Source organism: Pinus tabuliformis, chromosome 6 (assembly GCF_031772625.1).
Source record: "Pinus tabuliformis cultivar Carrire ecotype Pingquan chromosome 6, CPIR1, whole genome shotgun sequence".
Classification (NCBI taxonomy): domain Eukaryota; kingdom Viridiplantae; phylum Streptophyta; class Pinopsida; order Pinales; family Pinaceae; genus Pinus; species Pinus tabuliformis.
This window is the reverse complement of record NC_142292.1, coordinates 991,204,502-991,348,680: the sequence shown is the minus strand read 5'-3', so window position 1 is coordinate 991,348,680 and position 144,179 is coordinate 991,204,502. Positions and strand designations below refer to the sequence as shown.

The 144,179-nt window shown below is 37.1% G+C and overlaps 1 protein-coding gene and 4 pseudogenes across 1 annotated transcript; all 5 read right to left on the bottom strand.

The window, feature by feature from the left end:
• Nucleotides 1-40,046: 40,046 nt before the first annotated feature.
• LOC149262323 (ubiquitin-conjugating enzyme E2 27 pseudogene) lies at nt 40,047-41,159 on the bottom strand (annotated as a pseudogene).
• An 11,583-nt stretch (nt 41,160-52,742) lies between these two features.
• On the bottom strand, nt 52,743-53,144 carry LOC149262322 (sugar carrier protein C pseudogene; annotated as a pseudogene).
• Nucleotides 53,145-61,401: 8,257 nt separating this feature from the next.
• LOC149262321 (ABC transporter C family member 8 pseudogene) lies at nt 61,402-62,517 on the bottom strand (annotated as a pseudogene).
• A 925-nt stretch (nt 62,518-63,442) lies between these two features.
• On the bottom strand, nt 63,443-65,595 carry LOC149262320 (ABC transporter C family member 8-like). The gene is made up of 4 exons (XM_089377164.1): nt 65,367-65,595; nt 64,669-64,892; nt 64,297-64,536; nt 63,443-63,652 (listed from the first exon to the last, which is right to left on the bottom strand). Exons 1-4 carry the CDS (start codon nt 65,593-65,595, stop codon nt 63,443-63,445), a joined length of 903 nt encoding a protein of 300 aa, XP_089233290.1.
• A 1,223-nt stretch (nt 65,596-66,818) lies between these two features.
• Nucleotides 66,819-108,005, bottom strand: LOC149262319 (ABC transporter C family member 8-like; annotated as a pseudogene).
• Between the last annotated feature and the right edge of the window lie 36,174 nt (nt 108,006-144,179).

Genomic DNA, 144,179 nt, shown 5'->3' with positions numbered 1-144,179 from the left:
GGGTAATACCCTAACACAGGTTAAGGAGAAAATATGGAAAAGGATAGAGGAAGCCATGGTAGAAATCTAGCCATCTATACAAATTATATTTGAACAAAAGGAATTGATTGAGGTCCAATGAAGCTATTGACAAAATCAAAGTACATTTGTGTGATAAACCCAATGAAGCTACATAGCTCATAAAGTTCTTTAATTTCAAAAACAAGCAGGAACAAGAAGAACTGGAGGTTGAGGAAAAAATTGAAACCATACTAGAGGTAAAAAAGGTGACGACCAAGATAAATTTGATCAAGTAGCTAGAAGAAAAGTGTCAAGTTCTAGACATTGGTGTACAAAGGTTTTTAAACAAGATGGAATCTCTCTACAAAAAAGGACTTCTCAGTTTATTAGTAATTAATGACAAGCTCAACACAAGGATAGATTACAGTTAGAAATTGTTGACCAAGGCGAAAGACACTTCTAAATTTGCAGGAGGAAGAATCAGGATTACAAGAAAATCGTTTTTAGAAGTATTAGCATATGATTTTGACATCCAGTACGAAATCAAGCACATCTTTATTACCAAACCAATGTTTTCCAAATACATTGAAGTGGACGAGATCTACAGATAGTTACTCAAGACATATATCCCCAGTGAATAGGGTTGGGATAAATTATGTGAGTTACTGGAGTAAAAATATGACTTGGTTGTACAAATCAACATCACGAACACAACATGATTCAAAGGGCCACATATTCAACATTTCCACAAATCGAGTGCCAACACTTCAGACAGTTCCAATTTTCCTAAATTTTTGTAACAATTAGATAGATTCAGTTTAGGAATTCCTAAATACATCCTAGTTAGTTTTGACAAGATATTTTGTAAATAACTTATAAATACTTCTCTTTTTGAAGTATCAAGGGTTGATTTTTGCATTCCAGAAATCTATTGTACTATTTTCATTTGATGGGATGATTAGTAATAAAAATGACATTCTTCATAGGATTCATGTGTTGGAATATTTGGTGAAGTGATTCTCTCACTGTTTATGTGTTATTCCTTTGTTTCCATGCTTATGTTTTCTTAAATCTGAATTATTTTACAGAAAATTGATGAACATAATTTGTTGAAAAATACACTCTGATTCTAGCTATGGGTAATTTAAATGTTTTCTTCTGATATCATGTTAAAGGATTCTTAATTTATTTTTAAATTCAATTGAACTTATATATTTTATTCTATCACACTTCATTTAAACATAAAGGATCTAGTCAGTTCAACTACCTTTCCCTGTGAAACTCCTTTGAAAATCTGAAACAAGTTCCTTTTAAGTTGTAGACTCTAGAGCCCAATGGAAATTTCAGGCACTCAATCAACCAATCAATTTTAAAATCAAACTCCAAACTCTCATAACTAGCCTAATATCTAAATACAACGAAGTTAAATCTTTTAGAGAGATCCCTCTCTGAAGCTGGAAGGGCTAGATCCCAGCTTCCAAAGTGGTTTTGTCCTATGTGGTTCTCTTTTGCAACCTCGGAAAATTACAAAGTGCTAACAGATAGGAAGAATCATTCTATATCATAGGCATAAAGGACTATGTTGCATGATTAGGATATGCCACATTACTTATGGTTATATGCATGCAATAGGACAGTGTATATACATAATATGTTTCCACATAAGGCATTGGGAAATATGACACTAGAGGAGGCATTCATAGGGAAGAAGCCAGATGTTAGTCACTTTAGGATATTTGGTAGTTTGGCATCTTGTCACATTCCAGGGGATACATGTTTTAATTTGGATCAAACTATAGAGAGGGGTTACCTTGTGGGGTATGGTGAGACCTCAAAGGAATATAGGATATTTATTCCAGGGTCTTGGAGGATTATTTGCAGGCATGATGTAAAGTTCATGGAGGACAAGGCATATAGGAGGTCCAAAGATTTTTTAGCAATTGATTAGAGTGAGCAGACAATAGAAGATCCCAGGATTGAGCAGTAGGATCATAGGTGGCAGAGCATGAGTATAATTACCACTACAAGCATAAGCCCAGGTGCATATGTTCCTAGGAGTTCACATAGTATGGAGTAGCATATGAAACATATATGAGAGATGCATTAAGAGGACATGGAGGTTGATATTCCACCCTATTCAGTTGGCAAGAGGAACCATGAGGTTCAATACACACTTAGGGATGCTTAGGAGTTTGTGGGAGATCCTAAGACATGAAATATACAATGGAGACAACCAAACATGTACACTGGCTATATGGAATTAGTCAATCAGTTGGTAGATAATGAGCCTTCCAACTATCAGGAGGCTGCACAATAACAGGTGTGGTGGGATGCTATAGTTGAGGAGTACACCTCAAGCACGAGGAACAATGTGTGGGAGTTTTGACCAAGACTAAAAAATAGGGTCATGGTTGGATCACACTAGATCTTTAAGATCAAGCATGGGTTAGGTGTAACAACCCTGGTTGAAAAATCAACATAAATATAAAAATATAAGACCACGGTCATGGGACACGTATTCCAAGTTGAATGGTGGGAAAAAAAATCCTATTGGGGCATCACTTCGGTTTATTATGGATAAGGAAATTATAAAAGGAAATGGAAAAGGCTTTGGAAAGGCACGAGGCATTTATTGGCATTCTATTTATGAAAATAAAGGAAAAAAGGAAGGTGAAAGGTCACAGGTTGCATGTGAGGAGGAAAATGAAGGAAAACAATGGAAAATGAAGAAAATAGAGGCCTTATTAATAAAAATGCTTCTTATGATCAGTTGGCAAGCTTTTGTTCAAGTTTTTGCTCAGGCTTGGTTAGTGTAGAATTTTTTCAGTTCAATTTTGGAGCTCTCATTTTATTCTCTCTCTTTTATACTCTTGGGCACTTAGAGTTTTCTTGGAGCACTCTTGGAGAGTGTGGCATACTTGGATGCTTGGAGCAAGAAGGAAAAGGAAGAGAAGGAAAGCGTAAGAGGACATCAAGATCAACAACTACAATGGGTTTTTCTTGCAGGTACTGAGTTGCATGTATTTTTTCCTTACTAGTTTTGGCATGCATAGCATATGCATGTGATTTATCGGTCATGATCTATCATTGGCATGGAGGATTTCCTGGATTGACAGTGGATTTTCCTAGCCTTTCCATTTCCAGGATAGCCATGGTGTTGTGGTTTCATTTCTTTGTTTTTTTGGTTGGTTCTCATGTTCCTTTAGTTATGGGTTGAGTTACTAGTTCTTGAAGCCTTGGTTGGACAAATGCTTTGGAGCCCTGTAACAACTTGGGTTGAGTTACTAGTCCTAGAGCCTTGGTTGGATAAATGATCTGGAGCCCTTGGTGGGTCCCTTGGTGGGTTGAGCTACTAGTCTTGGAGCATTGATTGGACAAATGCTCTAGAGCCCGTTGACAACTTTGGGTTGAGTTGCTAGTCCTAGAACCCTTGGTTGGAACAAATGCTCTAGAGCCTTGGAAGGCTTGGGTAAAGACAAATCTGGTGATGGTTTGTGATTTCCGACTGTGAGGTGGAATCGTTGTTTGATGGGTTGAAGTGGTTTGGCCTCTGGAAGCCCTGGTTCTCTTTTGATGGATTGTTCTATGAGATCCCACATTCATGCTTGGAATATGGCACATGGGGGACTCACCGAAGAGAGATTTGGCTCAACCATTTCTATGCTTAGTTATGATGTTAATACTTGTATATTTCATATTTGTGATGTGTTTGATGAAATGTCTGTCATGGCTAGTAGGGGTCTAGTCTAGTCCTTGTCAATGTTTTTGAAAATGTATCATTTCTCTGTTGTGTAAATTCATTTATGAAGGTGTCATTGAGTTCTGGGAAGTGACCTGGGCTCTAGGCTTGAAAAAGTGGCAAAAATCTCAGAATCATGGGCACAAAATTGGGGAAAATAAGTCCCCAGAAGCTCCCTTTCCCTTACTATGGGAGCTTTTGAAGTCTCCCAGACACACCCTTGTCCATATCAAGGGAGCGTCTAGGGGTTTGATGCAATAAAAATTCAGTTGGTCTAAGGGGCTGGTTACCTGAGTGGTTGGGATGGCTCCCAAGATTTTTTTTGTTGATGTGGAAGGTTTGTGTGATGTGTTCCACCAGTCCACTTCATTAATTGACACATATGGAGTCAAATCATATCATAGTAAATTATCGTCACATGTTTACCCTAGTTAGATGATTACTTGGGTAGATGTGGGAGGAGGGTGTTACAAAGTGGTATCAGAGCACGGTTCAACCTATCAAACTAGAGAGGCAGTGTGTTGGTATGCATTAATGTTAGTTTCTTATGTGTTCCTTATGCTTGTAGTCCATGTGCTTGTTTCATTTGCATGGTGTTGATCATATTCGTAGTGATGTTGCCATGTGAAGGTTGATGGTGTTGTTGTGGGATGTGATTCATAAGTGTATGGTTCTATATGCATTTGTTATGCATGTCGATGTTTACATGTTGTTATGAATGCACTTCCATGGTTATGGTTATGCATGTATGGTAGGTCAAACATGCATTGTGAGGTCATTGTATGCAATTAGGTCATCATGATGCTATTGGTATGTTATGATGCTAATGTGTTGGCTGAGATAGAGCAGGAGATGCAGATCATTAAATTGAAGTTGCAACAATGGACTTCGGGGTAAGAGAAGATCATCATATAGGTTTGTATGGTGGGCATGCATGTATGTTGGTTAATGTTTATTATAAGCATTAGGATTACTGATATGCTTGTCATTCTATTATTATTATGGTTACATGTATGATAAATGTTATTTGATTAGTGTATTCATATGCAAATGTGTCAGATAATCATGAATGATAGTAACCTGTGGTTGTATGCATTGCTATTGTTGTTTTATGATATTTAACTTAATGAGTATCTTATATGTTGTTGATGAGCATGCTATATGTTAACTTCTTGTTGTTATATGTTAGTTAATCATTAGGGTTATTGCATTAAGATCTTAATGTTATATGTATCATGCTATATTGGATTGGCCTATGTAGATGGTTAGGGTTATGACATTAAGATATGCGTTTAACTATGTCAAGTATTTGATGTTTGAGTGTCTGATTATGTCATCTAGTTGATTTATTTAACATGGTGTGTTTGCAAGTTAGTTTAATGTTTGATGAATTGCATAATATGAATATGTGTATGTCAGGTTGCTTGAGGGAATGATATTGTTTTAAGATGGTTTTAATCACACATGTGTTGAAATATATGATATGTACTTGAGTGTAAGGAGGTGACAATTGTAGCATTGTCTAATGACTACGAGTTGACTATGGATTATGACATGATTGTTAGTCTTGGTAAAGGTTGATTTTAAATTAGTAGATATGTTGTTTTGATCTTTGGAACATGTAGCTGACATGTGTGTTCACTTACAAGGAATTGTGATTGGCATAAAATGGTAAGTTAATTGGTATATTGTTACATTTATTTATGCAATGACAACCATTTGTTATGGCAGTATGATACATAGAATTGCATAGAAAAGAAATTACCATGTAATCTTGAAGAAGGCTTAGGTTGAGATTTCCCTTGGAAGCATTGGGAACCCTATGGGGATTGAGTCATGGTGTATGTTGAGAGTCTTGTGCTTTCAATACCTGGTCATTTGCTTGTGCTTGATTTGCAGTTTTGTTATGTATAGTGAGTGATCATGCCACTTTATTTGTGGTGTCGTATTGTTATTAGTTTTCATAATTTTCTTCTTGTTTGTTTCTTGTTCTTGCCTTTTTTGTTTTGAGGGTCTTGGGAATTAGTTGGGAATGAAGAAAGTTGATGGAACTCTAGGAGAGATGTGTGGAACCAAAGAGGTAATGAAAGACTTGGATGAAGCTGGTGCATCTATAAGGGAAGTTGAAGACAAGAGTATGACAGTTGGTTGAATTGGTTGGGTCCATTGGGATAAATGGAAGATGACAGAGCAATCATGAGAAAGGTGTAGGGTGTGTGTTATATTATTTCCACGACTAGCCCCATGTGCGAAGATGGGGAGTTAGAGAGGGGGCGACCACCTCCACCTTCGTTGTTCTAGGCATAGCAGTAGCCCCCCCTATCGGGGGGTTTGAGGTCCAATTGGGCATGATGGTTTTCTTCCCATGGTATATTATAGATTTGGTCAAGGGAACTACAATTATGTTCTAATCCAGGGTTAATGGATTGGGGTTTATGGATGCTTCAACATGTATGTATATGTATTGTAACATTGAAAGGAATATAATGAAAAAAATAAATCTGGTAGCCTTGGTTTTGGGATTTTGGGGGAAATCTCAATGTATACCTATTTTATGTTTTATGCTCTTGCCATTATTTATTTTTTGTTTTTACAATTCGTATGCAGGTAATTTTTTTACAAGGTTAAAACCTACATTTGGTATTAGAGTTGTTTAGACTTCAAGGGATGCCTTTGCTGCTAAGGGGTTTTTCTTGGGCATGTGGTAGACCATGTTCAATGGGAGATCTACAGGATTGATTCTTGCGATGAAAGAAGATGGCGAGTAGTGGAAAGATAGAGATCGAGAAACTTAATGGTTAGAGTTTTGAGTTGTGGGAACTTAAGATGGAGGATCTACTGGTGGATAAAGATCAGTGGATCGTGGTAGATTTGGGTACTAAACCAACAATAATGTCAGATGAATATTTGGGGAAGTTAGATCGGAAAGCAAAGAGCACAATACAATTGTGTATCTCAGATTTAGTATTGTTGAATGTATTAGGGGAAGATACAACGAAGGATTTATGTGACAAGTTAGGGACTTTGTACTAATCTAAGTCTCTGGTGAACAAACTGTTCCTACAGAAAAAGTTGTGTCACATGAGGATGACAAATGGAGACTCGAAAATAGAGCATATGAACTCCTTTAATACTGTGGTAAGACAATTTTTATCTGTTGATATTAAAATTTTAGATGAAGATAAGTGCATCGGTTTGTTGTGTTCTCTACCAGATTTGTGGGATAGTCTGGTTGTTGCAATAGGTAGCAATACAACTACCTTGAAGTTTGATGAAATAGTATCATCCTTACTATCGAAGGAGATGAGACGGAAAAATATGGAGGGAAAAAATGGAGATGCTTTGTCTGTACGAGTAAATTCCTAAAAAAAATAAAAAATAAGTCCTTGAGTGGGAGATCTAAATCTAGTGAGAGGTCTAAATCTCCAGGAAAACCTGTAAATGTGTGATGGAAATGCGGAAAGGAAGGGAAATTAAAAAATGACTGTAGATCTAAAAGTCCTGAGAAAGGAAAGGGATCTGATGATTCTCCTTCTGCAAAGGCAAAAACTGCCTCAAATGAAGGTGGGGATGTGTACTTGGCTTCTTCATCAAGTACATATGTAGATCATGAGGCATGATTGGTTGACTTAGGTGCATCCTTTCACTTCACTCCCCATATGGAGTGGTTCTACGAGTATGATAAATATGATGGTGGTGATGTATTCTTAGGGGATGATAGGAATTTTAGAATTGTTGGTCGCAGAAAAGTCAAGTTGAAGTTGCAAGGTGGAAGGATTAGAGCACTTCTGAGTGTTCTGCATATTCCTGCATTGGCTAGAAATCTGATTTCTATAAGCAAGATAGATGATGTAGGTGTAAAAACATTGTTCGAGAAATATACTTGCAAGATGGTTCGCAGAGAACTCGTATTGATACGAGGAGTTAAGATTGGAACTCTGTACAAGCTTCTAGGTAGCATTGTTATTAATGGGTGCAACGGTTCTATGGTTCTTGAAAGTGGAGCATAAAACCTTGTGGTCTCTAGAGAAAAGGCCATGCTATGGCATCAAAGGCTTGGACATATTGGAGAGAAGGGCCTTCGAATACTTCATGATAATGGTATGGTAGAAGGTATGTCTAATTTATCTTTGGATTTCAATTTATGTGAACATTGTGTATATGGGAAGAAAAATCGGGTGAGTTTCCCCTTTGGTGCTAAGAGGGCAAAAGGGATATTAGAGCTTGTGCATAGTGATGTGTTTGGACATGTGTCAATTCCATCATTGGGTAAGTCTGTGTACTTTGTATCATTTATATATGACTTCCCAAGGAATACATGGATATATTTCCTTAGGAAGAAATATAAAGTCTTGGACAAGTTTAAAGAACTTAAGGCTCTTGTGGAAAACGAGACAGAGAAAAAGATAAAGGTGTCGATGATAGATAATGGTGGAGAGTTATTCAAGAAGGAATTTGAAGAGTTAGTAAGAAGTGTGGTACAACATAATAGAATAATACTCCATACAAACCTCAGTAAAACGAAATTGCAAAAAAAATGAATAGGACATTGATGTAAGAGGCAAGAATCATGCTCAGTGGTGTCAGGTTAGGACATGAATTCTGGGCAGAGCGGTGGAGACTGTATGTTACATGGTTAATAGATCACCTTCATCAACGTTGGAGGATAAGTCTCCGCATGAGGTATGGACTGGTAAGAAATGCATATGCACATGTTCCAAAGGAGAGAATAACCAAGTTGGATAGTAAATATCAAAGGTGCATCTTTATTGGGTATAAGGATGGTTTAAATGGTTACAAGCTTTGGAACCCAGAAACAAGGAAGGATGTGTACAACCAAGATGTGGTGTTTTAGAGGTGAAATATGTTATTAGAAATGAAGTCTACTATCAATTTGCGGAAGCTTAAAGATCGAGCTAAACAATATAACCAAAAGAAGAAGAATCAATGCACAATACACATGAAAATACTTTGGGGAAAGCCTCAGCTAAAAACCCCACTATCTGTATTATGATACAAGGTGGAAATACATAGGAATTATACAAAGCCTTAGCTCTCACAACTAGCCAACTCTCAGTAAAATCCACACAGATGCTCACAGGAAATCTTGGCTTCTCTCTAGCCTTCCTCTCTGCCCTCCAAGATCCTATTTCCTTGCATTGTTCCTCTGGGATGATTCTCCTTCAACCAAGTGGAACACTCTCTCACACACTATCAGAACTGCGCAATCCTCAAGGAATGATTCCTTGACTGCATGCATGAGTTTTCTTTATAAGAAAACACATGCAACTGATAGTACACTGTCCTTGTCTTTAATCTCAACTGGGTCTTTCTCAAAATAGACATGCATGAGTTTCTGATGAGGGAATCTTCAGTTAACTGGAGTACACTAGTTGAGTGCATGCATGCATCAACTGACTGTTAACTCTCTATTAGTTCCTCAAACAGTTTGGAACTAATTTAACTGGACTTAACTCAGTAAACTGAGTTAACTAATTACAACTCAAATATAACTCAATATTATCTCCTTAATTTAAGGGATAAATCTTGCATGACTTCAGAAAGAATTCTAACTTGAATTTCTCCAACTAATTAATTCAAAATGAATTAATTAATTATTTCCAAGTAGCTGTTAAGACTAAATTCAATTTTAATTCACAATTTAATTCAAGGACAAATTAAATTGGAATATTCTTGTTGCCACATTTCAACACTCCCTCTCAACAAGAAAGGGATTATCTGCCACCCCGATCCTGTCTCTATGGAACTCGAATTTACACTTTGACAATGCCTTTGTCAAAATGTCAGCATCTTGCTCCTCTGTCAAAATATATTGCAACAACATGATCCTCCTCGCTACACAGTCTCTGAGATGATGATACTGGATGTCGATGTGCTTGGACCTATCATGAAATACTGGATTCTCAGAGAGTTTGATACAACTATGATTATCACAATAGATCATAGTTGGATCCATCCTCTGATCAAACAAACCTACTAGGATTTTCCGCATCCACAGTGCCTCGCATGCTACCTGACTTGTAGCCCTGTATTCTACCTCTGCCGAGCTGAGTGCAACCAACCTCTATTTCCTGTTGTACCAAGAAACTGCCGCTGACCCAAGGTTGAAAATCCCTCCTAATGTGCTCTTCCGATCTGATGGACTCCCTGCCCAATCTGCATCAGTGAAGCCATGTAGCTTCACTCCCTCTGTCCGTCTGTACCATAATCTATACTGAGATGTGCCTATGACGTATCTCAATACATGCTTTGTCGCCTTCCAAAACATCTTGGTAGGCTAAACCATTGCTTGACTCAGTTGGTTCACTGCATAGCACAAATCTGGTCATGTGTTCACTAAGTACATCAGTGAACCCACAAGTTGCCTGTACACAGTAGCCTGTACCACTTCTCCTGAAGTAGCATCCTCCTTCCTCCAGTTACCTACTAGAGGAGTTTGCATGGGCTTGCACTTCTCCATGTGGAATCTCGTGAGTATCTCGTTGGCATACTTGCCCTGAGACACAAACAACTCCCCATCCTTCTGCCACACCTCCATGCCAAGGAAGTAATGCATGAGACCCATGTCTTTCATCTCGAATTCTCTTGCAAGGTCCTCCTTACAAGAAATTATCAATTGATCATCACCAGTCAATATGAGATCATCAACATAAAGTACAATGATCAACCGCTTACCTTTCACCATGATGTGGTACAGGTTCGCATCCGCTTCACTCTTTGTGAAGCCCAACCCAGTGAAGTAGTTGTCTATCCTAGTGTACCAAGCATGAGGTGCTTACTTCAGCCCATACAATGCTCTCTTGAGTCGGCACACATGCGACTCATGATCGAAGGTCTCAAAACCTTCCAGCTACTCTATGTACACCTCTTCCTCAATCTGGCCATTGAGGAATGTAGTCTTCACATCCATTTGATGGATCTTCCAACCCATCTGTGCTGATAGTGCCAACATAGATCTGATAGATGAGTACCTTGTGACAGGAGCAAAAGTCTCATCATAGTCAATCCCCTCGACCTGTGAAAAGCCACGGGCGAAAAATCTTGCCTTATACTTCTCCACACTACCATTAACAGCTTGCTTTACCTTGTAAATCCAACGAGAACTCACAACTGACTTGTTCTCCAGTCTTGGAACCACGTCCAAAACATTGTTACGAACTATGGAGTCATACTCCTCCACCATAGCATCAACCCAAAGCGGTTGCTGCAATGCTTCCTCAAAGGAAGATGGCTCGGTCTCAACACATTCCCTTACAAGGGCCATGTATCTAGTGTACCTCTCAGGTGACCTCCTTTGTTTGTGCTGATAAGATGGTGCTCCCACATTCTCTCTTGCATCTTTCAACAATCTGTCAGCTTCTCTTGTGTGCTTCTGTCCATCTCTGAAAGACTCTGCTTGAGTGGATGTTTCCACTCCTGGAACCTCTGCATGTGGCTACTCTGCATCAGTATGAGGCTCCTCCTCCTTAGGAACCAACAATTCCTCCACAACCTACAGTTGGAGATCCCTCTCAATGAATAATCACATGGCCTTCTACTCATCAAGCTTGAGATCTCCGCGAACCACTGTCCTTCAACTAGTAGGAAGTACACTTGATAGTTGTGAGGTGTATCAGTGTACCCCACAAATATCCCCAACTCTGCTGTTGGATCAAGCTTCTTCCGTGCATCCTTTGTCACATGGCAATATGCCAATGAGCCAAAGATCCCGAAGTGACCCACATCTGGTCCCTTCCCGGAGAAAGCTTCCTCTGGTGTCTTCATCCCAAGTATGTGATGTGGGCTTCTATTCTACAAATAGACCGCATTGTTGCATGCCTCAGCCCACAAGTGAAGTGGTAGGCCTTGGTCATGCAGAATCACTCGTGCTGGCCCTACAATAGTTATGTTCTTCCTCTCGGACACTCCATTCTAATGTGGGTTATGAGGTGTTGTCAACTCTCGTTTAATTCCTTCCACTGCACAGAAGTCCTTAAACTCTTGAGGGACATATTCTCCACCATTGTCGCTTCTCAAGGCCTTGATCTTCTTCCCTGACTCTTTCTCAACCAAATATTTGAACTCACAAAACTTTGTGAAAGTTTGGTCCTTCTTCTGCATGAAATAAATTTAGCATTTACGAGAATAGTCATCAATGAAAATCACATAATACCTTTGCTTCGTTGTGGATGCCGCTGAGAATGGTCCACACAAATCAGTATGAACTTGCTCTAAGATAGCCTCTTCTCGACTGTCTTGATCATGAAAGGAAGACTTAGTGTACTTTCCCAAGGTACAACCTTTGCATGTGTCAACTTGCTCAAGTTTTTTGAAAAGTTTGCAACAAGAAATGTAAAAATAGAAATTGCTAAAAATAGCAGTTTGGTCAGTGTGGAATTTTGGCCACCTTGGGTGAGAGGTGCACTGCTAAAAATAACATTTCTGGGTCCCTTCCTATTTATAGTAGTTCGTGGTCTATCTATAGGAAGTAGATTTGAATTTGGTCTTACCAGCAGTTTGGAATATTAATTAATTAATTCTCCATGAGTTAATTAGTTAAGGAAAAGCAAACTTGAAGTCTTTGTGAGAACATGCAATTATTTCTCCACTGATTGGGGAATGTGTCCTTGATTTTCTCCACTGATTGAGTAATTAAGGATGAGTTCTATATTGAGAGAATCAGTTGACTTAGTTTAACTTAGTCAAGTTCAGTTAGATTAATTTAACAAGTTGTTAAATTAATGAGGTATAGTTTGTTGATGCTTGCATGCATGTGACAACTGTTATTTTTAGATAACTGTGTATTCACTCATGGATAATTAATGCATGTCAGTTCTGTCAGAGACCCAGTTGAGATCAGATGTGGGATAGTGTACTATCAAATGCTAGGATATTTCTAGTAAGTATTCCTTTCATGGGGAAGGAAGCTTCTTCCTTTTATGACTGTGTAGTTGGACCTGACGTGATAGAAGGTATGATCAGGCCAATTTAAATGTGTTTTGTAATTGGACCCCAATCAAAACTATGCAAGGAAATAGGAGCTTGGACCTGAGGTGAAACCTTTATATACATGGCTAGGTAGTCCATGAGCTACATCATCAGAGTACAGAGAGAGAAGGATAGCTTTTGAGCTGATTCTTTTTGTATGTTGTTGAGGATTTCCACTTGATTGATAATATAGAGATGAGGTTTTAGGTTGGTGCTTTTCCTGGATAAATTCTTCTGTGTTATGTGTGATTGATTTCTTCTTATCGGTTATATGTGTTCATGCTTGATGTTGCTCATGTTCAATTAAGCTTCCGTTAAGTTTATGGTAGATGTAGATCTAGTATTATTCTTTAGTACATTGCATATATCAGTTGGATCTGCAGGTGAAATTTCTACGTGATATTAGTGAGCTAGCTGATTTGTAGAGAAAATTCTACATGGTATCAGAGCACAGGTGATCAAAGAAGAACAATATACAAGAAGGAAGAAGTTTGTGGTTTCTAGATATAGATATCGAGTTCTTATCACATTTCAGATTTCATCAATGGCGTTCTATGGTTTGAGGCTTGAGTAAGTACTGAATGGCAGCTCAAACTATATAGCCTGGAAGGATCACATGGAGGAAGTATTAGAGGATAATAGGGTGAAGGACTTCATTGATCAAGAAGTCCCCAAGCCCTCAGGATCTAATGCCCAAGAGTTGGCAAAATGGAAGAAGTGTGTGGCTAGAGCTAGGAGAATCCTCTTGGAGGGAGTTCGAGATCACATTGTCTTGAGCCTCCATGGGAAGGAGACTCTGTTTTCGATGTGGAAAACATTGAAAGATCTTTATCAGAATAGCAGTGATCAGAGGAAGCTGGCACTGAAGGACAAAATTCGAAAGATCAAGTGTGAAAAGGATGAGATGATCTCTATGTATCTGACCAAGCTCATCATATGCAGGGATGAGCTTGCAAGTGTAGGGGTCATGACCGCTGATGATGATATGGTGAGTCTAGCACTCCTTGTTCTTCCTAAGAGCTGGCATAGCTACCAAGACTCAGTTAATGGAAGGGAGAAACTGCTAGATTGGGAACGACTATGGTCGGATTTGATGCAGGAGGAGATCATACAGAGAACTAGAGATGATTCTTCATCCATGGAAGATGAGGAGAACTATGCCTTAGCGGTAAGGCAAAGAAGGGGAAGAAGAAGGTTTCTCTTTCTAAATCAGTTCTTCCAACACTGTGAAGAAGGTTGACAAATCGAAAATGTGATGCTTTTGTTGTCATGAGGTGGGCCATTATGCTGCAAATTATCCACAGAGGAAATCCAAGAAGGGATTCGGGGAAGGATCTGAAGGTGAGGCACTTGCTTCACAGTTTGAGTTGGATTTCACACTCTTTGCATGCATGGTTTCATCCATGGTGGGAAGTGGTTGGTTTCTTGATAGTGGAGATTCTTTCCACATGGCAGGCGACAAGATTTTGTTCAGTACTTTGGAGGAGAAAGATCTCTAGATACTCATAGCGATGGCTAATGATGAAAAGTATAGTGTCTCAGGTGTAGGAATGGTTATTTTTCAGAGAGAGCTTGGTGCTCGCCTTACCTTGATCGATGTCAAGTATGTGCCAGGACTGAAGAGAAACTTGGTGTCAATCACGATGCTAGAAGACAGAGGCTATGATGTAGTCTTCAGTAAGGGAAAGGTTTTCCTTAGACACATCATCACTAGACAGGTGAAGCAGATTGGTTCATGGGTCAAGAACCTATATGCTCTTGAGGTTCAAGATGCATGCAAAGCCTTGAGCAGCAAAGCAACTGATGGAGACTTGGTGGTTGAGAGGGAGGGTATGTTATCTCTCAACATGCAGCGCTAGAAGAAGTCTCAGACGATTGTGGAGGAGCCACGATTTGTGTAGCAGCCTCAGGAGGTTGTGGAGTAGCCACAACAAGGTAAGTTGAGTGGAGATCGAGTAGAGACATCTACTCATGCAGAGACCTCCAGTAGGGGGAAACTTCAAGCCAAGTGGGCAGAGGGATCACATGTAGCCATACCTCCAGGTAAGAGGTGGGGCGATGTAGAATGATCATCCCAAGGAGAAGGGGCTAGATCCTTGAGGTACCCAACCTCTTGGATGAGACCTTGCTGTGGGAGTCTCGATGTGAAGTAGCAGGAACTGACTGATTGGGTAGAGATAGATGCGGATGGAGTGGTAGAGAGAGCTACAGTGCAGGGAATCCCAGGACAGTGCAGAGCATGCAGGCTGCAGCAATGCGAGAGGCACAAGTGTGTTGCACAGTGCATGGTAGCACAGAGAAGGGTGCAACGGTGCAAGATGCATGGAGATGTTGCAGTAGCATAGAGGTTAGAGAGGGAGCACTTGTCAGCAGTATGTAGAGCTTCAGCATCAGAGTATGTTTCTAGCCCAACAGAGTGGTCAGTTCGGAGTTTTTTTTTTGTTCCGAGTGTTGCTGGAGCAACCGCACTTGGTAGATGTGTTGCATGTAGAACATTCCAGAGTTACAGGATCGGGTTTGAGAGGAAGCCTTTCTTGTTGAGAGGGAGTGTTGAAAAGTGTGCAACAAGAAATGTAAAAATAGAAATTGCTAAAAATTGCAGTTTGTCCAGTGTGGAATTTTGGCCACCTTGGGTGAGAGGTGAAACTGCTAAAAATAACATTTCTGGGTCCCTTCCTATTTATAGTAGTCCCTGGTCTATCTATAGGAATTAAATTCGAATTTGGTCTTACCAACAGTTTGGAATATTAATTAATTAATTCTCCATGAGTTAATTAGTTAAGGAAAAGCAAACTTGAAGTCTTTGTGAGAACATGCAATTATTTCTCCACTGATTGGGGAATGTGTCCTTCATTTGCTCCACTGATTGAGGAATCAAGGATGAGTTATATATTGAGAGGATTAGTTTAGTTAGTTTAACTTAGTCAAGTTTAGTTAGATTAATTTAAAAAGTTGTTAAATTAATGAGATATAGTTTTTTGATGCTTGCATGCATGTGACAATTGTTATTTTCAGATAACTGTGTATTCACTCATGGATAACTGATGCATGTCAGTTCTGTCAGAGACCCAGTTGAGATCAGATGTGGGATAGTGTACTATCAAATGCTAGGATATTTCTAGTAAGTATTCCTTGCATGGGGAAGGAAGCTTCTTCCTTCTATGACTGCGTAGTTGGCCCTGAGGTGACAACAAGTATGATCAGGCCAATTTACATGTGTTTTGTAATTGGACCTCAATCAAAACTGCACAAGGAAATAAGAGCTTGGACCTGAGGTGTAGCCTTTATATACAGGGCTAGGTAGTCCATGGGATACATCATCAGAGTACAGAGACAACAGGATAGCTTTTGAACTGATTCTTTTTGTATGTTGTCGAGGATTTCCACTTGATTGATAATATAGAGATGGGGTTTTAGGCTGGTGCTTTTCTCGGATAAATTCTTATGTGTTATGTGTGATTGATTTCTTCTTTTTAGCTATATGTGTTCATGCTTGATGTTGCTCATGTTCAATTAAGCTTCTGCTAATTTTAAGGTAGATGTAGATCTAGTATTATGCTTTAGTACATTGCATATATTAGTTGGATCTGCAGGTGAAATTTCTACATGATATCAGTGAGCTAGCTGATTTGTAAAGAAAATTCTACAAAGTTTACCTTTGGGAAGTCCTGTAGATATCTGCTGCATTATCTTCAAAGCCCCATGATGCAAACGGACCAACTTCCTGTGCCACAACTCGCCAATATCTTGGCTTTGCACCAATTCTGCTTTCGTACTCAATGCTGAACAATCATCTACCTCTAGTTTATAGAGATTATTCACCTGAATCCCTATCCTCTTGGTCTAACCTGTGGCTATGTGTCTTAGGAATGCCTTTCCTTTACTGAAGACGACATCGTAGCCTTTGTCCTACAACATCGCGAATGATACCAAGTTTTTCTTCAGTCCAGGCACATACTTCACATCTGTCAAGGTGATAGGAGCTCCATTCTCCCTCTGAAAAGCAATTGTGCCCACTCCTGAAACAATATACCTTACGTTGTCACCCATCTCTATGCACATCTTGAGGTCTTTCTCCTCCAAGGTACTGAATAAAATTTTATCACCGGTCATGTGGAATGAGGCTCAATTGTCAAGATACCAAACACAACCCATCGTCGATGACACCATGCATGCGATGAGGATAAAGTCCATTTTGAACTGAGACCTTACCTTCTGATCCTTCCGAGGATCCCTTCTTGGACTTCTTCAATGGGCAATTAGTTGCATAATTTCCCATATTGTGACAATTAAAGCATCTCACTTTAAACATGTCACCCTTCTTCCCTCCATGAGAAGAATTCAACTTGGTATGGGAAGCCTTCCCATTACCTTTCCTTGCCTTACTTGCTAAGGCCATATTTTCTTCATCATCATCCTTGGATGAAGAACCATCTCGTGTGCTCCTCTTGATCTCCTCCTGCATAAGACCCAACCACAGTTGTTCCCAATCTGGTAATTTCTCCCTTCCATTCATAGAGTCCTGGTAGCTATTCTAACTCTTTGGAAGGCCAAGGAGGGTGAGGCTCACCATATCATCATCGATAGTAGTTATTCCCACACTGCCAAGCTCATCTCTGCAGATGGTGAGCTTGTTCAGATATGTGGAAAGAGTCTTACCCTTCTCCATCTTGATTCTTCAAAGCTTATCCTTGAGTGCCAATTTCCGCTGGTTGCTACTGTTCTGGTAGAGGTCCTTCAATGTCTTCCACATTGAAAATGGAGTATCGTTCCCATGGAGACTCGAGACAATATGGTCTCAAACTCTCTCAAGGATGATCAGTCTCACCTTTGCCACACACTTCTTCCACTCAGCCAACTCTTGTGCATTAGTTGAAGCTAGCTTTTGGATTTCTTGGTCAATGAATTCCTTCAAGCCATTGTCTTCTAATACAGCCTCCATTCTATCTTTCCATGCTATGTAATTCGAGCTACCTTCCAAGGCATACTCAAGTCTCAAGCCATAGAACACCATTGGCCAACATTGAAGTATGATATGAATTTGATTTGCACCTGCAACCCCGAACTTCAAACTTCGAATTCTCTTCTCAGTATGTTGTTTACAACGCTGATACCATGTAGATTTTTTTCTACAAATGTAGCTCTGATACCATGTAGAAAATCTGATTGTAGGTTAACTCGATAATGCAATATAAATTAAAGAAGAATACTATAATCTACTTCTACTATCAATTTGTGGAAGCTTAAAGATCGAGCTGAACACTACAACCGGAAGAAGAAGAATCGATGCACAATACGCATGAAAATACTTTGGGGAAAGCCTCAGCTAAAAAACTAACTATCTATATTATCATACAAGATGGAAATACACAGGAATTATTCAAAGCCTTAGCTCTCACAGCTAGCCATCTCTCAGTACAATCCTCACAGATGCTCATAGGAAATCTTGGCTTCTCTCCTGCCTTCCTCTCTACCCTCCAAGCTCCTATTTCCTTGCGATGTTCCTCTAGGATGATTCTCCTTCAACCAAGTGGAACTCTCTCACACATTGTCAGAACAACGCAATCCTCAAGGAATGATTCCCTGACTGCATGCATGAGTTTTCTTTATAAGAAAACACATGAAATTGATAGTACATTGTCCTTGTCTTTAATCTCAACTGGGTCTTTCTCAGAATAGACATGCATGAGTTTCTGATGATGGATCTTCAGTTAAATGGAGTACACTAGTTGAGTGCATGCATGCATCAACTCACTGTTAACTCTCTATTAGTTCCTCAAACAGTTTGGAACTAATTTAACTAGACTTAACACAGTAAACTGAGTTAACTAACATAAATATAACTCGATCTTATCTCCTTAATTTAAGGGATAACTCTTGCATGACTTAAAAAAGACTTCTAACTTGAATTTCTCCTACTAATTAATTCCAAATGAATTAATCAATTATTTCCAAGTAGCTATTAAGACTAAATTTGATTTTAATTCACAATTTAATTCAAGGATAAATTAAATTGGAATATTCTTGTTGCCACATTTCAACACTACCAAAGGAACTGAGAAAATAGAGTTTGAGCTAAAGGAGTAAGAATCAGACTCTACAACAGAACTTGAATCAAAAGATGAAGAGCCACAAAATCCAATTGTGAGAATATCAGTTCAAGAAAGGAGGTAGCCAAAAAGATATAGTCTAGTTGCTTTCTGTTCATATTTTTCTTTATCTATTACTAATGATGGCCCTAGAACTATTAGGGTGGTAGTAGATTCATAGGATGGAAAACTCTGGAAAGAGGCCATGGTTGATGAAATGGAATATTTGGACAAAAATGAAACTTGGGATTTGGTGGAGTTGTTGGCTGGAAGGAAACCCATTGGAAGAAAATGGGTGTTTAAGAAGAAGATGAATGCAAAAGGAAAGGTGGAGAAATATAAAGGTTGGTTGGTAGAAAAAGTTATTCCCATGTGTCGGAAATTGATTTTAGTGATAATTTTTCTCCTATTGCAAAGGTAGCTTCTATTAGATTACTTTTATTTGTTGTTGCTACTTTTGATTTTGAGGTAGAACAGATGGATGTGAAGACAACGTTTCTTCACGTGGATATGAAAGAGATCTACATGAAGAAACCTGAATGCTTCGTGGTGAAGGGTAAGAAAGAACTAGTATGCAGGTTAAAAAATTCTCTGTATGGGTTAAAATAGTCACCAAGGATGTGGTATCAAAAATTTGATACATAAATACGGGGACTTGGCTTCACCAGAAGCAAAGCAGATCTTTTTCTGTATTTTAAATTAAATGGTGACCATGCTATTTATTTGGTCTTGTATGTGGATGATATGTTACTAATTGGAAATAACAAAGAAATTATCTCGGAATCGAAGACCCAATTGTCCTCCAAATTCGACATGAAAGATCTTGGTGTTGTAAACTATATTTTGGGCATGGAAATTAAACGAGATCGGGCAAAGAGGAAGCTCTAGTTATACCAAAGGAGGTATGTCGAGATAATATTGCAAAGGTTTAATATGTAGGATAGTAAATCGATGAAGGTTCCTATTCCTATAGGTGTAAAGTTATATGTTGAATAGTGTTCCAAGATACAAGAAGAGGAAGAGGACATGTCTCGTGTTACAAAAATGCAGTCAGTAGCTTGATGTATGCAATGGCATGTACTAGAACAGACATTGCACATGCAGTGGGAGTATTGAGCCAGTTTATGTCAAAACCAGTGAAGGAGCATTGGATAACAATGAAGCGGGTTTTCAGGTATTTGTGTGGCACTAGTGATTACGGTATGTGCTACCAAGGAAGACTAGGATTAAATATGGTTTTGGACATCCATGGCTTTGTTGATGCATATTGAGCTGGAGATTCAGATCAGAGAAGATCCACAAGTGGGTACGTGTTTAACCTATTTGGAGGTGCAATTAGTTGGATGAGTAAGAGACAGTCTGTAGTGGCACTTCAACAAAGGTTGAATACATGGAAGCCTCTCATGCAATCAAGGAAGCAGTTTGGTTGCAGAGATTGTGTTCAAGTATGGGGTTAGTACAATTAGCTATAAGGATAGTCTATGATATCCAAAGTGAAATTTTCTTGGAAAAGAACCCTTCTTATCATTCAAAGACAAAGAACATTGATGTAAAGTATCACTTTGTGAGGGATATGGTTGAGGAGAAAAATGTGGAAACTTTGAATAATACTACAGATGGATTGATGAAGTCTGTGAGTACTGAGAATTTTTCTTGGTGTAGAGAAACAATGGGCATTACAGGGTTCGACCAATGACTAAGCTCTCCTATGACCCCATGTGTGGAAAAGAAAACAACAAGTGGGAGAATGTTGGGTGTGTGTTATATTATTTCCACTACTAGCCCCATGTGCGAAGCCGAGAGGTTAGAGGGGGGTGGTAGCCCCCCTCTATGGGGTCCGGTGTAGTGCCCCGAGACCATTTTTTTTGGACCCTATATTAGGTGGGAAGATCTACCTATGGTTTTTTGCATGTGTTTTGCACATGGTTTTGGGAATGATGGTTTTTTGCCCATGGTATATTGTAGTTCCAGTCAAGGGAACTATGGTTATGTTCTAATCCAGGGTTAATGGATTGGAGTTTATGGATGCTTTGACATGTATATATATGTATTGTAACATTGAAAGGAATGTAATGAAAAAAAACAATCTGGTAGTCCCAATTTTGGGATCCAGGGAAATCTCTGTGTATATCAATTTTATGTTTTACGCTCTCACCACTATTTATTTTCTGTTTCTAGAATTCGTATGCAGGTAATTTTTGTACAGGGTTAAAACCTAAAAAGGTAATAAAGTAAGGTAGAGTAAATGGATTTGAGGCGTCAGTTGCCTTGGCTATGTTGGGAATGATTGTTATCAATTGTGTGCATGGTGTGCATAGATAAAGAAAGTTATGTTAACCTTGAAATTATGACATCTGGTAATTGTGTTGTGACTATGATTATGTTGATGTTTATATATGTATATATGTATGTATGCATGTTGTTGACTGACAGGGTTGTTAGGATTGTTTTGTGATAGTGTTAACATGTATATATGTATATATGTATGTACATATTTTTTTTGCCTGATAGGGTTGTCAAGGGTCATTCTTGTGGAGGAATGATTTCTTATGCAGGTGAATGACATGAAGAGGTTCATGGTCTTACGAGGAATCAAGTGGGAAGAGTAACCTTGACAAATATATGAGGTAAATATCATGTGTATATGAGTTGATATTATGTGTTTATACTATGCCTATGTTTACATTATGGACAAGTAATGCTGAGAGATACATCAACATAATGAAAATAGCGTGATCCGCAACATTCTATGATAAGCATGAATGACATAGAGACACTAGAAGCAATGTTGCTTGGTAGAGACAATGTGGTCTATGGATGTGTGGTACTACTATTGTGTATATGTTGTGCATATTTTATATTCAGTGATTGTACCTATGGTGTTGTGTGCATATTACACATGGAGTGTTGTGTATAGATGGTGTTATGTACATGTTGGAAATGCGGTGCTGTGTACATATTTTATTGTGTGCATGATGGATATGTGACGTTGTGTGCATATGGTGTTGTGCGCATGTTGGATATGCAGTGTTGTGTACATGTTGTATATGCAGTGCTATGTACATATGGTGTTATGTGCATGTTTTACAAGTGGTATTATGTACATTTGATGTTTTGTGCATGATTGTGCATGTGGTGTTGTGTACATGTTGTACATGTGGTGTTGTGTGCATAGGGTTTTGTATATGTGTCATGCATGTGATGTTGTGTACATGTCATGCATGTGGTACTGTGTACATGTGGTATTGTGTACATGTTGTACTGGTGGTGCAATGTACATGTGGCGTTGTGTACACATTATGCAGGTGGTGCATTGTACATGTGATATTGTGCACATGTTGTGAAGGTGGTGTTGTGTACAGGTGGTACTGTGTACATGTTGTACATATGGTACTAGTGTACATGTGGTATTGTGCGCATGTTGTACATGTTGTGTTGCGGGCATGCGGTACTATGTATGTGCATTGTGTAGTCGTGGTATCATGACATATGTATTCATTGTGTTGTACTCTGTGTACGTATTTTTGTTGTGTTGTACATCAGGTGTAGGTGTATGTATTGTGTTGCGGTGTACATCGGGTGTAGGAGTATGTATTGTGTTGTGTTGTACACTGGGTGTAGGTGTATGTGTGGTATGTTAGGTGTAGGTGCATGTATTGCATGGTGTTGTATGTCATGTGTGATTGTATGTGTGTGATGCACACTATGTGTATGTGAACATGGTTGAGGATAAGGCATTGGGTGTTTTTCAGGAGTGACAACCAATCCTGTATGCGTATGGAATAAGGACAAAGGTAGAAGCTAAGGATTGATTAAAGTATAAGCATAAATATTTTTTTTCAGTTTTATTATGCATGTGATTTATGATTCTAGTCTATGATGATTGCATGTGATCTATGATTATGCTTTATGATGGTTACATGGGATTTATGATTTTGATCTATGATGGTTGCGTTTTGAGCTAACCTGATGTGATATGTTTATACATGATGATTTGGTCAAAGATGTTAGTTTGACTTGTGACAAGAAGCACACAAAATTGCAAGTATACCTTATTGATAGGCCACCAATGAGGTATGATTTGAAGTTATTTCAATTTATTTTGAATCTAATGGAAATTATGTGCTCGGTACATGAAAGCATGAAATGCCTAGTTGGGTGGTCGAAACTGACAGCAAGTATTAGCAACAAAAACAAAAGGAATTGGAATAGGCAGCGGTATGCTGCTAAAGTATTGAGAAGCAGGGCCATTATGGGACATTGGTATCCAATAGTGCCCATTTATTGCCATGAGCATGATATGATCGACATGATGGTTTAAGGCAAGGATATGCCTTGGTTTCTGACCTTTAGATGCGAGGAAACCTTGTTGAGGGATGGACTGCTTAGGATGGGGGTGCCAACAAAAAATGGAAGGTGTGTGAATGCATGGAAGGGGGCGATCAGATTTCCTAAGCGATTGTGTATCAGAGAAGGGAAGGCCATGGATATATTCTTTTTGCTCATTAGCATTTCTATATGGAATCAAATGCACATTGGGAGTGTGTCCTGGAACAATGAGCTTATACCTATTCATTGAGAGGACAAGTGGTGCAGGATTGTAGCATTGAAATTGGATGCAACTTTGCATTTGGCAGTGGATTCTGGACTTCCTAGGAAGGAGGTGAATCCTGGTATTACTTTGAGGGTGGAGGTGTGAGCCTCTAGATTCCCTTGTTGTGGATGCAAGCATCGTATCCTTTTATTTGCTGGTTGAGAAAATGTGCATATCTATATATGTGTGTATTATTGTAAATACTATATTGAGCTAGATTTATAAAGCTCCATAGACAATATGATTATTTGCTTGGTGAAGCAAATGTGTATGCGTGTATATGTGGTTATTATCGTAAATACCGTAATGAGTTGTGTTATAAAGCTCCATTAAACCATATGTTTGTCACGTTTTAGCAGATGGTCATTATAAATACTGCAACGAGCTATGTTATAAAGCTCCATGGGTAGTATGTTTTGCTTTTAGCAGTCTTGTTGGTTATAGGTGTCATTGAACACCGAGGATGATATTCCCCCAAGGGGGAGGGTTCTATAACAACCCTGGTTAAAAAATCCATGTAAATATAAAAAAATAAGACCATTGTCATGGGACACATATTCCAAGCTGAATGATGGGAAAAAACATCCTAGTGGGGTGTCACTTCTGTTTACTATGGCTAAGGAAATTGGCAAATGAAATGACAAAGGATTTGGAAAGACATGATGCATTTATTGGCATTTTATTTATGAAAATAAAGGAATTAGGAGAAAACGAGTTTTTCTTGCAGGTACCGAGTTGCATGTGTGTTTTCCTCGCTAGTTGTCATACATGGCATATGCATGTAATTTATTGGTCATGATCTGTAATTGGCATGGAGGATTGCCTAGATTGACAATGGATTTTCCTAGCATTGCCATTTCCGAGATAACCATGGTGTTTTGGGTTCATTTCTTTGTTTTTTTGGTTGGTTCCCATGTTCCTTTAGCTTTGGTTTGAGTTACTAGTTCCTGGAGGTTTGGTTGGAAAAATGCTTTGGAGCCCTGTAACAACTTAAGTTGAGTTACTAGTCTTGGAGCCTTGGTTAGAAAAACAGTCTAGAGCCCTTGGTGGGTTGAGTTACTAGTCTTCGAGCCTTGGTTGGACAAATGCTCTAGAGCCCGTTGGTAGCCATGGTTTGAGTTACTAGTCTTGGAAGCCTTGGTTAGAAAAAATGATCCGGAGCCCTGGAAGGCTTGAGTAGAGACCAATATCGTGATGGTTTGTGATGTCTGACCATGAGTTGGAATCACTGTTTGATGGGTTGAGGTGGTTTGACCTCTAGAAGCCCTAGTTCAGTTTTGATGGATTGTTCCATGAGATCACACATTCATTCTTGGAATATTGCACGTGGGTGACTGGCTGAACAGAGATTTGGCTCAGCCATGTCTATGGTTGAGTGTTTCATGTAAGTCACAAACCTGGTTGGCCTTTGCATCATTAATATGCCGTTATTTATCCTTGTTAATTCATGAGTATTATATTGGTTTATATGTGGATTATCTGACTATCGTTTCCTTGGTATTTCTGTTGTTATTATGCTGGTAATGAACATGTATTATGACAGTGCTTATGTATGGCTCTAATCATGCTTTTACTTGTAAATGAATGAACAATCTATCTATGTCCCAATAGATGAAATTACAACTAATGTGTTGAGGCATCAATGCCTCTTAATGATTTTCAGATAAGTATGATACCCCTATGCTTGGTTCTGTGGTTAAGACCTGTAGATTTCATGTGATATGTTTGATGAAATTCTTGTCATCACTAGTAGGGGTCCAGTCTAATTTTTATCAATGTTTTTTCAAGTGTATCATTGTTCACTTGTGTAAATTCATTTATGAAGGTGTCATTGAGTTCTGGAAAGTGACATGGGCTATGGGCCCCCAAAAGCTCCTTTGCCCTTGTCATGGTAGCTTTTGAAGCATCCCAAACACACCCTTGTCCATATCAAGGGAGTTTCGAGGGGTTTGATGCACTTAAAATTCAGTTGGTCTCAGGGGATGGTTACCTGAGTGGTTGGGATAGCTTGTGGGAGTTTTGTTGTTGATGTGGAAGGTCTGTGTGACATGTTCCTTCCATTCCACTTCCTTAATTGAAACAAAGGGAGTCAAATCATATCATAATAACTTCTCATCACATGTTTACCCTGGTTGGACGGTTACTTGGGTAGATGTGGGAGGAGGGTGTTACATCATATGGAAGCATCGATAAATACAAGGCAAGGTTCGTGGCCAAGGGGTTCTCTCAGAAGGAGGGAATAAGCTATGAGGGGACATTTACTCCTATGGCCATATATATTTTTATACAAGCTATGATATCACTTGTAACACAGATGGGATGGAATATCCATCAAATGGATGTCAAGATGACGTTCCTTAATGGTGATTTGGAAGAGGAGGTATACATTTGAAAAACTAAAGGGCTTTGTAGCACACAACATTAAGACCTGCATGTGAAAATTGAAGAGAGTTGTGTATGGGCTCAAGCAAGAACCTAGGGCATGGTATGAGTGCATTGATAGATACTTATAGGCAATGTGATCTGTGAAGAGTGAGGTAGATGCAAACCTCCACTACTCGGTGGTTGGGGGTGATATTCTCATTCTTGTTCTATATGTGGATGATTTGTTTATAACAGGTTCACTGGGGCTCATAGAGGAGTGCAAGAGGGACCTTGCAAAAGAGTTCGAGATGAACTATTTTGGGTTTATATACTAATTTCTAGGCATGGAGTTGTGGTAGATAGATGGACATATTTTGATTGGGAAAGGGAATACTACATCAATATCCCGAGGAGGTTCGAGATGGAGGATTGTAGAACCATGTCTACACCCATGATCATAAATTGGAGGAAAGTAGAAAAATCCAGGGAGAAGGATATAGATCCCACCTTATATAGGCATTTGATTGTCTCTGTCATGTATTTTGTCAACACTAGGCCAGATATATCCTTTGCAATAAACTCTCTTAGTCAGTGCATGGTTGAATTGAAGAGAGTGCATTGGACAACAAAAAAGCATGTGCTTCAATATTTGCGTCATATAATCAAGTGTGGGATTATATATGCTTGAGGTGATGGTATCAAGTTGGTGGGCTATACTGATGCAAATCGAGAAGGTAGTACAGTGGACAAGAAAAGAACTTCAGGGTATTTCTTAAACATGGGATTAGGAGTTGTCTCTTGGTACAATGGGAAGCAAAAGTTTGTGCATTGAGTTATACAAAGGTAAAAGAAATAACAACTAGCATGGTGACATGTGAGGCCATATGGCTTTAGAAGTTGCTGGTAGACTTGTTTGGTTAGAGGTTTGAGACAAGAGTGATACACTGCGACAATCAGAGTTGCATCAGGTTATCTAATAATTTGGTGTTTCATGATAGGTTTAAGCATATAAACATAGTGTATCATTTCATCAGGTAATTTTTACAACATAGGGTAGTTCAACTATAGTATATACCTACAAATAAACATGTATCAGACATTTTTATTAAGGCCTTGGGGAAGGAAAGATTCATCTTATTTAGAGATAAGTTGGGTGTTATGCCAAACACTTTCCTTGCTAAGAGGGAGTGTTAATTTGTATATCTCACACAGGTGTTATTGTCTCAAATGTTGTCTATAAGCCTATAAACACATATGGATTAATTATCTACAATACCCAAAAAAAGGTTCAAAATAAAATTATCTTAATTAGATTTAATTAGCTAGTTTAATTATTTTCCTAAGTCTAACCTAAGAAAAGTGGTTAATTAATCATGATTAATTTAGACAAATCAATTTTTCTTTATTGGCTTCTAGAAAAGTAATTGGATGAAGTCAATATGATCTTAGCCATCGATAGGAGTTATATTTTGGTCATTTATTTCTCAATGAGAGATTATAAGATGAGATCGATGGGGATTTTGTGTTGATTTTTCTAGTGCAATAGAGAATAGAAAAATATTTATGAAATTATGATAATTACTTTTGATGTAGATATTCTTATAACTTATTCAATATATCATTAAGCAATCATACTCTAGAAATTCAACCATAAAGAATAGTAGAACAATAGAGATCACAATGCACAAAAAGAAGACAAGATTTACCTTGGGAAAACCGACCAAGGGGAAAAACCCAATAAAATTTTCAATAGAGAAATTCTTATTGTTCAAAAATAGACACACCTAGAACTATGGTCAAACATGGTCTTCTCCTCCAATTCTAGCCACCGAATTTGATTCAACAACTCATTTTGTCCATCCTGATCAAGAATTTCAACCATCTTGCAACTGCCCAGTTACTCCGAAATTTCGGACCTGTGGTTGCCTAGAATTTCGACCCTTGCAACAAAATGCCTATAAAAATTGTGAACCAAAGAGACAGTAGCCAATCCAGATGTTCGAGTTGCAAGAGAGAGAAGAGAGAGAGAATTCGTCCTTCTTGTCCTTCACTTGCTTAACCAAAAATTGTCTTATGTGAGAGAGATTGAATGCCCAAATGGGGGAGGTCAAACTGCCTTTATTTAGTAGTCTGTCTAGGCCAAATGGGTGTGTCTTTAGCTAAGGCTGAATTGAATTGGAGCAAGGTTGTCTTAACTTTTAGAGCCCAAATTTGCATTTCAAAAATAAAAATTTTCATATTTAAAAAGTTTCAATGGGACTTTGACTCAAAATAAATTTTCCTTTGACTCTAGCATTTATAATTATGATTTACAATGATAAATACAAATACATTAAGTGACCAAATATACAATTGTTAAGACCAACCATAGTTACAAATTCAACACTCCCTCTTAACTAGGGAGATATTCATAATCATTGTTATAGTTGTTCTCAAGTTGACAAATTTTTCTAAATAAAAGGTTATACATCATCACCAACATCATCATCAATCATCAACATCTTCTTGTGGCCATATTCAGGGATGTACAAAACCCATGGAAATGTCATCAACATATTAGAACTCACTCCCCCAAAGTGATTAGTCCTCAAATATCATGACCTCTCCCTAGGCAAAAAACACTGAGACCCACAACTAGTAAGCATTCACTCACCCTTCCTGGTGAGCACTCTAGGCCAAGACCTCATTCAACCACTTCCTGTTTGGTGATCTGGTCTAGATGCTGAAAGGACCTCACTCCACCCTCCCTAGTGTGTGATCAGGTCCTGAGATCTCACTACACCCTTCCTTGGTGTGTGATCGGATCCAAATGATAAAGGACCTCACCCCACTCTTCCTGATGTGTGATCATAGTACAGGGCCTCACTCCACCCTTCTTGGTGTGTGATCAGTGTCCAAATACTGAAAAACCTCTACACCCTTTCTTGATGTGTGATCAAGGTCTCCTCCAAGAACCACTAACTCAACCTTCTTGTTGGGCACTTTGGGCCTCTCAGACACATTCTCCCTACTAAGAGAATGCCCATATGTGTTGTAGACATATCAACACTCCCTCTCAATGAGAGGGGTAATATGCATGAGCCCCAACTTGTATCTGAAGTACACAAACTTGTCCCCGGGAAATGGCTTCGTCAGAACATCAAATTTCCACTGATCAGTGGATATGTACTCGAGCCTTATTGTTATCCTCTGCACCATGTCACAGATGTAGTGGTACTTGATCTCAATATGATTCAACCTTTCATGGAACACACGATTCTATAAAAGATTTACACAACTTTGATTATTGTACTATATCACCATCGGTTCCAACACTTGGTCAAACAATCTTGTAAACAACTTCCTGAGCCATACTACTTCAATAAAAGCATCACTAGCTGTGATGTACTCTACTTCTGCAATACTAAGTGCAATTGGCCTTTGCTTCCTTATCATCCAAGATATCATAGTTGATCCCAAGCTGAAGCATACTCTCAAGATGTTTTTTTATCCTCGACACTTCTAGCCCAATTAACATGTATATATTCTAGAAGTTGTACATCCATGTTTTCAACATACCTCAAGCCATAATTCACAGTACCACGAAGATATCTCAAAATGTGCTTTGTTGCAATCTAATGCTCATGCATTGGTTCAACCTGGAATTGGCTCAATGTTTTCACAACAATGCATACGCCTGGTCTACTATTAACCAAATACATCAATGAACCAATCAACCACCATTACATAGATGGATCTACATATCTTAAGTTGGAGCCTCTTAGCTTCTTCAAGTTAGTCACCATGGGTGTTGCCATGGATTTTTAGTCTAGTATACCAAATGTCTAAAGGATCTCTAACACATACTTTCCTTGACCAAGGAAGACTTTGCCAGGTTTCTGCCAAACTTCCAGCCCCAAGTAATAATGCATCAATCCAAGATCCTTCATATCAAACTCATAAGCCAACTGCTTATTCTATTGAATGGTAAGTGGCTCAACACCTGCCAAAAATAAATCATCAACATATAACAATAATATCGTAGGTGCATTTTTCAAAACCTTAAAATAAAGGTTTGGATCAACATTTCCTTTGGTAAATATCAGCCTCATAAAATAGTTGTCAATGCATGCATACTAAGCTCTAGGAGATTCATTAAGTCCACACAAGGCCTTCTTTAACTTTCAAACATGAGATTCCTTTCCATATACTTCAAAACATTGAGGTTTCTCTATGTACACCTCTTTCTTAGTCACACCATTAAGGAAAGTTGCCTTCACATCCATATGGTGCAATTTCCCTACAAACAAAGAAACAAGAGAAATGATGGATCTAATGGATGTGCACCTGACAACTGGAGAAAAGGTCTTATCATAGTATTCTCCTGCTTTCTAAGAGAACCCTCTAGTGTCGAACCATGCCTTGTATTTTTCAATACTCTAATTTGCAGAATGTTTGATCTTGTTTATCCATTTTGAAGTCACCATTGATTTCCATTTAGGCCTTGGCACAATCTCCCATACATCATTATTCATAATTTATTGGCATTATTCATTCATTTCTTCCTTCCACACTCACTGACTGGATGCTTCTTCATAAGTGGAAGGTTTTGTGTCAATAATATTTGTCATGAGAGTTGCATAGCTAGAAAAAATCTTGGGTTTCTTAACTTATCTATATGTGCCATTAAGAGTTGCATGTCCTTTTTCCTCTTCCACTGTAGATCTAATCCATGTTGGTCTCTTCCTAATCTCTGGGACAACAAGCCGTTCTATAGGATCACAAGGCCCTTTTGGCCTTTCAAGACATTCTGTAGAACTCAAATGCTCTTCCTTTGAAGCCTCCCGCTTGACTTCATCCAAGGAATCCATGAAACTTCCATAAACTTCTAATATGACACCTTTTCATCGAAGGTGTCATCTTGACTAACCTTAATCGTTGCTTCTCTGGAATGTATATTCTATAGGCCTTTAATGCTTCACTATAACCAACAAATATGCCTTTCTTTCTTGAAGGATCAAGCTTGTTCCTCTTATCCATAGGAACCTAGATGTATACAAGAATGCCAAATATTCTCATGTGTCCACTCTCTGGCTTCCTTCTAGAGAATTCTTCTTCAAGAGTCATACCTTCCAAGACTTTATGAGGACTTCTATTTTGAATGTACAAAACTATCTATGATGACTCATCCCATAAGAAGAATGACAAGTCCAAATCATGATCATGGACTTGACATATTCTTCAATGGACCTATTATTTTGTTTTGTTACACCTTTTTGTTGTGGATTATAAGGGATAATAAACTTCCTCTTAATCCTAGCTTGCTTACAAAAAGAAACAAGCTCCTTCGAGGTGTATTATCCTCCATTATCAGATCTCAATATCTTGATCTTCCTACCTGTCAAGGTTTCGACTTCAACTTTGAATTCCAAGAACTTGTCAAAGAATTCATCCTTAGTCATCAAGAGATATATCCACATCTTACAAGAAAATTAATCAATACATGTCACATAGTACAATGAACCACCAAACGATTTTACAGGCATCAGATGACATACATTAGAATGAATAAAATCCAAAGTTTCCTTAGATCTATTATCAATGTTTGGAAATTATTTCTTAATGTTATTTCCAAGAGCATAGCCTTTACATACACCATCATTCTTTATTTTCAATTTAGGAACCCTAGAGACTATTTGATTCAATTTAGGAAATGCTCTATAGTGAATATGTCCATACCTTCTATACCATAGCTCACTTCATCATGTACTAGTTCTTTATCTAGTCAACTCACAAGTCTATACAATATCCTATCACGAATCCCAATAACCTTAGCATCATTGTTACTAAAGCCCTTGGACCAAACAAGTACTTTTCCATTGACAAAATCTACTATATCTCCTTTATCCTCCAAACAATAAATAGGGACACGATTCTTTTTCAAACCTAGTACATAAATAACATTGCTAAGATGCACATAATTACTAGATTCCAAATCTATGGATGATTTTCCAACTCCTTTGAATACATAGATATGATTGTCAATAAGTTCAACCCTTTATGAAAAACTCTTTTCTGTCATGCTAGAAATATTTCCACGTTCTCCTGTCATGTGCCTTGATGCTCCACTATCTACCAACCACATGCCATCATCATCTGCAATGGAACCTATTAGAGTAGAAAAGTAAAAGAAATCATTGTAACCTTTGGGATTCTTTAGGTTCTCATCTTCAACATCTGTTGCAGAAGCATGTTGTTTTCCCTTTCTCTTCTTCTTATTAGCCATCTTATGACAATATCTCTTGAAGTGTCCAAGTTATTGACAACTATAACACTGAATCATTGATAATTCTCTCTTCCTTTGAGAGGAGGAAGAAGATCCCTTTCCTGACTTCTTGTGTTGAGGACCAAACTTCTTCTTTCCCTTGTTCTTGAAACAAGCTGCAAAATCTTGAGCTTCCTCTTATTGATGATGTCTTGTCATCAACCCATATTCTTCTTGAGAACAATATGTCCACATTTTTTCAAATGAAGGAGATTCCTTCCAACTACTTATACTTGCTGCAAAAGCATCCTATGATCTAGGAAGACCATTGAGTGTTGTGGTCACTAGTTCTTTACAAGGAGTGGATTCACTAATTGCTTTAATTTGATCCCTTATTTGTGAAATCCTTATGAAGTATGAAGCCACAATGTCATCATTGGTCATTCTTGTATTTCAAATCTCATTCTTCAAATTCATGGATTGACCAACATTCTTGATAATGTAGAGATTTATTAGGGCATCATACATCTTCTTTGAAGTATCATGTTTTACAATGAAGGAAAAAATATGATCTCTAATGGATTCCACTACATGACTCATAAAAATGATGTCATCCTCCTTGAAATTTTATTTCCCTATTACATCAGTTGGTTCAACAATGTTTCCTGTCACAATGTCCAAAATTTTTGTTCTTGGCAAGAATAATATCTATTCTAACTTTCCAAGCTCTGAAGTTTGATGCTCCATCTAATTGTTTTCATATTTCATAGAAGAAGACATAGATTCCAATCTACAAGAAAGACTTCAATAAAATTCTCTTCTAGGGTTTTTGCAAGGAAGATATCGATGTTCCTTCCTTCCTTCACCAATGCTCCAAAACCATGTTGACTTTTCTAGTGCAATATAGAATAATGCAATATTTATGAATGATAATTAATTTAGATGTAGATATTATTTTAGCTTATTCAATATGTCATTCAACTATTTTACTTTAGAAATTCAACCATAAGGAACAATAGAACAATTAATATCACAATGCAGAAAATGAAGACAATATTTACCCTGGGAAAACCCAACAAATTTTTCAATATAAACATTCTTCTTGTTCAATGAGAGACACACCTACACCTATGGTCAAACCCAATCTTCCCCTCCATGTCAAGCCACCCAATCTGATCCAGCAACTCATTCTGTCTGTCCTGATCTAGAGTTTTAGCCCTCCTACAACTTCCCAATTACTCATAAATTTCGGCCTTGCAGTTGACCAAAATTTAGGTCCATTGCAATAGAATGCCCGAAAAAATTGTGAACTAGAGAGATATTATCCAATCCACATGTGCGGGTTGAAAGAGATATAAGAGAGAGAGAATTAATCCTTTTATTCGTCCTATCTATCCTTCTTTTCATTCACTTGCTTTCCCAGAAACTATCTTGTGTGAGAGAGATCGAATGCCCAAGTATAGGATGTCGAAGTACCTTTATATAGTAGTCTATCTAGGTTGAATGAGTGTGTCTTTAGCTAGGGACGATTTGACATGTAGGGAGGCCCACTTAACAACTTTAGGAGCCAAGATTTACATTTCAAAAATTCAAAATTTCATCTTTAAAAAGTTGCAATGGGACTTTGACTCAAAATAAATTTTCCTATAGACTCTACCATTTACAAATATGCTTTACAATTATAAATGCAAATACAAAAGTGTCTGAATATACGATTATGAAAACCGACCATAGTTACAAATTCAACATTTTGGAGACATAACAAATTGCAATGAGAGAAAGTGTGTAATGATAACGTGGAGGACACCAGTAGTTGGGTTCAACAATGACTGAAGATCGAGTTTCCAGAGAGATATTTCTTCACAGTGATTTACAGCTTCTTAGTGACAAAGGGAGATTGATTTTATTCAGCAAAGGTTGAATTATCCAAGTGGTGTGAATTGATTGAGGAAGCTGAGTTACTGGAGGAAGAACGAATTTCCAAAAGAAAGTCAAGTTTGTAGAAGATAAGTTGAGTTTGCTAGTAGAGGTCAAATTTATAGTGGAGGTCATGTTATTTTTCTGAGTGTGAGTTTCCAGAGGACGCCGAGTTATCTGCCAAGGCCACATTTGTGGATCAATTCAGGGTTCCAAAGGAGGGTTGAATTAATTTTGAGAGGTTGAGTTGCTTCTAGGAGGTCAAATCATCTAGTAGAAGTGAAAAAAATATTTTGTCAGAGGTTTGCTATTTTTATGACAAAATATGTATGTAATATCAATTACATTTTGCTGAAGAATAATAAAATCCTTATCTGCAAAACTGTCTTTCCCCACACAGGGGTTTTTCCAGGGATAATTTGTCCAAAATATTTTGGTTCATTATTTCATGTGTGTGATATTTTCTTACTTCCGATGATTTAATTTTGAAGTTACAATAGTTTTTTATTCAATATTTGTCGTATATAATTTACAAAGAACAAATAATCTGTTGAAGATAGGTGAATAATAACTAGATTAATTGCAACAATTTATAAAAAAATCACAAATAGTTCATCGCTCATAAAGTTTAGACATGCAAGGGTTCATTGTAATGTAGTGGAGCATCATGTGCTTAGGAACCCAGCAATGGTGAAATGATGAGGGTAGAGCTCAAACTAGGCTTTTTCCCACACACTATCTTATATTACGACCATCTTCTGCATTCTGAATTTTTTCTTTTTATTTCATAGTGTCTATGATATTCTTTTCCAATATTTTAGCTACATCAAACTCCAAAGCAAGGGTTCCTAGCCCTACTCTGAGAGTGTGGAAAATAGGGCTCCAAATCCTAATGAACTAATGCCAATTTAGACCCAAATAATGGAGGTGGTATAATGGGATTGTAATGTGACATGGAAAGTGTCAAGTATGATGTAGGGGATAATGAACACACTATCTCAATCTGGGTTTTCTAAGTGCCCCTCTTATATCCCTAAGGCCTTAAAGGAGGTCCCACTAGACTAGGGCTAAATATTACCCCCCCTTGTTGAAAATACTAAGGGCGGGTAGAAGGGGGCGGGAGGGTGGGTGAATCAATATTTCTCTTAAATTAACTAATTTTAATTAAATAGAGAATTAATTATCATCAACATCAAATAAACATAAAAAAATTATCAACACCATTCAACAATGCACAACAATAATGACAATACACCAAAGATTTTTAGGTCGAAACCCTTCCAAGAGAAAATCCACTGAATGCTTCTTGATATTTGTCTTCAATAATTTACATAAATAGGAAACTCCAATTTCCAAGTTTTTCAACATCAAATGAAGGAAGCTACAACACCTTGGTTTACATGCTCCAAATTGAAGGATGCTCCAACTCCTTGGTTTACCAACTCCAATTGGAAGGACTCTCCAATGCCTCAGGTTACCAACTCCTACTAGAAGAATGCTCCAATGCCTTGCACATGCTTAAACCTACACTAGCACCATACTTCCACCGTGAAGTGTTCTTAGGCTCCAAACTAAAGGACACTCCACTCTCCTACCTTGCACTACCCTACCACCCTATTCAACAAGCAGACCACGTTTCAAAATTTTTAGACCATATCCACTTGTGCTCAATATAAAAAGCTATAACGCAATCTCTTCTCAATCAAATTTGATACTACTCGATATGTGCATAATTACCTAGCTTCATAAAACTTATTTATCTTCTGCTCAAGTTGCATCAACTTTTCATTAAACATATGACCACATGATTTTGGTTCAACAGGAATTGTAAACCCTAGCACTGCTCAAGAACATCATCACACCTACATCTCTCTCTTATAGTAGTAACATCATACAAAACCATAATTCACTGATAAAACCCTAACAACATATTTACAATACATTGATCAACAATAAAATCAATCCCAAGCAACATAAACTTTTATAGATTATAATGATAAACTTTGTCTAATAATATGAAGCCCTAGAATATTTGGCATACCATTTAATGAACTCAATCAATGATCACCAATATATGCTCATTCTCTGTTCAACACAAACAACAAAATTTATTCTTTGGCCAACAACATTATATATCAGCATCAACAAACATTGAACTATGACATCAATTACATTCTCAAATTCTACTCAACAATATGCACACAATCATACACAATCATACACTCTCATCATCTCAAAAGAGTATATACCTTTGTCATATTTATAAAGCATGGATTTAACATGGTGTTAATGAGGGCTCTTAGAAATATACAAACAAGGTTAGCAACTTCAAACCCTAGTGATGATCAACCACTTCCCTGCAACAATGACGGAAAGTGATTCACGTAATGGTCTTCAACCCTGCAATGTAAAACGACCCTGCAAACGCAAATCCCATGGGAAATTATGAACTTTACAATATATTTAGCACAATTGTTAACTACACAATTAAGTGAATAGTAAGTCTTAGCTCAACAGATAGATCAACAATAGACAAATCCCATTACAAGTTCTATTTTTGGACAACAACTACACCTTCAGCTTATGATCAAGCTCACCAAGTCACATGCTACACATAAACTCGAGTACACCATGTACACTAGATCAAAAATATCCCACAGAATGCATGATCTTCATATTTGAATGTAACTCAATTAATGATCGCAGATCACAGTGAATTATAGGCTTAGATGACCTTTTCCCATCTGAATAAACTAGTACAAACAAATAGATCAAATGCATCAAGGAAATGTTAGAACGTAATGCATAATGCAAGAGATATACTTTCAATTTTGTGCTAGAATAAAATCATTATATCTAGTGATCAACGCCTTTAACACTTAGGTTGCATTAGTAATTATAGAAATTGATCCATACACTTAGGTGCCTACAGGAAAATCACATAGGTGTATTAATTGATCCATCATTCTATGCAAAGAGACTTCAAAACATATTCTTTAATGATACCCAATGTACATATATACAACATTTAATTTATTCTTCCATATGCACTTACACTCTTCAAATCACATATGCACTTTGAGATAAACAACGAATAATCAACACATGCAATCTCAATTACACTACAAGCTCATCGCCTATCTCAGTCAATCACACAAGTGCCTAGATCCATTTCTTCTCTCCAAAAACAAGTTCCAAATATACTTACGGGCACGTAGGTAGTCACTTGTTGACTTGATCCAGTGTTTTTTCAGTCGCACCAATAAGATTGCACCATATTAGCATAAGAACAATTAGTTGAACCATGTAGCAAGTCAAACTTGTACTAAAACGTGAAAAAACTCGCACCTAATCACAATCAATCGAAAGTAACCTCAATCAACACACCATTGCTACAGGAATACATCTTTTCAGTTATAATGCATGCATGTGCTCCAAGATCTGAGTTTTGTAGTATGCAAACAAAAATCTTCTCAGTAGACTGAAACTAAAATAAACCTTAAAACCTTAGGGAATAGAATCACAAAAAGGAACACACAAATTGCCAACGAAAAGGTGAAATAATACTCAAATCTTAGTGTCAACGAAAAACCTCAAAAATGTAGCAGATATGCCTCAAAATAATAAGCCTTAGATATCGATGAAATAACCTATAGATCTGTTTCAAAGAGAAGGCTGAATGAATACCCATAGCCCAAGAATGAAAAAAATTAACCACAAAAACCCTCATAACATATTATTTTGAATCGAAAGATAGGCATGGAATAATAGTTTCTTTGGAAGATTCGAGTTCCTTTTTATAAAGAAAAAGGGGGGATTTTAAATGGAGCTGACTTGGTAGTTGGACAAAGCCAATCTTCCAAATTTTGAATTTAAAATTCAGTTTGAAATTTATTTTGGGCCAAAATTCAATTTTATTAGGAGGTCAACTTGATTCCAACTTTCAATGATTACATACCCTTGACCATATTAATTTAATTTAAAATTTTGAACCAAATATATCTCCAATATGTTGGAAGAATCACCGCACCTCTATAGAATCCATAATTTCCACCCTGGGGATCCTAGTTACTGGCTTGTAATGTTTACCAATACCTGCGGGTTTTGGTGTAACGGAAAACCTCCACATGGTATCAGAGCTTGGACCCAGGTTCGATTCCCCAAGTTGCGTTTGAGGGGGGGTGTTGGAAGAATCACCGCACCTCTATAGAATCCATAATTTCCACCCTGGGGATCCTAGTTACTGGCTTGTAATGTTTACCAATACCTGCGGGTTTTGGTGTAACGGCAAACCTCCACACAATAAACCAAAATTCAAGCTTCCATATAACATATAATTTGGGGTTCCTTGATCAAATTTCGAGGCTTCACCTTTAAATGAATATATCTTCCAAATCGAGATGAACCATGTGACGTACTAGCTACCTTTGGAATCAACATGACGAGGAAAATCATCTTATGATAGTTTCATATTCAATTTCACTAACTTGCTAAGCCAAAAACTTCTTCAAATGCAGGGTACACTGTAGGGGTTGGATACCTTTTGGCATTTGTTGTTCATTGGAGCTTCCAGTTGAGGTGATGTACAACATATATTAAGAGTATTCAAAGATAGATGCTGGAATCAATGACAACACCATTCAACACCTCTGGGAAGGTGGGATAATATATTTACAGTCAAGATCGGTCAATCTTACATATCACCCCTTTATCCATTCTAAATTCCCAAAACAAACAAGTATGCACATTCGATTGAAAAATGATCAAAGGACCTTTCAAAAAAAATCTCACCTTCATTCAAGTGGAGATGTCAGATGGTGAGAGACATATGGTTCATGTAAATGGAAGAGGAATATGGCATATCATCATCAAGAAGTGAATATCAAGGGTTGTTGTCTAGTTGGCTATCCAGATGGATGTCAATTGTAGGAGCAAAAATTCTCCTATGGGGTTACCCAATTTGATGGGTAAGAAGCCCTAGGAGCATGTAGCCACCTTAGAAAATTTGAGGAGGAGTACTTGAAGTGAAGAGCCTCTACTTGGAGGACATGCCATCTTGGATAAATATTACTTGACATGTGGAAGTCTACCTTAGAAGGCACACAATCTTGGATGTTGCACAAAATTCTAATGCAATGTGATGATATTGCTTCAAGGGGTGACCCACTTAGGGATTTTCTGGTTGATGTAGCCTAGGATTTCTTGTGGAATTGGTCCATTTTTTAATTTTGGTCCCGCTTGTCTTAGTTAATATAATGCAGGGATAATGTCTTTTTTTAATACAACTACTTTTTGTCTTAGAGATTGATAGTTGGTGTGATGCTAGTTGTTTGGAAATTCCTAAAAAATCATATAGTACTCGTGTAATAAGGATTAGTCCTTTTGGAATACTAACACCATGATTCCTAGCGTGGGAGATACAAGTGTGTTAATCTCATTGATAAGTTGTGTGTTGCAAGTGGAAGATCTTGAGATTTGATGGTTGTTGTGATGTTGGCTTGTTTGGAAGCTCCAAGAAGTGGCTTGTAGAGCTTGGTGGGATTCCTTGATGGGATTTTATATTGCTATGTAGGGTTTGGAATGATTGTGAAAGGCTTAACTATGATTTGGGTTGCATTGAAAAGAGTTTTCTTGGGATGAGCTCAGAGGACTTGTACCAAATGATAATGTATAAATTAATGCCATTAAATTGATCACTAAATATTCCTTAAAAAGTAATATTTTTATTGTTGTCACGTATGACATATGATGTCATTAAAAAAACTACTTATATGTTCTTTATGATGGTGGCATGTCAATAAAAAATATTAACTCATATAGATTGGTGATGATGATTACCTGTGTGCATTTGTGATAAGTTATTGAAATGTATTTATTATTTAGGTATTTAAATTTTTTTGTCGATGACTTAATTGACTATTGTAGGCCCTGTGGGTACTCAATATTATGATGTTAAGACAGCCTATTTCAAGTTCATATTCACCTGCCAAAGGAGTATTCGTTTGAGCCCTCAGTAATGCAGTTTATCACAAAGCGTGGCACCCTAATATCCGTAGTGAAAATAATACAATATGCTTGGATATTCTGAAAGACAAGTGGACAACAAAAATATCATTGAATACTTCCACTACAAAGTTTCTCCAATGCCATATTTTCATCACCAAAACATTTTTCTAATATAGTTCTCACTATATCCATAAGAAACCCCATATCTACCAACTTTTGTACCTTATGGTCCATATCAAGATCTGCTCCATTTGCAAAAAAATTGGTCTAGAATAATAGGCAGTGTTTACAAATGTTTCATGGTTCGTAAGGTATTGTTTTGTTGCAATCACATCTTAAGGGTCATTAGGTTCTGGAGCTAAATGCAAGGCTTGCATAGAAATTAAGGTGATATTCAAATTTATTGCAGTTGTCCACTTGTCTTTAAAATATCCAAACATATTGTTATGTTTTCATTACTGATATTAGGGTGCCACATTTTTGTGATAAACTGCATTAATGAGGGCTCAAACGAATACTCCTTAGGAAGGTGAATGTCAACGTGAAAGACACCCTCTTAATATCATAATATCAAGTACCCACAATGCCTTCAATAGTCCCTCATAGGTGTGATAAGTCATTGTCCCCACAAAACTGTAAAATTACATTCAATTAAGTCATCGTAAAAGGTTTTAAATTCTTAAATAATAAAGACATTCCAATCATTTATCACAAATGCACATAATTTATCATCATCACCAATCTATAAGAGGTAATATTTTTTATTGACATACTGCCAACATAAAGAACATCTAAGTAGTATCTTCAATGACATCATATGTGTTTATTTTCTTAGTACAATAAAAACTAGCATGTAACAACCCCGATTTAAAATATACAAATAGTTACATTAATTAGGCAATTTATAATCAACACACAATTAATCAACTAATTAGAATAGAAATTTAAAAAATATGACCAGAGACAACTTACCTGTGGCGATGATATTCCTTACTAGTGATTCGGAGTTGAACACTATTTGAATCTCATTAACCGCAACAAAGTTTTGGGGACGACTCTCCACCCAACTGCAGGATCAACTGCACATAATCTTTCTACAACTGGCCACCCCCGAGCCCTCAATCAACATACCACTGCCAGAGAATCCTTTGTCTCACAGCACTTTTCTCCAAGAGAATGTATGAAGGAATGATGAACCTCATCTTCCTCATCGTCCATTAAATAGACCAAAAAATAGAAAGGTCTGCATCCACACATTCCATGTGTCAACATGCAACTTTTATTTCTTTATTTTAAGCTTCGCTTAATTTAATATTTCTCTTAACTTAACTCTTTCTTATTTTATTCCTTTTTACATTTTTATTAACTTTACTTATTTTTACTATTTTTAGAGTTTATATATATATATATATATATATATATATATATATATATATATATATATATATATATATATATATATATATATATATAACACCAATTTATTATTTACTATTTTATTTATTTATTATTATTATATTCTCTTAATTATTTATTATTTATTTACTATTATTATCTTTTCATTATTATTTATTTACTTATATTTTATTATTATATTATATATTTATTATTATCATTATTATGAGGGGACATTACATACTCCCCCTCTTTAAGGAATTTCGTCTCGAAGTTAAGTTGAATCATTTAACATTTTATTTTATTTAGTTATTTATTATTTCACAATTGCCCTACACCCTCTGCTAAACTAGTATAACTAGCAAGCATCGAAAGTTTCCATAACACCAGGGAAATATCAAGGAATCTATGTATTTTTTACCTCTTTCGGAACCATGTATAATCCTCATCGGTCTATACCATAGCCCAAGGTTCACGCCCGACTCATACCTCATCTTCCCCAAGGCAGGCACCCAACTCATTACTCCATGCAGTGGTACTCCAATCATCTCAAAAGGCTGACCCACTCCCTCCACACTCACTAAGGTGCACAACCCTAGGCATCGAAGTCCTTATGCCCCTACCAGACTTTGGCATCCCAATCCATTATCAAGCACCTGACCTACAATATCAGACACTTAGCCTCCTTAAGATGGTCCCATAACCCCTCAAGAGCTATACAATACAAAGAAACCACTGGCATATGTAGTGTCGATTGAGTATGTCCCCAACCCATATGGTGTTTCATATCTCCCTCACATGTATGGGTTCCCACGAAATCATCAAATAGCTGGACCTATTGGCCCATTTGTAGGGTTCTTGTCAGTCACCACATCTCAACATGTAACCAATGCATTAGTTATAATCATAGGATCATAGAAAATAACCCACATGCCAAGTCTTTCATGTCATCATGATAACATAACATCATTGTTAATCACATCATTTTGAATAATGACAAACTGCATGCTCATGCATGTCATAAAATCTACACGCAATTACCAAATGCTTCATCTCATGAAATACCATAATTTAAGTTATAAAATCAACATATTTGCATCAAAGATATATATATATATATATATCATGACATCACATAATAAATGAACAACATGTCAATATACCTCATATCATAACACCATAATACGTATGCATATCATATCCATCATGAGCGTACAACATCATTCTCATTTTAAACTAAAGGAATAAGAACCACATGTGCATCGTCATCCCCATACCACCATATCATGAAACCTCAACTCAACATTATACTCAACAGCCCTATGTTGACATAACTATTAAATGAAACCATAAATGTTCGCATAACTGTTAAATGAAACCATAACTGAAATCATAGTGTATGAGATATATCAATAAAATTTAAACAATATTATGATTTAGATGCTCCACAAAAGTATCTACCTAAGCTAAGTTATATGCAGTCCTATCTAGTTCACCACACAATTTGTATGCTACAATTATGATATAGTCTATTTATTTGCAAGTTTCACCATGTAGAGCCTTAACTTCTAATTAAGCTATTACTAGCCTTACCACCATTTTGTAAATCATTGTTTCATTTCCAATACTTTGACTTATTTAATCCAATTACATAACTCATCAATGACACATCTACTAAGGAAATTTCAATATTTTCCTACTTTATTTATGAAAATTGACTTGTTATAGAGAGCATAACAAAAGTTCCACTATAAGTTGACCTTGCTTCTTTCTTATCAATTATTTTATACTTTTAACTGCATCTCATGAGTTTTCCTTATCATTGTTAATAATGTCGATCATAAAAATAAAACCAATGCAAAAGCACAATATTTACATTATTTAGTGCATTAATTATCCATATAAACACAACTTTCTTATGCTAGTTACTACTTAGCAAATGTAGAAACTAAACATCAATGGATATAGAGTAATCAAACATCAAGGCCATTATTTGTTTCAAAGTCAACCAACTTATTATTTTACCTTCTTTTCTTCTTGAGAATTCACATCCTTAGGTCAAATTCAACCAACTAATTATTAATTATGACTTAAGCTCAGAATCACCTTGAATTCATCCATGATATCCACATGGAATTTTCATTCCTTGAGTTCTTTTCATTAACTTTATTTTCTCTTAGTTGTACCAAGAATCGTACCATGTTTCCCTATATTTCTCATTTTAACTCATCTTATTATTTCATTGTTAGTTATGAATTATTTACTTGTTACACCTTAATAAACCAAAAAATCTTAACTACAATGAAACCAAAATTTATTAATGATATTCATTCTATTAAATTTTGAATTTCTAATATTTTACTTATATCCCTATAATTACTATATAAAAATTCTATAAATTATGTAATGACCATAAATTTTATTTATTATTTAAATAAAAATATATAAAAAATAACCTATAATAATTTCACCATTTACTATATCTGGTAGTATATATATGAAATGATATTTTGAAATCCACTAGACTAAAAATACTCTATGAGACCATTAGTTCCCTTTTTTTTTGCAATTCAATCATTTTCGGATCCAAATTGATGATGAGCTGACCCAACTTTCCAACAATCCCCTCCCTTAAAAAACTGCCAAAAAATTGATGTTAACATGTTCTCATAACTTTCTTTGATATCAATGAATGCATCACATTCCAAAATAAAATATTTTTCTTATTCCACAACTCCAAACATAAAAAATATACACACCCATTTTATATATATATATATATATATATATATATATATATATATATAACCTTACGATGAACTGTATATACAGATGTTACAAAATGGTCCAACGATCATCCTTGGACTCCACAACATACACATTTTCATTTTTTTAAAGATGATTTCCCTAATTCAAAACATTGCTACCTTGATGACATGAAGTTGAAATCGACACTACATTGGGCATAATCCACCGAGGTTTAGGCCTCATCGGAAATGGAATGGAATTGGCATTAAGGGTTCAACGAAAAGCTGAGAGCAAAGCTATTTGGTGGTAAAATGGCAACGCAGAACCCTTAGATTTGACGGAATACATAATTCCGTTGAGAGCCTGCAGTTCTTTGCACTCAGACAAAAATTTGCGGCGATACATTTGATACCATAAACAATGTCACGCACATATTTGCGAAAAGAACTCGGCACTTGTTCAAGATTATAAATATCAAAATATAAAACCCCTAATTGACAAGACATTAAGCTTTAAATCAGTGACGACCTCAGTTTGTTTTGTTTTTTTTTTTCTTCTTTCTAGTAAATGACGATTTCAGTTTTATCGTGGAATTCCTTTTGTAAAACTCCATTCTAACTAGCATTTGCACCTAATGTTGCAAAGGAAACACCGTAAGGCATAGTGTGTGGAAGAATATTGAAATGTGAATGGGCTTTTGTGGGCTTTTTTGAAAGCAAGTGTCGATGATTCTGAGTTTTAATTTGAGGAAGCCATGCCGAAAACTGTTTTTGGGGGTTAAAGTGGCTACGAAATGGAATGCAAGTAGGCATAAATATCCATTGAACTTGTTTAGAGACCTTTGTTTGTATTTGGTAAAAATTGCGTAGTTGAATGTGAAGGTAAACGAATGAATTCACGTGAACAACAACCGAGTATCTATATTGATTTGGATAGGGTTATTTAAGAAATCATTATTCAAATGGGAAATTAAATTAATTTGAAGATATATTGAAAACATGTCTTATATTCATTAAAATCAATTGATTTTGTTAACAAAATATGTTAAAACCCATTGACAATGAATTGGTTGTGAAAACATAAACTATCAAAATGGTATTTGATCTTGAAACTTCTTTTTTTAAGTTTCAAATGGAAAATACAAATAGTGAATTGTAACAAAAGAGGTTCACGAAACAATGTAATATTCTAAAGAGCATTGTGCTTGTCATTCCATATTTGAAGTTGTATCAAAACATGTCGAAGGCATCGAAGACGTGAAGAAGCAGTAATGGACCTGCAAAATATTTATTTTGTTAGAATTAGTAATATGTAAATCAGTTGTGGAAATTTATTAGTAATACTTTGCAGGTGAGTTGTGTTAAAATGAATTTGGAATGAATGGAAATGAAGTTACCTTTGCCATGGGTATTTATATATTGTTAGTGGAAGATGCATGGTGAATAATGGCATACTGAATACCATTGGAGATTTATGCGTAGTTGGAGACACATATTTTTGGCTTGCCATTCTACTTGTAGTTGCTTAGGTATGCTATTTCTGAGTCTATATGTCCTGTTGCAAAACAAAGAAAATGTTAGAATGAGATGTATAGATAATATAAAGACATTCTAATATTTGCTTAGTGGAAGATGCATGGTGAATAATGGCATACTGAACACCATAGGAGATTTATGCATAGTTGGAGACGCATATTTTTTGCTTGCCATTCTACTTGTAGTTGCTTATGTATGCTATTTCTGAGTCCATATGTCCTGTTGCAAAACAAAGAAAATGTTAGAATGAGATGTATAGATAATATAAAGACATTCTAATATTTGCTTAATTATTAATGTTGATTAAATTTGGTTGTTGTTGAAATATATGAAAAGTATGTTATGAAATAGAATGAGGTAAATAAATGGAGGAAACCTTTTGGTGATGTTAAAATATGGGTTGGAGCAGATTATCTGGAGGCGACATTGAACAGAGAATTTCTTCTGCGTGTTTTCTGCGAGCAACGTTTTTGTTGTCCTTCATTTTACTGTAACAATCGAAACTGAATGCGGGGCTAATCTAGAGATCTTGTAGAGAAGGTACTCTTGAAATTGTTGTGAATGTGAGACCTTGATGTTCTGTTTCTCCTTTTTTTATGGGGTAATGTAAAAGAGTAGTTCTTATGGAAGAGTTCAGATATTTCTTAGGTCAATTTATAAAATTTCATAAGACCAACGAGGAGAGTAAAATCCTCAATTGCACCTGAACATGCGTAGAATTGTCAACAAAGGAATGCCTCATAGGGTTGACCTAAATTTGAAAGGATCTCAATGAACCCAGCCAGATGACTATGGAAGTACAATCTTCAAATGCAGACTCTGCCAAGATGCAGGCCGTCTAATCACTTCCTGCACAAGAAAGGTACAGCAAGTGGAAGGACATTCAGAGCCATAATAGATCTTCCATAGATGGCCTGCTGTGGGATCCAAAAAGTTGGGAGGACGAAAATAAGACCCGGTTAGTTTAGAAGACAACCAAAGGAAAGGAACCAAAATTATAGAAACAACAGCTATAGAGAAGGCCCATGAGGAAGGAAGAAAACTCCTACAGACTCTCGAGTCTCAGCACAGGAGAAGACCACAACTGAGATCGGGAACTAGGAGAAGAAAACCAACCACAACCAAATTTGTGAAAAAATGAAATGAAGAAGACCACGGAACATCAAGATCCCTTTTCCAAATCCTCGACAGTGAAAAGTGGATACAAAAATCGATTCAAACAAGGAGCAAAAAGCAATGTCTGGTTGGTGGTTTTGTTTTAGCAGAATAGACAGCATCCTCTAACAACAGTAAAGTTAAATTGCCAATCAAACAAGAATAAAGTTTAAATAATCAAGAAAGCATAAGATCCCTTTGCCAAATCCTCGATAGTGGAAAGTGGATACAAAAATCGATTCAAACAAGGAGCAAAAAGCAAGTGGAAGGACATTCAGAGCCATAATAGATCTCTAATCTTCAATTTCCCTTGAACATGCATAGAACTATCAACAAAGGTATTCCTCATAGGGTTGACCTAAATTTGAAAGGATCTCAATGAACCTAGCCAGATGACTATGGAAGTACAATCTTCAAATGCAGACTCTGCCAAGATGCAGGCCGTCTAATCACTTCCTGCACAAGAAAGGTACAACAAGTGGAAGGACATTCAGAGCCATAATAGATCTTCCATAGATGGCCTGTTGTGGGATCCAAAAAGTTGAGAGGAAAAAAATAAGACCTGGTTAATTTAGAAGACAACCAAAAGGAAAGGAACCAAAATTATAGAAACAACAGCTACAGAGAAGGCCCATGAAGAAGGAAGAAATCTTCTACAGACTCTCGAGTCTCAACACAGGAGAAGAACACAATTGAGATCAAGAACCAGGAGAAGAAAACCAACCACAGCCGAATTTGTGAAAAAATGAAATGAAGAAGACCACAGAACATCAAGATCCCTTTTCCAAATCCTCGACAGTGGAAAGTGGATACAAAAATCGATTCAAACAAGGAGCAAAAAGCAATATCTAGTTGGTGGTTTTGTTTTAGCAGAATAGACAACATCCTCTAACAGCAGTAAAGTTAAATTCCCAATCAAATAGGAATAAAATTTAAATAATGAAGAAAGCATATATATAACTGAATCAATTCAATTGGGAATTAATTTTGAATCAAAATTATAAGACTCTGTATCTGCTCTGTGGCTAATGTAAAATTCATGGCAGAGGATTTTCTATCATGGTCCATGGATGAAATACTACATTGGTTAAGTTAGAATGATTCTCCTTCAGTACAAAGTATAGACCAGAGATTTAAAATACAATTTAAAAACCTACAGATTAGAGTGTTAAGATACAATGTTAACCCCATTAAGTGTGAAAGGCCACGTCCCCAAATTTTCCCAACTGGTACTGATAACTCCCAAACTTTTTAGAGAACATAAAGCATCAATTATTTTTGTTGGGGAAAGAAGCTACCCAATTTTCTTTTTGTTGGGGACAGAAACTACCCAATTTTTGCCCTTGCATGGGAGTGGGAATGTGTTGCATGAAGGATTCTCAAGTAGAAACCAGACAAGAATGCACGAAAATCAACCCTAGGCTAGTTGTGGTAAACTCTCACCAGTTCACAGCTAACAGTAGAAGAGGATCTTATCATGATACTAAATGAAGGATTATGCTTTTAAAAAATCTTAAGTAGCTATGAAAAATATTAATGAGAACACACTTCTACTTTATTCTTCTAAAAATCCTTACCAGGCTAAGCGAATATACTTCTAATTTATGCATTTCAATCAACCATCAACCGACATTACCCTCGGACATATCCTAGCTCGATGTGGTGTCCACTGAATGTGCTTTGGCAATGCCAATTCTCCAGCCAATCAAGGATGACATCATGACATTCCAATGTAACGTTTGGGATAGAAGCAAGCCATCGAATCATGATAAATCAATGTACAAATCTAAGTTGTTGTAGAAACTCATGCAGATGTATAGTAGACAATATTTTCCAATGCCATTTGCTTCAGATAGGACCCTTAGAAGCATAAACAATATGCAATTTATTTGTTGTTCAGCATAGGCTCCCTTGTTTTAGTTTTCCTTTTCTAATCTTTGAACTTGACAATAAGGTACAAACCAATTATTGCATTATTCATCATTATTTCTGACTATCGTGGCAACGGAACGAATCACTGATAGAAGTCTGAATTTAGAGAAACCATCTGAACAAATCACTGAAAACAAGTCTCAGCACAGGAGAAGACCACAACTGAGATCAGGAACCAAGAGAAGAAAACCAACCACAGCCGAATTTGGGAAAAAATGAAATGAAGAAGACCATAGAACATCAAGATCCCTTTGCCAAATCCTCGACAGTGAAAAGTGGATACAAAAATCGATTCAAACAAGGAGCAAAAAGCAATGTCTGGTTGGTGGTTTTGTTTTAGCAGAATAGACAACATCCTCTAACAGCAGTAAAGTTAAATTGCCAATCAAACAGGAATAAAGTTTAAATAATCAAGAAAGCATAAGATCCCTTTGCCAAATCCTCGACAGTGGAAAGTGGATACAAAAATCGATTCAAACAAGGAGCAAAAAGCAATGTCAGGTTGGTGGTTTTGTTTTAGCAGAATAGACAACATCCTCTAATAGCAGTAAAGATAAATTGCCAATCAAACATGAATAAAGTTTAAATAATCAAGAAAGCATATATATAACTGAATCAATTCAATTGGGAATTAATTTTGAATCAAAATTATAAGACTCTGTATCTTCTCTGTGGCTAATGTACAATTCATGGAAGAGTGGACATTCTATAACAAGGTGGGGACTCTACTGAGCATTCATGTGTAATATCCATTTGATGCTGGGAAAACTTTTCCAAAAAAGGCACACTTGGAAACCTGGAAACTATTCATAATGAAAACATAGTACAAATTCATGCATCTTTCTGGCCCATAGGCATACAATCTAGGGCCAATCAAGACTTTTAATAGACTGGATAAATGAAAAGCAAGATTCCTGAGCTATATAATAATAAATGCAGAATACAATTACGTTGTTGCCCTTTTAGAAAATGTCATATCAGTCGTCATTAAAGTTGGGCTATGCTCCTGAGGGTCAGAGAAAAAAAGCTTGTGTGAGCTTGAAATCTCCCCCATTTTGTTGAACTGGAAATACATATCTTGACTTTCTTCACTGTCCATGTTTTAACATGATTTGACCACAAGATGGTCTGTGTCAACAAGTAGTGAGACAACACCTACAGATTAGAGTGTTAAGGCAGGGGATCTAATATACATAATGCATATAAAAGAAGGAATTGTTTGGTCTGGCTCAAAATATTGCTGAAACTGATGTCATGACCCAAAAAGTATCTAAACAATTCTGAGTTTTCAAACAATTCACACTCAGTGGAAATGACAAAAAGGGTTTCTGTAACGAAAGGACACTCAGTGGAAGTATAAAATGGATAAAACTTACAGGAAATAGATGGTACAAGTGGCTCAAGAGGATTTCAATTTTTTGGATTCGGTTGGTTAGCACCTAATTCAACTATGAACGTATGAGAGATACTTACAATGAAATTATGCTTAATGGTTCAATGCCTCACGCATGTACCCTTTACTATTGGTTGGTACCCCTTGCAAGATTCAAATAATTTTTTACCAATGTTTATCTCAGGTATTATAGACCAACGAGGAGAGTAAAATCTTCAATTGCACTTGAACATGCGTAGAACTATCAACAAAGGTATGCCTCATAGGGTTGACCTCGATTTGAAAGGATCTCAATGAACCCAGCCAGATGACAATGGAAGTACAATCTTCAAATGCAGACTCTGCCAAGATGCAGGTCGTCTAATGACAGGCTGCACAAGAAAGGTACAGCAAGTGGAAGGACATTCAGAGCCATAATAGATCTTCCATAGATGGCTTGCTGTGGGATCCAAAAAGTTGAGAGGACGAAAATAAGACCCGGTTAGATTAGAAGACAACCAAAAGGAAACGAACCAAAATTATAGAAACAACCGATACAGAGAAGGCCCATGAACAAGGAAGAAAACTCCTACAGACTCTCGAGTCTCAGCACAGGAGAAGACCACATTTGAGAACAGGAATGCTTCTTGAGGTTGGTTTGTAGCTCTAAAAGGGGCATTGTCTCAAATGGTGGACTTGGGAGGTGATTTGTTGCTTTTGACGCAAAAAATGAAACATACATAGTCGTTAAGCAAATAGTAAATGTAATATGCAACCACTGATCTATGCACAGTAATGAACCAAAGTTCATGAGACAAAACTTAACAGGTATTGCACATATAGCAACAGTGTCACACACCCATTCTGTCTATGAGCAAGATATCCAAAGGTATCTCTCATCCTTTGTCCAGTTCACAAATATTTTGTCCATATCCATCCTGGCCCATCTCCTTTCCTGCTTCAGAATCCCACATATACATTTCACTTAATTTGGGAGTTTGTTTTTTAAGAAAAGACTCACTCTCTGCCCACAGGATAACAAATATGAGAAAAATAACAAATATTTCTCTTTTTCAATTGGGTACAAACATCAACATGGATGGAAAAAGGAGAAAAATTGTCTATTAGCATTAATCAATTTTTTCACTTTAATGTTGTTTTTCACTGTTTTGGTGTATTGTTATGTAAACCTTACAGTGTAATCTTTGTTCAACTCATATTGCAATTGATATTTATGTGACGTAAGAAGTTTTCATCTGTTCTTGCAAGTAGGATTTAAAAATCATAATAATAGTAGTTGTTAGGTTATAGTGGTAGTAGTTGAAATTAACTCCATGTCACCAAAAAGTAAGAAGTAAGAGACCAACAAATTCTTCTCAATAAGGGAAAAAAGAAATGAACGTTGCCAGATAGGAGGGTTATTAGCAATTCTGTGTTTTCTTCTATAATAAATGGTGTCAGTCCCTATATCTTTTCCTAAAGGTTGAAGTAAAAGATTCTCCTTTCCCCCGAGTTGATTGGGAGGATAATAAGGGAAAAAAGAAATGAACGTTGCCAGATAGGAGGGTTATTAGCAATTCTGTGTTTTCTTCTATAATAAATGGTGTCAGTCCCTATATCTTTTCCTAAAGGTTGAAGTAAAAGATTCTCCTTTCCCCTGAGTTGATTGGGAGGATAATGCAATGGTAGAATGCAGAATTCAAGAACCATCGCTTTTTGGTAAGTGGTTGTTTCGCTTCTTGAACAGAGATTTTGGAAATATTTGTGCATTTAACATGATCTAGAGTACAAGTGAAAATCATGCGTTGTTAGACAATTCTTTCCAGGAAGTTTAAACACGGGTTGATCTGCTGATTTACCGGAAATGCTTTCTTGAAAAGGTCGATTTTACATTACTAAGAAGTTTTTGCTTCTTGAAAACTGAGTCCATAATTGACTGTAAGACACATGGTAGAATTCTTCGAAATCAATTCGAAACACTAAAATTCCATATCCTATACAAACAGATTGTGGCAAGATCATGGTCATAAAATGATATTATTTTATGCCGAAATCATTAAAAAATAATTAGTTCCTTTGTTACAGAATCTTTTTGTACAAAAATATTTAATTGATCAATTCTAACTGAGTTAACAGCATAAACAGTCAAACAATCAAACTGTAGAAGACAAACAAAGGATGACTAAGTCCGAGTCTATTTATATAAAAGTATATAATTGGTCAATTCTAACTGAGTTATCACCATCAACAGTTAAACAATCAAACTGTAAAATACAAACAGAGGATGACTAAGTCAGAGTCTTTTTATGTAGAAATATATAGTTGGTCAATTCTAACGATGTTATCAGCTTCAACAGTTAAACAATGACACTGTAAAATACAAACAGAGGATGACTAAGTCAGAGAACCTTAACAGCTAAAATCTAGGCAGAGAATGAGGTCCTTGATTATGAAAAAAATAAAAAAGGATGTTAACAACGAATTGTATGAGATGTTATATTGATACAGTACCAGGAAGACATAATCGCTCAATTGGAATGAAAATCTGAGTAAATTATTGAGTATGCCAATAGGGAAAAAAAGAAAAAGAAAAAGTATATTAGACATGGGGATATATTCAATATCAAGATCACCAAAACTAATAATAGAATGATTTCAGAGATTTTATCTCGACTTCCTTGCATTTAAATAATAAATATTATGAGGCCTGTATTTCCTTTTGGCAATGTTGCGGAAGGGATGCTTCACTTTCTTGGAAATGTCGCTGGCTTCTATTAAGTCCTGCAACTCCTCCTGCACGTCTGGCGTCCCGCGGATCCTCACCAGCACAGCCCTGGCTTTCTCCATTTGCCCCCTTTCAATTAGACTGTTGGGGGTGTCGGGTAGGGTGAAGGAACCTGTCAACATTATCAATGCTGGGACAGCTACCAGCCCCAGAGAGAGACGCCACCCCCAATTCTGGATCTTGGCAGCGAAATAGTTTACCAGATTCGCAGCAAGGATCCCAGTTCCTAGGAATAGTGTGAAGCCAATATTGAGAGCTCCCCTCAGTCTGGGAGGGGCCATTTCCGACAAATAAATAGGCACACACTGAGAAGCATGACAATTCATATCAATATTCAGCATTCCATAAACTCCATCCCGTAGCTTGATTGAATTCCTCCTCATATATAAAAGCCGGCATAGGTGGCAAGCTGTGCCATTTAGCTGATAACGGATCCAAAGCATTCCAGATGAGCTTTTCCTCTTCGTCTTTCATCAAAATGTATAGTCATTCTTCAGAGAAACCGATCATTTCAGCCCGAATTTTCCCAAAAACAACAGAAACCCCAACGCTTAAACAAGAAACCAGTCCAAAACACAATTCTAGCAGCGGAAATTTAAAGCCCCCATTAAAGCGGCCATAACGCTCCACCTTCACCCCAATCCTTGAGTATGGCAAGCGCTGGGTGGAAACCGAATATTTAATCCAACGGTAGCAATTATTCGAATCGTCTAACATCAAATCAGACGGACGATAACGATGACAGCACATACCACAGGCAAGTTCATCTCAGAGGGAATGCCTTACGGCGTAAATATAATCTATATATAAATAGACTATATCCCATAAAACTGTGGAATAACTTATAAAAAAACAAACGATGGTAGTTACATGTTATATAAAAATAGTTTGTTTTGTTTCTTTTATCATTAGTTTAATTTGTTTTTTAAACTCTACCTATGCTAGAAAGCACTGAAATTAAAATATTGTAGTTGCCCCAGTTTTATTCTTTTAATAAAAATCTCACTCAATTCGAAACACTAATAATGTAAGTTATGTTATATATATAATAAAATATTTAGAAAATATATGTTAACAAAATTGTATAGTTAGCGTTTTCTGCTGCTTAGTTTAATTATTAAACTTTGAAAAATATAAATTCACTGCCACATTTGAACAAGGGTATATTGTAGATATTATTTCTTAATTTAAATATAGTTAAATTATAGTAAAAAATAATAAATACATGTATAAATAAATGAAAAATGTGTTTTGCAGTAGCCATATAATATTGTTAATAGCAATGGACTTATAGTATGTGGACTTTGGAATCAAAATCTTATGATCATATTTCCAAACAAAAAAATGTTTCTACCTTATTATCCCTGCCTACTTAGTAGAGTGGGGAAGACATTGTTACATGGACAATGAAGGATTAAATTGCCTACTTAATAGAGTGGGGAAGACATTGTTACATGGCCAATGAAGGATTAAACCCAATGCCGAAATTACCACAAAAAGGGTTACGCAAAGGCATGATAAAAAAAAAATCCAAACTAGAAAAGGGAACAATCCCTCTAGTCAAGCCAAATGACACAAAACAATTAACACTATTAAAAACATTGATAATTCACCACGAGTCTATTAATTTTATAGAAATTTGAAAGAAAGTAGTAACCCATTAATATGTGTGATTCTTGATTATGAAAAATAATAAAAAGTATCCCTTTGTAAAATTTGAAAAACAATGAAATTTTATGTATAACGTGGAAGAAGGCTAAACATTAAAATGTTTTTTAACTTTTTTTGAAAAACAATGAAATTTTATGTATAACATGGAAGAAGGCTAAATGTTAAATTGTCTTTTAACCTTTTTTTGACTATTAGCAAAATTGTATTTTTGGACAAAAAGAAATTGTTGTCTTTAATGTAAAAATAAATTCAACAATTTCAAAAAATCAACTACAACTAGATTGTATAATGTTAACATCTAATATTTATAATTCTATTAATGCAAAATTATTCTTCTTAAATTTCAAGCTAAAAATAATAAATGTCCCTTTTCATTATTTATTTTCACTGAGTATAACAAAAAAATTCTTTAAACATTTAAACTATAGTTTTTTTTTTTTTTTTCTTCTTAATGCGACTAATTCTATTATCATACAAAACAGAGATACAAAATAGAGTACATTGGGCAAGGCTAAGAAGTTTTGCCTATCAGCCCTTGCCTTGCCCTGCTTTCAGTTCCAAAATTGAGAAGATTCAAAATTGGAATTTGTTGCTTGACCACTGCCGACACATTTACATAACAGATGATAACTGAATAGACTCCAGGGCCATGGACTGACCCGGACAAAGATAAACAAACACCTGGACCATTACATCCGACACATGAACAATTACATCCGACACCTGAACCATTACAGCCGACACATTGACAGAGATAGAGCCGCCGCTTGGCAAAGTTATACATTGAAATCCCAAGAAAAATAGCAGAGATTACCGGGAGCGAGTTCATTCATCATCAGTGGTCTGGGGCGCCTCTTCAATTCGCCACCCGAAACGGATAGAATCCTCGGAGTCTGAGAGCTGGATGACCGCGTCAGGGCTGCCTTCTTGTGCTGGCCTGCTTGGACCAGCAAGCGTTGAACCATCAAGCGTTGAAGGGCCGGCAGCCGGGTTGCAATTTGAAGCTGGGCATGCTAGATCCGGTCCAAGTTCACGTCCAGGGGCCAACCAACCAGTTCCAGCCTCAACCGGAAGGCACGCAATACGTGAATCCTCTCTGCTGGAGCGCTGCCCATCCGGCAAAGGCTCTGCCTCCATGTTCTATGTAACGCCAGGCTCAATCATTATAGAAACAACCAGTGCAGAATTAACTTGAGGGCAGGGGAGCCGATACCTAAGCATTGGGAGCTCCATCTGTCCTTCTTCAGAATTTGAGCTTCTGCCATCATGCCCACCCTCCTCCTCATTGCTGCCCTGGAATCTCTGAGGCAGCGACGTTACTTCGATGGAGGAGGAGGGTGAATTGTAATCATGCTGCTGCGGGAGGGCCCTGCCTCTGGTTCCCCCTCGTCGACTGCCCATCCGCGGCCTTTCCCTCAGCATTGCTGAACTTCTCCCTCTATGAAAACCAACACAAGCACCCTGAGCTCCTACCGCTACGAAAACCAACACAATCACCGCACTGTTGCAGGTGGTGCTCCTTCCAGGCCCAGAAACCGGCGGAACGCACCTCAAATCCTTACTCCCATTTCCGTCTGAGCGGAGCAGGGCCTCACCACAATGATCGCTCATATCCCTCTGCAAATCGAGCCCTCTCTGCTTTAAACACTCTGCTGCATCGAACGCCATCCTCCTCCCTCGAGCCGAGAAGACAGGCATTAATGCCTTCGTCCGTCTGCTTTCAAGCGGGTTAATATCCCGTTGCGCGTGGTACCACCTGACGTCGTAGGCCTGCCACCTGCCCACGTGATGGCTCATGCCATTACCACGTCTCCAATGCACCCGCATCCGGGAACATTTAAACTATAGTTATAAAAATAATCAATTATCAATTATTATTGTAAACGTAAACTTAAATATAAAATATTTCACAAATCATTTATACTTAATGTTTAATATCAAACTTTAACATGGTCAAAATTTAGAAATATTAGTGAATAAAAATCTAATAATAGACTTCTTGTGAACTTTTAAAAATATTATTAGGAATAAAAATTTGAATATAGAATATTTTAACCATAATTTAAACTTTAAACTTTAATTTCTAATATATTGTTGAAATTTAAACTTTAACTTCTAACATGTTGCTGAAATTTACAAATATTTTAGATAAAAATAAAATTGAGCATTTAAAATTTTAAATAATGTATCCAACAAAGTAAGCAAAAAAATCCATACAACTAAACAATAAATATACTCTAATATACTCTAATGTAGAATAACCCTTTTTAAAAATAGATATACACGAATGTAGAATAACCCTTACCATCAAAAAAAAATACTAATACTTGGCCAGTAAATAGAAGTGGATATAACCCATGCATTCTTAAAATATCATATACTTGACTCCTATGATACCCGTGGGAGTCATGAACTATAAATTTTAATCGGAGAAGAGCTTTGAAAAAGGACAAGGCAGATTTCTCACTCCATGCCAAATGGGAGTGTATTATGTAAAACCCTTATCTTTTATTATTATAAAATATAAATTAACACAAATTTATAATTCGAAAAATTATTCTCTTACAAATTGCGTGATATGAATTGAAGTTGGAAGAGTGCTGTCAATTTATCACAATATTTATAATGTTTATTATCTATAAGGATATTTTGTTTAATATTTTTTAAACAAATATTGCCTTTAACAAAGGATAAAGCTTAAAACAGAGATTGCCTCTATTAAAAAAATGTTTGAAGCAAATCTCAACCTTGAAACAAAAATCATAAAAGAAAACAGCATACTGTGCACATTTGAACCAAATGACACCGATCAAATCAAACTGAGGCAAACGTTCCAATATCCTCCTCCTTCACAAAAACAGCTGCATATCCAGTGTGGGTTGAATTAACAACTGCTCAAAGAGTATATCAAAGAATGCTAGTCATAAAACATAATTTTTTAGGCAGAGAGAACACTGTAAATACCTCTGGCATTTCCATCTCCAGCTATGACAATTTTATCTCTAGGAGGGGCAGTAAGGCCCGGCTGCCCCAAACTTGGTAGAAAAAACCCAGCAAAACAGTTGCTAGAGACATATGTGTAAGGGATGCCTTCTGCCTCAATGGCCCTACGAATTTTTGCTTTGGAAGCAAACATGGTCTTTGCAGGCTCCACTGCATGGGTTCTATCGACATCATTCCCAAACTCCAATGGCAAAAATCTCTGTAAATATCATAAACACCAGTTGTAATAACATATCAGGAATTGTTATCTACATATAGCCTATAACGTAAGTCCGAAATCTCATCAAGAGTATAAACATATCTGGAATTTTAATATCTACTTAAAGCCTATATATGAAAGTCTCAAATCTTATCAACAGTACTAAATACCTTGATGGTTCCAACCTCCTTAATGGCCTTGATAATATTCAGCTGATCCATCAGCTGTGGTCCCTTTACAGCAGAGATAACAACATCAACTTTCTTGATTGCCTCCACAAGACTTGCCTGGTCCTCGAGAGATCCCTGCAAATTGAGGATTTCATATCAGGTGATGCATCTGGGCATATCCAAGAAAAACGAGGTTCTAGATGAAAACAGGAAGAAAACAGTAAGGGTATGATATTTAGAGTTGACAACCCATTACAAGGAATGATCAAAAGGGCATATACCCACAAGAAATTAAGAGTGCACGGCTAGCTAATGCTGATTAGTTTCCACAACCCATTACAATAAATTAGAAAATGAGCCTCCCCACAAGAAAATAAACCCTACACAATCCTCGCATGTTACTTAGCTGAAAATGGTGAAACCCATTACAGGAAATAATGAAAAAGTAATACCCACGAAAATAAATAAATAAATAACAGAGTACTGCCACACATACAGTCTGGTTCTCACAGTCCACCACAAGAGATGATCAAATGACCATATCTGAATGGGAAAGAAAATATTTTACAAGTAGTTTATGCTGATCACTGCTCATCCCCAATACAGAAAATGACCAAACTAGGGAATCACTAGAAAATTGCATGTGCTGATCATTTAGATTTGATCTGAAAGTAAGGCAGACATAGCACTTACATGAAGTATAATAGCACCTGAGGACTTGAAGGATTCCAGAAGTCCTGTACCAAAATTTTGCAACAGCTTTTCCAAAGTGAAATTCCAGTGCAATATTTAGCCAAAACTTCAAAAAAAAAACTCGGAAAGTAAGAAGATGGGAAACTGCAACAAAAACAGGCACATAAATTTAATTCTTACATTTTCCTTTCACCAAATCTAGAGTTTGACCCAAACAAAGTTCATTTGTGGCGCAGAAAAGTCACTCTCAATCTTGTTTCGACTGTCCAGAAGGTTCCACATAAATCCCAAAGGGCATAAATGAAATACGTGTACACTAGCATTTGCACTTAATGTTGCAAAGGAAACGCGGTAAGGCATAGTGTGTGGAAGAATATTGAAATGTGAATGGGCTTTTTTGAAAGCAAGGGTCGATGATAATGAGTTTGAATTGAGGAAGCCATGCCGAAAACCCTATTTGGGGGTTAAAGTGGCTATGAAATGGAATAAAAGTAGTCATAAATATCCATTGAACTTGTTTAGATACCTTAAAGATTCCCTAGTTGAAGGTGAAGTTAAACAAATGAATTCACGCGAACAACAACTGGGTATCCATATCGATATACAAAATTTTAAGGAGAGGTATGTTAATCTTTTCAAACAACATTCTAATGTATTTACCTAGAAATATGAAGACCTTAAACCATATCACATTGTGATGAACTGAATCCCTGCTAGGATATATTCCCTATGACGCTATAGGTGGTTGATAAGGAGGTGAAAACAAATGCTTGGGCTCATGAAGGAGCTCTGTATTGTCCTCCAGCCCACACTGTTCCTATGCCTATTATATTCCATGGCAACATCGTACATAGAGACATCTCTTGCTCATTACTCCTAGTATGGTAATATTGACTAACTCTGCCTGTGTCACAAATCATATAAAAATGGATTTCAGTTAGCTCCGTGGTCCTTGGAGAATAATAATATATACAACTTTCATCCATCATGGCCTCTCAACGGTCCAATTACTTAGCTAATTGCAGACCTATCTTGAAGCATTCTATATGATGCCACTTTTATTACAGGGATGCAAAAATTAGATTTTAGAATGGGAATTGTGCTTCAGCATTATTTTCATTCAAGCAGCATTTGTGCCAGTTATGTCTTTTGGACAATTATCGTTATTCTAAATGGTAATGTTGTGTCAAGTAGTATGTGCCATTTTTATTTTTATGATGAAAGCTGCATATTATGTCAGTTTAAACAAGCATAATCTGATTTTCATGCTACACTGCAATTTTTTTCATAGGCATTGAATTGTTTTTCTGCAGAGTATCCAGAAGTCTGAATGCCCTAAAGAATTGGAGCCAGCAGACAGCAGGGTGCCAGTACATGTCAATCTGATCAGGAGGGATGAAGATTGTCTTGTATGTTTTCATTCCATTGTCCAATTCATGGCGTGCTAGTTTTTCTAAGGTTTTGGTGTTCATGCTTGTGCTGTTATACTAATTGTGAAATGGGGGAATTTAGTTGTTCCATACATTGTTTTTATGACATTTAAACTCGATAAAGATCAAATCATTGTCCTAGAAAATATTGTCTGTGTGAAATGTCAGTGGCTTTGCAGCTGTTGATTTTTATTTTATTTTATTTATTTATTTATTTTATTTTATTTTTCTGTTTGCTTAGGTGGTCCAATGCATGTTCTGAATGTAGGGAAGTCTGAAATTCTGTTGACTGTCATTCAATGCGCTTAGGAAGTTCTGCTGTTGGAAAGTTTGATTGGGCTGCATTGAATTAAGCAAGGCTGAAACATTATTGTTGATGTTGTAGCTGTAGTTGTTCTGCATGTTGTTGAATCTCTTTGCAGGGTTGGTTTCATCGTCCCCATATGCTAAGGAGAGGGTCCTCTTGAGAGAATTGAATTTGTTGTCATTCTCCACTGCTAATTCTTCTTGTTTTGGGACAACTTCATATCGGCAATCGCTATTGTTGTCATTGTTATTGCTGAAATTGTTGTGAGAGAGGTTGGAGGACTGGACTTGAGGTAGTCTGCTACTGTTTCCATTGCCATCCATGGCTTCATCGTTTAATAAACGATCTATGAAAGGATTGTCACTCTCCAACAACCCACTGAAAGAGGCAATTTTGGGCAGTTGCAGTTTGTTTTGCTGATCAATATCAGGCAAAGAAGCCATCACTTCATCTGCACTTGGTGATTCATCTCGTTCTACCCCTTGTACTCTCTGAGAATGACCATTTTTCTTGTAAATTCGGCACAACACCCAATCATCAAGCTAGAGAACAGAAGTGCCATCAAAATCAACAATACCAATTTTAGTTGAATGAATCAATTCCTATTCATAAAGAATCAAAACACAAGAACTGTGAAAGGAAAATCATTCATATTGATCAATATTCAAGAAGACATCACTTTGTAGGGTGTGTTATTTGTATTTACACAATTGATTTTTTTATTCAATCAACTATGCTATTCTCTGTGCTTTTTCTGGGTTCCTTCATCACCACCATCATTGGGAAATTCATTTCCCTCTTGAAGTATGAAACGAGTAGCAATTTCCAATTGATCTCACACTACCACCACAAAGAAGCTAGCAATCCTGATATACAAATTGAACCAACCATCCTATCAAGCAATCCATGTAGTTCTCAATCTATAGCTTTGATAACCCAAAACTCAAATCTTTTATATCTAATATGCACAGAAATTTTCACATTAATATGTCTGGATCTCATTCTAAGATTTTTACAGATCTGATACAGAGGTAAACCAGATTTTTCATACTATGACAAGAAATATTAGCAAGTCTTGGAGTCTCTCTTATGTAATGTCTCCTCCTTATTTGATAGAGTTGAAGCTGTATAAGCATCGACTGCACTGAAGGGATCATCCAATAGATAAATGTCAGCATCATTATATACTGCTCTAGCCAACTGAATCCTCTGTTTTTGTCCTCCACTCATATTCAATCCTCTCTCCCCAATCTTTGTCATATCTCCATGAGCAAAACTCTCTATATCCTTGTCTAATGCACAAGCTTTTATTGCCTTCTTGTATTGAATTTTGTCCATTGGTTTCCCATAGAGTATGTTATCTCTGACAGTACCACTCTGAATCCAAGTTGTTTGTGCCATGTAGGCAACATTGCCATATACTTCAACCTGCACGTAGTCCAATCAAAAAGTTTATGGAAGAATTTATGTATATAGAAAGACAAAAAGCTGCATCTACAATCTTATTGAACTATGAAATGGTTACTTTTGCTCAAGAAGAGTAGTTAATGTTCAACTTACATCTCCTGAAATTTTTGGGATTTCTCCAAGAATTGTATATAGCAGAGCAGATTTCCCTGATCCCACTGAGCCACAAATTGCTACCTTTTCTCCAGTTTTAATGTGCAAATTTATTCCCTTTAATGTTGGCTTTGTCAATGAGGATTCTGGATCCCAGCTAAGTATGGCTTTATGAATTTCGATGGTATACTGGGATCCGGTAAGTGCTTTCCTCACAATAGAATCTGGTCTCAGCTCATCATCTTGTAAGAACTTGTCCAGATGATCTAAGGAGACTTTGACCTGAATTAATATAGCCAAAACTTCAGGTAGCATTCTCACTGGATCTTGTATCACACGAAATGTTGCAAGCACTGTAAATATGGTTGTGGCAGTTAACGGTGGATCCTCTATGATAGCACACCCGGAAAAAACTATAGATGCAGTAATGATGGGTGACATCCAGTAGAGTATGGTACCATATTTTCTATTAGATTGTGCTGAATACAACCATTTGAACTCCACAACTCGAAGATTTTCTATTAGCTCTTTAAATTTTTCTTCCCATGCTTGTAGTTTGATTATTTTCGTACTATTAAGAATTTCAGATGTTATTCTGAGTCTTTCATCCTGTGCAGTCATGAACTCAGCTTGGCACTTCTGGAGGGTTTTGGCCAGAGGTTTGTTTAGAATGAGAGTAAGAATGATGATTAGAAAACCTGGAATAGTTGCGCATCCAACTGTGGCAAAAAGGATGCCAATTGCTACACATATTTGCAAAGGGATGGTCAAACCCCAATGCAGCCACCACGAAAACTCTCCAAAACGATATGCATCTACAACTATGTAGTTTACAATCTCACAAGTGGCATGTTTTCATCTTCCTAAACTGGACAACCGAAGTTGTTTCTGATATACAACTACCATCAATGCCGAACGCATTCGTATACCTGTGCATCTTCAATTTATTTATTTATTTATTTTTATTATTTATTTATTTATTTATTTTTATTTTTATTTTTCATTTTTTATTTTTTATTTTTTATTTATTTTTATTTTTTATTTTTTATTTTTTATTTTTATTTTTATTTTTATTTTATTTTATTTATTTATTTAATTATTTATTATTATTATTATTATTATTATTATTATTATTTTCTTTCTGTTTTCTTAGGTGGTCCAATGCATGTTCTGAATGTAGGGAAGTTTGAAATTCTGTTGACTGTCATTCCATGCGCTTAGGAAGTTCTGCTGTTGGAAAGTTTGATTGGGCTGCATTGAATTAAGCAAGGCTGAAACATTATTGTTGACGTTGTAGCTGTAGTTGTTCTGCGTCTTCTTGAATCTCTTTGCAGGGTTGGTTTCATTGTCCCCATATGCTAAGGAGAGGGTTCTCTTGAGAGAATTGAATTTGTTGTCATTCTCCACTGCTAATTCTTCTTGTTTTGGGACAACTTCGTATCGACAATCGCTATTGTTGTCATTGTTATTGCTAAAATTGTTGTGAGAGAGGTTGGAGGATTGGACTTGAGGTAGTCTGTTGCTGTTTCCATTTCCATCCATGGATTCATAAAAAACGATCTATGAAAGGATCGTCATTCTCCAACAACCCACTGAAAGAGGCAATTTTGGGCAGTTGCAGTTTGTTTTGCTGATCAATATCAGGCAAAGAAGCCATCACTTCATCTGCACTTGGTGATTCATCTCGTTCTACCCCTTTTACTCTCTGAGAATGACCATTTTTCTTGTAAATTCGGCACAACACCCAATCATCAAGCTGGAGAACAGAAGTGCCATCAAAATAAACAATACCAATTTTAGTTGAATGAATCAATTCCTATTCATAAAGAATCAAAACACAAGAACTGTGAAAGGAAAATCATTCATATTGATTAATATTCAAGAAGACATCACTTTGTAGGGTGTGTTATTTGTATTTACATAATTGATTTTTTTATTCAATCGACTATGCTATTCTCTATGCTTTTGCTGGGTTCCTTCATCACCACCATCATTGGGAAATTCATTTCCCTCTTGAAGTATGAAACGAGTAGCAATTCCCAATTGATCTCACACTACCACCACAAAGAAGCTAGCAATCCTGATATACAAATCGAACCAGCCATCCTATCAAGCAATCCAAGTAGTTCTCAATATATAGCTTTGATAACCCAATACTCAAATCTTTTATATCTAATATGCACATAAATTTTCACATTAATGTCTGGATCTCATTCTAAGATATTTACAGATTTGATACAGAGGTAAACCAGATTTTTCATACTATGACAAGCAATATTAGCAAGTCTTGGAGTCTCTCTTATGTAATGTCTCCTCCTTATTTGATAGAGTTGAAGTTGTATGAGCATCGACTGCACTAAAGGGATCATCCAATAGATAAATGTCAGCATCGTTATATACTGCTCTAGCCAACTGAATCCTATGTTTTTGTCCTCCACTCATATTCAATCCTCTCTCCCCAATCTTCGTCATATCTCCATGAGAAAAACTCTCTATATCCTTGTCTAATGCACAAGCTTTTATTGCCTTCTTGTATTGAATTTTGTCCATTAGTTTCCCATAGAGTATGTTATCTCTGATAGTACCACTCTGAATCCAAGCTGTTTGTGCCACATAGGCAACATTGCCATATACTTCAACCTGCACATAGTCCAATCAAAAAGTTTATGGAAGAATTTATGTATATAGAAAGACAAAAAGCTGCATCTACAATCTTGTTGAACTATGAAATGGTTACTTTTGCTCAAGAAGAGTAGTTAATGTTCAACTTACATCTCCTGAAATTTTTGGGATTTCTCCAAGAATTGTATATAGTAGAGCAGATTTCCCTGATCCCACTGAGCCACAAATTGCTACCTTTTCTCCAGTTTTAATGTGCAGATTTATTCCCTTCAATGTTATCTTTGTCAATGAAGATTCTGGATCCCAGCTGAGTATGGCTTGATGAATTTCGATGGTATACTGGGATCCGGTAAGTGCTTTCCTCACAACAGAATCTGGTCTCAGCTCATCATCTTGTAAGAACTTGTCTAGACAATCTAAGGAGACTTTGACCTAAATTAATATAGCGAAAACTTCGAGTAGCATTCTCACTAGATCTTGTATCACACGGAATGTTGCAAGCACTATAAATATGGTTGTGGCAGTTAACGGTGGATCCCCTATGATAGCACACCCGACAAAAGCTATAGATGCAGTAATGATGGGTGACATCCAATAGAGTATGGTACCATATGTTCTATTAAACTGTGCTGAAGACAACCATTTGAACTCCACAGCTCGAAGATTTTCTATCAGCTCTTTAAATTTTTCTTCCCATGCTTGTAGTTTGATTATTTTCATACTATTAAGAATTTCAGATGTTATTCTGAGTCTTTCATCCTGTGCAGTCATGAACTCAGCTTGGCACTTCTGGAGGGTTTTGGCCAGAGGTTTGTTTAGAATGAGAGTAAGAATGATGATGAGCAAACCTGGAATAGCTGCCCATCCAACTGTGGCAAAAAGGATGCCAATTGCTACACATATTTGCAAAGGGACAGTCCAACCCCAATGCAGCCACCACAGAAACTCTCCAAAATGATATGCATCTACAGCTATGTAGTTTACAATCTCACCAGTGGCATGTCTTTGTCTTCCTAGACTGGACAACCAAAGTTGTTTCTGATATACAACTGCCATCAAGGCCGAACTCATTCGCATACTTGCGCATCTGGAATTGAAGTATTTTTTTTTCTTTTTTTCTTTTATTTTTTATTTTTTTTTATTATTTATTTATTTATTTTATTTTTATTTTTATTTTTTTTTTTTATTTTTATTTTTATTTTTGTTTTTTATTTTTATTTATTTATTTATTTTTATTTTATTTATTTATTTATTTATTTTAGGTGGTCTAATGCATGTTTTGAATGTAGGGAAGTCTGAAATTCTGTTGGCTATCATTCAATGCGCTTAGGAAGTTCTGCTGTTGGAAAGTTTGATTGGGCTGCATTGAATTAAGCAAGGCTGAAACATTATTGTTGACGTTGTAGTTGTAGTTGTTTTGCATGTTGTTGAATCTCTTTGCAGGGTTGGTTTCATATGCTAAGGAGAGGGTCCTCTTGAGAGAATTGAATTTGTTGTCATTCTCCACTGCTAATTCTTCTTGTTTTGGGACAACTTCATATCGGCAATCGCTATTGTTGTCATTGTTATTGCTGAAATTGTGTGAGAGAGGTTGGAGGACTGGACTTGAGGTAGTCTGCTGCTGTTTCCATTGCCATCCATGGCTTCATCGTTTAAAAAACCATCTATGAAAGGATCGTCACTCTCCAACAACCCACTGAAAGAGGCAATTTTGGGCAATTGCAGTTTGTTTCGCTGATAAATATCAGGCAAAGAAGCCATCACTTCATCTGCACTTGGTGATTCATCTCATTCTACCCCTTGTACTCTCTGAGAATGACCATTTTTCTTGTAAATTCGGCACATCACCCAATCATCAAGCTAGAGACCAGAAGTGCCATCAAAATCAACAATACCAATTTTAGTTGAATGAGTCAATTCCTATTCATAAAGAACCAAAACACAAGAACTGTGAAAGGAAAATCATTCATATTGATTAATATTCAAGAAGACATCACTTTGTAGGGTGTGTTATTTGTATTTACTCAATTGATTTTTTTATTCAATCAACTATGTTATTCTCTGTGCTTTTGCTGGGTTCCTTCATCACCACCATCATTGGGAAATTCATTTCCCTCTTGAAGTATGAAACGAGTAGCAATTCCCAATTGATCTCACACTACCACCACAAAGAAGCTAGCAATCCTGATATACAAATCGAACCAGCCATCCTATCAAGCAATCCATGTAGTTCTCAATCTATAGCTTTGATAACCCAAAACTCAAATCTTTTATATCTAATATGCACAGAAATTTTCACATTAATATGTTTGGATCTCATTCTAAGATCTTTACAGATCTGATACAGAGGTAAACCAGATTTTTCATACTATGACAAGCAATATTAGCAAGTCTTGGAGTCTCTCTTATGTAATGTCTCCTCCTTATTTGATAGAGTTGAAGCTGTATGAGCATCGACTGCACTGAAGGGATCATCCAATAGATAAATGTCAGCATCGTTATATACTGCTCTAGCCAACTGAATCCTCTGTTTTTGTCCTCCACTCATATTCAATCCTCTCTCCCCAATCTCTGTCATATCTCCATGAGCAAAACTCTCTATATCCTTGTCTAATGCACAAGCTTTTATTGCCTTCTTGTATTGAAGTTTGTCCATTGGTTTCCCATAGAATATGTTATCTCTAACAGTACCACTTTGAATCCAAGTTGTTTGTGCCGCGTAGGCAACATTGCCATATACTTCAACCTGCATGTAGTGCAATCAAAAAGTTTATGGAAGAATTTATGTATATAGAAAGCAAAAAAGCTGCATCTACAATCTTGTTGAACTATGAAATGGTTACTTTTGCTCAAGAAGAGTAGTTAATGTTCAACTTACATCTCTTGAAATTTTTGGGATTTCTCCAAGAATTGTATATAGCAGAGCAGATTTCCATGATCCCACTGAGCCACAAATTGCTACCTTTTCTCCAGTTTTAATGTGCAGATTTATTCCCTTCAATGTTGGCTTTGTCAATGAAGATTCTGGATCCCAGCTGAGTATGGCTTGATGAATTTTGATGGTATACTGGGATCCGACAAGTGCTTTCCTCACAAGAGAATCTGGTCTCAGCTCATCATCTTGTAAGAACTTGTCCAGATGATCTAAGGAGACTTTAACCTAAATTAATATAGCCAAAAATTCAGGTAGCATTTTCACTGGATCTTGTATCACACGAAATTTTGCAAGCACTGTAAATATGGTTGTGGAAGTTAATGGTGGATCCCCTATGATAGCACGCCCAACAAAAACTATAGATGCAGTAATGATGGGTGACATCCAGTAGAGTGTGGTACCATATGTTCTATTAAACTGTGCTGAGGACAACCATTTGAACTCCACAGCTCAGAGATTTTCTATCAGCTCTTTAAATTTTTCTTCCCATGCTTGTAGTTTGATTATTTTCATGCTATTAAGAATTTCAGATGTTATTCTGAGTCTTTCATCATGTGCAGTCATGAACTCAGCTTGGCACTTCTGGAGGGTTTTGGCTAGAGGTTTGTTTAGAATGAGAGTAAGAATGATGATGAGCAAACCTGGAATAATTGCCCATCCAACTGTGGCAAAAAGGATGCCAATTGCTACACATATTTGCAAAGGGACGATCCAACCCCAATGTAGCCACCACGGAAACTCTCTAAAACGATATGCATCTACAGTTATGTAGTTTACAATCTCACCAATGGCATGTCTTCGTCTTCCTAGACTGGACAATCGAAGTTGTTTCTGATATATAGCTGCCATCAAGGCCGAACGCATTCGCATACCTGTGCGTCTGGAATTGAAGTACCAATGCCTTTGAGAGGAGGACTCTATGAGATTAACTGCAAATAAACCACCACCAAGAATAATTTTTTCATTTTGGAAACATTGTTCTCTACCTGCTAACTGTACAAAGGACCTCATAAATAGAGGTGCAGAAATTGTTGCTGCTGATCTCATAAATGCAAATACTCCTGTGACTACCATATCTTTCCAGTAGCATTTTGATAATGCTTTGAATATTGTCTGTTTGTTTAATGGGTCTTGGTTTTTCTGAAGATCCCATGCTTCTGCAAATGCCTTTTGAGTTGTGAATGCTTCATCTTCAGAGGGTAAATGTGGTATATCTTTGAGTTCTAATGTTTTTGAATAGCCTAGACGTAGTAAAGGATCCAACCATTTGAAAGTCAGATAGCTCAAAAACCCTGCTTTACTCAATGGAGTAACTTGGATTTCTTCTTCTGCAGTTTCCTTTAACAAGGGATCTGGTAAATTCTTAGTGCTGATGAAGGTATGGCATCTAACAGCTTTGATAGCACAACAAATTAGAAGAAAATAGTTTACCCATATAGTAATATCTAGGATTGTTTTAGCTGAGAATGTTTCAGTTGAGAAAACTTTTGCTATAGAGAAAAGGGCTAATAGTGATCCTAAAACAAATTCGATGGTCCACCAGGTAATGGCAACAATGGCTGGTGGTTTCTTTAGATTTAGCTTTAACGAAATAGCTAACACAAACAAACCATGTAAGAGCTTCTGCAGTGATATACAAGATGCAGAAGAAAACCAGACATATTATAAACACTGCACCTTGCCTCACAACAGAATCTGGTCTCAGCTCATCATCTTGTAAGAACTTGTCTAGACGATCTAAGGAGACTTTAACCTAAATTAATATAGCCAAAACTTCAGGTAGCATTCTCACTGGATCTTGTATCACACGGAATGTTGCAAGCACTGTAAATATGGTTGTGGCAGTTAACGATGGATCCCCTATGTTAGCACACCGGCAAAAACTATAGATGCAGTAATGATGGGTGACATCCAGTAGAGTATGGTACCATATGTTCTATTAAACTGTGCTGAAGACAACCATTTGAACTCCACAACTCAGAGATTTTCTATCAACTCTTTAAATTTTTCTTCCCATTCTTGTAGTTTGATTATTTTCATACTATTAAGAATTTCAGATGTTATTATGAGCCTTTCATCTTGTGCAGTCATGAACTCAGCTTGGCACTTCTGGAGGGTTTTGGCCAGAGGTTTGTTTAGAATGAGAGTAGGAATGATGATGAGAAAACCTGGAATAGCTGCTCGTCCAATTGTGGCAAAAGGGATGCCAATTTCTACATATATTTGCAAAGGGACGGTCCAACCCCAATGCAGCCACCATGGAAACTCTCCAAAACAATATGCATCTACAACTATGTAGTTTACAATCTCACTAGTGGCATGTCTTCATCTTCCTAGACTGGACAATGAAGTTGTTTATGATATACAACTGTCATCAAGGTCGAACGCATTCGCATACCTATGCGTCTGGAATTGAAGTACCAATGCCTTCGAGAGAAGGACTCTATGAGCTTAACTACAAATAAACCTCCAACAAGAATAATTTTTTATTTTGGAAAGACTGTTCTCTACCTGCTAATTGTACAAAGGACCGCATAAATAGAGGTGCAAAAATTGTTGCTGCTGATCTCATAAATGTAAATACTCCCGTGACTACCATATCTTTCCAGTAGCATTTTGATAATGCTTTGAATATTGTTTGTTTGTTTAATGGGTCTTGGTTTTTCTGAAGATCCCATGCTTCTGCAAATGCCTTTTGAGCTGTGAATGCTTCATCTTCAGAGGGTAAATGTGGTATATATTTGAGTTCCAATGTTTTTGAATAGCCTAGACCTAGTAAAGGATCCAACCATTTGAAATTCAGACGGCTCAAAAACCCTACTTTACTCAATGGAGTAACTTGGATCTCTTCTTCTGCAGTTTCCTTTAATAGGGGATCTGATAAATCCTTAGTGCTGATGAAGGTATGGCATCTAACAGCTTTGATAGCACAACAAAGTAGAAGAAAACAATTTACCCATGTAGTAATATCTAGGATTGTTTTAGCTGAGAATGTTTCAGTTGAGAAAACTTTTGCTATAGAGGAAAGGGCTAATAGTGATCCTAAAACAAATTCGATGGTCCACCAGGTAATGGCAACAATGGCTGGTGGTTTCTTGATATTTAGCTTTAACGAAATAGCTAACACAAACAAACCATGTAAGAGCTTTTGCAGTGATATCCAAGATGCAGAAGAAGACCAGACATATTATAAACACTGCACATTTTTGAAATTTTAGCAAACAGGAAGAGTACATGGAGTCCTGGAGCAGACCTTGTATTCACCAAAATTGTTGAACGCACTCGCAGATTCGATGGAAGATGTTGCTTACCATCAAATTTCCTGTCTTCTGGTTTTGATTTTGAGATTCCCTCGGCCTGGGTCTCTTCAAGTTAAATAGGGAATTACAAGATTCAGAAGGCGCTAGACTCTGCATCCTCCGATCTAACGCGCAGAAAATGAATCTGCCAGAGCGGCCTGGAGGGATCCAAGGAGAGGCTGTCGCCAAATTAGCTACATAATTCTTCACAAAATCCAGACTGCAATTGTCCGCCTCCGTAACCAATTTGTAACTATTTCCAACGAATTTGTAATCGTTTAACATCTAATTGTACGGTGTCCAAGGATGACAAGTAGACAAAAAGGGGGATGGATTTCAAAGGGAAACGCCATAAGGCGTAAAAATGTGTAATCCCTTGAAATATGTATATAAAATTTTATTTTATATCGTTATATATATATATATATTCCATTTAATAATGGAAGAAAGTTGGTTATAAATTTATTTAATCGATTAACTAAAAATAATAAAGATCTTTAACAATGTTAATAATTCACTTTGCATATAGTTCTTAAATAAAATTGTATGTCAAGGTTCATAAGCCTCAGGGTTGTAACTTGACTCTGATACCATATGTAACAACCCCGATTTAAAATATACAAATAATTACATCAATTGTGCGATTTATAGTTAACACGAAATTAATCAACCAATTAGTATAGAATTTCAAAAAATACTAGCAGAGACAACTTACCTATGATGATGATATTCCTTACTTGTGATTTTGGATTTGAACGCTATTTGAATCTCGCTAACCAAAACAAAGTTTTGGGGACAACTCAAAGACAACTTACTTATGATGACGATATTCCTTACTTGTGATTTTGGATTTGAACGCTATTTGAATCTTGCTAACCACAACAAAGTTTTGGGGACGACTCTCCACCCAACCGTAGGCTCAATTGCACATAATGTTTCTACAACTGGCCATCCCTAAACCCTCAATCAATGTACTGCTGCCAGAGAATCCTTTGTCTCACAACACTTTTCTCCAAGAGAATGGAGGAAGGAATGATGAATATCATTTTCCTCATCTTCCATTAAATAGACCAAAAAATGGAAATGGCTCTGCATGCACACATTCCATGTGTCAACATGCAACTTTTATTTCTTTATTTTAAGTTTTACTTAATTTAACTTTTTTATTTATTCCTTTTTACTTTTTGTAACTTTACTTATTTTTACTATTTTTATAGTTTACTTTTATATATATTTATTTAGAACTCCAGTGTATTATTTACTATTTTATTTATTTATTATTATTTTTTCCCATGGAAAAATCATAATTTTCATTATAATAAAGAAAATTACATGCTGAAGATGTTAGGTAGCATATGAGTAATCAGTGGCTTGGCCACTATCTGTACTGTTGTCTCAAAAATATATGTTAATCCCATCGAAGGGAGACTGCTATGAATAATTACATATGAAAGTTCAGTAATATATATACATAAATATGCTATAATTCAAATATATACATAAAAAAATTGTCATAAAATACTAAAAAATCAGGGCCCTTGGCCCCATCAAAATTGCCCATCCATAAATGGGCGATGATAGTAGCTGTATGATTCCATGTCTTGTAGCTCTTGTATCAACCAAATGCCCCTTGGCAGGTGCGAGGCTTCCTTGGATAGGAGATTACAAATATTGTTGTGTTACTTGTAAATATGATGACAAGAAGATATATCAAAATGTATTCTCACTCTCAAAGAATCATCTAGTATGTGTCGAAGAGTGTGTATGTGACAATTTTTTTTTTTTATTAAACCATTTACTAATGATCTGTGAGTCACCAAAAATCTACAAATTTCGACATCCTTTAACAAGTGAAAAATATACTAAATGCTGGAGAGATATAAGTTCAACAAAATTATTTGTCTCTCCCGCAATCCCATTTGAATCATATAGGAGTGTGTATGATTTATATGAAGGTGCATGCCTTCCCCACATTCATGTTGCTGAGCCGATCCATCAAAATAAGCCCATGGCATATCATAGTCAATGATTTCAGTTGTGATGTTGTGAGCAGGAGGGTCTCGGGCATCCTTTGATAAACTAAGATAATTAGTGGTGAGTGTAGCTATGGTATTGTTCCAACATGATACATTATCAGTAAAAATTATCTTGTTCCGTTGTAGCTAGATATACCAACAAACCATTACAGGTAGGTTCCGATTCTTGTGTGTATGAGCAGTTGTCCACCATTGGTGCCATGCCTCCCATGTATCCAGTCTAGTCCAGTTATTTTGAATATGTAATAGTGTAGTAACCTCAGACCAGATAGATGTAGTGGTTGTGCAACTAAGGAATAAATGATCACATGTTTCCATTTCCTTCTTGCACAATATGCACCAGTTCGGGCCATGAAATGTGCGTTTAAGGAGGTTGTCTGCAGTAGGAACCTTATTCTGAAGGATACACCACATGAACAATTTTTCCCTAGGGGTAGCCTTCAACTTCCAAAGAACAACCCACCACCACTTCGATGCTATGGGTCTGTGTTCGACATTTATAAGCAAGTATCCATGTTTGGGGGAGTATTTCCCATTTGGAGAGTGTGACCAATTTAGTTCATCCTCCCACTCTATAATCCGGACATGCGATTCCAACAGTGTTGTTTTATAATTTTTCCAATTTACCAGCCAACATGGTGGGATATTCAGTGTAATGGTGTTTTTCCAAGCTTGGTAGAACATATCAGTGTGCTCATGATCTGCAATTTGTGCCAAATTGGTGTGTCCCGAGTTCGATAGATGTTGTATCAGCCCAGGTGGGAGTAAGTGAGCATTCCCACAACCAATCCAGGGGTCCCTGCCAATCTGAACAGAGCGACCATTACCAATTCTCCAAGTCAGTCCATCTCGTACATGGTTCAATGTGTTGAGTACCGCCCGCCAGACCGTGGATATGTTGTTCCTGTCCCATGTAGGTAGCCTGATCCAGTCATGCAAATGTAATGGGGAGATGTATTTCTGATATATAACCTTTGTCCAAAGGTTCTTGGATGATAGGAGATTCCAACCCATTTTTGCAGCTAGTGCACTAGCAAAGTAATCCAGGTTCTTTATACCCCATCCCCCCCATTTCTTTGGAAGTGTGATTTTTTCCCATCGAACCCAGGCAAAGGTGTGACCTGCTTGTTTACCCCTCTAGAGAAATCTGAAACATAATTGTTGTATTATTTTAATGATGCCCTTTGGAATCCATGCCAATGACATCCAGTATACCGGGGTGGCCTCCAGGACAGATTTGATGAGAATCAGTCTCCCTACATGAGACAACCACCTATGATGCCATATATTTAATCTTCTTTCAATTTTCACAACCAACCATACCCAATCAACAATCCGGTAGTTTGATGGTTTTAACCTGAATCCCAAATATTTGAGTCCCTCCTCAATCTGTAGAGTGATAAAAGGGAAATGCTAAAGTGTTGAATGAATCTCATTTTGGTTGCACCCATAGGCTGATAGGGTGGATTTGTTATTGTTGCATTGCATTCCAGTAGCGAAGCAAAATAATCAGAATGTAGCCGCAAATGCTGTGGTATCCCCTAATGATCCATTCAGAAATATGAGAATGTCATCCACAAATAGAAGATGTGTGAGAATGCAGTTATTTGTGATCTTGATACCCCTTTGTCTACCCTGTATTTGGTCTGCTGAGATGAGTCTACTCATTCCTTCCATGATCATTAGAAACAGTAGTGGGGAAAGTGGGCACCCTTGTCTCAGTCCTCTTTCTGCATGGAAGAAGGAGGATGTTGATCCATTGATCAAAAAACTATATGATACATTTGATATGCAACACATAATCCATTGAATGAATGGTAGAGGAAATCCAAGATGGGTTAATAGCATTCAAATGTATAGCCAGCAGGTGCGATCAAATTCTTTTGCCAAATCAATCTTCAGTATCATACCTTTGAGGTTCTTTGATTTGATGGAGTGAAGAGCTTCTTGTGCCGTGCCCACTGCTTCATGAATTTGTCTATGGTCAAGGAATGAAATTGCTCTGAAGATATATGCTCAGATAATATGGGCTTGAGGCAGTTTGCAATGATCTTGGCGATTATCTTGTATATGCAATTGCAAAGGGATATGGGCCTATATTCTTCAAAACTTTGTGGGTCATCAGACTTAGGAATGAGAGTGATAAATGTAGAGTTGAAAGCATCATACATTCGCCCACTTGTCTGACATTCTTCTATGATCTGAAGTAGCTCCTAACCAATCATGTCAAAAATGCAATGTAAAATTCGATCGACCATCCATCTGGTCCAGGGTTCTTATCCTTCTTAAACCACTTTATAGTAGCCTCTAGTTCCCCCATCGAAACTGGAGTGAGTAGTTCTTCACCTATATCTAGGTCCACATATTTGGGGAAAAGACCAGCAACCCTAATGATCTCTGCAAGATTTTCTTTCGGGGGAGCTTTGAATAATCGCCCAAAATGCGATATACCAAGATTGGCCAGTTCATGGAAGGTCTTTTCCGGTGTTCCTTGCTCATCCGCAAGTTTCCAGATGGTATTAATGGCCCGAAACGCATTTGCAACATGGTGATAGAACTTGGTGTTCTCATCCCCCTCCTTTAACCAGATGGCCCTGCTTTGGAGTTGCCAAGTTTACTCCCTATCTTTCAAGATCCTATTCCGCTCAATCTCAAGTCAGATTAAATTTTCTTTAGCATCAACAGAGATGAACCCTTGGCTCTCCGCTCCACTCAATTGTTCAATTTCCAATTTAGTGTCTCTCAGGCTCTGCTCATCTTTGATCCTCTTACTCTTTTCCCATATAATATATTTATGTTTTAGGATTTCCATTTTATTTGCAAATATCTCAGTGGCTGATAGAGTGTTGTGCAGGTATGGTTTTCCAGTTCTAAGTGATCATCTGCAAATAGCTTTCATCCTTTAGGTAGGTTAAATTAAACTTGAAGGGTGCATTGGTTTTTCTAACACTACCAACAATCTCTAGATATATGGGATGGTGATCCAATAACTCCCCAATTCCAACCCACTGTTGATAAAGGGGCAAATGATCCATTAAGGTCTCCTTAACCAAAAAATGATCCAATCTTCTGGCTAGTGTTTCATCCCCGATCCTTCGATTCCTCCAGGTGGGCTTTATGCAGGGTATGGGAACATCAATCAGTTGGTGTCCCTCCAGAAGGGGCAAGATCCCATCCGATAGCAAGTCCACCTGAGCATTCATGCCCCAAGATTCAGCGTGTCCCAGAGAGAAATTGAGATTCCCCCTATAATGATGTTCTCAGCCTGAAAATATTCAAATTCAAGCAACTGCTGCCAGAAAGTGAGTCTGTTGTTACAAGGTCCATAGACATTGATAATCCTTAGTTCCCTACCAAGCTCTGCTGAGTAAATATCAGCCCCAATGAAACCCATCCCCCCAGGAGTTTAGTAGTCTAATGGATCTGGGGTCAATACCCAATAACAAGCCATCAGATTTCTCACGGGCATCCAGTGCAGTGAAGTGCCATCCAGATAATATAGCCTCAAGAATGGGTGTAATTTGAGGTCCAAATGCTAGGGTCTCTTGTAAGAAAATAATTTCCACCTTTTCCAATTCCATCAAACGACGGAAAGCTAATTTCTTTGTTGGGATAGCCAACCCCTTATAGTTTTAGGAAAGCCACTTCATGGAGAACTAGGGGGGGGGGGGGGGTCAATGCTCTAAGGACCTTATCAATGGGTTGTTTTCGCCCTTTTGACACATCTAGTCTAGCCCGGAGGATGGCTTTAGAGATGAAGGATTTTCATCCACAGGCAATCTTGGATTGCGGAGGATGGGGAGTAATGCCAATGTCACTACCATCGCGCAGGTGCAGGCGAGATAATGGCCGAAGGTTATAACAATGTCCTATATTAGATTCACTGGATGGATCTGCAGGGGAGAGGGAATACATAATCCCAGTGATGGTAGGAGGAGTTGGGGAGGTGAAGATGGAATCAATGAACATAAAATAGAGGGATAATGCAAAGTACCAACATTACAATTTGAAATGCAAGGAGAGTAAGTAGTAGACAACAATTGGAGAGATGGAGGGTTAGAGATGGTACCTGCATCAGAGGCAGTCGTCACCACAGCCGCACACAATCTGGTGATACATGGGGATGGGGGATGAAATTGCTCCTTGCGAGTGTATGTGCCCCAAGTTGTCTGAGTGTCCAAAGGTGGTTCATCCTCGAAACCAACAGGTGCCTTCCTAGGACGATCAAGTACGAGGTAGTATTAGAGATAGGTCCAAGTAGAGAAATCGAGGCAAAGCTTGATGCAAGAAGGGGACAATTTTTATAAAGATGTCCAATTTTGTGACATCTCTTGCAACGATATGGTAGTTCTTCATAGTCCAAAATATGTGTCCTACATGTATCCCTCCAATGCAGCTGCATACTTTCCTCTGGACCTTCCCTGGTATCAAGGAAAACTAGGATGTGAGCCACAGACATATTCCCAATCAGTATGTATGATTTTTCGTAATCCATGTATCTGCTGAGAGAATTCCCAATCCACTTGAATATATCTTCTGACTAGAAATGTAGTGGGAGGCCATGCAATCTGACCCAGATGGGTCCAACCCCAAGGTGTTCATGCTCAGGATCAAATAGGTGGCTCCATCGCTTGAGGAGGACCAGTGCCAATTCAATATGCCAGTGTCTTGATAGAACCCAAGGAATGAACTCAGGCCTCTGAAATCGCAATGTGAACCATCCACGAGAGAGGGTAACAACTAACGATAGTTCAGTGAGTATCTATCCCCATATCTCTAGCACCCATTACTTCAGTCACGCAACCGAGTATGCCCTACCTCGAACACGACCAACCAAAACTTGGTCAAAGGTGTCCAGAACTTCCCCCATCTGAATGTTGACACCAAAAGTGAGGGATAACTTCTTATTGCCTGCCTTCACCCCTTTGAAGCGCTTAGCAGGACGCCCCAAACGATTAGGGGGAGTTCTATTCTGTTGAGGGTGAGATGGGTTCACTTCAGCCTCCGAGCTAGGGTTCTCAGACAAATGTTTATGGGGAGGAGATGAGTCTGCAAAGCATCCGGAGGTGGGAGGGTCGGGGATGGGGGGAGGAGGAAAGGGGACCACAAGGTCCAGTGGAGGGGCCGGTTGGGTATACGAAGCCATATGGGGAGGGATGTAGGAATATTCTGAGGGGAAGGTTGGAGTGGGGTCCAAAGGGTATGGTGTAGCAGGGAGATTTATACAGGAGGAGATAAACTGTAATGAGGTCGGGGATAGCGAGGGGAGGTTAGAGTCCAATGGGAAGTCTGCCGCTTCGGGCAAAGAAGGAAACGATAATGAAGATGAAGATGACCTAGGTAAAGGGTGAGTTTGCTATGCTGAGATGGTGAATGAAAGGTATATTGGCACCGAGAAAACCCTAGGTGCCCTGACTAGGGTTGTGGGGATGTCCATTGAGATATTCGAGGAGGTGATTGGCAAATGGGGAGGAAAAACAGTCCAGTGGGGGTACAGTGCAAACGGATGCTCATAGTAATCGACAATGTCATCCTCCATGTTAAATGACAACAGGTATATAACCATCCTGAGGAAAACCCCTACTGACAAATGTCGAGTCAGTGAGGTGTACAGAGCAGTAGCCATGAAACAGACCAGATGGTCTTCCAACGGAGATGGTTAGTCATAAATCGAAAGGGTGATATCCCGTGATTGTGGTGACCCACGGTTAACATTGACAGTCATGGTCAATGGATATGCCTCCATCGCCAAAGCTCACAAAAACCCTAAGGCATGGTTCGATAATCGTCGCCCACCGAGTTTTGTGCTTCGTTCCCTCTCAGACCGCTAAGTTTTGTGAACTTCTACATGTGTATATTCGTTGGATATTACACCCTTATTTATTATTATTATATTCTCTTCATTATTTATTATTTATTTACTATTATTATCTGTTTTTATTATTTATTTATTATTATTATATTTTGAGTATTTTTTACTATTTATTTACCATTATTATTATTTATTTATTGTTTATTATTTATTTACTTATATTTATATTATTTATTATTATTATGGGACATTACATAGCACAATATTTCTAAAAACCGATAATTATTTTTGATGTAGATCTTTGTTTGTTTTTATTCCAATATATCATTCATTAATTATACTCCATAAAGAAAACTAGAACAATATAATTGTAGAGATGACAATGCATAAAGATGAGACATCATTTACCCTAGGAAAAACCACAAAGGGGAAAAGCCCAACAACCTTTTTAATAGAGAATTTTTTCTGTTCAACAAGAGACAAACCTAGACCTATGGTCAAACATAAGCAACCCATTGTTGTTGCTGCGACAAACACCCTCCAAAATTTTGCTTACACTTGACTTTTGGAGGCTACTTATGATCTCATGATTTGTCACCTCGACTGTTCTTGGTCGCTTCATAATTGGTCTCTCATGAGATTCTCACTGGCAAAGACATTTTCTTACACATGCTCATCCTTTGATGCATTCATAAGTGCACCTTTTCTAGTGAACTTGAAAATTAATTCCCACCCATGCAAACATGCATGGCACAATTCTCCATAATAGTTCTTGCGCAGTCCCTCGAAGTATTGCATTGCACAGTCCCTGATAACAATGTATGCATAGTCTTTAGAGACAATTCATTTCACACTCCTCCTAGATAATGCACTATGCAATCCATGCCGATCATCAATACACAACTTTAGTCGACATATTCTCTCATTATTAGTTGCAATTGTACCATCACTTGGGTGAGTTTTCTCAACTGTTTCTTTTGCACTATTTTGATTACACAAGTGTTGCTTTCACTTTTGTGACTATTATTTTTTCTTTCTTCCTCTTTAAAAAGTGTCACTTTTGTGTTCTCCACTATGGCATGTGTCTCTTTAACTTTCTTTAGCCTTTTCAAGTGTCATTTTCACTTTTCTTACTGTCACAACTGTAGCTTCAATTGTTTGTACTTCTGAACGTGTTACATTTTAGCACACTAGTAGAGGCTACTCGAGCACATTATTCTGCATTAGTTGATCATATATATATATATATATATATCATAAGAATATACACTAGACACTCTCCCACAACTTAGTGCACTTTCTGGTCGCAATCAACGCTCTTGTCATAACTTGTATTCTAAGTGTCACAAAGTGACATTTCAATTGTCACACTTAGAAATAAGTGTCGCTTTGTTGTCGCTTCAAGGTATGCATGTGGATTTTGAGTTTTGTGGCATGTTTTGATGTTATCTAGGTGTGAGATCATCATTTCAGGGCTTGTTTGTTCTCTCTTGTCTCATTGATCCCACACTTAGCCATTTTTGGAGCTTTCATTATCTTTGCAACATGCTCAATCTTTGACCAATATTTTTTTCCCTTTGGAACTATGATTACACAATCTTATTTCACAATGAAGCACCCTTTCCTCCTAGAACTACACATTGTGCAGTCACTGCCTCAAAGTACTGTGCATTGGATAGTCACAGTGCCTAGTTGTTGCCTCCTGCCCCTTAGAATTGTGCAATCTTGCCTCCATTCAGCCTTCCATTGTGCACTACACAGTTTTTGCCAATAGTTGGCCTCTCATCTCCCCGATCTATGCAATTGCATAATCCTATGGCCTAGTCTCTCTTGAACTACACATTACACAGTCATAACGGGAAAGCCTGCCTCACTATGCCACTGTCTCCCTCAATTGTGTAGTTATGTCTCTCAATCCCCAACCACTTGTGCAGTCATAGTCATTATACCTTCCTCATTGCCTCCTAGAACTGCACACTACGCAACTCCTGAGGCTCCTCATCAACCTTGCACTTTGTTCCAGAGTCAACCAGTGTTTTATGAAGAACAAAGTAGATTAGGATATTCCTAGACTAATGTCATATTGTCATGAGTGAATTCCATCTACATGTACTGTATCTTGACATGACAAGATGATGCTCAAGGAGGATGCCAAGGAGATCATGCGAAAGGACACTTTTGAAGTTGCAAAGACAAGGATGATCATCAAGCAAGAAGATGAAGGGACACTAGATTGCGACAAAAGATGGAAGATCAAGATCATATGGAAAACTCCATTTCAATAAGCTTTTGGAGGATGAAGATGAAACACATGCAAGACTTATCATGAAGATACAAGGGAGGTCATCAAGGAGAGGCTACATGAGAGCACTTATGAATAAGGAGCAAAGGAAGAGCCATCATGAAGAATACAAAGGGATCTTGGGTCAATACAAAGATGCCAACGTTGAAGGTTCCGATACTTATCTATATTTTTTGGAGGATGAAGATGAAGAATAAGAAAAGACACATCATGAAGAAGTCACAAAAATAAAGAGAAGAGCTTGGCATTACCACATCATCATGACGTTCCATGTCATCATCGCCAAGTCATGGCCTGTACAAGTGTCAACACAATGTCATATGTGTCAATGTGTCTTGCCACATCATTATTGGAATGTAATTATAGTATTTTCTAAAATGAGGAAATGTAAAATGTGTGGAATACCAAGGTTCCCACATGGAATATGAAGAGTCTCTAGAAAGTTCTAAAGTAATGTAGAAGCCTAAAGGTCACTTAAGAACTTGAAATGTCATAGATGAAGCTCAAGAGTCATGACGAAGGTTAAGAGTCACATAGGAGGTGGAGAGTCACCTCATTTGTTATAAATACACCCTCATAACTCAAGAAAATGGAGTTTTGGGACTTTGAAACTTTCACCTTAGCTTCTCTAGCTTGGCATAGGAGAGAAGATCTTTCTTTAGAGGAGTAGGTAGTGACTTAATGTTCCACTATTGGGACTAGTGTGGGAGCATTGTACTTATGTATCTTGGGACTTTCACTTAATATATGAATCTGTTTGAGCTAGAGCACTTTTAGGCATATGTCATGAATGATTGTAAGACTATTCTTTCACTATTTGCGGTGTATGTTTGTGTTAACACATACTAATGAAAATGAAATATTTCATTGGTTTTGGTATGCATATTGAATGTGCATTGTTATTTTATTTAATCATCATTGTTATCTTGTGAATTAATTTGTAGGTTAATCAATGATTCTTTCCATGCTGTGAAAACACCTTATTTTCATTACAATTATATGCCTCATAGTGTTAACTTAGTTGCTTGTTTCAAATATTGTTTGTATAATCTCTTATGTTTATAATTGCATCCAAGGTAAATTCCTAAGAGTAAATGGAAATTGGTCGTATTTTTGGTTGGGACTCCTACTCTAAATGGTGTGAGGTTTAATTGAAACTTCATACTGGGGAGACCCCTTGGTTGATGGTTTTCTAGCACCGTCAACACCCATCAAAGTCAAGCTTCCCAATCTGATCCAAAAAAAATTCTTCCTGTCTTAACCAAAAAATTTTCCTTCCTGCAATTACCAATCAACCCATAATTTTAACCGTTGCAACGCTCAGAATTTCGGCCCCATCCAACAAAATTCCTAGAAAAACTGTGAACCAGAAGGAATAGTTTCTTTCCACACGTGTGAATTACAAGAGAGAGAAAGAGAGAGATAATTTATCTTCTTCTTCCTCCTATTTGTCCTTCTTGTCCTCTGCTTGCTTGCCAAGAAGACATCTTGTGTGAGAAGTGAATTTCCCAAGTGGAGGAGATCAAGCTACCTTTATATAATGTTCTTCTGGGTCAAATGGGTATGTTTTTTTCCCAGGGCCAAATTGAATGGAGGGAGGCCGACTTGAAAACTTTGGAGACAAAAATTACAATTCAAAAATTCAAATTTTCTCTCTTAAAAAGTCATAATGGGATTTTGGGTTAAAATAAATTTTCTTTTGACTCTAGAATTTAATATATAATTTATAATAATAAACATAATTACATCAAGTGCAAAAATATACATTATGAAGATTGACATAGTTACGAATTCAAAACTCCCTCTTAACTGGGGAGGTATTCATAATCATTGTCATAGGTGTTCTCAAGTTAACAAATTTCTCTAAGAAAAGGTTATATCAAATGATCATCATCTTTGGCATCATCATCTAGCATCAACACCTCCTAGTGGCCACGTCAGTGGTGGTACCAAATGCATGAAAATGCCATTAGCATATCAAAACTCACTCCTCTAGAGTGATGGGTCCCCATGGCCTCTCCCTAGGCCAAAATGTTGAGACCTCAACTAGCTAGCACTCACTTACCCTTCCCGGTGAGAAATCTAGGACAAGAACTCACTTAAACACTCTTAGTTGGTGATCGGGTGTAGATGCTAAAAGGACCCCACTACACCCTTTTGATGTGTGATCGGCTCTAGGACCTCACTTAACCATTTCTTGGATGGTGATAGGGTCTAGATGCTGAAGGACATCACTAAACCCTTCCTAGTGTGTGATCAAGTCCAAATACCTCATTACACCCTTTCCTGGTGTGTGATTGGGTCTCCTCCAAGACACACTCACTCAAATCTACCTTTGGAGCACTATGGCCCTCTCGAACCCATTCTTCCTATCGGGATAATGTCCATCCATGCTGATTTCAAATCAACACTCCCTTTCAATGAGAGGGGTAAGATCCACAAACTCCAACTTGTCTTTGAAGTACACGAACTTGGCACTAGGAAATGACTTTGTCAAAAAATCAGTTGGCTGCTCATCAGTGGAGATGTACTTGAGCCTTATCTCTCTCCTCTGAACCATGCCACTAATATAGTGGTACTTGATCTCAATATGCTTCGACTTGTCATGGAACATGGGATTCTATGAAATCTTGAAATAGATTTTATTATTGTAGTATATCATCGTTGGTTCTAGCTCTTGGTTGAATAATCCTGCAAACAACTTCTGAAGCCACATTGCTTCTATACATGCCTCATTTGCTACAATATATTCTACTTTTGTTGTGCTAAGTGTGGCAAATATCTACTTCCTTCTCAGACTCTAAGATATCATAGCAGAGCCAAAACTAAAGCATACTATTGAAGTGATAGTTTTATCTTCAACACTTCCAGCGCAATGAAATTTTGTATATCCCTAAATTTGTACATCCTTGTTTGCAACATATCTCAACCCATAGTTCACAATACCACATAGATATCTCAAAATGTGCTTCACTGCAATCCAATGCTCATGCCTTGATTAAACCTAGAATTGGCTCAATGTGTTCACATCAAAGCAAATGTTAGGTTGGGTGTTGACCAAGTCCATTAGTGAAACAATCAACCACCGATACATATATGGGTCTACCAAATGAGATTCAAAGTATATTAACTTTTTAAAATTCATCACCATAGGAGTAGCCATGGATTTACAATTCATCATACCAAACTTCTAAAGGATTTCTATCACATATTTTCCTTGACCAAAGGAAGACTTCACCATGTTTCTACCATACTTCCAGTCTCGAGTAATAATGCATCAACCCAAGATCCTTCATATCAGATTCAGAATCCAACTACTTCTTACATCCTTGCTTCTCATCCACTTTCTTATGCAGCTTGTTTTTATTCAAAACTGTTCCCTTTCCATTCCACATTGTATGTTTTATAAGCAAGCCATATGGGTTGTTTGTATTCTTTGCAGGAATATGAAATGAAGCATTGTCTCTTGGGCTTCCAAAACTGCTCATACACTTGTCCCTTCATTTTCAGTTCTGAAAGAAATTTTGTAATATAAAATAGAGCTGAAATAAAATAGCTCAACTAGTAATGATTACAAGAGACATATAATATTTGTATCACACATTTTCTATTAATAAATAATATACTTTTATAGCTTGTGTCTCAATATTTTGTGCTCCATTTGACAATGTTCAACCTTCACATTGATTATCATAGCCTTTGCACTTCACATCACTTTCAACCTTCTTCAGTTCAATCCATCTAGAATTCAACATAAATCAACCTTTGAGAAATATTCTCGCTCATCATATGCTTACAACAACATAAGCCAACATTCTTATTCACATAAATATTCCTTTGCCTTCAATGGTTGTTGGCATTATGATACAAGTGTTGTTCTTGATGGCAACTCACTCACAGGTCAATTCAGTTTTGATAAAAGGCAACTCACAGTACAACATGTATATTCAGAGGTAACAGGGCAGTGGTATAGAAGCACAGGAAGATGGAACTAAGGTCTGCTGATCAGAATAAAGAAGGTAAAGGAAAAGGTTGATGTAAAGAAGTTTAAGAAGTATACACAAGTTCACTTAGTAAAAAAATGTATACACGTTGGTCCACAGAACAAAAGGAGCATATACGTATACATGCACTCCCATAGGAGGAAAAGCGCGTACATGTTGGAAAACCAAGGTTTTAGTCCGAGATATTTGGTCCAAGGTATTTGGGCCAAGGTATTTGGTCCAAGGTATTGATCCTAAGTGGTTTTGATCCAAGGTATTGATAAAGGATCTAAGTATATAAGGAGGAGATGATCAAAGGGTTAACAACACAAGGAATGAATATCTTATGAAGTGTTAAATAAAAGGCAAGTGTGCAAGTGTATGGGTTTCTAAGGAATACTTCTATTTGAAGTATATTTTATGTTGTAGGGGCTATGTTTGTGATTTGATCTAAAATATTTTGTGCATATTGAATTCAATATTGTATCACGATCATGAGACTTGAAATGACTTATTATTGAATGATTTGATATTGGTTGGGTTAGATCTGATTATGTACACCTGTTTTATTCCTTAAATATCGTGATCTGGGTTTTTTTGAAGTCTAGAAGTACAACGAAGTTATGAAGTAAGTATTTGTAGATCTGTATGCTAGTTCGCTTTGGTGAAGGTGTGTATACACGTTGGTTTAGCTCTTCCAAGTAGCGTATGCAAAAGAAAAGATTGATGTTCAAGGATGACTGATCTATCAAATCAGTGTTGTTGTTTTACTGCTACCTGTCACTGAAGTCTTCTTAGATCTGCATGTAAAATTGAATGAATAAGGAGTTTGATATCTGATTGAATGATTATATAAGTGAGAAGGGTGATCTTTGCTGCTGCCTATGTAAATATCTATAAATAGACAGTAGATGGTCAATATATTGCTTTATTCAGAAGTTTAATGTTTCAGTAGTTTTGAAGGTATACGCAGGTTTGATTATAGGAAGTAGTTTATACACACAGGTTGGGTTCAATGAAGTAGCGTGTACATTCTGATGCATGATTTTTGAGGTTGCAGCTGATTCCTGGGTCCAGCACAGTGTTCTGGTGACAATAATCTGATTTTTTAGATTAACTGATTATTGGTTGGTGCAGTTTGAGTTTCAAAGTTTCTGATGGGTCTAGTATGAAAATTTGATGAAACAAGGCCTTCATGTGTATTGTTGTGTACCAGGAGCATCCTGTCTAAAAATTTATGAAACGTGGTCCCTGGAGGAAGAGAGAAGGTCGTAGCCTTCTGTAAGCCGGTGCCTACGTAATAGTAATCACATTGGCTAGTACAAGAGCTAGGGGGTTGCAGATCCCTTCTAGTAAAAGCTGGAAAATGAGAGAACGTTGTAGCCTTCTGCAGGTCGGTGCCTGCATACTGGTAGGAGTTTGCACCAATACAAGATTGTAAACATATTTTCTTATTGTTAAAAGAATACAGAGGCGACAATAGCATGTGGTTTTCACCCACATTTGGTTTCCATCTTAAATCTTGGTGTTCATGTGTGTTGCTTATGTGTGATGCTTTATTCCATTTTGCTACACTGTTTAATAAGTTACTAATGCACTAGTTAAAGATCAACACATGATAAATTGTCTAAATCACAAGTTCTCTGGGTATACACTGGTTTCTCTAATCACAGTTGCGTGTACACGCTAGTTCACTTCACAAAAGTAGTGTATATAAATCAGTTTTGGAAATAAAATTATTGATCTGATAATACTGATTCTAGAAATATAATTATTGATATGATAATACTAATTCACCCCCCTCTCAGTATTATTTCCAACAATGAAAACAATGCCAACAATCTCCCCCTTTGGCGTTGATGATAACTCATTCCTCCTCCCCCTTTGGCATTGATGATAACTCATTCGTCCTCCCCCTTTGGCATTGATGATAACTCATTCGTCCTCCCCCTTTTGTCCTGAAATATATTTCTCATTTTTTCCCATAACCTCTGCTTACCTCCCCCTTTGACATCAATGGAAAGGGGTTATAGATGCCTTGTAGCCCTCCAATCCACATTTATCCATTTTTTGTTATTAAGGTACTAAAAAAAATATGGTTTTCAACTGATTGTAAAAGAGTGCTGCAAAATATTGTTGTGAGAACACTTTATAAAACGTTTCAAGAATAATGTTGAGAGAAAACTTTGTAAGGAGAGCATGTCATGTATTAGAATTGCATTATATTGAGAAAAGTCCTCGTGCAGAAGCGCAAAGAATCTAATAATAGGGAAATAATTTGCATCTCTTGATGGACAAATCATAGTTACAAATATCTAGGAATGAGTGTGTCTCCATGATGAAGGCTATTCCATAATGAACTCTTAGGGAATAAGCATTTTAGGGAACAAAACCCTAATTCATAAAACTATGCCTGATAATGTATTAAAAACACTACCAATGCATCAATTTTCAATGTTGCTTAATGTATTAATCTCCAAGGCTTCCCATATTTGCAGCATTACACAATGTTTAAAGTAGTAAGGTAGGAGAGCAACGTTATATCATATGGTTTTCCACAATTTATCCACGCGGCTTCAAAACAATGCCCAATGAATTAACATTATATTACTGAGAATGACTCCTTTCTTTCTATACTTGTAAAAGAAGGTTCTGAAACATGTAGTCTTCTATACATATCATCATATGATATATTCATCCTCAAACATGGAAAGTTTTAAAAAAACCTATCATCATATGATGAATTTGTTCTGAAACCATATCAACCATTAAGCCAATGACCTTCATGCATCCAATTAGCTTTACGAATGGCTTAGAAAGTTGCGCGCTTCTTAGAATATCGGCATCAATGGAAATATAAACACAAGAACAGTGGAGTCTATAATCTTCATTTTCACACTGCGTTTCAGGCTTTTATATGTGTATTGTTCTAAAGTAATGTGTTCTTCACCTTTTTGTCGCATCAATCACTCAATGTGAAATATTTGAATTGATACTTAGAACGAGTATACCCACAAGATTTGAGTTTCATTTCCATAACATATACTCAATCTCCATTTTCTTGGAATCGATGATCCACACTGACATCTGTATTTGGAGTTTTTTTGTTTTGGAGGTCAGTGCCTTAACTACGTTGGAGCCCATGAGAAGAATTTACGTCTATCCTGTAATTTCCAATTGGCATCAACTTTTCCTATAAAAATGACCATCGTTAGCATAATGCAGTTCACGTTGTGATATTCAGTAATATCAAAGCTGGTATTCAATGTGGTAATACATTAAGGTAATGTGTTGAGGTAAATGCTAGAGGCAATGCATTAAGGTAAATGTTGGAGGTAATGCGTTGATCATTCGATAATGCTGGAGGTAATGCATTGAGAAATTGATAGTGTTGGAGGTAGTGGCCTTTATGGTTCATATCCATTATTGCAAGGTAAGGTTAAAACAACATATTTGAAATGTAGGCCGTTGTAAGAAAACTGAGTGGCTAGGTCTCAAAACCCTAATTCGACTCCTTGATGTAATAATGATTAAGCAACCATATTTCTCCAATAATACTTCAATAATGAAGGAAATAATAACATTATTGTTCAGTAATAATAATGATTAGGCATCGATATATCTCCAATAGTACTTCAATAATGAATGCAACAATAATATTATTGTTCAAAAATAATAATGATTAAGAAACAATATATCTCCAACGTTGAATACCTATTGTGCAACAATAATAATGCCAATGAACGCTTAATAATTCCATTGGAACGTTTGATAATGATAATAATTCCATAATAACCACTAATGTTGCTCCAAGGTAATTAATGCTGAAGGAATCAAATAAAACTTCTCCAATAGAAACACTGCCAAGGAATATACGAACACTGCATTGTACATTATTATTTTGCTGCACACAATTATTCCACTGCCTCAAGAGATTTCATGATATCTCAGAGAATTTTAACGCTGCTCCAATCCACTAGCTGTCAATACTATGTATGGTCCTATCTTTCTGTCCCTGACATCTCTACTCCAGTCAAATCTTGACCTTCATAATTGCAATTAAACGTTACTCTTCTTTTTCCATGCATTACTTTCCTTGTCACTATTCGTACCTTATCATGATATATAGAAATCATCTTGAGCGCTTGGTTCTCTTTGATGGATGCCAATTTTTCCTTTTATGCTTACTTTCTTTGATTTCTTGAAATTTTATGTATCTCTCTCCCCCCCCCCCGCCTTTTTTTCAATATTTTAGTGCATGCAAATGATCTATGCTTAATGATTCCCTTTTCAATGGCATGCACTCGTAGCCTCTTATTCAACAATTTATTGTTCTCTGGATTTTCCTAGAGTTGAATGCTAGAAATTGCATCTTAATGACGGTATAGAATAGGTTTGACAATATGATGGATTTAAATGTATCTTCATTTGTTTGCTATGATATGTATGAGGTTTATTTTCTGAATCTTGTATAGATATGGAGAATGATTTCTTTATATAATTCCATTTCTTCCTTTGTAGGGTTACTGAATCTTCATTTACTCTTTTAGATGTAGGAATTTGTTCTTCCTCAACTCAGATGATGATGTTTGCATGATTTCCTCTATAGTTTCACTTTGATCAAGTAGAATTTGTTATGAAACCAGCTCACAAAAATATAGAAAATATAGATCAATGCCTTAGAATTTTGCCTCTTCGAGGGGGCAACCTCCTTTACATTACACAAATGAATGATTCCTTGATGATTCAAATGAAAAAACCTCCTTTCTATATATAGGAGTCTAAGGAGTCACAATATAACCCAACCGACCTATCAATAATAATATAAAGCCACAAAAATAACAATAAAGGGATTATATGGGGCACAGTAATAACAATATGGGGGCAATAGGGGCACAACAATATTAATAAGGGATACAACTACAATAGTAATGGGGTAATCACTAGTATTATAGGGGCCTAACATGCCCTCTCCTTCAAAAAAGTGTTGTCATCAATGCTTGAGTAGTTCTAGATGCTTCTGTATAAAATTCTCATCCTCCCATGTGGAATCTTCAGCTGATAAGTTCTTCCACTTGATGAGATACTCCGAAATTGATCGATTTCGTAGCTATAGAGTTCTTGTTTCTGTGACTGCTTTCGGTTCCAATATAATTTTTCCTTCCTCGTCAAGTTCTGGAAATATTGTTTGAACTGAGAGCTTGTCACCTATAACCTTCTTTAAACATGAAACATGGAAAACTGGGTGCACTCGAGAAGCTGTAGGAAGCTCCAATTTGTATGCCATCGTACCAATCTTTTGCAACACCTTGTACGGACCATAATACTTTGGTGATAATTTATTATCCTTCTTAGCTTGCTTGAGGGACATTTGTTTATATGGTTGTAGCCGTAGGAATACCCAATCACCTACATAAAAACTTCTTTCACTGCGATGTTGATCTGCTTATTGTTTCATTCTATTCTGCGCCAACACGAGGTTATCCTTTAAGAGTTGGAGGACTTGTTGTTGATGCTTGATGTGATTTTCCACTGCTTGAACCTTAGAATTTTCTCTTAAATATGATGTGATGGATGGTGGCTGATATCCATAAAGTGCCATAAATGGGGTCATTTTTGTTGCTGTATGGAAGGAAGTGTTATACCACCATTCAGCCAGAGGCAACCATTTGACCCATTGTGTCTGTTTATCAGATACAAAGCAACGAAGATATCCTTCCAAACATTTGTTTACTATCTCAGTTTGCCCATCAAATTGAGGATGATAAGATGAGCTATGAGCTAACTGAGTACCGAGACAAGAAAATAATTTTGTCCAAAAATTTCCAGTGAAAATGGGATCTCTGTCACTTACAATAATCTTTGGGTTTCCGTGTAGCTTTTGAATTGTTTCCATAAATGCAGTAGAAACTGTACTGGCTTTAAATGGATGTGATAATGCACAAAAGTGTGCATACTTGGTAAGTCTGTCAACTACCACCATGATGACACTCTTTCCATCAGACTTGGGTAAACCTGTGATAAAATCCATCGAAACCTCCTCCCAACGTTGGCTTGGAATGGATAAAGGTTGTAATAGACCCGGGGTCTTAATTGTTTCAACTTTATTTTGTTGGCAAACCAAACATTCTGCCACAAACTTTTGAATATCTGATTTAAGGCCATCCCAAAAAAATTCCTTCTTAACACTGTGGTAAGTTTTTAAAAATCCCGAGTGCCCTCCTAAGGGTGAAGTGTGCAATTCCATAAGAATCTTTTGTTTGAGTTGGGAATTCTTACAGAGGTATAAGCGATCTTTGTACCATAACGAATCATTTTTCCAGCTAAATGTATTAGATGTACTGGAATCTTGTTGTAACTTTTGAATAAGTGCCCACACTTCTTCATCATTCTTCCATTCCTCCCTTGCTTCGTTTATCCAATCTGGTTGGATAATAGAAAGGGTGCACAACAATGCTTCCACATCCTCGTCCTTTCTTGAGAGTGCATCTGCCACCACATTTTGCTTCCCTTTTTTGTAGATGATTTGAAAGTCATAACCCAACATCTTTGTGACCCACTTTTGTTGCTCTTCAGATGATAATCTTTGTTCTAAAAAGTATTTAAGGCTATCATGATCCATTTTTACCTTGAAGTGTCTTCCCATTAGGTAGGGTCGCCATTTCTTAAGTGCATGTAGTATTGCCAACATTTCTTTCTCATAAATATCTTTGTGTAAAAACTTTCCCTTGATTGGATGACTTTCAAAAGAAATGGGTCTTTCATCTTGCATTAAAATAACACCAATTCCATTTCTTGAAGCATCACATTCCACAATAAAGGTTTTTGTGAAGTCCGGTGTAGCTAAGACTAGTGCTTGGCACATTGCATCTTTAAGATGTTCGAAGGCCTTTGTTTCTTCTGGAGTCCATGAAAATGCATCTTTCTTCAATAATGTTGTTAGAGGTGCTGCTATTCTCCCATAATTCTTAACAAACTTGCGATAATACCCTGTCAACCCGAGAAATCCTCATAGATGCTTTATGGATGTGGGGATTTTTCATTCCTTAATGGCTTTAATTTTGCTAGGGTCTACCTTAACTCCTTCATGAGATACAATATGACCCAGATATTCCACCTCTTGTACTCCAAAGAAACATTTGGATCTTTTTGCATATAATTTTTTCTCCTCCAATAGTTGTAGTACCCTGTCAACATGTTCAACATGATCCTTCCACGACTTGCTGTAGATTAGTATATCATCAAAAAATGCTAACACAAAATTTCTAAAGAAGGGTTTGAAAATGAAATTCATCAAACCTTGAAATGTAGAAGGTGCATTGGTAAGGCCAAAAGGCATGACCAAAAATTCATAATGACCCTCATGAGTTCTAAATGCTGTTTTTGGAATGTCTTCAGTCTTCATTTTGATTTGATGATATCCTGAACGAAGATCCCACTTGGTGAAGTAAATTGATCCATGCAATTCATCCAGTAATTCATCAATGATAGGAATGGGAAACTTATCTTTAATAGTGTGCTTGTTGAGCTCCCTATAATCTGGACACATGCGCCATGATCCATCCTTCTTATGCACCAATACTACTGGAGTAGAGAAAGAACTTTGACTAGGTTGAATTATACCAGCCTCTAGCATTTCTGCAACCATACGTTCAATTTCACTCTTTTCGACATAGGGATATCTGTACGGCCTGATGTTTGGAGGAACACTTCCTGGAATCAGATGAATAGCATGATCATGATCACGAATAGGTGGGAGACCTTTGGGAGTCTCAAATACCTTGGAATGATTGTCCAAGACTTCTTGGAGATCTGGAGAAATAGGTGATTTTGATGTGGAAACATCTAGTGAACATAATTGTGCAATTACACCTCTTTGTTCCTTTTTTAGAAGCTTTGTCATACCGTTAGAGCTGATTATTTTTCCCGGTTTCCCTGCAATACCCCTTAATTCAAATTCCTTTCCTTCCACATAAAATTTCATGAAAATTTCTTGAAAATTAAAAGCTATTGTACCCAAGGATTGTAGCCATTAGACTCCTAGTACAACATTAACACCTCCCATTGGAATGGAAAGCATTGGGCTAGTCAATACATATTCTCCCATGGATAGCTTGATATTATGGCACTTTCCAGAGCAATTTATTGTTCCTCCATTTGCAACCATCACTTGACACTGTGGTGCTGGATATAGGAAGCAATTCAATTCTTTTGCTACCTTACAATGAATAAAATTGTGGGTACTTCCTGAATCAATCAACACTATTACCTTTTTCTTCTTGATTTGTCCTTCTATCTTGATGGTTTGAGGAGTGGTAATTCCAACCAATGCATTACAAGATATGGTCGGATTCATTTCTTCTTTATCTAGACTTTGTTCCTGGAGTATATCCTCTTCTTTTGACCTTTCTTGCTCCTTTTCCTCTTCCTCTTTACAATCTATGTAGAATAATTTCTTCTCAGCACACTTATGACCTTTAGTGTATTTGCTATCACAACTGTAACAAATCCCTTTTGCTCTTTTTTTTCCAATTGTTGTGGTGTCAAACTTATAGGTTGTGGAAGACTAGGGGCAACAACACTTCCATCTTTATAGTTGTGAGTGGTATGCTTCCTGGTTGCCATAATTTTGCTTTCCATTTTTCTTGCTAACCTGAATGCCTTCTCTAATGAATCAGGTTCCCAAAGGCGAACATCATGTTGGATATTATCCTTTAAAGTCCCTATGAACATCAATCCTATGCTCCTCTGGAATATTTTTTACCCTTATGTTCAATTTTTGGAACTCCTCAATGTGCTCCATTATTGAACCCTTTTGTTTGAGACTTATCAATTGGCTAAAAAAAGTGTTGCTTTTTGTATCCTCATAATGTGCTATCAATTCTTTCATAAAAATTGCCCAAGTGATAATTTGTTTACGAGAGCAAAGCCATTGATACCATACAAACTGATTTGGTTCCAAATATAAAGTTGCAATACATACCTTTTGTGTGTTTTGCACATTATTGAGATCGAAAAATTGCTCCATCTGTAATATCCATGTTGTGGGATCCTTGCCATCAAACTTCCTCATATCGATTTTTGGAATATGGTGGGTCTTCGATCCAACATTAAAGTCTATGAAATCATGATTAACATTTTTTTGGTTCACATCATGAGTTTCCTTTACTACCCTTTCACCATTAGTAAGTATTTCTTGTAGAAAATTTGTCAAATCTGCCTTCACATCTATCTTCAAATTGTCAATCTTAGCTTCCACACCCTTTATCTTAGATTCCACGCCATTATCTTAGCTTCTGTTAGCTTTTGTGAGAGTGAAATTTGTTGCACTTGGTCTTGTAATTTTGATATATCATGTAGCATTTCTTCCTCTTCTTCATGAGTCATGCTAGAGCTTTCAGGTTGATTACTAGGTGTTTGCATTTTCTTTCCTTGGGGCATCAATTACCGATAATAATGCTTTACTATGCCCTTTGAATTCCTTCAAAATAATTTTTCAAATCAAGCTTAAGCAAAAATTTAAAAAAAAATCTACACACCTTTTTTCACTTTGTAGGAGCTCGATATTGCCTCTGATGTATCTCTGTAATTTCAGATCATCCAATTCTGAAATTGCAACCTGCAGTAGCCCTATGTGTCCTCTTTCCAATGCCACTAGTTTGATCCCATGGATTCTCCAAAGAAGAGTTATGTCAAATCTCCCACAGTGACCTGATTATAGACTAGTTCAGTAGAGCGAACTTGTACGACATCCTGTTTTGACCTTTGGCTCTGAAAAATATATACACGAAACTACAGTCTGTCCTCTTTCTGTACCTTCTTATGAATTTTCAATCCGATTCCCAGAGAGAAAGTTATGACGATTTTCCGGTTTGGAATGTAATTCAGGAATCTGCAAAAAGATCAACTTCCTCAGATCATATCTCCGCAACTATAGCGCAAAAATCTCTGAAATTCAGACTCGAGCTTCAGTGCGATCTCGTCTCAAATGGGTTTTTTTTAGCTTTTGAAACGTTGCAGAAAAAAAGTTATAGCGAAAATGCCACAATGATCTTTTTGGAGCAGCAAAACCCTAGAATCCAAAGCTATGATACCAAATGTTATGAAACCAGCTCACAAAAAGATAGAAAAGATAGATCAACGCCTTAGAATTCAGCCTCTTTGAGGGGGCAACCTCCTTTACATTACACAAATGAATGATTCCTTGATGATTCAAATGACAAAACCTCATTTCTATATATAGGAGTCTAAGGAATCACAATATAACCTAGCCGACCTATCAATAATAATATAAAGCCACATAAATAACAATAGAGGGATTATATGGGGCACAGTAATAAAAATGTGGGGGCAATAGGGGCACAACAATATTAATAAGGGATACAACTACAATAGTAATGGGGTAATCACTAGTATTATAGGGACCTAACAACATTAATGTTATCTATCTTTACAACCATAATAATGAAGCTGAAGTGTTTCAATTGAGTGAGGCATGGTGTTTCAATCACCTATGGCCTTCCAATTGTAGAGACATTTTCTGTTATGAAACCAGCTCACAAAAGCTCACAAAAATATAGAAAAGAGAGATCCACGCCTTAGAATTCAGCCTCTTCGAGGGGGCAACCTCCTTTACATTACATAAATGAACAATTCTTGGATGATACAAATGAAAAACCTCCTTTCTATATATAGGAGTCTAAGGGTCCCAATATAATCAAAGCCGACATAACAATAATATTGTAAGGCACAAAAATAACAATAGTGGGATTCTATGTGGCACAATAATAACAATATGGGCACTAATGGGCACAACAATATAAATAAGGGGTATAACTACAATAGTAATGGGGTAATCACTAGTATTATAGGGACCCAACATGCCCCTCTCCTTCAAAAAAGTGTTGTCCTCAACGCTTGAGTAGTTCTGGATACTTCTGCATAAAATTCTCATCCTCCCATGTGGAATCTTCAGCGGATAAGTTCTTCCACTTGATAAGATACTCTGAAATTGATCGATTTCGTAGCTGTCGAGTTCTTGTTTCTGTGACTGCTTCCGGTTCCAATATAATTTTTCCTTCCTCGTCAAGTTCTGGCAATATTGTTTGAACTGGGAGCTTGTCACCTATAACCTTCTTTAAACATGAAACATGGAAAACTGGGTGCAATCGAGAAGCTGCAGGAAGCTCCAATTTGTATGCCATAGTACCAATCTTTTGCAACACCTTGTACGGACCATAATACTTTGGTGATAATTTATTATCCTTCTTAGCTTGCTTGAGGGACATTTGCTTATATGGTTGTAGCCGTAGGAATACCCAATCACCTACATCAAAACTTCTTTCACTGCGATGTTGATCTGCCTGTTGTTTCATTCTATTTTGTGCCAACACGAGGTTATCCTTTAAGAGTTGGAGGACTTGTTGTTGATGTTCGATGTGATGTTCCACTGCCTGAACCTTAGAATTTTCTCTTAAATATGATGTGATGGATGGTGGTTGATACCCATAAAGTGCCATAAATGGGGTCATTTTTGTTGCTGTATGGAAGGAAGTGTTATACCACCATTCAGCCAGAGGCAACCATTTGACCCATTGTGTCTGTTTATCAGATACAAAGCAACGAAGATATCCTTCCAAACATTTGTTTACTATCTCAGTTTGCCCATCAGATTGAGGATGATAAGATGAGCTATGAGCTAACTGAGTACCAAGACAAGAAAATAATTCTGTCCAAAAATTTCCAGTGAAAATGGGATCTCTGTCACTTACAATAATCTTTGGGTTTCCATGTAGCTTTTGAACTGTTTCCATAAATGCAGTAGAAACTGTACTGGCTTTAAATGGATGTGATAATGCACAAAAGTGTGCATACTTGGTAAGTCTGTCAACTACCACCATGATGACACTCTTTCCCTCAGACTTGGGTAAACCTGTGATAAAATCCATTGAAACCTCCTCCCAACGTTGGCTTGGAATGGATAAAGGTTGTAATAGACCCGGTGTCTTAATTGTTTCAACTTTATTTTGTTGGCAAACCAAACATTCCGCCACAAACTTTTGAATATCTGATTTAAGGCCATCCCAAAAAAATTCCTTCTTAACCCTGTGGTAAGTTTTTAAAAATCCTGAGTGCCCTCCTAAGGGAGAAGTGTGCAATTCCATAAGAATCTTTTGTTTTAGCTGGGAATTCTTACAGAGGTATAAGCGATCTTTGTACCATAACGAATCATTTTTCCAGCTAAATGTATCAGAAGTACTGGAATCTTGTTGTAGCTTTCGAATAAGTGCCCACACTTCTTCGTCATTCTTCCATTCCTCCCTTGCTTCGTTTATCCAATCTGGTTGGATAATAGAAATGGCACACAACAATGCTTCCACATCCTCATCCTTTCTTGAGAGTGCATCTGCCACCACATTTTGCTTCCCTTTTTTGTAGATGATTTCAAAGTCATAACCCAACATCTTTGTGACCCACTTTTGTTGCTCTTCAGAGGATAATCTTTGTTCTAAAAAGTATTTAAGGCTATCATGATCCGTTTTTACCTTGAAGTGTCTTCCCATTAGGTAGGGTCGCCATTTCTTAAGTGCATGGAGTATTGCCAACATTTCCTTCTCATAAATAGCTTTGCTTAAAAACTTTCCCTTGATTGGACGACTTTCAAAAGCAATGGGTCTTTCATCTTGCATTAGAACAGCACCAATTCCATTTCCTGAAGCATCACATTCCACAATAAAGGTTTTTGTGAAGTCCGGTGTAGCTAAGACCGGTGCTTGGCACATTGCCTCTTTAAGATGTTCAAAGGCCTTTGTTGCTTCCGAAGTCCATGAAAATGAATCTTTCTTCAATAATGTTGTTAGAGGTGCTGCTATTCTCCCATAATTCTTAACAAACTTGCGATAATACCCTGTCAACCCAAGAAATCCTCGCAGATGCTTTATGGATGTGGGGATTTTCCATTCCTTAATGGCTTTAATTTTGCTAGGGTCTACCTTAACTCCTTCATGAGATACAATATGACCCAAATATTCCACCTCCTGGACTCCAAAGAAACATTTGGATCTTTTTGCATATAATTGTTTCTCCTCCAATAGTTGTAGCACCCTGTCAACATGTTCAACATGATCCTTCCAAGACTTGCTGTAGATTAGTATATCATCAAAAAATACTAACACAAATTTTCTAAGGAATGGTTTGAAAATTGAATTCATCAAACCTTGAAATGTTGAAGGTGCATTGGTAAGGCCAAAAGGCATGACCAAAAATTCATAATGACCCTCATGAGTTCTAAATGCTGTTTTCGGAATGTCTTCAATCTTCATTCTGATTTGATGATATCCCGAACGAAGATCCAACTTGGTGAAGTAAATTGATCCATGCAATTCATCCAGTAATTCATCAATAACAGGAATGGGGAACTTATCTTTAATAGTGAGCTTGTTGAGCTCCCTATAATCTGGACACATGCGCCATGATCCATCCTTCTTGTGCACCAATACTACTGGAGCTGAGAAAGAACTTTGACTCGGTTGAATTATACCAGCCTCTAGCATTTCTGCAACCATACGTTCAATTTCACTTTTTTGGACATAGGGATATCTGTACGGCCTGATGTTTGGAGGAACACTTCCTGGAATCAGATGAATAGCATGATCATGATCACGCATAGGTGGGAGACCTTTGGGAGTCTCAAATACCTTGGAATGATTGTCCAGGACTTTTTGGAGATCTGGAGAAATAGATGATTCCAATGTGGAAACATCTAGCGAACATAATTGTGCAATTACACCTCTTTGCTCCTTTTTTAGAAGCTTTGTCATTCCATTAGAGCTGATTATCTTTCCTGGTTTCCCTGCAATACCCCTTAATTCAACTTCCTTTCCTTCCACAGAAAATTTCATGAAAAGTTCTTGAAAATTAAAAGCTATTGTACCCAAGGATTGTAGCCATTGGACTCCTAGTACAACATCAGCACCTCCCATTGGAATGGAAAGCATTGGGCTAGTCAATACATATTCTCCCATGGATAGCTTGATATTATGGCACTTTCCAGAACAATTTATTGTTCCTCCATTTGCAATCATCACTTGACACTCTGGTGCTGGATATAGGAAGCAATTCAATTCTTTTGCTACCCTACAATGAATAAAATTGTGGGTGCTTCCTGAATCAATCAACACTATTACCTTTTTCTTCTTGATTTGTCCTTCTATCTTGATGGTTTGAGGAGTGGTAATTCCCGCCAATGCATTACAAGATATGGTCGGATTTATTTGTTCTTCATCTAGGCTTTGTTCCTGGAATATATCCTCTTCTTTTGACCTTTCTTGCTCCTTTTCTTCTTCCTCTTCACAATCTATGTAGAATAATTTCTTCTCAGCACACTTATGACCTTTTGTGTATTTGCTATCACAATTGTAACAAAGCCCTTTTGCTCTTTTTTCTTCCAATTGTTGTGGTGTCAACCTTGTAGGTTGTGGAAGACTATGGGCAACAACACTTCCGTCTTTATAGTTGTGAATGGTATGCTTCCTAGTTGCCATAATTTTGCTTTCCATTTTTCTTGCTAACCTGAATGCCTTCTCTAATGAATCAGGTTCCCAAAGGCGCACATCATGTTGGATATTATCCTTTAAAGACCCTATGAACACATCAATCCTATGCTCCTCTGGAATATCTTTTACCCTTATGTTCAATTTTTGGAACTCCTCAATGTGCTCCATTATTGAACCCTTTTGTTTGAGACTTATCAATTGGCTAAAAAAAGTGTTGCTTTTTGTATCCTCATAATGTGCTATCAATTCTTCCGTAAAAATTGCCCAAGTGATAAATTGTTTACGAGAACAAAGCCATTGATACCATACAAACTGATTTGGTTCCAAATATAAAGTTGCCATACGTACCTTTTGTGTGTTTTGCACATTATTGAGATCGAAGAATTGCTCCATCTGTAATATCCATGTGGCGGGATCCTTGCCATCAAACTTCCTCATATCGATTTTTGGAACATGGTGAGTCTTCGATCCAACATTAGAGTCTATGGAATCATGATTAACATTTCTTTTGTTCTCATCATGAGTTTCCTTTACTACCTTTTCACCATTAGTGACCCTTTCTTGTAGCAACTTCTTCAATTCTTCCATGTTTGTATTCAAATCTATCTTCAAATTTGCCATTGAATCCTCCATATTAGCTTCCATGCCTTTTATCTTAGATTCCACGCCATTTACCTTAGATTCCACGCCACTTATCTTAGCTTCTGTTAGCTTTTGTGAGCGTGACATTTGTTGCACTTGTTCTTGTAATTTTGATATATCATGTAGCATTTCTTCCTCTTCTTCATGAGTCATGCTAGAGCTTTCAGGTTCCTTACTAGGTGTTTGCATTTTCTTTCCTCGGGGCATCAGTTACCGATAATAATGCTTTACTATGCCCTTTGAATTCCGTTAAACCAAGCTTACACAAAAATTAAAAAAAAAAACTACACACCTTTTTTCACTTTATAGAAGCCTGATATTGAATCTGATGTATCTCTGTAATTTCGGATCATCCAATTCTGAAATTGCTACTTGTAGTAGCCTTCTGCGTCCTCTTTCCAATGCCACAAGTCTGAGCCAAATTGGATTCTCCAAGGAAGAGTTATGTGAAATCTCCCACAGTGACTTGCTTTTAGACTATTTCAGTAGAGCGAACTTGTACGACGTGCCACGAGTCACTGTTTCGACCTTTGGATCTGAAAAACACCACAAGAAACTACAGTCCGTCCTCTTTCTGTACCTTCTTACGAAATTTCAATCCGATTCTCAGAAAGAAAGTTATGACGATTTTCCCCAGGTCACCTGTTTTGAATGTAATTCAGGAGTCTGCAAAAAGACCAACTTCCTCAGATCATATCTCCGAAAATATCGCGCGAAAAGCTCTGAAATTCGGACCCAAGGTTCAGCGCGATGTCTTCTCAAATGGGTTTTTTTTGCGACTTCTGAAACGTCACAGAAAAAAGTTATAGCGAAAATGCCACGATGACCTGTTTGGAGCAGCGAAACCCTAGAATCCAAAGCTCTGATACCAAATGTTATGAAACCAGCTCACAAAAAGATAGAAAAGAGAGATCCACGCCTTAGAATTCAGCCTCTTCGAGGGGGAAACCTCCTTTACATTACATAAATGAACAATTCTTGGATGATACAAATGAAAAACCTCCTTTCTATATATAGGAGTCTAAGGGTCCCAATACAATCAAAGCCTACATAACAATAATATTGTATGGCACAACAATAACAATAGTGGGCTTCTATGTGGCACAATAGTAACAATATGGGCACTAAATGGGTACATCAATATAAATAAGGGGTATAACTACAATAGTAATGGGGTAATCACTAGTATTATAGGGACCCAACATTTTCACAATTTTCCTTTTATTCTACAATACAATAGATTTTAATGCCAATTTCTGCATTGAATTCTTCAATATGTTTATTTGAAATAATTTTCACCTAGGGTATTTGATATTGCAGAGCCTGATTTCATTCAAAGCACTGTAGTTTCTTCAGGTGTGATAATATGAGAAAAAAGTAATTTCCCCTTTATTTCTTTCTTTTGGAATGGAGAATGATCTCTGGGTAGGTTGCAATTTCTTTTTCACATGAGCTTTTTATTAGAACAATGATGAGTTCCTGATGAATTGAGTCCATACTCAAATTCCTATGAGATTGTGGATTTTTACTGGAACAACAGATTGTACTTTGTTTAATTGTGTTGTTGAAGTACTTCAAAAATTTCGTCTTTTGTTGATAAATTCATTTTACTTCTTCAAGCATTCACATCATTCAAATCTTTGTGGTTATGCAATGCTGAAGGATTTAGAGAGATCCTAATGATGCACTGTGATGCTGAATTGTAGTTTAGTCACATGTGGCATATCTGCTTGTAGAAATATGTTCATAATTTTCTTTAGCAATAGCTCTTTGCAACCATAACAAGGATCTATGCATGAAATAATTCTTTGCAGTAGTTTACTCTTGATCTTTTATTGATCTAGATTTATTCATGTGCAACTTGAAAATGGTGTGGTTCAGATGTCGATCTCATGATTCTACATGATGAAGACTTATTGGAAGTTTACCATAAAGCTAACTAAAACCAATTTTCTCCTCTTGGATTGATGGTAGCATACATATTTGAAGATATCTAAAACTTTGACTGTAGTATTGCACCTTAATTACTTGAAGTCCTTTGGAGTTTAGAGCCACTTTACTTCCATAGTGGTCTCTTTGCTTCTAAATGTATGTATATATATGTTTGAATAGATATCAAGTTTTTATAGATCAAATGTCAGTTAATACATGGATCATCATAACATACAACAATTTATTCCATATAAACAATCAGAGAATGAAAGATTTTTGAGAAAATTATAATGATGTCAACATGCTTTGTCTATTTATTTATTTACATGCTTATAGACAGGATATATACATGTGTATATTTTTCTAGAAAACCTTGCATTAAAGACTGAACTTTTGAATGGTGCACCTGATTGATGTCACTTTCTCAAGAAGAAAATGACTTGTTCTCCCAAATTTATGATGCCTTTCTTCTTGCTTCTTCTTAGTGACTTCAAATTCTTAACAAAATCATATGTTTCATATTACTCATATTTACTTCTTCTTGCTCCTATAATCTCCCCCCTAGATGGTGCATTCAATTTCAAATTTTAGAATCTCGTTTTTGAAGTTACATTAATGAGGAGCACTTGCAGGCACTATCCCTAGCTTGTTTCTCAGATACTAAAATGGTTCTTTAGCAAGGGGATTTATAAATATGTCTTCTATATGTTCCCTTGTGTGTATGCACTCCATCTTGACCATTTTCTCAGCCACTTGTTCTCTGAGAAAGTGGTACTTTATAGGGATATGTTTAGTCTTTGAGTGGAGCACAATATTTTTTGAAATGATTATTGCACTTGTATTGTCGCATTTGATAGATATATGTTCATTAAGACTTACCTTCATGCCTTGTAGTGTCTATTTCATCCACAATACTTGTGTGCAACAACTTGAAGCTACTATGTATTCAACTTCCACGATAGATAGAGAAAATGATGTTTGTTTTTTGCTTAGCCATGCCACCAAAGACTCTCCTAGGTAGAATGCACCACTGCTTGTACTTTTTCCGTCATCCACATAACTCGCCCAATCCTCATCTATGTATGATGTCAATGTAAAGTCCTTACCTTTCAGATACCATAGACCATAGCCTGTAGTCCCTTTCAAGTACCTGAATATTCTTTTTGTTGCTAACAAATGGCTTTGTTTGGGTGTTGATTGATACCTTGCTACTAATCTGACTGCCAACATTATATCTAGTCGAGAAGTTGTTAGGTATAACAAACTTCCTATCATAGATATGTAAATATTTTGATCCACATCAAGCGATTCATCATCTGCACATAGCTTACATCCAATATTCATGGGGGTTGAGACAGGTTTATAATCTTACATTTGGAATCATTTCAACATATCTCTTAGGTATTTATCTTGAGAAATGAATGTGCCTCCATGATTTTGTAGGATTTGGAGCCCTAGGTAGAAGGTAAGTTCTCTAATCATAGACATTTCTAACTCAGTCTTCATCTCTTCAGCAAACCATTTTACTAGATGATGTTTATTTCTGCCAAACATAATATCATCTACATGCACAACTATAATCAGTAATTCATCTCCACCAGTCTTTATGTATACATTACTATCAACCACTCCTCTTTTGAAAACCTGTTTTTGAAGGTACTTGTCTAGTATAGAGTACCATGCCTGTGGTGCTTTTTTAAGACCATATAGTTCTTTCTTTAACTTCCATACATAGTTAGGTTTATTTAACAATGAAAAACCTTCAGGTTGTTCCATATAGATTTCTTCCTCAAGGTCGCCATTTAGGAAGGCATACTTCATGTCCATTTGGTACACCTTGAAATCATTGTAGCATGCAAAGGCCAAAAAAAGCATGATTGCCTCTAGTCTTGCGACTGGTGAAAAATTCTCTTCAAAATCAAGACCTTCCACTTGTGATTAACCCTTACATGCTAGTCTGGCTTTGTTTCTAACAACTTGATCCTGTTCATTCATCTTATTTTTGAATACCCGTTTTGTGCCAATGAAATTCTTTCTGGCAGGTCTTGGTGTTAGTTCCCAAGTCCTTTTCTTCTCAATTTGATCTAACTCCTTGTTTATAACATCTATCCAATTTTTGTCTTTACTTGCCTCTTCAAAGTTCTTTGGCTCTATTTGTGACAACATCGCTATATGGACTTTCTTGGATTTTTCGACTAGTTGCCTCCTTGTTTGTACTCCTTCACTTTTATCTCCAATAATTTGATTCTCAAGATGATTCCTTTGAGTGTGTCTTGAGGGTCCTTTTGAATAAGTCTTTGCATCTTCCAATCCTTCATATTGTACTTCATTCTCTTTACTGATATGATGATGATGATCTAGAGGATTGATAAAACATGTCCTCTTGTTTTTATTGGGAGGCTCTTCATCAACCTTAACATCTATGTATTCCACAATCTTATGCAATATTTTATTGTAACATCTGTATCCCTTTCTTTTTTACGAATATCCCAAAAATATTTGTAGTGTCCTATCTAGGGTGCTAGATTAGGCTATATTTATTATCGACCAGGATCAGTAAACTTCGAGGCATGCGTCTGCAATCTATAGACATAAATGATTCCTAACTAAGTGTTCGTGATGGTAGGTTACAGAACTTCTTTATGGAAGGTTGAGGTATGCTCCCTATCACCTGGACACTTAGGTCACTCAATTCATCTACCTATTCTAAAAACACTGTGTATTACTTAAACCAAGATTTCAATCCCCTTACGAGGATGTTGTGCATAAAACCCCTGTTCAGTGAACACTCAGCATTCAATGTTTATCATTCATGAAAGATTGAAATATACTAAAATCATAAGCACACTTAAAATTCAAATATATGAGAAACAGGGTTCATGAAGATGCTCTTAAAAATATCGAAAGATCAGATCCCTTACAGGATACAATTCAACGATCTCAGCGATGAATCCCTCAAGCTACCATCATAAACATTACTCATACGAATTTCTAATTAAATCAACGAAAGCATAAACTGAACTCTAATCACTGTGCATACTATTGAATATTCAGAAGTTGCAAATGAAATAAAATGACAGTATACCCGTTCCACGCAGGGCCCGTCCGCGTTTCAAAGGTATACTGGACTGTGCTCAAGCAACTATAGAATCAACGCAACGATGAAATCGTGACTGCAACCGTGTTTTTGGTATTAAGTTCAAAAGCTCTGTTTTCAAAACGATACAATGATAACCACTAACTGACAACACATAACTGTGTTTACATATGTTTTTACAACGTTTACATTTCGGAATGAATGTACATTCGTGATGCGGTTGTTGCCGCTTTTGCTATGGCATAGTTTTTAAGTTGTTTCCATTCTGAACCGATTTCAAAAAGGAACAAAACTAAATCGGTTTAGAACCCTATGTTGTTGCTGCTTTTGTCGCCAACATGCTGTGCTTTGACCGTCATTGACCGTGCCTTCAGGAGCGTTGGTTCTGTTGTAGGATAGGTGTTCGTCCATGCTTGTACATTATATTTTTCATCCCTACCCTTTGCTTTAGCTTAGCTGTCATGCCATATGTCAAACAATAAACCAATTACAGGATGTTGCAACTTCCTGTAGTCTTTTCATAAAAAATCCTTAATTCTTTAACATAAAACTCATAAATCAATTCTAATGTATTTAAAAACTATAATACTATTAACTAATCAATTTCAAGGGGTCTAAGAGATGTATGAAGGAAAAAGGTAGGCAAACGATGTGTTTGAAGAGGAAAAAGGAGGTCAAGGAATGGTACCAACAATATTCCTTCATCAAATCGAGCATCAAACTTTCCCATCTTTTCATAATTATTTTTGATATAAGATTTACTCCCGAATACTTTAAAATGCTTGATTGATGTTGGTTTCCCGTGCCACAATTCATAAGGTGTCTTATCACAATTTGGTCTGAGATGTGCCTTATTGAGAATATGTACCGTTGTATGCATCATTTCTGCCCAATAGGTTTGAGCAATGTTTCTTTCTTGCATCATGGCTCTGGCTATTTGCTAAACATACCTATTTTTTCTCTCTATGAATCCATTCTGTTGCAGTGTGCCTGCAATAGTGTATTGTTGTTTTATCCCAAATTCGTGACATAAGTCTACAAACTCATCTGATGTAAATTCACCTCCTCTGTCTAACCTTATGCACTTTATCTTGCACCTTGTTTGATTCTCTGCCAATGCCTTAAATGTTTTGAATTTCTCAAATTCTTCTAACTTATTTCTAAGAAATGCCACCCAAGTCAATCTCAAATAGTCATTGATTACTAGCATAAAATATTGTTCTCCTCTTGGTGCTTCTATTCTGGAAGGCCCACACAAATCCATATGAACTAGTTGCAAAGGCTTACTACTTGATAGTTTATCTTTGACTTTGAATGATGTTCATGTTTGTTTACCCATTTGACATGACTTGCAGATAATATTTTGAGGCTTCTTTATTGTTGGTAGATCTCTGATTGCTCCCTTTTTATTGAGTTTGATGATGTGATCAAAGTTGAGATGCCCCAATCTCCTATGCAATAGTCAGGATTCATCTTGTTTTCTGATGTAGCATTCCTCACTCTCTTCTTTCAAGATATATACATTATTCTTAGTTCGAACTCCTTTAGCCATAACCTTCCCTGTAGATGTTGACCTGATTTCACAGTCTTGAGCTCTAAAGAGAACACCACACCCTTTATCACACATTTGACTTACACTCAACAAGTTATGTTTCAGACCATCTACAAACAATTTATCTTGAGCCTTTCCTCTTCCATTTTTGATACCAACTGTACATTTTCCTCTAATTCTTCCACACTCCTAGTTTTTCTCTTTCATTTGCTTCATTAAAATGTCTTCCACCTTCTTTTCCTCTTCAAATTCAACTTTCAACTTGATGATGTCTTCTAAATTTTATCCTTCCTTTACATATTTCAGTAGGATCTCTGTCTTCTTCCTATTATTTAGTTTAAGCCTTTATATTTCATCTAAGGCATTGATTAAATCCCTCTCAAGGTCTACCTCACCTTCCTCTTCTTATTCATATTCCTGGAAATCCTTTTCAAGTTCTTCCAAGGCCATCAACATGAATTCACTTGTTCCATATTCACTAGAGGATTCATTAAAACTTTTAGGTCCCTTGCTATCTTCTTGAGCATAGAATTTTTTTCTTTCGAATTGTCTCTCTTTCTGAATTTTGTTAGACTTGTTCTTCTCTTTCCTTTTAGGCTGATTTTCCTCTTTCTTACAAGGGAATTTTGATGCATAATGTCCCACTCTTCCACACTTAAAACACTTAAATGGAAAATTTCCTTATACTTACCTGTGCCTTTCTTCAACCTTCTAACAAATTTTGCTTCTTCTTCATCAGAACCTGAGCATGACTGATCATTTTCTTCCATGAGATTTTCTACCTTGAAAGTTTCCTCTATACTGGTTGCCTTCCCTTTTGGAATTCGCATCTCATATGATGTCAAAGAGCCACATAGTTGATCTCTGTTCAAAGTCTCAAATTTTGTTGTTTCTTCTATAGTTGAAACCTTAGGATTGAATTTAGAAGGTAATAACCTCAAAATTTTCTGAACTATTACACTTTCATTGATTGTTTCGCCTAGACACAACACGATGTTTATGAATTCTTCAACTCTTAAAAATAATTTAGCTATATCTTCATCTTCATTCATTTTTAAGGTCTCAAATTGGGTTCTATACACTTGTAATTTGGCCATCTTCACCTTTTATCTCCTTCATGAATATTTTCTACTTTAACCCATATACCTTTAGCTGTGTCACAATGCATTACTTTGATAAATTCAGAATCACATAGACCACTCAAAGGTGCACTCATAGCTTCTGCATTAGTTATAAAATTCAATTTGGCATCTTTGTCACTAGTTGTTTCCTTTGGTTCTTCATACCCCATCATCACAATAACCCAAACTTCTATTCCTAGAGACATTAAATATGTCTTCATTCTTACTTTCCAAAAGGCATAGTTTGTACCAGTAAATAGAGGTGCCTTATTTGTTGAGCATCCTTCTTGAATATCCATTTTACTGACTTAGGACCTCCTTCCAGTTGCTAGACTATTACTGAAGGAGCTTGACTCTGATACCAATTGATATTTATGATTGGGAATTACTTGGGGGGGGGGGGGGGGTGAATTAGTAATTCTAATTATTTATTTTTTCTCAACTTAATCTTCTTATTATGCAGTTAATGATTCATGTTTGTGCTCAGTTATTATTGAATTCCTTTTGCAGGTTTCAAGGAGAGAAGTTTGCAGATTTATTGATCAAGAATTCAAAACATTCACACAAGACACAAGAATAAACACATGAAAACACCAGATATAAGTGGAAACCATGAAGGGATAAAACCACGAATTTTAGGCTAAAAGTGATGTCAAGAAAAGATACTACTCCTTATTACATTAAGTTTTTGTAGGCTCCAGCCTACAAGAGGCTCCTACCTCAAAGGAAGCTCCAACTCCCACAAGTTTTCCGCAGGCTACAACCACAGGAGGCTCCTACCTCAACATGCTACAACCTTTTCCTTTTGAAGTTACAACATAGAAGGGGACAAAAATATCTCAATCACAACATCATGTTACAAATGATGGTTACCTCATTTACAATTCTGCTATCAAGTCTACTGCTACACTGCTTCTCCTTTTCATTTTGCATCTCTTTCCTTGCTGCTCATCCACTTTCTTATGCAGATTATTTTTCTTCAAAAAGGTTCCCTTTCCATTCCACATTGTATGTTTTATAAGCAAGCCATATGGGTTGTTTGTATTCTTTACAGGAATATGAAATGAAGCATTGTCTCTTGGGCTTCCAAAACTTCTCATACACTTGTCCCTTTATTTTCAGTTTTGAAAGAAATTTTGTAATATAAAATAGAGCTGAAATAAAACAACTCAACTAGTAATGATTACAAGAGACAAATCAGATTTGTATCATACATTTTTCTATTAATAAAAGCATATATTTTTCCAACTTGTGTTTCAATATTTTGTGTTCCATTTGACAATGTTCAACCTTCACATTGATTATCATAGCCTTTGCACTTCACATCACTTTCAACCTTCTTCAATTCAAGCCATCTAAAATTCAACATAAACCATCCTTTGAACGACATTCACACTCATCATATGCATACAACAACATAAGCCAACATTCTGGTTCAATATTCCAAGCTCAACATTCTAATTCACATAGTTGTTCCTTTTCCATCAATGGCAACAATGCCAACATCAACAATATATGAGCCAAAATAAAGGCACATTTCTTTCCATCACGAGTAAGAATCTCTGACAATCACGTCAGTAAATAAGTTATAGAGAAGAGAAACTGGAAATAAATCCCCATGCTTTGATCATTTAATGGTTTCATAATGGTATCAAATATTTCTAAAATGGTAGAATTTTATGTTTAAAATATAGGGTATTGTTGCAATATATAATACAAATTAATTGTAAAAAGAAAAACACCTATTTTGGGTAGTTTGAGTTATAGAACTAGCTTGCAGTCGATAGATCTTACATATGGTATCAGAGTTGGTTAAAACTTTAGGACCTAGGGATTTCATGCTAATATTCAAAGGTAATTAATTTTATTTACTTATTTCAATTTTCATTGATCATGTTAAGTAATCATGGAGAGAACATCAAGGAAATGAAGGAGGGAAGTCTCACCTCTACCTTCCCAAGCTAGAGAATCCGAGAAAATATCTGTAAGGGAAGTAACGGATATGATGTTATCCTTCTAGAAGATGATTGAAGTCTTGATTATTAGGGTTGGAGGGAATCCTTCAGTTCTTGGTTCTTTGTCTCAAGCAGAGAGTCAGGAGGTACCATTTGATGGAGATATGCATAGAGAGTTGGAAAAGGTTAAGCTTCCTATCTTTAAGGGTACCACCAAAGGTGAGGAAACATAAGCTTGGTTGGAAAACATGCACCTATGTTTTGAGTTTCATAACTATTATAGTAACCAAAAATCCAAGTTGGCTATATACCAACTTAAGGAGAGTGCAATATTATGGTGGAGGAACTTAGAATCTCAATTGGGATATTCCATTTCTACCTTGACGTGGGAACTACTAAATAATTAGAGAGGAGGTTGAATGAGCTTCATGATCTTAATAAAGGAACTAAGATGATACTTGAATATGAGGCTCAATTCATGGAGCTACTCAGATATGCTACCTATCTTAATACTAGAGCTCTCAAGGTAAACAAGTTTTCGTATGGATTGGATCCTATTATAAAGGAAAAGGTGTGCATTTTAATGCATACTAAATTGCATGAGGCAGTGAAAAAAGAAATTATAGCTAAGGAAGAATTGTTGGGGAGAAAAAGTGGGGATAAATCCCCCAATCTATTATTCCATGGGAAACCCCCTAGAAGGGGAGGCCCATATATAAGGAATAATGCAAGTGGATTGCATCATAGAGGATTTCAAAAGAATCATACTTTTAAGAACAATAGAAATAATCCAAGGAAACATCTTTAGCAAAGTAGTACTCACACTCAAGAATCAATTCAGAGTTCAGTACAATCACCTAATAAAAGGGTCAAATTGATGAAAATTACTCCTAGAAATGGATGTTGGACTTGTGGAGGACCTCATTTCGAGTGAGATTGTCCTGAAAAGAATAGCGAGGCATAATCATACCGAGAGAAGACCACTGTTAGAGATATGGGCATAGCCCATAGGATTCACATAGTTGTGCAAAATCGTCAAGTTGAGCATTAGTCAACAATGCTTGAAGTATCCAAAAAATTGAATGGTATGACAATTACTATTATAATTGATCTGAGCATGACTAAAATTTTTATTTCTCCTAATTCTTTATTAAAATGTAAATTGGTGGCAAAAGATAAAAACAATTTTGATAAGGTCAAGGTGGCCTCATGACATTTTAAAAAGGTAGAATACCTAGTGCAAGAGTGCCCTTTAGAGATGTGAGTGTGTGTAACACATGTGAATATTTATGTGACGTCACTTGGTCATTATTATGTAAAAGTTAGGATGGATTGGCTCAAAGCCCACCTGGCTGTGTTTAATTTTCGAAGTAATACCTTTTAGTTTGTGAGTGATGAGGGCCAATAAATGGTTCTCCATGGGGAAAAGATACATTTTTCTTTAAGGCTTATCTGAGCCTTGCAGTTGAAGAAAAGTATTAGAAAAATATGTCAAATGTATGCTATAATGACTCTAAATGAGGGAGAGCTTTCTTCCTTTGAACAATATCCTATCCTTTCATAACTTTCTGATGCCTTTCTAAAGGAGTTGCCTGGTTTGCCTCCCAAGAGGGAGATTGACTCCTCCATAGAGCTTAAGCCTAGAGAAAAACCAATATCCAACGCTCCCTATCGAATGTCTATTTTTGAACTTTGGGAGTTGCAAGTGAAACTTCAAGAATTATTGGATCGGGGTATTATTAGACCCAATGTTTCACATTTTGAAGCTCTTGTAATATTTGTAAAGAATAAGGATGGATCTCTTTGACTATGTATTGATTACAAGCAGTTGAATCGAGTAAATATTCAAAATCAATATCCTTTTCCTTGCATTAATGATCTATTTGATCAAATGAAGGGAGCCACTGTGTTCTCCAAGATCTACCTTCGATCGGGGTATCATCAACTTTTAGTTAAGGAAGAGGATATTCCTAAGTCTGATTTTTGAACTCGTTTTGGTCATTGTGAGTTTGTGGTTGTTCCTTTTTGGATATCTAATTCTTTAGGAGTGTTTACGAGTTTGGTGAATGGTGTGTTTCTTAAGTACCTAGAAATATTCGTACAAGTGTTCCTTGATGACATCTTAATCTATTCAAATACCCCTGAAGAGCATGAGCAACACTTGAGATTGATGTTGCAATGTTTAATAGAAAACAAGCTTTATGCCAAAATGTCTAAACGTTCTTTTCTCCAATTAAAAATCCATTATCTTGGACACATTATTTCGAACGAAGGCATTGTTGTTGACCCAACAAAGTTTGATGCAATTTCAGAATGGACAACACCCTCCAATGTGCATGAAGTGCATAGTTTCATGGGTATGGTAGGATACTATTAGAGATTTGTGGAAGGATTTTTGAAAGTAACCCTCTAGTCACTTCATTTCTTAGGACGTGAGAAAATTTTAATTGGACAGATGAGTGTGAGCAAGCTTTTTTTAAGCTTGAGCAGTGTTTGAATACAACTACAATATTAAATGTTTTAGATATGGATAGAAAATTATAGTATGTAATGACACATCAAAAGATGGATTGGGTGTATTGCTATCATAAGATGGTAGGGTGATTTCTTATGTCTCTAGGAAGTTAAGGTCGCATGAAGAAAACTATGCAACCCATGATTTGGAACTTGCACCTAAAGTTCATGCCTTGTGGCTTTGCTGACATTATTGGTGGGGAAAAAATTGAATTGAAACGGATCATAGAGGATTGCATCATATATTTACTCAAAGTGATCTTAATGCTAGACAAAGACAGTGGTTAGAACTCCTGAGTGAATATGATTTTGATATAACCTACATCAAGGGTATATTAAACAAAGTAGTTAATGCACCAAGTCGAAGATCTCACATATTTTTAGTGATACCATTGAATATTGATATATGGGAACACATCTTGAGGGAACAAGATGTAGATGATTGGTGTAAGGGAGTTAGATGTCAACTCTATGGGAAAGAGGCTAAAAAAGGCAAGATGGAGGGGTACTCTTATGATGATGATGATATGCTGAGATTTATGAAGAAGATTGTGGTTCCAAATAGAGATGGGACTCGTGAACTCATTTTGAAATAATCTCATCGTGTAGTGTATACGACTCACCCGGGAGTCCAAAAGATGTATGCAAATTTAAAGAAAAAATTCTTTTCGGTTAGCATGAAGAAGGATGTAGCAAATTATGTGGCAAAGTGTTGGGAATGCTAGATAGTTAAGGCAGAACATGCTCATCCAACAGTTTTTTTGCAACCAGATAACATTCCTGAATCCAAATGGGAAGAAATATCTCTGGATTTTATTGTTGAATTGCCTAATAAAAGCAGTAGACATCACTCCATTTTGTTGGTGGTAGACAAGTTTACCAAGAGTGCCCATTTTATACTTGTTAGAGATACTTATAAAGCATCTAAAACAACACAATTATTTATCAAGGAGGTTGTTAGACTTCACGGTTTTCCTAACAAGATCATATTAAATAGGGCCTCTGTTTTCACAGGAAGATTTTAGACTATCTTTCAGGGATCCCTCCAATCTCAATTAAACTTTATCACAAATTATCATCCAGAAACTCATGGTAAAACTGGAAGAGTAAATCAAGTATTGGAGGACATACTTAGAATGTATGTAATGGATCAACAATCTCAGTGGGAAGATTATCTTCATTTAGTGGAATTTGCGTACAAAACATTTATCATCGCTCCCTTGGTATGGCACCTTATGAGCTATTGTATGGAAAACCATGCAGAACACCTTTATGTTGGAATAAGTTGGAGGACACAATCTTGGTAGGTCTTGAAATGCTTCAAGAAATGGAAGAAAAAGTGTGTAATATAAGGCAAATATTAAAGGAGGCATAGGATAGAAAAAATAGCTATGTTGATATGCATAAAGTGGATTATAGTTTTATAAAAGGAGAATTTAGTTTTCTTTGAGTAAAACCTCAAAAAATCTCTATTAAATTTGGGAAAGGATCCAAGCTCTCTCCTCGAATTGTTGAGATTTTTGAGATCATTGAAAGGATTGGACCTACATCATATCGTCTTGCTCTACCACCAATTTTTCATCGTATACACGATGCATTTCATATTTTAGTATTGTGTAAGTATGTTCATGATCCTTCTCACATTTTAGATTGGAATCAATCATAGGTAAAAGACGAGGGGGATCTGAAGGCAAAGTCGATTTTCATTTTGGACCATTGCACTCGACAACTCATATGTCGCATGGTGGACCAGGTAAAGGTCCAATGGGACCTGTATAGTCCTAGTTTTGCCACTTGGGAGGATGCATCTACTATGCGTCTTGAGTTTCCCTTATTGTTCAATCAAACTTTGGGCCAAGTTTTCTCCAAGAGGGGGAGTATGTAGCATCCTATTTTTCCTAGTAAATTTTGTGAACCTTATTGAGGGTGATTTTTGACAGATTATGTATGAGAGATTAATATGTTATGGAATTGGATCGATCACTTGATTGAGGAATAATTTTCTATAAATTACATACATAGTTATATTTCCTCTTATGTGTGGCTATGTGATTGATTAGGTGTATCATATCTACTTTGATTTACATCTTTTTTTTTATATCTAGCTTATAACATATGAATGGAATATACTATGTGGAGTAGCTAACAGACCATAATCTTGTTGATGATTTATGATTTATATGATTATACATGCCTAACCTTGTATTTACTAGGGAACTTAGTTACTGACGAGAAGGATGCTCAGATTACTATGGAGGTCATGTATACATTTGGGTAAAATGTAATTGAACTAAATTCATTATGAATTTGATCGATTCTTTTAATCTATGAGGTTATGATGTGCAGGTTTGGGGAAACAAGACCTTGCCAAAAAATCATCAGATGCATATGACCTCACAACCAATACCTTGAGGCAAAGCATGTCACTTTAAAGAAAAATAGATGAGAATCTATGGAAAACATTAGGGGACAAAGTCCTAACTTTTGAAAGATCAAGGCTTGGAGTATTGGATCTTTGGAATAGATCAAGGCATGAATTCTTGATTTTACTAGGATGTGGAGTCCTAAGTACAGGGCAAGGGCGTGGAGTCCTAACAAGTCAGGAGAGGTGCACAATAGGGGTGTAGAATCCCTATTCTCTCGCTGAAAAACACCACTTAAGGGATTACATCAATCGGGTGAATTAAGCTAAGTTAAACTTTGAGTTGAATTAAATCCAATTTACCCACTTTAGAGGATCGTGCAAAATAAATATTCTTTTAATGAAAAATATTAATTATCTACTTAAAACAATTAATAATAAGAAAAATCCTTAAGTAAACACATGGGTGATGAACATTAGATAATTTAGGTACCTAAATAAAATAAAATAAAAGGGGAAAATTTGGAGAGGTGCCACCTTAGGGGGTGGTGAATAATACAATTTTCTATAAATTATAAATTAGTTAATTTTTACATGTAGGGGGTGAGGTGTCACTCCATTCCATGCTTATAAATATGGAAGGATTTTTCCCCATGGGGGGTGGGAGACCAGAAAAGTAGGGAAATGTTTCCAAAATGACTACACAATTCCTAAATTAAAATCCCAATAGTTTATCCTCAATGATGGAGACTAAGTGGTGTGAGAGGAAGATACGATATCTTCCTTAGTTTTCCCGAAATTTCTTACTATTGTTGAAGTTGGTACTGTATGTGAGCTCATAGAGCTAGGGAATTCTAAGGAAAAATGTTTCCTTTGGATATGGTTGGGTGGTAAGACTGACTCATCTATTGGAGTTGGTAAGTGGAGTTGCTGAACAAAGTAGAACGACTGAGTATCACATAAAATTTCTAGTTTGTTATATTTTTCTTTAATTAACCTTTTTTGGATGGAGATGTAGCTAATTTACCTTTTAAATGGTTCTTGTAGTTCTAAAATATCCATAGCCAATGGTTTATCATTCATTTCTTTTGGTTATACATATGTTGAAATTACATAACTGCAAGAATATGTTTGTGTTTTAACTAATGGGGGAATACCGACTCCAATTAATAATTCTTTCATCAAGTGTATTGTTCGTTCTTATTTTTAATTTGCAACTCTCTTATTTATTGCACATTTCTATTTATGAAAGCATATGTTGAAGATGAGTTATTTAACAATTCTTTCATCAAGTGTATTGTTCTTATTTTTAATTTGTGGCTGTCTGCTTTATTTTACATTTCTATTTATGAAAACATATGTTGAAGAAAGTTATTATTCTGTTAATTTTTGTCGGGGAAGAAAAAAGAAGGATTACAATTTAAGCTTGTAACTCACCTATTCTGAGTTAAAAAAAGTAGAAGAAAAGACAAACCATGTCATGTAAAATATAATTGAAAGAGATATATTCATATTCCTATTCTCTATCATCCTCCTTTGTTAGTTTGTTTACTTAAAGGTTATATGTTTATCTTTCATCTAATAATAGTGTTCCCCAAAAGTCTTGTTTCAAAGTTTAACAATCATTGTTTTGAAGGCACTTGACACATTATTTGCTTTATTTTTCTTTGAAATATAACACTTATTGTTTTTGTAGGAAAGAAAGTTCTCTTGAAATATAACATTTATTCTTTTTGGAGAAAATGAAGTATTCTTTGAAATGAAATATAATGTAGAAAAAAAAAGTATGCTTATTCATTTTGAAAAAAAAACATATATCTCTATTTAATTGTTTATACTAATGTCAATGTGCTAATTTAGAGCATAGTATCATTAAATGCAATGGTGAACAATGATTTAGCTTGATGGGTGTATATATTGGTGTGTTACATTTACTTTGGTTAATGCATGATATACCTACTCATTTGTGAGATAAATTAGTGTGGTAATATTTTGTAACTTTTACTATAAAACATTAGAGATAAATTAGTGTGGTAATCTTATGTAACTTTTACTATAAAACTATAAAACTTTATATACATTCTTGGCAAATATGAATTTATGATTTCTCTCTTTGCAATATGTAGTTTGAAGTTTTCATTATTGCCACAAGTATTGGTCGTGAATATTTTCTAAAAGAGGTTAACCTTGGTAATCTTTTATAACATTAGTAACCTTTTATAACCTTGGTAATATTTATATGCATTCTTGGCAAATGAGACTTTATGGTTTATCCATTTTCATTATGTAGTATAAAGTTTTTATTTTTGTCAAAATATTAGCCTAGAATAATTTTTATAGAAAATAAGCTTTGTTCTATTTTATAATGTTTACTATTAAACACTTTATACACTAAGATCTTTGGACATTTTAAATCAGTTGTTTTGGAATGAGTTAAGTCATTTATTACTATTTTAATGTTGCACTCTATATAACACCAAATCTTATCGCCTGAGACTCTGCTTGGAGTAATTTTATTTGGATAGTGTGAAAGAACACCCTATTTTTTGTTTGGACTATAGTTGAAAAGAATACTTCTGAGTCTTTATGTAGGTTGGAAAAATATACTTTGATTTTGTTTCATGCAATATGCAATGATAACAATAAGAATCTTTAGTTCAAATAATACAAATTTTGGTAATTATGGCCAATCACTTATAGACACCATACTCTGGTATTCTTCCTTGATAAGGACATTATTCGAATATTAAATTGACTTTATTTTACTAAGCTTGAGATTCAATGGGATAACCATATTATTAAGTAATTGAAATTGTATGTAGTTTATAGAGTTCAGGCTTTTGTGATCCATATCAAGTTTGTGAGAGATTTTTCGGCGAAAATCACATGGGATACCATTTGTCGACGCGTTTCGAACCAACTAGTGTGGTTCATCCTGATGATGAACCACACTAGTTGGTTCGAAACGCGTCGACAAATGGTATCCCATGTGATTTTCGCCAAAAAATCTCTCACAAACTTGTATGTAATTTATCAAGTATTGGAAATTGTATCATAAGTTTTAAAAACTCAAATAAGAATTATGTGATTTTTCTTTTTAGAAGATATATATATATATATATATATATATATTCGCTTGGAATATTTTACATGTAAAGATATGGTATTGACGAAATATTTTGAGCGTACATAAAGAGATTAATTTTAGATGTTTGGGGTAAATAAGAAAACTAATTTGGAAGTAAGATAAATGGATTTGAAATTAGCAACATTATTTAAGTTATAATACCAGAGATTTAAGAAAAAAGTATTCTAGTGGGGTCAATAATATATGAACTAAAAGAAAAAGCAGATTTCCTTCCATGACAAGTAAGAATCTCTGACAATGAAGTTAGTAAATAAGTTATGGAGAAGAGGAAATGGAAATGAATCCCAATGTTGTGATCATTTAATGGTTTCATAATGTTATCAAATATTTCTAAAATGGCAGAATTTTATGTTTAAAATATAAGGTATTGTTGCAAAGAAAGATTCTTCAAATGAATGGATCAAATGTTAATATATGAACTTTATGTTACATGGAATGGATGTTTTTGGATATGATGAGTTCTTCTTCATTTTTGGAAGACTTATAATTTATGTGATGGTTAATGCTTTTAGTTTTCATGTACTATGAAAGGCCAAAAGCGTGATACAAAGTCTATATAGAGTATTATTAACATGTAAAAATAATATGGATCTATTTTCAATGTTTGTATAAAACATAGATGAGTTTTATGTGTGAAATCATATGTCATGATTTGAAATTCAACATTTAATATTATAGTTGGATTCGAGACAATTTAATTATATCTTCAAACATTTCTTAAAGATTTATATGTTTTAATTAAAAACTTACATATATTAATTTGATATATATATATGGTGTACTTATGAATATATGTACAAATTAATTGTAAAAAAAAAAAGAAAACACCTATTTTGGGTAACTTGAGTTAGAGACCTAGTTGGCAGTCGAGGGATATTATAGAAGGAAGACTTACATTTAAGATATATGTGGGACTAGTATAATGTTGATTTTCAAAAGAAAACTAAGTATGATTTCCATCCAACAATTCCATATAGGGAGTGGAAAGCCCCCATGGAAGATGCAAATGAGAAGGTGCTTCGAAAAGAAGGGAAGACACCGCCCGAACCAGGAAGGTATGAGACATTTTTAATAATGTAATTATGATGATTTATCATCATTGTGACAACTAATTAATTTTTTCAATATTTTCAATATAGGCTCCCAGATACATCCAAAGCCACGAATGCTAGAATAGCTAAACATGGGAAACATGATCTTGGCCTTGGTGGTTACTCAAAACTGGTCGCAAAAATTATAAGTATAAAAAAATTATTTTCATCCAAGTTATAAATTCTTAACAATTTTAATTTAATATCACAAAAGAAAAAAAAAATCATGTTCACATACAAAATTGCAGGGGACACAATTCAAAGAGGCTCCATGGAGGAAGACCTCAAGCTTGCTTACAAGCACAACTATCAAGTTGTGGTTGAACATAGGACAAGATTGGGGTCCACACAACCTTCCTGCACCCAACTTGACACTCAGGTAAATAAAAGCAACGAAGAGCATTTATAAATTATTATGTGTGCAATCTATTGGTTATTATTTTTTGCCATAAAGTAATGTGCTTGACTGTAAAAAGAATACAAACAATGTAGATACAAATGTCTCAAGTAATAATGGAACACATGAGCCTAGTGATGGTGGAGTGCCTCTTCAAACTGATATTCAACTCAATACTGAAGGTATTTCATGTGTTATAAAAATATTATAGTATGGATTACAATTAAAAATATTTAAATGAAAATGGTGTATTAAAAATAACCTTTCTTGTTTCTGCTCAAAAGCATGTACAAGACGAGGTCAGACAAGAGGAGGAACATATGGCCACATCCAAAAGTACTATGTTTCCTTCCACTACCAAAGCAAGTAAATAACACTCTATTTTTATTAATAAAACACTTGTAATAATAATGGCAACTACGATCGATCTATACTACATTCTGTCTGTCACTATAGATCGATCATAGTTGCCTTCCCGGGAGCTTGGGTGAAACTAAGTGGAGGTCCGAACCGACTGATGTTGAAAAATTAGTGAATGAGTTGTGGTTAGGGGTGAAATGCCACTGGAACCCAAAGCGGGATCAGTTTCATTGGGGGATCGAAATGGTGGATATGCAGGTGGTGGAAGGGTTGGACCGTGATCCTCTGGAGGACCTTCCGAACCTCCAATAAAGGGACTTGAGACTCAATATCTGTTTTATCTAAGGGATTCTATACTAACCAGGCCCCTTCTGTCACTTGCAGTTGATAGTATAGTCACTAATATCGATCATAGGCAAGGCATAGAGTTTGTAAGCACCACTTCGCTTTGCTTGGATTGCTTGGTTAGGCGGGTTGAAAGGGTTGAGAGAGATAGGCAGTACACTACCTGGATTGGATGCTAGCTGGATGAGGGAGATGCAGTATGCTACTTTCGTTTGATGGGGAACCCTCTACCCCCCCATCCTGACAAATATAAGAATCACACACCTGCAGAGATACCAGCCGCACCTAACTCCGGGACACACCAGTGGGGTCCCCGTTTTATTTCCCCTCCACCCCACCATTTCATTCACTTAGGCCCACCCAATAGCTGACTTACTCCTCCTAATGTCAAGCAAGCAATAAATTCCTCTCCTTATCAGTCGAGCCCTGTCGGACCTCTCTTGTTGATCGAGCCCTCTCCTTAACAGTCGAGCGTTCGTACCTCACCCTTCCTGACCATCTCGATATACCTGAGATCTTCGATCTTGATACCTACCCTCATTAGATACCTTTGCTGTCAATCTTTGCATCGGGATTCTAGCATGGGAAACCATTTGTATTGGATGCCTAAGGGGTGTATATTGAAACAAAAACCAAGCATGCAACACTGATGAACCAATCTATAAACTCTCTCTATTCAACCATCATGCATCGTCTAATAACACATATTACAACAAGAAAGTCAACCGAGAAGAGATCGGGTGTATCGGTTTCCTCCTTCAGTCTCCCACCCCACTCCCCCGAGTAGGGGGATATAACGTGACATAAGCGAAGTGTCCCGTTAAACATATTTTCTTATTTTGTAATAATTCCATTTCATCTAGTTATAGTACCAGTCATCCTAATAGGGGGATATATATATTATTCTCTACAGAGAGATTCTATTTCTTGGTGGCGGTGTATTCTTTCGTCTGTCTATGAACCGATCGATGTCTTCTTTTGTCTGTTTGGGAAACGATGCACGATGCTTACTTACGTTGATACGCAATTTGAAGAGCTCCATTTTCATTCTTCATTTTATTCTTCTCGGATTCATGGGAGACTTGTCATATCCAGAATCTTTCCGCGGTGTGCTCTGTTTACTATTATTTCGTACCCTTCTCTTACCATACAATTAAATCTATAAATACGCTAGAGACTCTACTATTAAGGCTTGGTTTCTCTGGAACTGGGGCTTAAGGCATCATTCCATCCAATGGGGTACTAGATCTCGTGGATGGCTATTATCTCTAGGATATGATGCTAGACCTAGGATCCGATGTGAATATTCTGCTGCTCAAATGGCCGCCATATAATTTTGCTTATGAGCCATTGGTGGTCCCCAACCTCTTGTCACACACTAAATATCAAGCTCCTTCTTTGTGGGGACCAAATTTTCTTTCAAAAGGTTAGCGAGAGAAGCGGGTAGATAGAGAGATGGAGGATGGTAGGCCAGATAGATAGATAGGCAGGATGGATAGGCGGGACGGGAGAATCCACTTCCTTCTTCTCTCAGAGAATCAACTTCCTTCTATGGAGGAAATATCTCCACTAAAGGTCAAGGGGAATACACTCTAAATCGATAACCAACCACTCAACAAAACTTGGATCTGAGCTGAGGGAGTCTATCTTTGGCACTATACCCGTCTAGCACCTCCACCCTTTGACATCAGGCATGAGCTGAGAAAAATGAACATTCCCATACCCCTTTATGCAGTTGTAAAGAACCCCGCTCATAGGATATAAGTATATAAATGACTAATAGTCAGAGAGCAATTCCGTCTCCCACTCCCTCGGGGGTGCACCCCCTCAACCGGGGGTGAAGTCTAACTGTTTGTTCTCTGATTCGTCGTTTGGATGATATAAAGTATGGGTGGATAGTTGCATTAGTCCCCTTGCATTGGAGTTGGAACTCAATGGAGTTGATATCCTCTAGCTGAATTACCCATCCTCCATCAAATTATGGAGTTCCCATATCCAGCCTAGCCTAGCCCAGTCGCGAATAGTAGCCCAGCGGAGTCAAGTAGTGGAGTATAGTAGCCCAAGCCGATTATCCCATTCCTAGCGCGGTGATTTCAGTAGAGGAGAGAGTATCATAGTCAGTAGATTCATTTTACCGAGTATCAGAAGTATCCGAGCCCGCAGAAGTAGAGGCAAAAGTAGTGGTTTAAAAAGCAGTCGTTCGAGATGGAGATGGAGATCCACCAGGGGAGCTGGAGGATTGGGATTCTGCCCACTGGAAGTACTCTACCAATCAGGAACGGGGTGTGGCTGAATGGATACGATTGAAGAGAAAGAAAGCGTGAGGTAACAGGTCCCAAGCCCTCATGGGTAGGGAAAGCCTGGTCCATTGGGCGCGATACTTGGACTCGAGCGAGGTTAACTCCCGACTAAAAGTAGGGGAATAGGGGAGGGAATGGGGGAAAGACCAAGACTTTAGAAGGAGGATAACCTAACACCTAACAACCAGATGCAGAGCAAGAACTAGCATCTCCACCCGCAGCAGATCAAGATCGAGGAACAGTTCGAGATGGACCTATTCATAATCTAGTCCATTTGCTCTTGCCACTAGAATTGGTACTCCAATTTCATATTCCAATTTGGGTGCCTCTATCTATGCTCTTCTCAGTGGCCTACCCTAGGCGCTATAGGGAATATCTCTTATCTGCCCGCTACGCTCATTGGTTCTTCTTTCTTTCTTTCTGCCACTGGCTAAATTGATGGCAACGGGCGGCTGCTGGCTAGATGGCGGCTAGGGGGTGGGCAGATGGGAGGGAAAGATACATATAAAGCTACTCTAGTGCTTCCGGCCTTCTCTTCGAAACCCATTCAACAGCTCCTCTGGAATGACTGGTAATACCACTTAGGGGCGAATAGACCCCCTCTTATATCCTATCGCTAAAGGGAAAATAGGATCTTTTCTCATTTCTTACGTAATTCTCGAATATGTCCGGTAGTGTAAAAGGAAGTGATCAAGCGTGAACTTTAGTTTCTCGACTGATAAGGCCGCCAGCACTGGCAAGATGCAAAAGAATCCTTGACTATTAAGGCCGCCATCTGGTGAGATCTGGTCCAGTCAAGTCAGGTGAGGCTGATAGATAGCGAGTGATACATTACAGGTAGGAACTTCAGGACATGGGACATTTGAGCTGAGGATGGAATAGATTCAGGAGAAATATTGTAGTCCCACCTGCTAGCGGATTATCTATCTCTTGATACCTTACAACTGTGAGACATCTCTATAACTACCTATTGGCAATATCTTATATCCAACCTTCGAGAAATGCTGGGCTGGAAATATAAAAGTAAGAGAGATTCTCTAGACATGAAAGCGATTAACAACTGTGCTTAAGCTACTAGATTGACTACTGCTGTTGGTGTTACTGAAGCTTCTACTTGTGCTGGTGTTGCTGCTATTGTGTTGATGCTTTTCCCCCCTTACAAAAACATGAATGTATGACCAAGTTGGGAGCAAGACATACATATCCCATAACAATTGAAGGGGAAGAGTACATCCTTGCTGAATTCCTAAAAAAAGGAAAGACCAAATAATAAATGATTGTACTTGTTATATAATTAGTGATGAGCCTTAGTATTGCAACAAGAATGCTGCAACTCCTAGGGCTACCAAATTTACTTTATCAACTCGAGGTTTCATACAAACTTGGAGGTGACAGTGCTATATACACAACAGAGGTATCATTCTACTCATGTCACTTCTCAACTGGGGCACTTGACCATTAGGGTTCTAGGCCATTCCTCTATTGGACTAAAGTGAGTCTGACTACTGATAGTGGAATGTAAAACTAGTTCTAGTGTAGGAAAAGTAAATGCTTGTCAATTTAGAAAATGAACGTTGCTAACTTGTAAATGCTATGAAATGATATAAATCATCTAGCTATGAAATAACACAAATCACTTGAAGGAAGGAAACTATGATAACCTTGCACTTGATAAACTAGCTACCAGAACTCCTTAAAAATTGGAAGTTATTCTATCATTTCAAAATCCAAACATGCATGCATTAATTATCTCATTCACACTTGCAAAATAGATAAAAGTCCTAATTGCTAAATTCAGAAATATAAAAGCTAATGTTGTCTGATCTTGTAGGAGGGAAAGGAATGAAAAGGCTGGTATAGGTGGCACTTATGGTCATGGAGTCCAAGCTAAGGGGTTAACCTACTCCTACATTAGGCTATACTACAATTTTACGTCAAAACAGGTAGCTACAACGTTTCTACAAGAAACTGATACAAGATGTCCTGCATAACTACATGATGTCCTGTACTGCTATAGGAAGTTGGCTGGGAGGTTTTGGAGGACAAGAATGGTGATATGAAGTGTTGGAAGGGTACATGAAAGTTGTGGAAGTTGTAAGTAAGGTGAAAATCACCCAAGGCCAAGCCCAACACTCCTAAAAGGACAGATTTTCCTAAGACAACTTGTTCACGGTGGCTGGAAAATAGAGGTTTGGAATATGGCCAGTGTGCATCAACAAAAGGTGGAGGAGACCTAGGTGGAGTTGGTTGGAGGTGTCCCTTCTTGCAAATCAACAATCCTTGCAATAAAACCCATCTCTCTTTTCATTTACAAATTATTACATGTCAACATGGAAACGATTAGTTGAATTTATAAAGTCTGATCTAAATATTGTTAAAGACTAGATTTGTGGAATAAAATACCTTCTAAGCTACAACAATCTTAAGAAGAAAACTAACAACTACAAATATTTCTAAGGAATCATAAACAATTATCTAGATAAGTATGAAGCTTAACGTAGGCAATGAATAAAGGACAACTATGTTTTTGGGTTGTGAGAGTGGGTTCCCCTAATTATGATCCCATAAGGGAGATGGGATAGGGGTCACTATCACAAGATTTTATGGTATATTTTCCTTCACTAGACTGCAACACTAATATACTCTTTAAGCTAGTGAAAGCATGGATAAGCAATAACTTAATCAACTTTCTAAGCTAAACAGAACCAAAAATAAACTTCAACAGTAAATCAACTTTCTAAGTTAAAAACTAAACATAAATAAACTTAAACAATAAATCAACATTCTAAGATAAGAATATAGATACAAAGGAGAGGAAATTCTGCTACTAAGGTTGGGCCCTAACCCAAGAGCTTCAACCCTTTGAGTCGACTCAATGCTGGGTCAAAGCATAATTTCTCATTATCATAAAAATTTCAAATACATCATAACAATAAAAATCAAATGTGCTTAAGCTTAATGACATCTTGGCTACAATAAAACTTTGAATCCTAATGAGTCCCTTATCTTTCTTATTTATACAAAACTATAGCTACGAACAACTTAGAAAATAGGGATACTTGGCTCCCTAACTTGAGAATAATTTTTCCTTGACTAGCACTAACTTGGATGCCAATGAACTTGGCTTGCTTGGCTACCAATGACACTGAGCCGATGAGATAGAGTGGGAGAATATTATAATGATATGGGGAGTTAAGGAGGGATACCACTTCCTATAATCTCTCTTTATTTTCTACTCCGAGTCTCTTCACTCAAGTCAACTCAAAACTGCTCCAATTTCCCGCATTTAACACACATTAGGCCATAGGACATAGTAACTCACTTTTACTCTTCTCAATAAGCAAAATATAATAAAATATGTAAATAAATGTGAGAATAGACAATTTAATAAGCATGAGAGTGGCATTGTGACCCATATAGTTTACATATTGATGAGCCTCATCAATTAGAATGACCTTGTTTCATATTATGTAAATATATTTTTTTATGATAAAATTTATTGAGATGAAATATTTTGTGGATCTACGAATGAATGAATGAATGTTTTCTATTTGTTTCTTTATGTATCTTAATGTCTTACTTTCAACTATTTCCTAGTAGATAGATTGGGTATTGGGGAATTGAGAGTGATGTGGGGGGGGGGGGGGGGGGGGGGGGGGGGGGGGGAGAGGCCATGAGAGCTTCCACATTCACTTGGTTGGTTGTGTTCAGTAGAGAATAAATTAGGATTTGGATAATCTTGGAGAAAAACACCCTTGATCCAACAGAACAACAACAAAGTCAATGTTGACATCGTTTTTTCTTCGTTGAGTGGAAGGAGGTTTGATCCAAGATTAAGCTACTCCAATAATTTATTCTCGAAACTAAGAGGAGCTAATTCAGGTATTCATTCACTCAATTATTTTTAATTATTATTTATTCATGCAATTAAATTTAATATTTGGTCAAATTTAATCTAAGTTTGCCTCATTGGTCTCATGAATATGTGTAGGACAACTAGTATGAATTCAAATGCTGAAGTGGAACAACTATTGGAAGCAAATAGATCAAAATGGTATCATTACATTTAGCATTCATTTTTTTGCTATTGTTATTAGGCATTTGTTTTATTACCAAATATTGAAAATATGTCCATTTATTCACTTTGTCATTACACTTGCTTGAACATGTTCCCTTATTTCATATACTCTATTACATAACTAAGCTTTAAATATGAAAAAATTGTGATTAAACATGTATAAAAAACAAATTTATATCCCCCTCAAGGGATTCCTCCAAATGTAAGTTCACTATAAGATTTATTAAGTTAGAAAACAAATGTGTGACTCGAAGTTATAGCTTGCATAGATTTTGCATGTAATTTTTGAAACAACTAGACAATTCTCAAGTTGACAATTGATATTGGCATTTAGTTGTTTTCAATAAGAAATTAAATAAACCAACATGTGGATTAAGTGCATTTTGATTTTCTTTGAGGTGTAAATGTAGATAGAGGTTCAATAGCCCTCCCAAAAAATCAAGATATTATTCTTAGAGAATTTTCTCTCTCATTTTGTCTCTTATTATATATTGTTATGTGGGTGAATATTTCTCTTAGGTATATTGCTTCACTTTAGATCTAGGGTTTGTATTGTTGATGGGATTGATTTCTCATCAGTTTCTATCAAAGAAATGGTCCAAGCCTGCTCTTCTCTTTCTAATTCCTTTTTCTATAGTGCCCCACCTAGAATGATTTTCAACAATGACAATAAACATAGATTTGGTTTCTTGGCCAACGCCCCAGCCAGGAGTCATTGTGGGGTTATTGAGGGCATCCTCCCATCCCCACATGATAGTTTCAAGTTCTTGCAATGTGTCTAGGGTTACCTTAAGGCTTCTGTCACACAACATTTTGTCACTTTCCTTGTACTCCTTGTCCATGACCCTTGGGACCTCTACAGTGAACCCCACATGCTTTCCTCTCGTGAAGAAACTCCCATTATGTCCCTCTTCATGAACAGAGCAATTCCCTTTTGCATCATTTCCTAAAAATCTTCTGTTTACCCCAGTTTACAAGACTGACGCTAATGAACCGTGTCCTCCTCGCACCGATATGCAGGGATTACAACTATCCCTAGCACCGATCAGATCAACTAAGACCTTTCTCAATCACGTCAATCCTCTTTTGGAATTTTTTTTAAATATGGATCCAAAGCTTCCAACTCTAGAAGCTTTGTAACGGAAGTCTGGTAAATGGTCAGGCCGGATGGAGTCGAGGAGGTTAATTTGGGATCCTTTCCCCTATTAGGATGGGACTAATCTAAGAGATAAGGCCTTCTCCCACAAGAAGAGGAACCATCTACCATCTATCCAAGCTATATAAGCCTCTCTTTTTCCCAAGAAAAAGTTAGTTTTTAGTTGGGTGTTAGAATAATCAGCAAGACATCTATAGTCTGAAGTTTTCTAGTGTATGTTTGAGGGAGAATAGTGTGCTTGGGTGTGATTTGAGACTAAAGGGAAAGAGGCCTTAAAACCTCTATTGTTGGGGTTGTCCATGAAGTGTTAGCAGAAGTGTGGGAACCTAGATATGTCATAGGAGACCAAAAACATCAAGGCACCAGTTGTAATCTCTTTTTGACTTATATAAATGCAACTATCGATTGATTTCCTACATGAAGTGTAATTTTACATCTTTATGGCTTAATGTTCCTTGACCTATTAAGTAGGTTAAATACAATATTGTATGCTATTATGTTTGTTGTTTGCTATTGTTTGCTTGTTTTAGGTGTGGGAAGGAAGGAAACAGAAGATAGTTGGAGCGAAGAAGCAAGATCATCACCAAGCGGAATAGCGTTCTAAGAGGCAGGCCCTCTTAATTGATTCTAGCCTAAGGAAATAATCCATAGATTGTCTGTTTGTGACTAGACCCGCTCTCTCGGGCTAGAGAAATTGTTTGTGTCCACACTTAGAATTTACCTGCATCACAAATTGGAAACTCCATTGGGGAACCAATCCAACTGTTTGATTGACTGTAATTTCATGGTTTTGTGTGAACTTTTTTAGTATCACCATTTCCCTCTAGTGTTCTTTGTTTTTCCTAGTTTACTACTCTAAGTCTGAAATTTACAGTAGCAAGTCTGGCTTTTACCTGAGGAAATTTTTATTTTTTCCTTTGAATCCTCGACCAATGCGGTTTTTCTAAAACAGTTGTGCCAATCATATTGAATTTCTCAAAAACAGTCACGCCGACCCCCTTTTGGCGTGTGTTGTCAATTAGGCAGTCACACTGATTCCTGTAGGTGAAGATTAGGGTTTCCCCTAGATCATAACCAATGTATCTTGCCCTCTTAATTTCTACCTCTTAGCTCATTTTGCCTATGTTCTCCCTGCCTGGAAAGCTTCATTAGCTTAGTTTGTGTGTTTGTTTGGTTTAGCCCACCCTCTGATGTGTTAAGTTTGGCCCTCTGTGAAGTTCTTTTTTTATTTTTTCTTTGAATCCCTCGATCAATGCTACTTGTAGCCTGGCCAGTCGTGCCGATCAACCCATCAGCGTTAGTTGTAGTCTGGCTAGCCGTGTCGGTCATGCCGATCAGTGCTAGTTGTTAGTTAGGCAGTAGTGTCGGTCTCTGAGTTAAGAAAAAAACAGAATTTCTCCCATTCTAGTGCTTGACCCCCAGACTCTCTTCTTCAAGCCAGAAGTGACTAGATTGCTTTGTTTGCTAGTTTTTGATTGATTGATTGGTTTGAAGTTTCATTGCTTGATTTTTTGGGTTCTCGGATGGTTTCTATGACCCTAGGGCATCTAGGTCAATTACCATTCATTTGTTTGTTTACTCATTGTGTTAAGTTTATGATTTGCTGCTTCATTTAATCCATCTTTCAGTCGCAACATCTTCATTGCTTCATTTTCTATTGAATGAGTGAAAGAGTCTCATTTGTTCTCTTATTTCGAGTGTCTCTTTTCTCGTTCCAAGCATAGATTGCATTGCTTGGTTTGTCAAATGAAGCATTTATGTGTTTGGTTTGCTCGATTCAGGGAAAAAGTTGCTTTTTGTTTCATTTATCATGCTTTGGATTGGATCGATGCTTGTTTGTTTGGAATTGTGAAAATTTTCATTAAAGTGCTTTATGTGAAAGATTCATTTTGCATTTTATGAAAAGAAGAACATCATTCTAGTTTACTTAAGCGAAAATATTACATTTGTAGCGTCATTGAGAAGCTAGAATTGCATCATCGTAAGCATTGGAAATGAAATGAAACTTCTTTTATTGTTATAGGAAGATTTAGTGCATTTAGGAGATTTATTAGAGAAAGATTTCATTCTTTGATTGTTGCATTGATTTTTTGTTCCCTATCTTTCAATTAGTGTTAAATTTCATCGAAGAAAAAGATCTCTTTTCTCATATAGCTGCATGTAGGAGTTTTGTCCAATGACAACAGTAGGGCCTTGTAATTGAAACCTAATTCAAGATCAACTGTTAAAATTTATCTAATTAACCTAAGGAAGCATTGAAACTTAACCCTTACATTTAGAGGTCTAGACTAGAGATTTGTTCCAGCGTCTTAAAACCTAGCAGTTTTCGTTCCCTTCGACACTAGACAATGCTAGTATAGACTTGTGCTCCTCGTACCGTCATGTATATAAAGGGATACCCCACTAGGTCTGTAATCTTTTATCCGTAGGAAGCTGAGTCTACCACCTTGTAAATGTGATACACCAAACACAACATTCAGGGAGATTACCTGCCCGTACTTCTCGGTTCGTCGGGAGGTATATTGCAGTTCACAATTACCTGGTAATCCTTTTGCCTAGATTATCCCGAGAAGTCATTTTGATCATTTTGATTCTTTAAATTTAAAATATCATCAAGAACTTGTCCTTTCGAGCTCGTTAACTCTAAAAGCGACTAGAGTCACCTTTTGTCCTTTTCTCAACTCTTAAACTATGAAAAGGCAAAATTTTGTTTCAGTGTCTAAAAATTAACTACCCATGAAATATTCTTGATTAAAGTTATCTTCCTTAGGGATTATTTAGGGTTGATTCCAATGAAAACATTCCCATAGTCTACCCGTCAAGGATTCCCCTTGGATAGGAATCCTAGTCCTTTTCCTTCTTTTGGAAATGTTGGTGCTCCTTATATGGCAAAGTTGTCCCTCCCTGGGTTAACCATTGGTTTACCTATCTGGTTATTTTCTACCTCGGTGGTCCCGAGTGTCCCAACCCCTGCCCAACCACCTCCTTCATTTGAACCACATCATGTTGATTCTAAGGTTGACCTCTCACCTTCTTCCCCTATTTCTTCACCATCCTCTTCTACTTCACCTGGTGAAAGTTTGAAATACAATAACCAGGAGGCTAAGAAGAAGTAGAAGAAGACATATAAGCAAGAGGCCAACCATGCAGTTGTTACTCCAAATGCACCTCCCTTCGACAAAACTTTCAATCCTCCACGAAAGGTCAGATTCCCTTGCAAGCTATGTAAGGGTGACCATCTCCTTCGAGACTGTCCTGGCATTCTCAGAGTCTTAGAGGTATGGTCTCAAAATCTGGACCGACCATCCCCATCGACCTCTGGAGATCATGTAGATGTTGCACCCTCAGTTAGCAATGGTAAGAAGAAAGGGAAGATTAGATTCCCATGTAGGTTATGTGAAGGAGAGCATCTTCTTCACCTTTTTCCTCTTATGGATAAAGCGTCCAAAGTTTTGGAAAACTTTACAGCTCCTTAGGCCCAAATCCCTGTTGGTTATCAGAGGCTTTCTTCTAATCGTGTCCTAGTTGGTAAAGAGATTGACTTGGATTCATCTCTTTCCCGTCTTGCTCTTCCTGAGCATGAATCTCTTGTGTCTGTTATCGACCAACCATTGGTCGAAAAGAGTGTCGACTTGGCTCCGCATTTAGTTGTTCACTCTGTTCCCGAAGAGAGTAGTGATCATACTACTCATGTTCTTCTTGTCTCCTTAGATTCTCATGAATCGAAGAGTGACCCTCCCATCCTAGTTGTTCAAGAGAGTCCTTCTCCTTCTCCTGCAGGGCATGGGGGAAATCATATGATACCCCCACCAAGTAGTTTTGTCGTTTCTTTTGATTGGAGTCAATTGACTACTTTCCGCCTTCCATCTTATGTGCCTTTCCAGATCACAGTACAAGCCTATAATATGGTAGTACATGGCACTATATTAGATGAAGGTGCGTCTATTAGCATCATGTCTTCTACTACTTGGCAAGCTTTGGGTTCCCCACAACTTGTGCCTGCCATCCACAATTTGTTGGCTTTCAACGAAGGAATCAGTCAACCCTCAGGGATCCTTCTGAAGTTCCCTATTACTCTGGGAGGAAAGACTGTCTATATAGACATGATGGTAGTCTAAGGTCCCTTACATTTCAATATTCTCCTTAGACGCAACTATGCTTATGTCATGGGAGCTCTTGTTTCTTCATGTTTCCGCATGGTTTGTTTTCCGCACGAAGGGAGAATTGTGACTATTGATCAAGTGTCACTCATTGGTCACCAGACGCCTCCTTTGCAACCATAATCCCCTATCGGCTCTTGTTTGCAAAAAATACCTTCCTCGCCACAGGTTAATTATGTGGCTACTCATTCTATCTCCGCATCTGTTGATGATCACACAGATGGTATTGTAAATTATGTACTGGGGTATTGGAACCCGATCTGTCTTTGGTACCTACTAACGTATATTCCTCCCAAAGTGTGGTTCTTTTGTCTAGTGAAGACCTATTGGGAGCCATGTTCTCTTATGGGTCATGAATAGGGGTCATGAGCATAGTTCTTTGTCTTGTGTCAAGCTCGTTAAAAATGAAACAAGGGTCTCGAGGATAGTTCTTTTACTGTGTCAACCTCATTAAAAAAATGAAGCAACTCCCTTTTCCAAATCGTGTCTTTGATTAAGATCTCATAAAATCCCAGTCTATTCTTTCCAAGATCTCGAAAGTGAACCTTCATTCCATCCACCTAGTTGAATGAAATGAAGCTTGGGGGGCATGTACCTTGATTAAGTCATTATGCTGGGGGCATGCAAACTTATAGCAAGCATAGTTTTTCTTTTCAAGCTTGTGTAAACATGAAACCGAATCCAAGAAGAGTTCTCCATGGTTCAAGCTTTTGAAAAAATGAACCCATGCCCAATTTACATCTCATGATTGCCATTTTTATCAGCTAATTTTTGCTAGATGAGCCTTTGTTGTGTTATTCCATTGCCACCATCTCTTTGGCCGATCATATTCTTTCACTTGGTTTTATTAGCCAACCTCTTGACCATTACATGTTTTGAGCAGTTTCACCATTCCCAGAACTAGTTGCTACCCTTTATACCACTCGTTCCTCCAGGATGAGTCACCTTTAACCTCTTTTATGACTCGTAAAAGATGAAAAGATTTCCGAGTATTTTTTCCCTTTTTGACTCATTAAAGAGAATAAAAATGGGGGGTTTGTTTTCAGCTCTTTTCCGACTCTTTAAACACGAAAAGATTGTTAAGCTCTTGTCGTTTTGAACTCGTTAAAGGTTGCGCAATGTCGTGCACCTAGTATACGTTTACCCCTTTTTCAGGCTAGGATGCACTATTTAGGAAAAAGGTACTCCTTGACTGAAATGGTCAAGCGGTTCTCTCAAGTATCATTTTCTACCTTTTCGGGCTCCAGAGACACAAATGTACAAAAAGGGACCATGTGGAGTTTTCTTTTCCGTTTCATTTTCAGACTCTCTAAACATGAAAAAGGTACCGAGTTATACCTTTGTTAGACTCATTAAAGCATTAAACAATATAGGATTCGTCACCATGACGAACATGAGCTTATCATTCCTAGGGCTCATTAAACTTACTAGGTCGGATTCGTCCGAAGGATGAACTTACAGTGCAAGCACATGCTATGTTGAGAATTCAACAAGATGATGGAGCTTAGTGGAAAGGAGTCACCTTCACTAAGTGGGCCTACAGGAAAATTATGGTGCAAAGTCTATTTTTAGACTATGTCTATTTTTAGACATATGGATCATGGTCTATGAGTTGCAGGATGTTGTTTATGGATGATTGGTCATGTTGGGAAAAATAGATGGACTTCTATTTCTGGTTCACAACGGAGTGATCAAAGTCTATTTTTAGACTGCCAGGCTAAAAATAGAAAAGTCAAATATTATTGTCTCATAATAATATTTAGACTATAAACATTATCTTATCCTCTTGGAGCACTTCAGTTTGAGCTACAGATGTGGCACATGTAGCTGTCAGAAGGAAATATGTTTTTCTTGTGAGTCAGTTGAGCTATTGCATGTTGTACATCAGTTAGAACTCATGCATTGAGTTCTGTGGAGTTGGATGTGGAGTTGATGGAGTTGTGTTCAGTTTGACTTGGTTAAACTAGTTGTATTAGTCTAACTGCAAATAGACTAGTGATGAGTGATGTGAATTAATTGATTAAATTAATTCACTAATTATTAACTCATAATGCAACTGAAGAATACATCAGTTAACTCAGTGCATGTACAGTTCAGTGGAGACAGGTGTTAGAGGTTGAGATTGCTACCAGTTGTGACTATAGTTGTGCATGAGATCTGGCACAATCAATGGATTGAGTATGCCCATGAGGATTGCTCAGTATATGCCCAGTGAAATAGTCTCTGCTCACGTGATTTCCAGTGTGAGTGATTTTCACTTGGTATTGTGCAATAGAGGCAGACAAAGCAGCGGAGGAGATTTGAACCTGTGACTTGTTCGGATCTGAGCTAGTTTTGTGTGTAACAAGTGGAGATAGTGCTAGATACTTGAGAGGAGTATTGTACTATGTAATGTTACATGTTCTCAATCATTAATATATAGATAGTGTGGGGTTTTCATCTGTATGCTTTCCCCGGGTTACATACTGTGTTAATGTGTGCATGTGATTGATGTTTCATTGTTTTTAATGCTGCTAAATTGATGATCAATGTAGAGGAGGTTATGTATTATGCATGTATTATGCAATAGTGTATAATTGGGATAATATCTGTGAATAAGTGTTTATTATTCAAAATTTCTACAGGGTATCAGAGCTGTTGATCATCATATTTACTATTCAGAAAGTGTTTACATCTTATTTCTTCAGGCAGAGTCTGTAATCGGGCCAGGTAGCCTCTAGATTCATCCTTCCTTTGGAAGGTGAGATATCCAGTAAAATCCCATATAGTCAATCTCTGTACAAGAAATACCTTGTTCTCACGAATTCTAGATCAGAGGAGGTTGAGTTTGGAGTTGGTGGAATTCGAATTTGCAGCAGTGTTTTCTTGGTATCAACGTGGCAATGTCCTTCAACAGATTGCGATTGGAGTATGCTCTTGAGGGCAGCTCAAACTATATTGCATGGACGGACAGGATGGAGGCAGTGTTGGATGATAATGGGCTGAAGGATTTCATAGAGGCTAATGTCCCAAAGCCTACTGATGCTATGCAGGTTGATGCTTGGCAGAAGAAGACAAAAAAGTGTCGAAGGATTCTGTTGGAGGGCGTGAAGGATCACATTGTGTCCAGACTGCATGGAAAGTCTTCTCCATACTTGATGTGGAAAGTGTTAATAGATCTATTCCAAAGCAAGAGCAATCAAAGGAAGTTGGCACTCAAGGATAAACTCAGAAACATCAAATGCGAGAAGGGAGACAGTATGCCCAAGTATCTCACGAAGTTCACTCAGTGCAGAGATGAGCTGGGAAATGTGGGGGTGACTGTCGATGATGAGGACTTGGTGAGCTTGGATCTCCTTGGTCTTCCGAAGAGTTGGCATTCCTATCAGGACTTTGTCAATGGTCGGGAGAAATTGCCAGGATGGGAGAGACTTTGGTCAGATCTTGTGTAGGAGGAGATCAGGCAGAATACCAGGGACGGATCTTCATCAAAGGGACCTGATGAAGAAAATTGTGCTTTGGCTACCAAAGCAAAGAAGGGGAAGAGCAAGAAGGCTTCTCAGTCTGATGCAAAAGGCAAGAAGCAGGACATGTCCAAGGTGAAGTGTTTTCACTATCACCAGCACGGACACTATGCCACTAATTGTCCGCAGAAGAAGAAGAACAAGCAAGTTGTTGGATCTGCGGCAGGAGAGGCTCTAGCCTCGCAGTTTGAGCTTGATTTTTCATTGATCGCATGCTTGGTTTCAAGTGTGATGGGATCGGTGTGGTTCTTGGACAGTGGTGTGTCTTTTCACATGACAATAGATCAAGATTTGTTTTCTGATTTGGAGGACAAAGATCTTGGAGTGCACATCGAGATGGGCGATAATGGTAGATATAGTGCGACCAGTATCGGTACCATTTCCTTTGAGAGGGAGTCTAGTAAACCCTTCGTATTGAAGGAAGTGATGCATGTTCCAGGATTGAAGAAGAATCTTATCTCTGTGGCGATGTTAGAAGACAAGGGATATGATGTTGTTTTCAGCAAGGGAAAGGCTTTCATGCGCAGCAAGACAACTAGAGAAACCCAGAAGATAGGGGTTCGAGTGAGGAACCTTTAACAGTTGCATGTAGATGGATGCACAGAAATGGCATGCAAGGCAGAAGGATTGGTGAGCCGGGATGATGGCAAGCTGTGGCACAGGAGATTGGGTCACCTTCACCATGGAGCCTTGAAGATACTGCAGCAGATCACTACAGGGCTTCCTAAAGGCACTCTTGTGCAGTCAGATCAGTGCAAGGGGTGTACTTTGGGAAAGTTTGTGAAAGCCACCTTTCATGAGAAGGATAGTCGTGCCACGACGATCCTTGAGAGAATTCACACAGACGTGTGTGGACCTTTCTCAGTAGCTTCGACAGCAAAACACAGGTATTATGTGATTTTTGTTGATGATTTCTCTCGTAAGTGCTGGATCTTCTTCATGCAGAAGAAGAGCGAGACATACTCAAAGTTCTGTGAGTTCAAAGCACTAGTCGATAAGGAGTCGGGGAAGAAGGTGAAGGCTCTTAGGAGCGATAATGGTGGTGAATACATCTCTAGCGAGTTCAAGGATTTGTGCAGTGCAGAAGGGATTCGAAGAGAGATCATAGCTCCCCATAACCCACAGCAGAATGGGGTTGCTGAGCGGAAGAACAGAACAATCGTGGGTGCTGCACTGACGATGTTGCATGATCAAGGCCTACCCCTTCACTTGTGGGCAGAAGCATGCAATACTGCAGTATATGTGCAGAATCGTTGTCCTCACAGGATACTTGGCATGAGTACAACCGAGGAGGCTTATTCTGGTAAGAAGCCTAATCTTTCTCATTTGAGGATTTTTGGTGCTAACATTTACATGCATGTGACGAAGGATGCCAGGAAGAAGTTGGAGCCGACCGCAAAGGTTGGGATATTTGTGGGGTACACTGATACGCCCCACAACTATCATGTGTATTTTCCTGGCAGTGGTAAGACTATTGTGCAACGGGATATAAAATTTCAGGAGGAGAAAGCCATGAAGTGTTCACTTGAGAGGGAGCCACACTTGCATGCAGATGAGGAGCTATTAGTTCCTAAGGATGAGCTTCAGGACGTGGATCAGCCACATGACGAGGTTTATGGAGTGGAAGAGACCACTCATGCAGCACCAACCATCAGAGGGCGAAAGCGCTTGACAGAAGCTGAGCGACTAGCTCAAGATGTAGAGAAAGTTGTAGGACCACCTATAGCCCAACGCAGGCAGAGACAGCCACCTGATCGGTACACTGGATACATGGCTCTTATGAGCAAATGTGTTATGACTGAGCCATCCTCTTTCGAGGAAGCTGTGGAGGATCCCGCATGGGTAGACGCCATGGTGGAAGAGTATGATTCGATTGTCAGAAACAGTGCATGGGAGATTGTTCCTAGACAGGAAGGGAAATCAGTGGTGGGTTCGAGATGGATCTACAAAGTTAAGCAGGCAGCTGACGGGAGTGTGGAGAAGTACAAGGCAAGATTTGTTGCCCGAGGCTTTTCACAAATAGAGGGGATCGATTATGAGGAGACCTTTGCACCTGTCACAAGGTATTCTTCCATACGGATGATTCTTGCTCTCTCAACGCAGATGGGATGGCACATTCATCAGATGGATGTGAAAACTGCGTTCCTCAATGAAGTCATTGAGGAGGAGGTGTACATTGAGCAGCCCGAAGGTTTTGAGATATTCAGCAACGAGTCGCATGTGTGCAGGCTCAAGAGAGTGTTGTATGGGTTGAAACAAGCACCACGTGCTTGGTACACACGGATAGACAGTTATTTCAATGGACTTGGATTCTCCAAGAGTGAGGAGGATCCTAACCTATACCAGATTGTGGTGGAGGGTAAGTTGATTATCATTGTACTTTATGTAGATGATTTGATTATAACAGGTGATGAGCTGTTGATACTTTCATGCAAGGATGATCTTGCTAAGGAGTTTGAAATCAAGGACTTGGGCCTCCTTCATTATTTCTTGGGATTGGAAATTTGGCAGCGTAGTGATGGACTATTTGTTTCTCAGGGTAAGTATGCTCAGGAGATACTGGAGAAGTTAAAAATGCATGGTTGCAAGCCTGTTGATACTCCTCTTCCTGGATGTTGGAGGAAGGATGATGCCACTTCGGCAGAAGAAGTGGATGCCACTGTTTATCGACAGTTGGTGGAGTCGCATGTGTGCAGGCTCAAGAGAGGCACATCAGGATATGGATCTTGGTATAGACAGGAGGATGCGGATTGGACAGGGAGCTCAACGGACAACATCAGGTATCATCATATCAGAGATTGTGTGCAGCGGAGAATCATGTTACTTTCATACATTCCAACGAAGGATCAGGATGCTGATATCTTGACGAAGGCGCTCACCAGGAGAAAATTTGAATACCACCGAGGCAGGAAATGGGTTGTTGATAATCCATATCTTGTTGAGAGGGAGTATTGAGAATGCAACAAGATGATGGAGCTTAGTGGAAAGGAGTCGCCTTCACTAAGTGGGCCCGCAGGAAAATTATGGCGCAAAGTCTATTTTTAGACTATGTCTATCTTTAGACATATGGATCATGGTCTATGAGTTGCAGGATGTTGTTTATGGATGATTGGTCATGTTGGGAAAAATATATGGACTTCTATTTATGGTTCACAACGGAGTGATCAAAGTCTATTTTTAGACTGCCAGGCTAAAAATAGAAAAGTCAAATATTATTGTCTCATAATAATATTTAGACTATAAACATTATCTTATCCTCTTGGAGCACTTTAGTTTGAGCTACAGATGTGGCACATGTAGCTGTCAGAAGGAAATACACTTTTCTTGTGAGTCAGTTGAGCTATTGCATGCAGGACATCAGTTAGAACTCATGCATGTGAGTTCTATGGAGTTGGATGTGGAGTTGATGGAGTTGTGTTCAGTTTGACTTGGTTAAACTAGTTGTAATTAGTCTAACTGCAAATAGACTAGTGATGAGTGATGTGAATTAATTGATTAAATTAATTCACTAATTATTAACTCATAATGCAACTGAAGAATACATCAGTTAACTCAGTGCATGTACAGTTCAGTGGAGACAGGTGTTAGAGGTTGAGATTGTTATCAGTTGTGACTACAGTTGTGCATGAGATCTTGCACAATCAATGGATTGAGTATGCCCATGAGGATTGCTCAGTATATGCCTAGTGAAATAGCCTGTGCTCACGTGATTTCCAGTGTGAGTGATTTTCACTTGGTATTGTGCAATAGAGGCAGGCAAAGCAGCGGAGGAGATTTGAACCTATGACTTGTTCGGATCTGAGCTAGTTTTGTGTGTAACAAGTGGATATAGTGCTGGATACTTGAGAGGAGTATTGTACTATGTAATGTTACATGTTCTCAATCATTAATATACAGATAGTGTGGGGTTTCAATTTTTATGCTTTCCCCGGGTTACATACTGTGTTAATGTGTGCATGCAATTGATGTTTCATTGTTTTTAATGCTGCTAAATTGATGATCAACGTAGAGGAGGTTATGTATTATGCATGTATTCCACAATAGTGTATAATCGGGATAATCTCTGTGAATTATTCAAAATTTCTACATGCTATCCCCTTTAAGCTTGCGATAAAAAATAATTGGTGTGCCTTCCATAAATGGTGGGGGAAAATTGGAAATCCTATTAGTTGTGTCGGCAACTCACTCTTGAACATGAAACTCTCTGTTTTGTTTCAGGTTGGGATATCCTCCCTTCATCATTGACTTTCTTGGGTTGGGTCATTCACTTGACCTTCCATTTGATCTTTTCCATGCCATTATGATCACTGATCCCATGGATCCGAAAGCTGTCAAAATCCAGAATTATGTTGTTGATATGTTCAAGAGTTAGTCCCTCTGCAGTTACACTTAATCCTGATTCTCTCTACCATCTGAAATCATTTTCATCCCTTTGTCTTGTGTCGATGATGTGGGATACATCATGGCCCTCCTTCGACACAGTCACTTCCTGTCGACTTCAGCTCATTATCCAGGAAGCTGACCGAGAGACTCCCTTCCAATACCTTAGAGCTTGCATGCCCTAATGGCAAGTTCTTCGCACTCGACGACAAGTTCACATCATTGGCTTTCGATCGGGTGATTTCATGGTGTTCAACATCGTTCCTTTATTCAAATTCCATGAACTTTGTTTCCAGTACCTTGAGAGACATTGTCATTATTGGTGGTTTCTCTCGTGTTTGTTAATGATTCACATCATTGACCGGTAATCAAGCGACTTATTAGCATGTTCGACTTGAACACATTCATTCACATCTTAGGATTTGTACTTTGATCAGGTTGTTTGGAGCACAAGACCCTGGGCTACGATTACATAAGTCGAGGTTGTGAGGCGATGTGACATGGTCTTGTTGATATACATGTCTCTTTCAGATGAATGGCTACGACCATACCATGAGTTGTTATATGTGATCCTTCTCATTATTGGATGGTTGTGATCATATCTTCGTTTCGTTATGACCTTTCTACTGGATGGTTGCGCCCATGCCTTGGATACATTTACATGATCATTCTCTGGATGGATGCGTCCATACCACGATTCATGTATTATTATTCAGAGTTTTCAGTGATGTATATGTATCTATGCTTGCTTGCAGGTTCTCTAATGACGGACTCCAGTTCCTCGCACTAAAGCATTTCACTCCTCACTCTAGTTCGGCCTTCATGCTTTAGGGGGCATCTGTTACACAACCTTTTGTCATTGTCCTTGTACTCCCCATCCACAATCCCGGAGGACCTCTACAATGAACCTGACATGCTTTCCTCTCGTGAAGAAACTCCCATTATGTCCCTCTTCATGAGCAAAACAATTCCCTTTAGCATAATTTCCCAAAAATATTATGTTTACCCCAGTTTACAAGACTGACGCTAATGACCTGTGTCCTCCTCACGCTGATATGCAGGGATTACAACTGTCCCTAGCGTCGATCAGACTGACTAAGCCCTTGCTCAGCCACGCCGATCCTCTTTTGGAAAGTTTTTTAAATATGGAGCCGAAGCTTCCAGATCTAGAAGCTTTGTAACAGAAGTCTGGTAAATGGTTAGGCCAGATGGAGTCGAGGAGGTCAGTTTGGGCTCCTTTCCCCTATTAGAATGGGAGTAATATAAGAGATAAGACCTTCATCCATGAGAAGAGGAACCATCTCCAATCCATCCAAGCTATATAAGCCTTTCTTTTTCCCAAGCAAAAGCTAGTTTTTAGTTGGGAGTTAGAATAATCAGCAACATCTATAGTCTAAAGTTTTCTAGTGTATGTTTGAGGGAGAATAGTGTGCTTGGGTGTGATTTGAGACTAGTGGGAAAGGAGCCTTAAAAACTTTATTGTTGGGGCTATCCATGAAGTGCTAGAAAAAGTGTCGGAACCTGGATATGTCAGAGGAGACCAACAACGTCAAGGCACCGATTGTAATCTCTTTTTGATTTATATAAATGCAACTATCGATTGATTTCCTACATGAAGTGTCATTTTACATATTTATGGCTTAATTTTCTTTGACTTGTTAAGTAGGTTGAATACAATATTGTATGCTATTACGTTTATTATTTGTTGTTGTTTGCTTGTTTTAGGTGTGCGAAGGAAGGAAACAGAAGATAACTGGAGCGAAGAAGCAGGATCATCACCAAGAGGAATAGTGTTCTAAGAGATAGGCCCTCTTAATTGATTCTTGCCTAAGGAAATTTTCCATAGATTGTCTGTTTGTGACTAGACTCGCTCTCTCGGGCTAGAGGAATTGTTTGTGTCCACACTTAGAATTTACCTGCATCACAACTTCCCTCCTACCCCACATGAAACACAACCTATACATGGCTCACATCTTAGACTTTCAATCAAATATGCTCCAATGTGTAGTCAATTAGATACACTAGGGATAGCATTAGCCTTATCAAGTTGAAAAACACGTTCTCTTTGAAGATATGATGGAGTAATGTAGGGAACTAAATTAGATTTCTAGATCCAGAGTATGAGGGTCTATTTAAAAACATGCCTTGATATACTAGAACCTCAACATCTCTTGATTATAAAACTACATTTGGTCCATATCTCTCAAACATGGTGGATTTTTTAGATAATCAATCCATCCATAAGCCCAATCAATACATGGGATTAGAACCCTCAAAAATAATTTCTACCCACCATGATATAGACAACATCCATGTGTTAACGACTAAAGATGCACTAGAATCGAGGAAAAATAATTTAGCAGTACATATCCCTATTAAAAAAACTTAGGATTCATCTTCAGATCAAAGAATAAGAAAAGGTACTCTTCTTAAAATTCAAATATGGATTGTTACTAGTTTTTCATCATGAACTATTTTTATTTGACAACTTGAGTATGGATCAAACCTTCCAATGTGATTTGTCCATTAAAACAAAATCTCTTCTTGGAACCTTCTAACGCCAACCCTAATTCTCTTACCTTACACACTACTTATTTCCAACCCTCACTCACTCCCATGGTGTCCATATCATAAATTGCACAAACTTTTTGCAATCGACTATAAAAGCTACTATTCCCCTCCCATACCACAAAATACACATAATCCTCCCCTCATTCTTATTCCCCAATATTTATCCACATCTATAACACAACTCTTCACTCAAAATTATCAAATCAAATAGGAAATAACCACTCTTATGATGGATAATGGCAGCCAATGCAATCTCATTTTTGCAAACCTCATTTAGCATCTCTATATTCCCACCCATCCACATCCCTCACCCTATCACATCATTTGGGTTTAGTCCATCAACTCTCACATGTTAGTTGATAAACACTATCTAGTTACATTTTCTATTAGATATTTTCATGATACTATTGATTGTGATATTACCCCTCTCGACTGTTGTGACCTCGTGTTAGGAATACCCTACCAACAACAATGTCATGTTGTGTATGATGCCCACCATCACACATACCAATTATTCAAAGATTAAAAAAAATATAAGCTACTGCGCTTCCTCTTCTGATATCTTTCCAAAAATAAATTCGCTATGTTACTTCCCACAATAACATTGCTCTTTACTTGGATTTCCTATCCAAGTCTCATAATACCTTATAGTCAACTTCACCAGAAATGTAACCATTAGTAGAGAAATTCATAGACATTTTAAAGCCCCAGTACTACTACCACTATCTAGATCATACATCCAACACTATTGAACCAATTCCCGAGTCTCTCCTCCCAAATTAGCTAGCGTATCATCTCACCCCTTGTATTGAGGCCACTAAAGGGAAAATCTATCTCAAAACACTCCTTAAATTGGGACATATCCAACCTAATAATTCCCCCTTAGACCCCCAAACTTCATTATTCCAAAGAAATAATAGTAGGAATGGTGTCTCATCATATGTTATAGAGCCCTCAATAAAATTTCTGTAAGAAATGATATCCTCTTCCTTGTATTGATGATCTACTAGACCACCTTTAGGAACTTAAGTATTTCACCAAATTGGACCACATAGCAGGTTATCATCAAGTCCATATGCTAGCATGTAACACCTAGAATATATCATTCAAGAATTTTTTTAGGTCCCTATAATACTAGTGTATTCCCTTATTATTATTGTCATTATAGCCCCTTATTGTTATTGTTGTGCCCATGTTGTCCCCATATTGATATTATTGTGCCCCATAGAAGCCCACTATTGTTATTTTTGTGCCCTTACATTATTATTGTTATGTCAGCTCTGATTATATTGTGACCCCTTCGACTCTTATATATAGAAAGGAGGTCTTGTCATTTGTATCATCCAAATTTTTTTCATTTATGTAATGTAAAGGAGCTTTTCCCCTTGAAGAGGCTACTTTTGAAGTCGTTGATCTATATCTTTCTTCTATTTTATGAGGTGGATGCATAACATTTGGTATCATAGCTTTGGATTCTAAGATTTCGCTACTTCAAACAAGCCATTGTGGAATTTTATCTGGAACGTTTTTTCTACGAAACTTCAGAATTTGAAATTAAACCCATTTGTGCTGAATTCATGATGAAACTTGTGACCTAATTTTAGATCTTGTATTGCTATATTTTCAGAGATATGAACTGAGGAAGTTAGGGATTTTGAAGGCTCCTGAATTCGATATCAAACATGTCACCTTGGGAAAATCGTCATAAATTTCTCTCTGAGCATCAGATTCAAATTTAGTAAAAAGTGACAGAAAGAGGACAAATTGTAGTTTGGTGGTGTTAGAGTCGGTCTTGTAGCCCTCCATCAGCGATCAAAGCTCTTTGCATTTGCATAAGTAGGTGTCTCATCAGTGTCAATTTTTGCATCCCATTAGGCATGCCATAACCCTGATGGAGGAGCTGGTGTCTTTGTCCCCCTCTTGGCATTGCTGGATCAAGTCATTTCAGTCCTTAGTCACTTTCAAGCTTGTCTTGTCTTGGTTTGAGGTCAAATTCCTAGGTCTAGGGTTTTGGTCAGATTTGTTTACAAGGTCATGTCTCTGAAGGTCAATAAGTGCTCAGCAAGCCAGAGGGA

What these genes read in the sequence shown, in the direction of transcription:
- LOC149262320 (XM_089377164.1), bottom strand. Translation starts at nt 65,595, where the DNA reads ATGCGAATGAGTTCGGCCTTGATGGCAGTTGTATATCAGAAACAACTT. An exon ending in TGGATGGGCAGCTATTCCAG is followed by an intron (nt 64,893 to 65,366) that starts GTTTGCTCATCA and finishes AGCTGAGACCAG; the next exon opens with ATTCTGTTGTGAGGAAAGCA. An exon ending in TCCCAAAAATTTCAGGAGAT is followed by an intron (nt 64,537 to 64,668) that starts GTAAGTTGAACA and finishes GACTATGTGCAG; the next exon opens with GTTGAAGTATATGGCAATGT.